Raw genomic sequence first — 138,465 nt, forward strand, 5'->3', positions numbered from 1 at the left:
GGCTTGTGGTCGCCACTCCCCTTGCCCAAACTTCAGGCCACCGAATCGCAGCCTGCTCGACGTCGGCATGTCCTTTCTCCGTTGTGCCCGATGCGGCCGCGTATGCTCGAGCCGACAATCGGCCAGCTCCGCCAACCCTGCCTAGCCTCCTCCCTCCGTTCCTCTAGGGCTCACCCTCAGCCCACCCACCGACCCTACTATGCTCCGAAGACGTCAGTCGCGTTGCCTCCAGCCTCCTCCCCGTCGCAGCTCGCCCGCACTGGACCTGCACCCCTGTGTCACCTCTCCTTGACACGCCCTGTCTCCTCGCTTGGACGTCATGTTGTGCCTCCTCGTTGGTCGCACAGTTGCACTACTGCCCTCATGCCAGCGTTGTCTCCTTCCTCGCCGATTCAATGGCTTCACCCCCGGCATGCATGAGCCTTGCCTTGCCCGCTGCTCCTGTGGCTCCCGGGTTCCTCGGCCCCACCTTTGCTCTGGCCGCTGGCGCCCATTCCGCTTGGATCGTTGTGCGTGTCCTCCTACACGATGGCCAGCTTGTCCAGGGCACCTTCGTGGCCTTCGATCCCGCCATGAGCCATGTCCTTCGTGACTGCGTCGAGCTTCACCCACATGCGGGCCGTCACGTGACTGGACCGCTTGTTTTTTCCTGCGTTGTGATTGCCTCCCTAGCGATCGAGACCTCGTAGTCTCCTTCCCCTCCCAGCGGCTATGTCGGAGCTCCTCCTCTGGCTCTCTCCTCTCACCCCGTGCCTTCTCCACCCCTTCTCTCCCCCACTGATTGGGTGGTCGACTCTGGAGCCTCCTTCCACACCACTCCTACCACTAGCTCGTTATCTCACTACCATCCTCCACACCCCTCACATCCTTCTTCAATCGTTGTGGGGAATGGTCCACCCTCCCGGTCACCTCAGTAGGTGCATCGGTTCTTCTAGGACCCTTCTATCTTAATGACGTCCTTGTTGCACCCCATTTGACTCATCCCCTTCTCTCGGTTCGCCGCTTCACTAGTGACAACCACTTTTCTATGGAGTTTGATCCCTAGGGGCTCACCATACGACACCTTTCCACTCGTTCTGTGCTCGCTCGCTGTGACAGCTCCTGCCCCTTCTACTCTATTCACTTGACATCCACTTCCCCCACTAGCGTAGCCTCCCCCTATGCGCTTGCTACAACCATCACCTCCATCGTTTGGCATCGTCGTCTCGGGCACCCTGGACCTAACGTGATGTCCTAGCTCTCCGGCCGCTCAGCTATCTCCTGTAGTCGAGGCTCCTCTGAGCGCCTCTGTCATGCTTGTTAGCTCGGTCGTCACTCTCGTCTTCCTTTTTCCCGTCTAGGGCTGCTTAGGCCTTTGATCTTGTCCACTGTGATCTCTAGACTTCTCCTGTCCTCAGCCTCACTAGTTACAAATACTATCTGGTTATTTTGGATGATTTCTCTCACTTTCTTTGGACTTTCCCGCTTCGGTTAAAGTCTGACACCTTGTCCACCCTCACACACTTCTTCGCCTGGGTCTCCACCTAGTTCCGTCACCCGGTTCGTGCCCTTCAGTGTGACAATGGCCGCGAGTTCAACAACTTCGTCTCTCGCTCCTTCTTTCTCTCCCACGGTGTTCAGTCGCGTCTCTTGTGCCCCTACACCTCTCCCCAGAACGTTCATGTCGAATGCAACATTCGCACCACTACCAACATGATCTGCTGCCTCCTCTTTCAGACGTCTCTCCCTGCCAACTACTGGGCAAAGGCCCTGAACACCGCTACCCATCTCCTTAACCACCTCCCCTCGAAGGCGGTGAGCCACCTCACTCCCACACTTCGCCCTGTATGGCACAGCCCCCTACTATGAATACCTTCATGTCTGCGTTTGTGCCTGCTATCCCAACACCTCAGCCACCGCTCCACACAAGCTATCTCCCTACTCCACTCGTTGTCTTTTCCTTGGTTACTCTCTTGACCACAAAGGGTACCGCTGCCTTGACCTCTTCTCCCACTGCATCATCTCTCGTCATGTTTTTTATAAAGATGTTTCCCCTTGCTGGCTCCTCCCCTCCTGTCGATCTCGACTCCCTCCTTGAGTCTGATCCTATTCCTCCACAACCCCGCCCGCTCCCGATCGCGCCCACCCGATTCAGACACCTCCGCGCCACGCGTGGCCCAGATGCCATGGCTCGCGCCTCTACCCGCGCCACACACGACTCTGTCGCCCCACCCGCGCCACGCGCGGCCCCGTTGACCCCTACTGCGCCACATGCGACCTCGTCGACCCATTCTTCACCACATGTGCCTCTGTCGACCCCGCCCGCACCATGCACGACCCTGTCTCCTTTGCCTGCACCATGTGCAGCCCCGTTAACGAGTGCGGCCCCGCGGCCTGTCCCCCGTCTGGCTCGCTTCGCCAACCCCACCCTCGTCTATCACCGTCACGGGCAGACTGCTCCCTCGGTTCCCGTTGACCCACCTCCTCATCCCTGCATCGAGCCCCCGGTGTACCACCCGGTCGCCATCCACCGTGACCCCGGCCACGTCCAACCAATGGTGACTCATCGCGTCACCAGTGTTCTTTGCTCCTCGGGGTGCCTCTCCTGTTTCCTCCTCCGTTCGCGTCGCCCTCGCCGATCCCCACTAGCGTCGTGCTATGGAGGAGTACGCAGTCCTGCTGGCCAACCACACTTGGGACCTGGTGCCCCGTCCACGGTCCACTAGGCACCAACGTGGTTACCGACAAGTGCATCTTCCGCCATAAGCTGACCTCGGACGGCTCCCTCGACCGATACAAGGCCCGTTGGGTTCTTCAGGGCTTCACCCAACGTCCCGGAGTGGACTACGACGAGACCGTCAGCCCCGTCGTCAAGTTCGCCACCGTTCGTGCCATCCTCTCCCTCACCCTCTCCTGAGAATGGGCGGTCCATCAGCTCGATGTCAAGAATGCCTTCCTCCATGGCACTCTAACAGAGACCGTCTACTGCAGCCAGTTGAACCGCTCCCTGTACGGCCTCAAGCAGGCGCCACGATCCTTGTATAGTCGCTTTGCCTCCCACTTGGCCTCCCTCGGCTTCGTAGAGGCCAAGTCGGACACGTCCCTGTTCATCCACCGGCGCGACGATGACATCGTCTACCTGCTTCTCTACGTCGACGACATCGTGCTCACGGTGTCCAATGTTGATCTTCTACAGCGTACGATCATCGCCCTTCAACGCGAGTTCGCGATGAAGGACTTGGGGCCTCTCCACCACTTCCTCGGCATCACCACCGAGCGGAGGCCTTAGGGTCTCTTTTTCCACCAGCGCTAGTACGCCTCTCGACATCCTAAAGCAGTTTGGCATGTCTGACTGCAAGCCCTGCTCCACGCCTATCAACACTCAGGTGAAGCTCTCTAAGGATGACAGGCCCCCGGTCGCCGACGCAACGTCCTACCGGAGCCTCACCGACGCCCTTTAGTACCTGACTTTCTCTTGGCTCGACATCGCCTACGCTGCCTAGCAGGTGTGCATCCACATGCACACCCCGTGGGAGCCCCATCTCACCGCTCTCAAGCGGATCCTGCGCTACCTCCGCGGCTCCATCGACTACGATCTTGTCCTTCAACCGTCCCGAACGTCAGAGCTCGTGGTCTATACCGACGCTGACTGCGCTGGCTGCCCCGACACGCGTCGATCCACTTCCGGTTAAGCCGTGTTCCTGGGCACGAACCTCGTCCCCTGGAACACCAAGCGCCAGCCTGTTGTCTCTCACTCCAGCACTGAGACCGACTACCGCGATGTGGCCAAGGACGTGGTCGAGGCTTCCTAGCTGTGTCAACTTCTCCACGAGCTCCACAGCCCCCTCCAGCGCGCCGCCCTCGTCTATTGCGACAAAGTCAGTGCGGTCTACCTCTCCACCAATATCGTGCAACATCAGTGAACGAAGCACGTGTAGATCGACCTGCACTTCGTCCACGAGCGTGTCGCCACCAGTGGCGTTCGGGTTCTCAGCGTCCCGACCACGCTGCAGTTCGCCGACATCTTCACCAAGGGGTTGTCGTCCAGTGTTTTTGCCGAGTTTGGATCCAGTATGAACATCTGTACATAATAGAGCTGAGACTGCGGGGGTGTTAGAATCTCGTTAGGGTTTTGTGTTAGTCCTTGTGTAAATACCTGTTTACTCATCTGTGAAATGGGCTTGACCCAACTCTTGGTTTTTATATATGCACTCCCAACCTTGATTACGGTTAGGGTTTCCCATTCCAACTCTTAAGAGTGCTACTCAGACCACCTAATAAACTCAGATAGAGGCCTTTCGCAATCCTCCTCTTTCACAAACCCTTACGAGGAATTAACCAAAATCTAGCCTGGAGGCAACTCCTGTTCATCCAATTGACTAAAAAGTGGACACTGTTTAATATGGTTATTAGCTGGTACACAGAACTATAGTATATCAGTTGGTAAGCTAACAATCTGTTTTTTGTGACCTTGATATCATAGGTGGTCTAGAGAGTAATACACAGATCATAGATGATAATGTCTCAGTGGTTCACATAGTGAAGGCGTGGAATTCAACAGTCAAAGGCTTGGAATCCAACGTGTAGCATGTTCAAAGAAAAATAAAATGTTAATCATGATAACAATGTGAGGGCAAACAGTCCCAAAGGTCATACATGTGCAGAGACTATTGACTCTTTGTATGTCTTTTCTTCTTGAGCAAAGGAAAATAAAAAGTCAATCAGAATAATTATGTGAAGGCAAAAGCAGTCCCAAAGGTCATACATGTGCAGGGACTATTGACTCTTTGCAAGCCTTCTCTTCGTGAGCCCAAAGTCATTTCTCTTCTTGGAGCTTTGATGTGAAGCGTAGCATACATAGTATATCAGAAACATCAAAACTCACCTTGTGTTTTCTTACCCATCCTGCTGTGTTCTCTTCCTGAGAAGAAAGAGAGGACTCACATGGAAAGTTTTATATCTGCAGCCCTGGGTGAATTGATGACTAGATCCATAAATTTCATCATCAACAAGCTCTCGAAGCCGCCGGCACTGGCCATGGAGGAAAGCCTACAAAGGACTCTTCTCCGAGCACAGGCCATCGACGAGGAGGCCATGGGGCGGCACATCACAAATCAAGCTATGATCCAGCAGCTAAGCATGTTGAGAGATGCCATGCACCGAGGCTCTTACGCACTCGACGCCTTCAGGTACGAGCCTCACTATGGAGAGGATGACAGCGATCAAGTTGTGAGTGGATTTATGTCCCTATCCAAGGCACCCTTTGCAAAGGATCAATATTTCTTCAGTCGAACTGCACAGTTTCGGGAACAACTACAAGAGGCACTTGACAGATTGGGCTCCATGATTGTTGATCTGAATGAGTTGGTGATGTTCTTGGCGAGCTACCCTCGCATGCATTGCCAACCTTACAACATGCATATCCTACTGGGTAACTGCATGTTCGGTCGCCAGATGGAAGCAGAACTTGTCATTAAATTTCTGCTGCACACACAGCTTCATAGTTCTGAAGAACTGGAGGTGCTGCCAATTGTCGGTCCACCCAGAGTCGGCAAGAGTACCCTAATCGCTCATGTTTGCAAGGACGAAAGAGTCCAAGATCATTTCTCAGAAATCGTGTGGCTGAATGACCTTGATTTTACAGATGGAGAGCATCAAAATCAAGTGTCAAACTCGAACAAAGACAAGAGATTGCTAGTTGTTATAGAACTATCTGGAAATCTGTATGAAGATGCTTGGAACAGGTTCTATCTTGCTTCCAAACGGAGCTTTTGTAGCGGGAGTAAAATCGTACTCACAAGCAGTTCAGACAGAGCTGTAAAGTTTGGAACATCACAGGCTCTAACTCTGAATCATCTGTCTCATGAAGCATACTGGTATTTCTTCAAGACACTTGCATTTGGAAGCATTGATCCTGAGGCACACCCAGGGCTTGCACAAGTAGCCATGGAGATTGCTAGGACGCAGAATCGTTCAATCCCTGGCGCATGCATCATCTGTTATTTGCTGAGGAACAATTTTAACATCCACTTTTGGTGCAAGGTTCTGAGGTTCTTAAGAGTGTTCGTCCAGAATCATGTCTCCAAATTCAACAAGCATCCATATGATCTTTTGAGCCAAAACAGACCAATACAGATTAGCCGAATGGCTACACCTTCTGAATATGTCGTTATTCGTCGTCAGTATCAGTGCTCTTCACAAGAGGAGGTTCCCAAGATAAGAGCCCAAGATGTAGTGTATGGAAGCATGAAGACTTGCGGAAAATTTGAGGTCCTATTATGGAGATCTCCAATACCCCCCTACTATAGCTATGCCAGTACTTATGAGATTCAAGAGCCAAGGACTACAAGTGCCAAGAGGAAGCGTTCTATGAAAGATGGAGTCACATTTTGTTAATTTTGCCATTATACATGTGTCATGTAGGAACATAGTTTTGTTCATTTTTTTTCTCGGTATAGGATGCCACAAGTTACAGCACAGGCCAAGTGTAAAAACATGTAAGGTGTCACAGGTTACAGTTACAGCATCATTAAACTGCACTGCTACATTTTCATATGTGAAATACAAGTGCTTATGTATTCTATTTTAGAATACAAGTGAATTGTTCACTTTCTTTTGAGCTGAACTGGTACATTTTACTATTTTAGAATACTTTTGAGCTGAACTGGTTGGTGTATGAAAGCCAATAACATCTATGACTGTTTTTCTTATTTTTAGTGGTCTATATAAAAGACTCACACCAATTATTAGCAGAATATTCAGCATGCCCGGTTGTTGGGAAAACTAGCTGAATCAGGCAGGGAGCGTTCCACTTCCATTTCGTCTGTCCGGGCTGGAGGTCATGTGGACCGTTGGATCCTGTTTGGGCGGCCAGGGTTTGACGACCAAGTCTCTTTCTCTGCTCATATGGCCCCACCAGGAGCCTCAGCGTCAACGGCAACAGCACGAAGCAGACAAGCAGATTCTCCCACTCCCTTCTCTTCTCCTGCTCCGTCGCCCGCCTTCGCTGCTCGGGAGTCGGGACCCACCTGACCAACCATGGAAGCTGATCCGCCGTTGCCGCCAGCGAGCGCACTGATGGTGGAGCTCGTGGAGGAGGTCCTGCTGCGCTTCCCACCTGCGGACCCGGCAAGCCTCGTCCGGGCCGCGCTCGTCTGCAGACGCTGGCGCCGCATCGTCACGGGCCCGCGGTTCCGCCGCCGCTACCGCGACCTCCACCTCCACCGCGGGCGCGGGGGTTCGCATCCCCCGATGCTGGGCTTCCTCGCCAACGCCGGCACGGGGACCCGCTTCGTGCCTACCTCCACCTTCCGCCCCGCATCCGCGCGCGCGCGCGCGGCCGCGGATGGCCTCCTCCTTCTCGGCGGCTGGCGCGCGCTCGACGCCCGCCACGGCCGCGCCCTCCTGCGCCGGGACACCGGCCGCGACGCGCCCGTCGACTGCGAGCTCGCCGTCTGGGACCCCGCCACAGGCCGCCGTACGGACCTGCCCCGCCTCCCCTGGTCGCCCTACCCCTACAGCTGGAACGCCGCCGTGCTCTGCGCCGCCACAATCACCGCCTCCGCCTGTGACCACCTCGACTGCTGCGGCGGCGGCCACTTCCTCGTCGTCGTGGTGGGCACCAACCACGCGGAGATGTTCGCCCATGTCTACTCGTCGGAGGCGGGCGCGTGGAACGCGCCCGCGTCCGCTCGGCACCCAGACGACAACGTCGACTTCGCGCCCAGCGCGCTCGCCGGGAACGCGCTCTACTTCGCGTTCCAGACGGGCGCGGCGGCCCTGGAGTACGATTTGGGCACGCGGGAGATGGCGGTGGTGCGCCTGCCGCCGCCGCCACGCTTGGACTGGCAGCGCGCTGTGCTCGCCACCAGGGACGATGGTCGTCTGGGACTCGCCACGGCAGGCAAGTCCACGATCTACCTGTGGGCGAGGGAGGCGCCGCCTCGAGGAGATGGGAGTTGGGTACAGACCAGAGCCATCGAGCTTGACACGCTGCTCCCTGTCGGTGCCCTCTCGGCCTTTGTTGATGTGGTTAGCTTTGTGGATGGCGTCGGTGTCGTGTTTGTGCGGACGGGCGATGGGCTATTCACCATTGATCTGATGTCTCGCCGGGTCACAAAGGTATTCAAGGACACTTTCTTCTCCGGCATTTTCCCCTACATGAGCTTCCACACTCCAGGTAATTGCCTCTTTTGGGTTCACCCTGTATGTCTTTGTCTCAGTCCCAGTAGCTTTGCTTGTATGTGATGAACGATGAATTAGTAAAGTGGAATATCACGATCCAATAAAGAAAATGCATTACTCTTATATAGGTATGCTACCATACTTCAAATCAGCGGATATGCCAAGAATTGTTTTGCCATTTGTTATACCTGTAATGAGCAGAATGTGGGGTCTTGAAAGTTGAAACTTATCTGTTATCTCAATATAGGCTGGCCCAGTAAACTACCCAGCGGGTGAATGGATACACTTTAAATTTCTTGGATACAATCTTTCAATGTCGCCTGATAACATAGATGATATCAATGCCACACAAAGGATAGCTGCTCCTGGTAGCCTGTTTAATTACCCAGCAACATGTTTTTCGTGTACTGTCAGAAACCATTTTCTAGTAAGAGCTAATAGGTTTTCAACCAGCTGATGTAATTTCCTAAATTTCTGTATGTAGCACTGGAAGTTGCCTCAACTGGTGAGGGGCCAAGTTCAGGTACTTAAGGTGCTTATGTGCAGGTTTCTCAGTCAAGGGGAAACTTAGTTGCCTCTCGGTGGGTTCTTGCTTTTAATTCAAGGGCTCTAAGTTTTCTCTAAAGGATTCTATCTTGTAAATTTGTTAGTTTGATCACTGCCTTGTGTAGTTGTGTGTGAACTGGTAAATGTGTGTGTGTTCTCCTGAACTGTAGCTTGCAAAGAAATCCTAGAATGAATGTGATTTCCCTTCTGTGTACATATGTATGCTCAAGAAAACAAGCATTTGAAGTGAATGTTCTGCACTTTCGTATGTGCTGCGTAACTTTTACTTAATTTTAGTTTGATTTCATGTCTTATGGCCTGAAACATGAGAGCTGAGGAAAAAGAAAATAATTCCTGACATCTATTTTCTGTCATTTTCAATATAGGAGCTGTTCAAAGCTCTCAAGCACTCAATTAGATTTTGGTAAGCACTAGTCATTGTTAGAGTTTGACTGTGTACGTGTGTGCTGGGTCTTGAGCCTGGCCTTTTCAGCCGTCCAACCCATAATAGGCGTGTTTTTTGTGTTGCGTCTTGAGCCTCGCCTATCCAGTCGGCTGGTGGTGATCATGTCTAGTGGATCTCTGCATGTAGCCATGTGGTGACTTCTTTCCCTGGCTCTCCTAGTGTGTAGTACTGTAGTACATGCAGACACTTGTATATGTATTTTCATTTTCATGGTAATCAGAGCCTAGGTTAATCACGTGCTCTTTTTTTTTTTCTTTCACACCCAACACAAAATCTGGTATACAGAGAATACATCAGTTTCTAATCTAACAATCTGATTTTTGTGATCTGCGTATCATAAGTTCACTAACAGAGAAATTACGTAGTAGATAGTGATGGCTCACTGATACAAATAGCAAAAGCTCAGAATTCAACAACCAAGGGTTGTACCTATGGAAGTAGCCAATCAGTAGCAAGTGTAAGCAAATAAATAAATAAAATCAATAAGAATAGTAAGGTAAATGTCCCAAAAGTCATACATGTGAATAGAATATTGACTTTCGCAATTTAGTTTTTTTAATGTTTTTGCTTCTTGAGCCCAATTGTTCTTATATATTCCCTTGCTCTCCTTGGAGTTTTGACATGAAGCATAGAATACAGACTACAGAGTGAGTTTTTTTCACAGTTCTTACCCTTCTTACAGCGTTGTCTCCTCAGGAGCAAGAGAGAACTCCCAAATGGAAAGTTTCCTTTTTGCAGTCCTGGGTGAGCTGATATCTCGATCCATAAATGTTAGGCAATAGAATATGCCATCTGTGGATATCCTAGCTGCTATAGATAGCAGATGTAAATTAGGGATGGAATCCTAGCTGCTATAGATAGCAGATGTAAATCAGGGATTAGTTGCTAGATATTCCTTTGAATTTGACGCCCATTGTTTCTCTATTAAGGATCTCAGGACGGAACGCGTGATTCTCCGTTGTAACTGCGACGGGGACCTATACACCATGCCTGCCTCCACACCTGGCGCTCCACCTCATGCTCTCCTGGCTGCATCGTCAACTCTCTGGCATCAACGTCTCGGTCACGCCGCCCCCGCCGTTTTAGAGCGTCTCAATAAACTTCATGTTATTTCCTGTAATAAAGTACAACACTCCCTATGTCACTCATGTCAACTAGGCAAGCATATGCGTCTACCTTTTAGTTCTTCGCATTCCATAACTCATGCACCCTTTGAACTCGTTCACGGTGATAGTTGAATGGGAAAAACCCTAACCCTAGAATAGGGTTGGGCAGTGTATTAATAGACCAAATAACTGGGCCAGGCCCATTACAAGAGACGGGTATCTAACACCCCCCCGCAGTCACAACTCTATCCTGTACAGATGTTGAGACTGGATCGAAAGTCTAAAAATACACTCGATGGTAACCCCTTGTTGAAAATGTCGGCGAACTGCAGCGTGGTGGGGACGCTGAGAACCCGAACGTCACCGGCAGCGACACGCTCGCGGACGAAGTGCAGGTCAATCTCCACGTGCTTGGTGCGCTGATGCTGCACGGGGTTGGTGGAGAGGTAGACCGCGCTGACGTTGTCACAGTAAACGAGGGTGGCGCGCTAGAGGGGACTGTGGAGCTCGTGGAGGAGCTGGCGCAGCCAGGAGGCCTCTGCCACGCCGTTGGCCACGGCACGGTACTCGGCCTCAGCGCTGGAGCGAGAGACGACGTGCTGTCGCTTGGCGGCCCAAGAGACGAGGTTGGCGCCCAGGAACACGGCGTAACCGGAGGTGGACCGGCGCGTGTCGGGGCAGCCAGCCCAGTCAGCGTCGGTGTAGACCACGAGCTCCGCCGTCGGGGATGGTCGGAGTAGGAGGCCGTAGTCGAGGGAGCCGCGGAGGTAGCGCAGAATCCGCTTGAGCGCGGTGAGATGGGGCTCCCGCGGAGTGTGCATATGCAGGCACACCTGCTGGACGGCGTACGCGATGTCGGGCCTGGAGAAGGTGAGGTACTGGAGCGCGCCGGTCAGGCTCCGGTAGGACGTCGCGTCGGCGACCGGAGGCCCGTCGTCCTCAGAGAGCTTCGCCTGAGTGTCGACAGGCGTGGAGCAGGGCTTGCAGTCAGACATGCCAGCCCGCTCCAGGATGTCGATGGCGTACTGGCGCTGGTGGAGGAAGAGACCCTGGGGCCGACGCTCGGCGGTGATGCCGAGGAAGTGGTGGAGGGGCCCCAGGTCCTTCATCGCGAACTCCCGCTGAAGGGCGACGATCGTGCGGTGTAGAAGGTCGGCGGTGGATGCCGTGAGCACAATGTCGTCGACGTAGAGCAGGAGGTAGACGGTGTCGTCGCCGCGCCGGTAGATGAACAGGGACGTGTCCGACTTGGCCTCAACAAAGCCGATGGAGGCCAGGTAGGAGGCGAAGCGACTGTACCATGCCCGTGGCGCCTGCTTGAGGCCGTACAGGGACCGGTTCAGGCGGCAGACCAGATCCGGACGGTCGGCGTCGACGAAGCCGGTGGGCTGGCTGCAGTAGACAGTCTCCGTCAGAGTGCCATGGAGGAAGGCATTCTTGACATCGAGCTAATGGATCGCCCAGTCGCGGGAGAGGGCGAGGGAGAGGACGGCGCGAACAGTGGCGAACTTGACGACGGGGCTGAAGGTCTCGTCGTAGTCCACTCCGGGGCGCTGTGTGAAACCCCGAAGGACCCAACGGGCCTTGTAGCGGTCGAGGGAGCCATCCGAGGTCAGCTTGTGGCGAAATAGCCACTTGCCGGTGACCACATTGGTGCCTGGTGGACGCGGCACCAGGTCCCAGGTGTGGTTGGCCAAGAGGGCCGCATACTCCTCCTCCATAGCCCGACGCCAATGTGGGTCGGCGAGGGCAGTGCGAACGGAGGAGGGCACCGGGGAAGCGTCGGGTGGGGTGCTGGACGTAGTAGCTGCCAGGATCAGCCGGTCGACGGGGCGGAGAACGCCAGCGGCGCGCCGAGTCACCATCGGGTGGACGTGCCCGGGTTCGCGGTGGATGGCGACCGGGTGGTATATGGACGACTCGGAGCGCACCGCCGGGACGTCGAGAGCGTCGGGTATGGTCGGCTCGCGGCGGTGATAGACGACGGCTGGGTCGGCGAATCGGGCCGCGCTCGTCGACGGGCCCGAGTCGGGATGTGCCGAGGAAGTGGCGTGGCCACGGCGATGGTAGACGAGGGCGGGGTTGGCGAAGCGAGCCGAGGTCGACGGAGCCGCGCGTGGCGCAGGCGGGGTCGACGGGGCCACGCGTGGCGCAGGCGGGGTCGACGGGGCCGCGCGTGGCGCAGGCGGGGTCGACGGGGCCGCGCGTGGCGCAGGCAGGGTCGACGGGGCCGCGCGTGGCACAGGCGGGGTCGACGGGGCCGCTCGTGGCGTAGGCGTGGTCGACGTGGCCGCGCGTGGCGCAGGTAGGATCGACGGGGCCGCGCGTGGCGCAGGCGGGGTCGACGGAGCCGCGCGTGGCGCGGAAGAGGTCGTAGTGGCCGCACGAGGAGCAGGTAACGGCGCAAGACGGGGAGCCGGAGGTGGGGGAGGAATCGGATCGGACTCGAGGAGGGAGTCAAGATCGGTGGGTGGGGTGGAGCCAGCAAGGGGAAACACGTCTTCGTCGAAGACGACATGACGAGAGATGATGATGCGGTGGGAGGTGAGGTCCAGACACCGGTACCCCTTGTGGTCAGGGGAGTAGCCAAGGAATAGACAGCGGGTGGAGCGAGGAGAAAGCTTATGTGGAGCGGTAGCGGAAGTGTTAGGGTAGCAGGCACAGCCGAACACGCGAAGGTGGTCATAGGAAGGGGCTGTGCCGTATAGGGCGAAGTGAGGGGTAGGGTGGCGCACCGCCTTCGAGGGAAGACGGTTGAGGAGGTGGGTAGCAGTGTGCAGGGCCTCTGCCCAGTAGCTGGCAGGGAGAGACGCCTGGAAGAGGAGGCAGCGGATCATGTTGGTGGTGGTGCGAATCATGCGCTCGGCCCGACCATTCTGAGCAGAGGTGTAGGGACACGAGAGACGCAGCTGGACGCCGTGAGTGAGGAAGAAAGAGCGAGAGGCGTTGTTGTCGAACTCGCGGCCATTGTCGCACTGCAGGGCACGGACCGGGCGCCGGAACTGGGTGGATACCCAGGCGAAGAAGTGAGTGAGAGTGGTAAACGTGTCGGACTTCAGCCGAAGGGGGAAAGTCCAAAGGAAATGGGAGTGGTCATCCAGAATGACCAGGTAGTATTTGTAGCCGGAGAGGCTAAGGACAGGAGATGTCCAGAGATCACAGTGGACAAGATCAAAGGCCTGAACAGCCCTGGACGTGGAAGTGGAAAAAGGAAGACGGGAGTGACGGCCGAGCTGACAAGCATGACAGAGGCGCTCAGAAGAGCCCCGAGTATATGATATGTCGGAGTGGCCGGAAAGCTGGGACATGACGTCAGGTCCAGGGTGCCCGAGACGACGGTGCCAAATGGTTGAGGAGGTGGTGGTAGTAGCAAGAGCATGTGATGGGGTGGTAGTAGTAAGTGCAGGAGATGGGGCTACTCTGGTGTGAGGAGTGGAGGGCAAGTGAAGAGAATAGAGTGGGCCGGAGCTGTCACAGCGAGCGAGCACAGCATGTGTGGGAAGGTGGCGTATGGTGAGGCCCCAGGGGTCGAACTCCATAGAGCACTGGTTGTCACTAGTGAAGCGACGAACCGAGAGGAGGGGATGAGTCAGTCCGGGAGCAACAAGGACGTCGTTAAGGCAGAATGGTCCAGGAAGAACCGATGTACCTACTGAGGTGACCGGGAGGGTGGAACCGTTGCCGACGACGATGGAGGTAGGATGTGAGGGGTGGGGTGGATGGGAGTGGAGTAACGAATTAGTGGTGGGGGTAGTGTGGAAGGAGGCCCCGGAGTCAACCACCCAATCGGTGGTGGTTCGGGGAGGTGGAAGTGGCGAATGTACGGTGTGAGCGGAGAGAGCCAAAGAAGGTGCCCCGACAGAGGCACTAGGAAGGGAGGGAGATGACATGGGCTCAACCGCTAGGGAGGCGATCGCAGCACGTGGGAAGACAAGCGGTCCAGGCACATGACGGCCCGCCTGAGGGTGGACCTCGACGCAGTCCCGAAGAATAGGGTTCCAGACTGGATCGAAGGACACGAACATGCCCCGGATGAGCTGGCCGTCGTGGAGGAGGACACGCACAGTCACGAGAGCGACGGGCGGGGTAAGGCTCATGTATGGCGGGGGTGTCGCCATGAAACCGGTGTGGGTGGGGACACTGCTGTTAGGAGAAGCGCAACGGCGCGAGGAGCGCGAAGGGCCGTCCAGAAGGGCGCGCGCAGCCACGAGGAACGAGTCGGGCGGAGTGGCTGGGAGTTGGGGCCGACGGCGCCCGACGGCAGGGAGTGGCTGCGGTAGCGCTGCTGGGAACAGAGGCAGACAGTGCCCGACAGCAAGGGAAGAGGAGGCCGCAGCGGGGAGCGCTCGCGGCAGGGAGAAGGGTGAGGTGAAGCGAGGTCGGAGATGAGCGCCGACCTGACCACGGCGTGCGGTGCCGGAGCAGAGTGGAGGCACGACGAGGCAGGACGCCGGCGTGGAGCAGGGATGGCGGCGTCGAGGCTGCAGGTCCGGCGGGGCGGGTCGGCTGCGCAGCACGGTCGGCCGAGGCGTCGGGCGTCGATGGGTGCAGGGGCGCGCGGTGGCGGCTCCAGGCGCGGGCACTGCTCGGCGTCGGGGTAGCAGCCGGCGGCGCGCCGTGGCTGGCGCACGGCGGCCCGGCGACGGCGGCGGCGCGCGGGTGCGGCCTGGTGCGGCCCCCCCGGCGGCTCGCGCGGGTAGCCCCGAGCGCGGCCCCTCGGCGTCGGTGCGGGCACAAGCCAGCAGCCCCGGCGGCCTTGGCGACGCGAGTGTGGACCAGCCAAGCACGCGGTCTCGACGGCGCGAGCGCGGACCAGCGACTCGCGGCCTTGGCGGCGCGCGGGCGGGTCCTGGCGCGGTGGCTGCTCGCGTGTTTGGCGCGCGAAGCAGAGGGGCAGGGGGCGGCGGCCGGGGCAAGGGGAATGACCGGCGGCGGCTGGAGGGAGGAGAGGGCGCGTCGGGCTGGGGCGGCGCCTGGGGAAAAGGCGCGCGGCCCTGGCGGCGCGACGGACTAGGGGCGGCGCCTGGAGGGTGGCGGCTGGGAAAAAAAACTACAGTGTCTCTGGTACCAAGTTGAATGGGAAAAACCCTAACCCTAGAATAGGGTTGGGCAGTGTATTAATAGACCAAATAACTGGGCCAGGCCCATTACAAGAGACGGGTATCTAACAGTGATGTATGGACTTCACCCATCAATAGTCTGTCTGGTTTTTCATATTACTTGGTCTGTTTGGATGATTACACTCCCTATTGTTGGGTTTTTCTGCTCCGAAAAAAATCTGATGTCCACCAACACTTAGTCGAGCTTGCTGCCTCTGCCCAAACACAATTCAGCCTCCCCGTCAAATGCTTTCAGGCTGATAACGGCACTGAATTCGTAAACACTGCCACCATCAAATTCCTCGCTGCTCAAGGCACTCACCTTCGCCTCTCCTGCCCCTACACATCTCCCCAAAATGGCAAGGCTGAACGTATCATCCGCACACTCAACAATTCCATTCGCACCATGCTTCTACATGCCTCCCTACCACCCACATATTGGGCCGAGGGACTCCTGACAGCCTGCTACCTCCATAATAGGCGCCCATCCTCCTCTATTCAGCATGAAATTCCCTATACTCGTCTGCATAATCAACCACCAACTTATAGCCATCTGCGTGTTTTTGGGTCTCTCTGTTATCCCAACATGCAAGCAACCTCTAAACATAAGCTCGCCCCTCGCTCCACGGCATGCATCTTCCTAGGATATCCTAGCTCACACAAAGGTTACCGCTGTCTCGACCTATCAACCCGTCGCATCATCATCTCTCGCCATGTCACATTCGACGAGACCACCTTTCCCTTTGCAGCCACCTTAGACGTCTCGTCCTCTGCTTCCCTAGAATTCCTCCTCGACGACGATATGGTTTCGGTGCCCTGTCCTACCGTTGTTGCAGGTGGGACTCCATCCTCGACGCCCATGGTTGCTCCATCCCACTCAGATGTTGAGCAGCCGCCCCCAGACGTTGCAGCCTCACACGACTCGCCTTCTGCGACACCGGGCGGGCGTGGTCCCGTGCCCCCGCCTGGACCCGGTGTGGTTCCCTTCCCACAAGTCTACGTCCGTCGTTCCCGTACGACGTCCACGTCCGAGCCGGCAGCTGTCCCAGCAGCCCCTATGACTTCATCGCCTCCGCCGCCGCCGCGCGTCACTCGCACCATGACGGGTGCCATTCCTCGTGTCTGCTATGAGGGGCTGGCGGCCACGACGTCATCCTCACCGTCGCCGCTTCCGACGAACTACCGTAGCGCGTTGGCCGACGCCAACTGGCGTGCTGCGATGATGGATGAATATCAGGCCCTCGTCGACAACAACACCTGGCAGCTTGTTCCGCGGCCCCCCGGAGCCAACGTCGTAACGGGGAAGTGGATCTTCCGGCACAAGTTCCATGCCGATGGGTCCCTTGCTCGCCACAAGGCTCGCTGGGTTGTCCGTGGCTTCTCCCAGCGCGAGAGCGTCGACTACGACGAGACCTTTAGCCCGGTTGTCAAACCGGCCACCATACGGTCTGTACTCAGCATCGCCGCATCCCGCGCCTGGCCCATTCATCAACTGGACGTGAAGAACGCCTTTCTTCACGGCCACCTCGAGGAGACCGTCTACTGCCAACAGCCGCCAGGATTCGTCGACCCTGGCGCTCCAGATCACGTCTGCCATCTGCAGAAGTCCTTGTATGGCCTGAAGCAGGCTCCGCGGGCATGGTACCAGCGCTTTGCCACCTTCGTTCGGCACCTCGGCTTCGTCGCCTCCATCTCCGACACGTCTCTTTTCGTTCTACGAGAGGGGACAAGTCTCGCCTACCTACTGTTGTACGTCGACGACATCATCCTCACCGCCTCGTCATCGGCCCTCCTACAACGCATTATGACTCGGTTGAGCTCCGAGTTTGCCATGACGGATCTTGGCACCCTCCATCACTTCCTCGGCATCGCTGTCACGCGCTCCTCCGATGGTCTCTTCCTCTCCCAGCGACAGTACGCGGTCGAGCTTCTTCAGCGCGCAGGCATGGCTGAGTGTCATCCGACATCGACGCCTGTTGACACTCACGCCAAGCTATCCGCGACCGAACGGGGATCTACTGTCAGAGAAGGATGCATCAGAGTATAGGAGCTTAGCGGGGGCTCTCCAGTACCTGACGTTGACTCGTCCTGATCTGGCATATGCTGTTCAGCAGGTGTGCCTCTTCATGCACGCCCCGCGCGAGCCTCATCGTGCGCTCGTCAAGCGCATCTTACGCTTCGTCCAGGGGACTCTCTCCTCGGGTCTTCACATTGGCACCGGGTCTGTCACCAAGCTGACTGTCTACTCTGACGCCGACTGGGCAGGCTGCCCAGACTCTCGACGATCCACCTCTGGCTTCTGTGTCTATCTCGGCGACAATCTAGTTTCATGGTCCTCCAAGCGCCAGACCATGGTGTCCCGCTCTAGCGCCGAGGCTGAGTATCGGGCTGTGGCTCACGTTGTGGCTGAGTGCTGCTGGCTTCGACAGTTACTCCAGGAGCTACACATCCAGCTGCCTTCTGCCACAGTTGTCTTCTGCGACAATGTCAGCGCCGTCTACATGACGGCCAACCCCGTCCACCACAAGCGAACGAAGCACATTGAGATTGACATTCACTTCGTCTGCGAAAAGGTGGCCCTTGGTGAAATTTGGGTTCTCCATGTGCCCTCCTCTCACCAGTTCGTCGACATCATGACTAAAGGGCTTCCGACAGCACTCTTTCGAGAATTTCGATCCAGTCTTTGCGTCCGGGAGCCTCCCGCTGTGACTGCGGGCGGGTGTTAGGCAATAGAATATGCCATCTGTGGATATCCTAGCTGCTATAGATAGCAGATGTAAATCAGGGATGGAATCCTAGCTGCTATAGATAGCAGATGTAAATCAGAGATTAGTTGCTAGATATAGCAGATGTAAATCAGGGATAAATCAGGGGAATTATCCCTGCCTTGTAAAGCAGGCCAGCCAGCTCTATATAATAGAAGGTGCCCCCTCTCATTGAGGTGTGGCCAATTGCCCTCAACCCTGTTTCTCTACATGGTATCAGAATGCCCAATGTGCGCCCAGCCTGGGCACCAGAACCTCCCTGGCGGCGCTGTCCAGGAGGGGTGACGCGCTCTCCAGGGGCCACACGTTCGCTAGTCCAGGGATTAAAACCCCAGGGAACACGTTTGTTGGTGTTGGTGTTGCCGGAGTTGTTGGAGAAGCTACCAGAGGTGTTGTAGAAGGGTTGGTGGCCGCCCTTTTTGGTATTAGGGCGCCGGCCGCCCTGCTGGTGCTGCTGCTGCGAACCACCAACATTAGCTAGGAGGGCAGCGGCAGCACGCGTCTTCTCGTCGTTCTGCAGCCGCAGCTCCTTGAGGAGTAGCTGATGGCGTGCGGTGGCGAGGGTGAGGGGCTGCTGTCCGGCGATGTTGTCGGCGACGCCGGAGTAGACCTCGTTAAGTCCACGCAACAGGTTGAGGACGAGGTTGGGCTCAGATACGGGCTGCCCAACATCGCGTAGTTCGTCGGCCTTCTCCTTCATGCGAACGCAGTAGGCGTCAATGGACAGGTCCCCCTGAGTCATCGAGTGAAACTCGTGATTCAGGAAGATGGCGCGGGGAGCTTTGTTTGCCTAGAACACCTCGCCGATGGCCTTCCAAAGGGCGCTCGTCGTCTGGGTGCTGTCGGTCATGGCGAGGTTGAGGACGGCGTCGGAGGTGGTGCTGTACATCCATCCGCGGACGCAGAAGTCAGCCTGTGCCCATGCCGCATCGGTGGGCGCGAGGTGGAGAGGTGATGCAGCAGCCCAAATTTCCCACACGTGGCCTGAAACGTCGTCGACCACTTGGTGTAGTTGGAGGGTTTCAACTCCAGGGTCATGGGGACGTGGAGCTTGATGTTGATGGTGGCAAAGGGGCAGAGGACAGGAGCAGAATCGGTAGCATCGGAGATGGTGCTCATGGCGCAGGGAAGGGGAAGGAGAGGGTAGGCGGCGCGGTCTGGTTAAGGCGGCGCGGCTGGAGGGCGGAAGGTGAGGGGGGGTTGGGAAATTAGATCGATGCCTGGGTCTTGGATACCATGTAGAGAAACAGGGTTGAGGGCAATTGGCCACACCTCAAAGAGAGGGGGCACCTTCTATTATATAGAGCCGGCTGGTCTGCTTTACAAGGCAGGGATAATTCCCCTGATTTATATCTGCTATCTATAGCAGCTAGGATATCCACAGAAGGCATATTCTATTGCCTAACAATAAATTTGATAATCAACAAGTTGTCAAAGGTGAATATGGAGGAAAGCCTACAAAGGGCTCTTCTCCGAGCACAGGTCATCATTGAGGAGGCCATGGGACAGCACATCACAAATCAAGTCATTCTCCTGCAGCTGGGCGTGCTGAGGGACGCCATGCACCGAGGCTATTACACACTTGATGCATTCAGGTACCAGCCTCACTATGGAGAAGATGGCAATCCAGCTGTTAGGCGCTTTGTGCGCCTATCCAAGGTACCCTGTGCAAAGGATCTCTATTTCTTTGGTCCAACTGTACAGTTTCAGGAACAACTACAAGAGGCACTTGACAAATTGAGCTCCATGATTGTTGATATGAATGAGTTGGTCATGTTCTTGATGAGCTACCCTCGCCTGTATCGCCAGCCATACAACAAGCATATCCTTCTGGGTAACTGCATGTTTGGTCGCCAGATGGAAGCACAACTTGTCATTAATTTCCTTTTGCACACAAAACCTCATAGTTCTGAAGAATTGGACGTCCTGCCAGTTGTTGGTCCACATAGAGTCGGTAAGAGTACACTAATCGCTCATGTTTGCAAGGACGAAAGAGTCCGTGATTATTTCTCAGAAATCTTGTGGCTGCATGACTCTGATTTTACGGATGATGAGCTAACTTTGAGACAGGGATGTGCAATGAAACGACAGCTTTTTTTGTCAAACTTTAAGAAAGGCAAGAGATTTCTAGTTGTGATTGAACTATATGGCAATCTCTGTGAAGATGCCTGGAATAAGTTTTACCGTGCTTCCAGACAGAGCTTTCTTAGTGGTAGTAAAATCATAGTCACAAGCTGTTCAGACAAGATCGTAAAGTTTGGAATGGCACCAGCTCTAACTCTGAAGCACCTGTCCCCTGAGGCTTACTGGTATTTCTTCAAGACACTTACATTTGGAAGCACGGATCCCGAGATGCACCCTAGGCTTGCTCAGCTGGCCATGGAGATAGCCAGACTGCAGATTCGTTCAATCAATAGTGCATATACTACCTCTAATTTGTTGAGGGACAATTTTAGCATACAATTCTGGTGTAAGGTGCTGAGCTTCTTGAGAGGGTTCATCCAGAAGCATATCTGCAAATTCGGTGTGCATCCTTTTGAACTTCTAAACAAAAACGAACCTGTTCAGCTTGGAAGAATGGCTTCACCTTCTGAAGATTTCATAATTTGTCATCAGTATCACCGCTCTCCCCACGAGGAGGTTCCAGAGATAAGATTACAAGATGTGTTCTATGGAAGCATTAAGAAAAATGGAAAATTTGAGGTCCTAGTATGGAGATCTCAGATACCCCCCTACTACAGCTATGTCCATGCTTGTGAGATTCGAGAGCGAAAAAATACAGGTGCCAAGAGGAAGCGTTGTATGAAAGATGGAACCACATCTAGTTAATTTTATCATTTTCTGGTTTATGCAGGAAGATAAATAATTTTTATTCACTTCTTTGGGGTAGGATGTCATAGGTTACAGCAGAGTCAATTCTGAAGTGTGCTACATTTTCATATCTGTAGTGTAAGTGTCTATCTACATAATGACACATGAGTTAGAGGCATATATTTTTCATGGGATTTGGTGGATCCTTCCCCTGTTGTCGGTTTTACTCTAGATAGCTGCCTCAGCCTGGGCTTTAAGCCTGTGTAACTGTGTTTTCAGTTTTATCTTTTCAGTTCAACCCCAGCAGGGCATTTTATGGCCAAGAAAGAGTTTGCATGACCGATTGACTAATCAGCGCCCTGTTGGCAACCAGGCAGAGTCTCGTTGGTACAAGAAGATTTGGCACCCCACCAATCTCTGGCCAAGAAAGAGTTGGAAATTGGTCCCAAAAGTCATGCATGTGAATAGACTATTGACTCTCACAATTTAGTTTTTTATTATATATGTTTTTGCTTCTTGGGCCCATGGTTCTTAGGCCCCATTTGGTTTGGTGTGATTAAAGTTTAGTCACTTTTAGTTCCTAAAGAAACAAACATGGTGACTAAATTGGGGTGACTAAACTTTAGTTCTTTAGTCACCAGGGGGTGACTAAAAGAATCTAAAATATGATTTTTACCTTATTTGTCCTCTCCACATTTTTTTTGCAGCAAACATCAACTAATTAATACGGGTAATACAGTCATTATTCACAGCAATTAATATTTTGTAGTCCGATTTAGTCACTGGAACAAAAACGAGATACTTTAGCGACTAGTATTCACTATGTAACCAAACGGGGTCTTATATATTCCCTTGCTCTCCTCGGAGTTGTCAAGTGAAGCATAGAATACAGTCATACACTCATACAGACTACAGAGTGAGTTTTAGAAACATCAATACTCATCTTGTGTTTTCTTAGTTCTTACCCGAGAACTCCCAAATGGAAAGTTTCCTTTCTGCAATCCTGGGTGAGCTGATATCTCGATCCATGAATTTCATCATCAACAAGTGGTCAAAGCCACTGACACTGGACATGGAGGAAAGCATACAAGGGGCTCTTCTTCAAGCACAGGTCATCATTGAGGAGGCCATGGGACGGCACATCACGAATCAAGCTATGCTCCTGCAGCTGGGCATGCTAAGGGACGCCATGCACCGAGGCTATTACACACTTGATGCGTTCAGGTACCAGCCTCACTATGGAGAAGGTGCTAATGATCCATCTGGTAGGCGCTTTCTGACCCTATCCAAGGCACCCTGTGTAAAGGATCTCTATTTCACCAGTCCAACTGTACAGTTTCAGGAACAACTACGAGAGGCACTCGACAAATTGAGATCCATGATTGTTGATATGAATGAGTTGGTCATGTTCTTGATGAGCTACCCTCGCCTGTATCGCCAGCCATACAGCATGCATATCCTTCTGTGTAACTGCATGTTTGGTCGCCAGATGGAAGCACAACTTGTCATTAGTTTCCTTTTGCACACAAAACCTCATAGTTCTGAAGAATTGGAGGTCCTGCCAGTTGTTGGTCCACTCGGAGTCGGTAAGAGTACACTAATCGCTCATGTTTGCAAGTATGAAAGAGTCCGTGATTATTTATCAGAAATCTTGTGGTTGCATGACTGTGATTTCACGGATGATGAGCTAACTTTCAGACAGGGAGGTGCAATGAAACGTCAGATTCTTTTGTCAAACTTGAAGAAAGGCAAGAGATTGCTAGTTGTTATTGAACTATATGGCAATCTCTGTGAAGATGGATGGAACAGGTTTTACCGTGCTTCCAGACGGAGCTTTCTTAGCGGTAGTAAAATCATCGTGACTAGTTGTTCAGACAAGATTGTAAAGTTCGGAACAACACCAGCTCTAACTCTGAAGCACCTGTCCCCTGAGGCTTACTGGTATTTCTTCAAGACACTTACATTTGGAAGCACGGATCCCGAGATGCACCCTAGGTTTGCACAGCTGGTCATGGAGATAGCTAGACTGCAGATTCGTTCAATCAATAGTGCATATACTACCTCTAATTTGTTGAGGGACAATTTTAGCATACACTTCTGGTGTAAGGTGCTGAGCTTCTTGAGAGGGTTCATCCAGAAGCATATCTGCAAATTCGGTGTGCATCCTTTTGAACTTCTAAACAAAAACAAGCCTGTACAGCTTGGAAGAATGGCTTCACTTTCTGAAGATTTCATGATTTGTCATGAGTATCGCTGCTCTCCCCAAGAGGGGGTTCCAGAGATAAGAATGCAAGATGTGATGTATGGAAGCAATAAGAAGCAAGGAAAATTTGAGGTCCTAGGATGGAGATCTCAGATACCCCCCTACTACAGCTATGTCTATGTTTGTGAGATTCGAGAGCGAAAAATTACAGGTGCAAAGAGGAAGCACTGTGTGGAAGATGGAGCCACATCCAGTTAATTGTATCATTTTCTGGTTTATGCAGGCAGGTAAATACTTTTATTCACTTCTTTAGGCATATATTTTGATGGGATTTGGTGAGTCCTTCCCTGTTGTTGGCTTTACTCCAGATAGCAACCTCGGCCTGGGCTTCAAGCCTGTGTTTTCGTTTTTATCTTTCCAGTTCAACCCCAACCTCGGCCTGTTGTTTTCGTTTTTATCCCTCATGGTCATGTTTGGTGGTTTGCATAGTCTAGTTGGTTCAAGAAGATTTGGCACCCCACCAATCTCTGGCCAAGAAAGAGTTGGAAATTGACTGTAGTTAGTTGTAACAAAAACACATGACTGCATAGGCATGCAAATCTGTCAAGGGCCTGTATCTGTATTGTATGCAAGTGTCCCTGTGGCATTGATACATGGTGGATCTTGAACGCTTCTAAATTTAGGCACGAAAGGAACTAAATTTTTTTGCTGTCTACATGAGCTTTTAACATAACACTTAAGGTTTCACTGTTAGTTGCTTCATTGGGAATTTATAGTGCAAAATCTGGTCTGGAGTCAACTACTGTTCAGTCAGTAGGCTAAAAAGTGTAACAGAAGACACTGATTAATATAGTTCTTGTTTGGTATACAGAAATACATTATACCAGTTGCTAAGCATTCAATCTTATTTTCGTGACCTTGATATCACAGGTACTCTATGGATAAATTACATAATCATGGATGTTGATGGCTCAGTGGTTCACTCAGCGAAGGCTTGGAATGGAATTCAACAGTCAAGTGCTATACGTATTCTCTGGAATAGCTAACTGGTAGCAACGAAATAAAAAAGACAAATCAGAATAACCAGGTAAAGGAGAAACTGGTCCCAAAGGTCATACATGTGACTGGACTTTTGACTCTCTTTCAGTTCTGTTTTTCTTATATGTGTTTGCTTCTTGTCCCCCAACCATTCCCGGATCCCCTTTCTCACTTGAGCTTTGACGTGAACCACAGAATACAGAGTTTCAGAAACATCACAACTCACCTCTGAGTTTTCTCACCCATCCACAGAATACAGGAAGGGGAACTCACATGGAAAGTTTTCTTCCTGCAGCCCTGGGAGAGCTCATGGCTCAACACATAAACTTCATCATCAACAAGTGCTTCAAGCCGCACACAATGGTCATGGAGGAAAGCCTACAAAGGGCTCTTCTCCGAGCACAGGTCATCGATGAGGAGGCCATGGGACGGCACATCACAAATCAAGCCATGATCCAGCAGCTGGGCATGCTGAGAGATGCCATGCACCGAGGCTATTACGCGCTCGATGCCTTCAGGTACCAGCCTCACTGTGGAGAGGACTGCAATGATCCAGCTATTAGGGGCATGCTATCCCTATCCAAGGTACCCTCTCCAAAGGAACCCTATTTCTTCAGCCAAACTGCGCAGTCCCGGGTACAACTACAAGATGCACTTGACGGATTGAGTTCCATGATTGTTGATCTAAATGAGTCAGTCATGTTCTTGATGAGCTATCCTCGTCTATACCGCCAACCTTACAGCATGCATATCCTACTGGCTAACTGCATGTTTGGTCGCCATATGGAAGCAGAACTTGTTGTTAAATTTCTGTTGCACACACCCCCTCACTGCTCTCGAGAATTGGAGGTCATGCCAATTGTGGGGCCACCCAGAGTCGGCAAGAGTACCTTAGTGGCTCATGTTTGCAAGGACGGAAGAGTCTGTGATTATTTCTCAGAAATCTTGTGGTTGTGCGAGTCTGATTTTACAAGTGATGAGCTAGCTGGCAGACAAGGGTGTGGAATGAAACGTCAAAATTGTATGCCAAACTTGAACAGAGGCAAGAGATTGCTTGTTGTTATTGAACTGTGTGGAAATCTATATGAAGATGCATGGAATAGGCTGTACCTTGTTTCCAAACGGAGCTTTCCTAGTGGTAGTAAAATCATAGTCACAAGCCATTCAGACACGATTGTAAAGTTTGGAACAACACCGGCTCTAACTCTGAAGCCTCTGTCCCATGAGGCGTACTGGTATTTCTTCAAGGCTCTTACGTTTGAAAGCATGGATCCCAAGATGCATCCAACGCTTGCACAGCTTGCAATGGAGATAGCTAGAATGTTGCATGGTTCGTTCCATGGTGCACACATCACATCTTATTTGCTGAGGGAAAAATTTAACATACACTTTTGGTTCAAGTTTCTGTGCTTCTTGAGAGGGTTCATCCAGAAGCATGTCTCCGAGATCGGTGTCAATCCATTTGATCTTCTGAACCAAAATAGACCTGTACAACATGGAAGAATGGCTACACCTTCCGAAGATTTAATAGTTTGTCATCAGTATCACCGTTCTTCACAAGAGGAGGTTCCGGAGATAAGGATCCAAGATGTGCTGTATGGAAGCACTAAGAGACATGGAAAATTTGAGGTCCTAGTATGGAGATCTCAGATACCCCCTTACTACAGCTATGTCAATGTTTGTGAGATTCGAGAGCGTAAAATTACAGGTGCTAAGAGGAAGCACCCTATGAAAGATAGAACTACTTTCTGATAATTTTGTAATTTTTCTGGTTTATGCAGGAACACACACACATTCATCTTATATTCACTTTTTTGGGGTCGGATGTCATAAGTTACAGCAGAGTCAATTATGAAGTGTAACTGTTATGTTTTCATATCTGAAGTGTAAGTGTTTATCTACAAAATAACACATGAGCCAGAGTTATATGTTTTCATGGACTACAGTGAATCATTTCATGTGCTTTGTTTTACTTTAGATAGCAGCCTCGGTCTGTTCTTGAACGGCTTTGTTTCCGGCTATATATTTTCAGTTCAAACCAAGAGGCCATTCTATCAATAGAGAGCCTCACAGTCAACTGCTGCCTCACGGTCAGGTTGTGAGCAAGGTATGTAATCCTGAATTTTGGTTTATTTCCTTTTTGACAGAGATGGCGTTGAGCTCGGCTTAGGAAAGTCATCCCCCGAGCGCGTCCTTATTGTTCCTTTCCTTTTTCTGGCTTTGTTTTAGCATCAAGATGTATATAAACAGATGCCTAATACTAAGAAAAAATCAGTTGTGGTTGCACAACACCAGGAATTTCAGAATGCTTATTATGTTGTTGAGAGTTCTGATGATTGGTTCATCCTTGCCGGAGCTTCGATCATCGCCGGAAAAGAGTTTCGGCTAACGTTTGTTATTGGAGCCGTACGAGCCATGGGTGGATCGCCACTCTGCTCTACCAGACGGTGGTTATAGAAGGCGGCGAGGTCGCCATGTTTCACCCTCGGTAGAACCACACAGAGGGCGCCGCAAGGTCATGATCCACCACACCTTTGAGGAGACATCTGCCATCGGGACTCAGTTTCACATGACCAACTAACAGGAGTGGATGATGCTGATGTAAATGAACTTGGAGGCGGCAGGGTGGCAGTACACCATTGAGCTAGAGGAAGGAGAGGAGATCGTCGGCTGCCATGACTGCCTGGCGCTCACCGCGATCCTTTGGCTCTATGCCGTCTGACATGCTTGGTACAACAGGTTTGCCACTTATTTGCTCTCACTGTGATTTGGTGAGGTTAAGTTAGGCGCCTCTATATTCATCTATTATCATCATAGTGACTCTATGTACCTCCTCTTGTGTGTTGATGACATTATGCTCATTGTCGTCTCTCCTTTGAGTCTCATGCAATGGATCATTACAACCATTCAACATGAATTCACAATAAAGGATTTGGGTCCTCTTCACCACTTTCTAGGATTCTGTTGAGCGTCGCCCGGATAACATGTTTCTTAAGTAGCGTCAGTGTACCCTGAATATCTTGGAGCGCGCAGGCATGTCGGACTGCAAGCCATGTGCTATCCCAGGTAGACAAGCAGGCAAAGGCCTCCATGTGAAAGTGATGGATCCTTGTCAATTTCACCAGGTCTGACATATCGTATGCGATATAGCAGGTTTGTCTCTACATGCATGATCCTCGTGAGCCGCACTTGACCATTGTCAAGCAGATACTTTGGTACCTTTAGGGTAGTGTCGACTACAGACTTCTTCTTAGGGGCTCCTCCACACATGAGTTGATTGTCTACACCAACGTTGATTGGGTCGGGTACCTAGACCCACACTGATCTACTTTTGGATGTGCGATGTTTCTTGGGGATAACCTCATTTCCTGGTTTTCCAAACGTCCATGGTCTCTTGCTCCAGTGCTGAGGCTTATCGGGCTATCACTAGTGGGAAGGTTGAGGCGAGCTGGCCGCTCTAGTTCCTCTAGAAGCTTAACAAGCCCCTCACTAGGAGTACACTTGTCTACTACGACAACGTCAGTATTGTCTACCTCTCCGTCAACCCCGTCCAGCACCATCACACGAAGCATGTTGATATCGACCTTCACTTCATTCGTGAGCATGTTGCCGCCAACGACCTCGTAGTTCGCTAATATCTTCACTAAGGAGCTTCCATCATCGGTGTTCTCAGAGTTTTGATCCAATCTCAACATCTGTTGTGGCTAGATCAACATCTGTTGTGGCTAGAGTTTTGACCGCAAGGGTGTTAGATGTTGTATTTTGTTGTGCAACTGCGGGGGATGTTAGATTGTGTATAATTAAGAAGACATTCTTACATAGGTCAAGAAAACTCTCAAATCCCTGCAGAACCCTCAAATCCCTAGCGCAGCGGCACCGTAGCATGTGAGAACGACCGCGACCGAAGTCGGACTTTAGACCCGTGGTTTGGTGTGCGACAGACGAGAGAATTTCTTTTAACTCCAGCCTGAAATTCGCTCCCATGGGGAGTCGAACTTAGGACCTTATTGTTAGAATCCCGTTAGGGTTTTGGGTTAGTCCTTGTGTAATTACCTGTTTACCCCTCTATGTAATGGGCTTGACCCAACTCTTGGTTTATATATATGCACTCCCAACCCTAATTAGGGTTAAGGTTTCCCATTCTAACTTGGTACTAGAGCCAATTTCCTATCTCCCTCTCCCACCCATCCCACAGTTGTCGCCGCATCTCTACGCAGGCAGCACCCCCGCCGACCCCGGCCGCCGGCTACCTCCATCCCTACTGGACCGCCACCCCCATCGCATCCCCCGTCACCTCCCCTCCCTCCCCAGGTGCGCGCCACCACATAGGTCCAGGACGCTGAGTCGCCCGGGCCTCCATCCACGCGCCGTCGGGTGGCCTCATGCCGTCCCTGCTCATCGTCGATGAAAGTCGCCTAGAGGGGGGGGGTGAATAGGCAAATCTGAAATTTACAAGCTTTAAGCACAACTACAAGTCGGGGTTAGCGTTAGAAATATAAACGAGTCCGAAAGAGAGGGCAAAAACAAATCACAAGCAAATAAGGCGGATGACACGGTGATTTGTTTTACCGAGGTTCGGTTCTTGCAAACCTACTCCCCGTTGAGGTGGTCACAAAGACCGGGTCTCTTTCAACCCTTTCCCTCTCTCAAACGGTCACCTAGACCGAGTGAGCTTCTCTTCTCAATCAAATGGGACACTAAGTCCACTACAAGGACCACCACACAATTGGTGTCTCTTGTTTTGATTACAAGTGTTATGGAAACAAGAATGAGGAAGAAGAAAAGCAATCCAAGCGCAAGAGCTCAAAAGAACACAAGAAGTCTCTCTTTAGTCACTAATTTGTTTGGAGTGATTCCGGACTTTGGAAAAGGATTTGATCTCTTTGTTTGTGTCTTGGAATGAAGTCTATAGCTCTTGTATGAGGTTTGATGACTGAAAACTTGAATGCATTGAAGAGGGGTGGTTGGGGGGTATTTATAGCCCCAACCACCAAAAGAACCGTTGGTGAGGGCTTCTGTCGTATGGCGCACCAGACAGTCCGGTGCGCCAGCCACGTCACCCAACCGTTAGGGTTCGACCGTTGGAGCTCTGACTTGTGGGGCCACCGGACAGTCCGGTGGTGCACCGGACAGGTCCTATTCACTGTCTGGTGCGCCTTCTGGCGCTGCTCTGACCTCTACGCGCGCAGGCGCGCACTGTAGCGCATTTAATGTCTTCTGCAGACGACCGTTGGCGCGAAGTAGCCGTTGCTCCGCTGGCACACCGGACAGTCCGGTGTTGCACCGGACAGTCCGGTGAATTATAGCGGAGCGGCCTCCCAAATTCCCGAAGCTGGCAAGTTCGAGTGAATCCTCCCTAGTGCACCGGACAGTCCGGTGCTCCAGACCAGGACTGCCTTCGGTTTGACTTTGCTCCTTTTATTTGAACCCTTTCTTGGACTTTATATTGGTTTGTGTTGAACCTTTGGCACCTGTAGAACTCATAATCTAGAGCAAACTAATTAGTCCAATAATTTATGTTGGGCAATTCAAGCACCAAAATTCATATTGGAAAAGGTTTGACCCTATTTCCTTTTCAATCTCCCCCTTTTTGGTGATTGATGCCAACACAAACTAAAGCAAATATAAAAGTGCAGAATTGAACTAGTTTGCATAATGTAAGTGCAAAGGTTACTTGGAATTGAAACCAATATACTTATCTCAATTGATGTGCATGGATGGTTTTCTTCTTATTTAAAATTTTGGACCACGCTTGGACCACTTGTTTTGTTTTTAGAAATCTTTGTAAAATTCATTTTCAAAACTTTTGCAAATAGTCAAAGGTACATGAAAAGGTTTGAAAGGAGCATTTTCAAGATTTGAAATCCCCCCCTATCTCAAATGCTTTTCCTTTGACTTAAACAAAACTCCCCCTCAAAGAAATTCTTCTCTTAGTGTTTAAGAGAGTTTTACAAATTTTTGAAGATACTCCCCCTTTTTGAACACAATAAGATACTAATTTGAAAACTTGTAATTTTTTTTTAAAATTCGGGTGGTGGTGCAGTCCTTTTGCTTGGGCTAATACTTTCTCCCCCTTTGGCATGAATCGCCAAAAACGGATACTTGTGAGTGGAATATAAGCCCTTTGTAATTCTCCCCATTTGGCAAATTAGATATAAGTGAAGATTATACCAAAAGTGGAGAACTGTGCGGAGCGACGGCGAAGGATGAGTGATTCGATGGAGTGGAGTGGAAGCCTTTGTCTTCGCCGATAACTCCATTTCCCTTTCAATCTATGACTTAGCATGAGATACACTTGAAGAACACATTAGTCATAGCACATGAAAGAGATATGATCAAAGGTACATAAATAGGATATGTGTGCAAAATATCAATCAAAATTCCTAGAATCAAGAATATTTAGCTCATGCCTAAGTTTGGTAAATGTTTTCTCATCTAATGACTTGGTAAAGATATCGGCTAATTGTTCTTTGGTGCTAATATAAGAAATCTCGATATCCCTCTTTTGTTGGTGATCCCTCAAGAAGTGATACCGAATGGCTATGTGTTTAGTGCGGCTATGCTCAACGGGATTGTCCGCCATGCAGATTGCACTTTCATTATCACATAGGAGAGGAACTTTGGTTAATTTGTAACCATAGTCCCTAAGGGTTTGCCTCATCCAAAGCAATTGCGCGCAACAATGGCCTGCGGCAATATACTCGGCTTCGGCGGTAGAAAGAGCTACAGAATTTTGCTTCTTTGAAGCCCAAGACACCAAAGATCTTCCCAAGAACTGGCAAGTCCCTGATGTGCTCTTTCTATCGATCTTACAACCTGTCCAATCAGCATCTGAATAACCAATTAAATCAAAAGTGGATCCCCCGGGGTACCAAAGGCCAAACTTAGGAGTATAAACTAAATATCTCAAGATTCGTTTTACGGCCCTAAGGTGAACTTCCTTAGGATCGGCTTGGAATCTTGCACACATGCATACGGAAAGCATAATGTCCGGTCGAGATGCACATAAGTAGAGTAAAGAACCTATCATCGACCGGTATACCTTTTGATCTACGGATTTACCTCTCGTGTCGAGGTCGAGATGCCCATTGGTTCCCATGGGTGTCTTGATGGGCTTGGCATCCTTCATCCCAAACTTGGTTAAGATGTCTTGAATGTACTTCGTTTGGCTGATGAAGGTGCCCTCTTGGAGTTGCTTGACTTGAAATCCTAGAAAATACTTTAACTCCCCCATCATAGACATCTCGAATTTTCGAATCATGGTCCTACTAAACTCTTCACAAATAGATTTATTAGTAGACCCAAATATGATATCATCAACATAAATTTGGCATACAAACAAATTATTTTCAATAGTCTTAGTAAAAAGAGTAGGATCGGTCTTTTCGACTTTGAAGCCATTATCAATAAGAAAATCTCTTAGGCATTCATACCATGCTCTTGGGGCTTGCTTGAGCCCATAAAGCGCCTTAGAGAGTTTATAAACATGGTTAGGATACTCACTATCTTCAAAGCCGGGAGGTTGCTCAACATAGACCTCTTCCTTGATTGGTCCATTGAGGAAGGCACTCTTCACGTCCATTTGATAAAGCTTGAAGCCATGATAAGTAGCATAGACAAGTAATATACGAATTGACTCAAGCCTAGCTACGGGTGCATAAGTTTCTCCAAAATCCAAACCTTCGACTTGTGAATAACCCTTGGCCATAAGCCGTGCTTTGTTCCTTATGACCACATCATGCTCATCTTGTTTGTTGCGGAAGACCCACTTGGTTCCTACAACATTTTGGTTAGGACGTGGAACCAAATGCCATACCTCATTCCTTGTAAAGTTGAGCTCCTCTTGCATTGCCAACACCCAATCCGAATCCCTTAATGCATCTTCTACCCTGTATGGCTCAATAGAAGACACAAAGGAGTAATGTTCACAAAAATGAGCAACACGAGATCGAGTGGTTACCCCCTTATGAATGTCGCCGAGGATGGTGTTCACGGGGTGATCTCGTTATATAGCTTGGTGGACTCTTGGGTGAGGCGGTCTTGGACCTTCATCATCTTCCTTGTCTTGATCATTAGCATCCCCCTTATCACTGCCCTCCTCTTGAGGTGGCTCATCTTCTTGATCTTCTCCTCAATCATCTTGAGCCTCATCCTCATCTTGGGTTGGTGGAGATGCTTGCATGGATGAAGATGGTTGATCTTGTGCTTGTGGAGGCTCTTTGGATTTCTTAGGACACACATCCCCAATGGACATGTTCCTTAGCGCGATGCACGGAGCCTCTTTATCATCTAGCTCATCAAGATCAACTTGCTCTACTTGAGAGCCGTTAGTTTCATCAAACACAATGTCACAAGAAACTTCAACAAGTCCAGTGGACTTATTAAAGACTCTATATGCCCTTGTGTTTGAGTCATAAACGAGTAAAAAGCTTTCTACAGCCTTAGGAGCAAATTTTGATTTTCTACCTCTTTTAACAAGAATAAAACATTTGCTACCAAAGACTCTAAAATATGAAACATTGGGCTTTTTACCAGTGAAGAGTTCATAGGATGTCTTCTTGAGGATTCGGTATAGATATAATCGGTTGATGGCGTAGCAAGCGGTGTTGACCGTCTCGGCCCAAAACCGATCCGAAGTCTTGTACTCATCAAGCATGGTCCTTGCCATGTCCAATAGAGTTCTATTCTTCCTCTCCACTACACCATTTTGTTGTGGCGTGTAGGGAGAAGAGAACTCATGCTTGATGCCCTCCTCCTCAAGAAAGCCTTCTATTTGTGAGTTCTTGAACTCTGTTCCGTTGTCACTTCTTATTTTCTTGATCCTTAAACCGAACTCATTTTGAGCTCGTCTCAAGAATCCCTTCAAAATCTCTTGGGTTTGAGATTTTTCCTGCAAAAAGAATACCCAAGTGAAGCGAGAATAATCATCCACAATAACTAGACAGTACTTACTCCCGCCGATGCTTATGTAAGCTATCGGGCCGAATAAATTCATGTGGAGTAGCTCCAGTGGCCTGTCAGTTGTCATGATGTTCTTATGTGGATGATGAACTCCAACTTGCTTCCCTGCTTAGCATGCGCTACACATCCTGTCTTTCTCAAAATAAATATTTGTTAGACCTAAAATGTGCTCTCCCTTTAGAAGCTTATGAAGATTCTTCATCCCAACATGGGCTAGTCGACGGTGCCAGAGCCAACCCATATTAGTCTTAGCAATTAAGCAAGTATCGAGTTCAGCTCTATTGAAATCAACTAAGTATAGTTGACTCTCTAATAATCCCTTAAATGCTATTGAATCATCACTTCTTCTAAAGACAGTAACACCTACATCAGTAAATAGACAGTTGTAGCCCATTTTGCATAATTGAGAAACGGAAAGCAAATTGTAATCTAAAGAGTCTACAAGAAAAACATTAGAAATAGAGTGGTCAGGTGATATAGCAATTTTACCCAATTTTTTGACCAAACCTTGATTTTCATCCCCGAATGTTTTTTTTTCTCGAAAAACGCAGGAGAGCTGCGCATCATTGTATTAATAAGAAGGGGAAATTAAGGTCCAAGAGGACCAGTACAAAAAACCACACTATGGTGGCCAGCAACAAGCATAAATAAAACTATCCATAGGACTAGGATACAAAAAGACGACCAAGGAAAAATTAGGTCAGGCCTGCTGCGCCTAGAGCAGCAGCAAGTCCAAGGCTTCCGAGGTGTTTGGCACCAGCCAGCACCCATAAGGAAAGCTCGTCGATGAAGCTTCTATGCACCTTGCCAATGGTTGGTAAATCTCCATCGAAAATAACTCTGTTTCTATGCAACCAAAGGCACCATGCTCCCAAAATAATGGCACTGTTGACTCCCTTTCTCTTGCTTTTGTGCACCTGAATGGTCACTAGTCCCCACCAATCAGCAAAATTAGTATCTTCTGGTCCTGGAGTTAAGTGGCCCATACCAAAGGGGGAGAGGATGCTATGCCAAAACTGCCTGGCGAAGACACAACCAGTCAACAGATGTTGAACTGTTTCTTGCTCTTGTTCACAGAAAGGGCATGCTTCCGGATGGGGAAGACCTCTTTTTTGCAGCCTGTCAGCTGTCCAACACTTATTATGCATGGCTAACCATAAAAAGGTCTTGCACTTAGGAGGAGCCCACGATTTCCAAAGTCTTTTCCAAGGTTCGAAGGTAATGGAGCCCAAAAACAGAGCCTTGTAGCAGGACCTAGAAGAGAAAAGGCCCGAAGACTCGAATCTCCACACATGGTGATCCTCCTGAGAAGTGAGCACGATCTCACCCAGGGTGTCCCAAAGCGTAAGATATTGCTGTATCCCTACAAGGGAGAGGGTTGGCTTGATGTCCCTGACCCACGACATGCCCTCTAAGGCTTGATGCACTGTCCTGGTAGAGGCAACCTTTTTATCCACCTTTGAGATCACTTCAGGTGCCAGCTCAGCGATAGAGCACCCATTTATCCACCTGTCCCTCCAAAAAAGGGTGTTATTGCCATTTCCCACATTAGTGTACATCGAACTGGCCACTAGTTTTCTTACTTGTGATTGAACAGGGAGATCCAATCCACTCCAAGGCCTATTCGGGTCAGTCTTGGAGAGCCAAAGCCATTTAGCTTGCAACGCCCAACTCTTATATATCAGATTTGGGATACCAAGTCCACCAAGGTTCAGCGGTCTGGTGACTTTATCCCACGCCACCAGGCAATGCCCACCTTTCACATCTTTTCTACCCTTCCACAAGAAACCTCGCCGGATTTTGTCAATAGCACTGATAACCCACTTGGGAACGTTCATGGCGATGAAAAGATATACGGGGATTGCAGAGAGCACGAACCTGACCAAGGCTGCCCTGCCAGCAAGGTTTAGCAGTGGAGCCTTCCAACCGGGCAACCGGTTAGCTATCTTGTCAACCCACTGCAAAAGGTCCCTTTTCCCTAACTTCTTATCAGAAATAGGCAGCCCCAAATAGTTGCATGGAAAAGAAGCCGAGTTGCACTGCAAAATGTTACAGCTGTCCTGAACCGTCTGATCATCACAACTGAGAGGGATAGCACAACTTTTTCGCAAATTCACAACTAAGCCCGAGGCCTCTCCAAAGCAATCCAGGATCATTTTGACACAAGTAAGATCATCAACTGCAGGCTTGACAAAAAGAACCACATCATCTGCGTAAATCGAGAGCCTAGATTTCACATTTCTGCTGGCCAGGTCCTGCAGCAATCCTCTTTCCTCAGCATGCTTGAATAAGCTACTAAGCACATCCATCACGATTATGAAAAGCATAGGAGATAAGGGGTCGCCTTGGCGCAGCCCCCTCCGATGACGAATATAATCCCCCGGAGCTCCGTTCAATAGCACTTGTGTGGAAGCAGTGGATTAACAAATTGAACACGAGACCACACCACCTAGGCCCGAAGCCCAGATGGGATAATACTTCTAGGAGAAAGGCCCAGGACACTGAATCGAAAGCTTTTGTAATATCTAGCTTTAGAAACAGACCAGCGATCTTCTTCCTGTGAAAGGCCTTGATAGAATGTTGAACCAACATGTAGTTATCATGAATGGAACGTCCCTTAACAAAGGCACTTTGATTTGTAGCCACCAAATTTTGAAGGTGCGGTGCTAAGCGATTAGCCAAGACTTTGGATATCAACTTGGCGAAGCTGTGAATAAGACTAATTGGCCTGTAGTCCCCGGCTGTCTTGGCATCAACTTTCTTAGGGATAAGTGTTAGGTACGCAGAATTCATCATCCACAATTTGCGTGTGTTACCTTGGTGCAAGGTGATAACTGCCGCCATCAGATCAGCCTTAATTATGTGCCAACAAGTTTTATAAAATCTTCCCGTATAACCGTCTGGCCCCGGGGCTTTGTCCGAGGGAAGGCTAGCAATAGTGGCCCGGACCTCCTCCTCTGTAATGGGAAGGTCCAAGGCCCCAAGGTCAACATTAGCACTGTGGCAAACCTCCAAATCTAGAGTGAACTCTCGCTGCTTCGCTACCCCCAACAGATTGGAGAAAAAAATCAAACAAGACCTCCTGCTTTTCCTCTTGCGAGGTGGTGATCTGGTCCCCATGCACTAATTCAGAGATAAAGTTTCGCTTTTTCCGATAGTAAGCCTGTAGATGAAAAAAGGAAGTGTTGGCATCTCCCTCTTTCAGATATTTGATCCGCGATCTAAGTCTAGCAATTGTCCTTTCCAGAGATGCAAGCCCCAGGCAGTGATGCTTAAGCCTTCCTTTCAGCCATATCTCGTCCCCACACAACAGTCTATTGTCTTGAGCAATCTCAAATCTGTGCAAAATTTCCCTGGCCAGGTTAAGCTGAAATTTAACATTTCCGATCCTTTTATGGCTCCACGACTGCAAAGCCTTTGCAAGCCTTTTCAACTTTAGAGCTAATCTTTCCAAGGGACAAGAAATCATAACTGGCTGCTCCCAAGAGGTAGCCACCGTCTCCAAAAAATCTGGAAACTTGGTCCAAAAACTCTCAAAGTGGAATCTCCGTTTCCCTTTGACATTCTCATTAAGATGCAGGGCTAAGGGACAATGGTCAGAGAGTTCTGAAGAGTTGCTATGGAGAATACAATCCGGATGGATCTCCTCCCAACTGGCTGAACAGAAAACATGGTCGAGTTTAACAAGTGTAGGGACATTCCTCTCATTTGACCAAGTGAATTTCCTGCCTACCAACGGGATTTCTTTTAGCTCCAAGTCATGGATAAGTCTCCTGAATCTGCCCAGCATTGCCCTGTTTATATTGGTATTGTTCTTGTCTTCTGAGCTGTAGATCTGATTAAAATCTCCAGCTATTACCCAAGGGCCAGCGCATGTCTCCCTGACCTCCCTAAGCTCCTGGAGAAAGGAAAGCTTGAGAGGGTCGTGGTGTGGCCCATAAACACCCGTGAACCACCACTGGGCACCACCTTCCTCTTGCAACTTGACTGAAACTGTGAAATCATGTACCAATCTCTCAATAACAGAATAGACTCCATCTCTACAAGCCACCAAAACACCACCTCTGGTTCATTGCGCTGGGGAGTAAACAAAATCACTAAAACCAGCACCAAGAATAGACAGGATGTCAAAAGCTGAGATAGAGCCTAGCTTAGTTTCCTGCAAGCAGACAACCGCTGGTTTGATGCTAAGGACCAAGGACTTAACAATGTCTCTCCTAGACCTGTCATTCAGGCCCCTTACATTCCAGATAAGAAAAACAGGCTGCATTATAACAGGGTACACTAAAGAAACACGACCTACACCCCCTCCAATCAGGTTTGAGCCCGGTCTTCCCCTGGCAATTCCCAGCCAAATAATGCTGCCATGGCAGCAACATGCTCTCTGGAAAGTGCTGCATCAAAAAGGTGAACATACTTTTGGGCGTCTTCGAAGGAAATATGTTCCTGATCATCGCAAAATCCCAGCTGCCTGCAGATTGTAGCTGCAGATTCATTGCCCAGCTCCGGTGGCAGATTAGCCACCCTTCTGCTTCTTCTTGGATTGAAGTCATTGGGCAGGGTCTTCCTCTTCTTTCGCTTGGTAATCGGAGGGGCAGCCAACAGCCTTGTAGCTGGCTTGGTAACAATCTACATGAATTCTTGTAACTTTTCAGTCCTCTCAACATCTGTCATCTGGGCCACCGCTGCCTGGAATTCTTTTCTTCGCGAGTAGACTTTGAAACAGGGAGGCTTTACTTTGAATCTGCTGTCAGAGTGTTCTTGAAGGTGGGCAGGGGTGCCACCTCCGCTAAAATTGGTAACGTCCTGCGGCTCAACAGACAAAGGCTTGTCAACAGGGTGAGGGGTGCCCTGGGCAGGCACAGTGCCTGGAACCACAGCAGCACGAAGACCTCTTTCTTCTAAAATAAGTAGTGGCCGGTTGACGGCTGGAATAATAGAATCAGCATGCACATCTTCATCAGCATTGGGCGCCAGCTGCTCCACGGTCTCGAGTACATCAACAGGGGCCAAGGGACCCTGGATATGCTCAGAGGCCGGAGCCATGGTACCCCAGTCAGCAGCTAAATACGGGACATCAGCAAAATCAGCAGGTATACCAGCAGTGATCTCCATTGCCGAGGACTCCTCCAATATCTCATAGTTTCCAGCTGTCTGGACACACTGACTGGCATCGCCTTCCTTCCTAGGCTGAACTTCAGACCTTGGGCCTAGACGTTCAAGAGCAGAATGTCTGCCCAAAAGTACGAGATAGCTCTTTGGGATCTTGGTTTTTCTCGTAGGAGGAGAACATTCTTTTCTCCCCAGTCATGTGGTTTGTGCACCCGCTATCGATGATCCAACTTGAGCCCCCGGATGCATAAACCTACAAAACAAGTTTAGTTCTTGATTTTAGATCACTGCTGGGAGTTTTATTTAGCTCATCTAAGTGTTTTCTCATCTAAGGTACATGAAAGAGATATGTACCTTTGATCATATCTCTTTCATGTGCTATGACTAATATGTTCTTCAAGTGTATCTCATGCTAAGTCATAGATTGAAAGGGAAATGGAGTCATCGGCGAAGACAAAGGCTTCCACTTCACTCCATCGAATCACTCATCCTTCGCCGTCGCTCCGCACAGTTCTCCACTTTGGTATAATCTTCACTCATATATTATTTGCCTAAGGGAGAGAAGGAACAAGGGCTTATATTTCACTCAAGTATCCATTTTTGGCGATTCATGCCAAAGGGGAAGAAAGTATGAGCCCAAAGCAAAAGGACCGCACCACCACCGAATTTTAAAAATGAAGTTTTTTAATTGATATCTTATTATGTTCAAAAAGGGGAGAAAGTAGTATCTTCAAAACTTGCAAAACCCTCTTGAACACTAAGAGGAGAATTTTATTTAGGGGGAGTTTTGTTTAAGTCAAAGGAAAAGCATTTGAAACTGGGGGAGAAAATTTCAAATCTTGTAAATGCTTCTCTCAATTTTATTCATGTATCTTTGACTATTTGCAAAAGTTTTTGAAAATGAATTTTACAAAGATTTGCAAAAACAAAACAAGTGGTGCAAGCGTGGTCCAAAATTTTAAATAAGAAGAAAACCATCCATGCACATCAATTGAAATAAGTATATTGGTTTCAATTCCAAGCAACCTTTGCACTTACATTATGCAAACTAGTTCAATTCTGCACTATTTCAGATTTGCCTATTCACCCCTATTTAGGCGACTTTCAAGTTGCAATGACAGGACGGGACAGGATGAGACGATCCCTCAAATAATGTTGTTTGGTTCAGAGTCAAAGGTTGGGACAGGACTATCTCAGTGTTGTCCCCAGTTGTCCCTCAAAATTGGAGGGACGAGAGAGGATGTCAGGGGATGTCCCTGTCCTGACTGTCACGTAACCATATGCACCCTAAGAGTGCTGAGTTATTTGAGATTGTAACATTCTCGTCGTGCGGCTTCGCCACTTTATTACTCCGCAGCTGCGCATCGCCATTTTGGTATTCTGGAGCTCACAGTCGCGCCATATTGGAACAGTTAATGCCTCGCGCTCTGTTACCTTCCATTAGGTATGGTAAAAGTCAATTTTGTCCCTGCTGTAACCAAGGACTAGGATCGCTTGAGAGCCAACCAGGACGGAGGCGCCGGAGCCCAGGTCACGAGAGCTCATACTTCTCAGCGTTTGCTGCTGCATCTTCTCCCGCTGCGCAAGGGCCGAGAGCAACCTGGAGCTCATCGGAGACACTAGCTCAGGGACAACCGTGGCCCGAGGAGACAACAAGCTCTACTGCTGCTGGAACTGGTTCAGCATGGCGGCCTTACGCGTCGGCGAGAAAGTAGAGCCGCCCTGGTCTGCGTACCGAGGAGAGTGAGATGCCGCGGCGCCCGCCATCTCCGCCGAGAACAGATCGTCAAGATTGGACGGCACGAGCGTCTTTCCCCTCGCCGACCGCAGAGAGGCTGGCGACCCGACGAGCCCGTCGTAATCCGCCGAGGCGAGCAGCTCGTCCACTGCCATGCTGCGCGCGCTCATCAAAGTGCGCAGCCGGCTCAGTTGAAGGTTCCCCGCGCTCCCGGGGAGGCACAGCGCGGGCACGTTGGGCTGCGGCCACGCGCCGGCCACACCGCTTCCCCCGCCAGAAGGCGAGAGCGACGGCGTGAACGACGCACCCGGCGACGGCAGCCCCATTCCCATCGCGCCGCGTGACCCCGCCGACGACACGTACAGTGGACGGAGCTCCTCAGGCGTGTGCGCGAAGAAGCAGACGCGCCGTGCAGGCGAGGTCGTCCTTGCACAGCCGCGTCCTGTACTGCGCCGGGTGGAGCCAGCTCTCGAACACGCCGTGCGCGTACTCGCACATGTCACCCCTCCGGCATCTAGCCCCCTTCTTGAACTCCGGGCAGGGCACGCAGCTGTAGTGGTACTTGCGCGGGTCCCGCCGCCACGCGTTCTCGCCGGGGTGGACGAAGGGGCACTCCGTCCAGTCGTGGGAGTAGGCGCGCGAGCACGCGCGCACCTTGAAGGAGTACATACGGAAGTCGTCGGAGGCGTAGGCACCGTTCTTGATGTCGGGGAGGGAGGGATCCGGCGGCCACTCCTTGCGCCCTCCGAAGAGGGAGAGGAGGTGGTTCTTAAGCGGGAGCGAGTTGGGTGGGAGGGCGACGAGGTCAGACGACCGGCGATGGAGATGGTCGAGCAGCGTGGGGTCGGCGCCAGCAGCTAGGAGACGGGATACCGCAGCCGGCGCAGCGGAGGCGGCGCCGGCGGCTGCGAGGTGGAGCGCGGTGGAGAGGGACGACGGTGAGGCGCGGTTGGGATCGACCAGGTGGAGCGGCGACAGTAGGACATCGATGCAGGCCACGGATCCGTACGCCGCTGCGACCATGAGCGGGGTCATAGGCTCCGCGCCGCGCGCCGGGGAGTACCATGGCGTGGGCTCGTCGGCAAGTGACGGGTGTACCGCGAGGAGGTCCCCGAGCGCCGTGGAGTCGTTGTCGGCCGCGAGCTCCAGTAGCCACGCAGTTACGGCCGCAGCCGCGTCGGAGTTCTCTCGCGCAAGAACACTCGAAGTCCGGCTAGGGGTAGATCAGTACGAAGGGGAATACAACCTGCAGAAAGAGCAACATAACAGACGTTAACAGAGCGCGGGACATTAACTGTCCCAATATGGCGCGACTGTGAGCTCCAGAATTAGCACTGGGCATAAAACCCGAGCCCGAAGCCCTTTACCCGAAATACCCGAATCCGTACCCGTATAGCCCAAAACCCGTTACCTAAATAGCTCCAGCAGGTAATGAAACTAAATACCCGAATTAAGTACGGGCCTAATCGGGTATTAAATCACGGTACCCGAACTACCCATACTACCCGAAGCACTGTAGCTGCGTGCTTGCGCCAGCCCGCCAGGTGCTCGCGGCCTGCTCAGTGCTCACGGCCCAGTTCTCAGTTTCTCACGGCAAGGCAAGGCAAAGCTCACCTGGCAACCAAATAGCTCCAGTGTGTGGGTGTGCGGTCTGCGGTGTGCCCTGCGGACTGCGGTTCTTCTCCTCTCTCTCTCATCGTCAGGCAAGGCAAGGCCACAGCCCAAAGCGTCCTCGGCGGCAGCGTCCACACTCCACAAGCAAGGCAAGGCCTCTCTCTCATCATCAGGCACTGCTGCAGCGTCGTCGCCCCTCGGCCAGGCCACAGCCCACAGCGGCAGGCGGCAGTGCCCAGCCGCGGAGCCGCCCAGCCTGACAGCGTTTAGCGCCCAACACTCCAGCATCTCAGTGGACAACAGCACCCTCCTCGGCCAGCGCTCTCGGTCAGGGGACAACACCCTCTCTCGGTCGAATATATCGGGTATTTTGATATTACCCGAACCCGTACCCGAAAGTACGGGTACCCAAAATTACGGGTACCCGACATTATGGGTACGGGTTCGGGCTTAGATGTTTAAAACCCGAAATATAAAAAACCCGACCCGAAATAACGGGTAAACCCGAACGCCCAGCTCTATCTAGAATACCAAAATGGCGATGCGCAGCTGCGGAGTAATAAAGTAGCGAAGCCGCGCGACGAGATTGTTACAATCTCAAATAACTCAAGAGTGCTACTCAGACCAGCTAACAAACTCAGATAGAGGCCTTTCACAATCCTCCTCTTTCACAAACCCTTACCAGGAATTAACCAAAATCTGGCCTGGACCCTGGAGGCAACTCCTGTTCATCCAGTTGACTAAAAAGTGGACACTGTTTAATATGGTTATTAGCTAGTACACGGAACTACAGTTTGTCAGTTGGTAAGCTAACAATCTGTTTTTTGTGACCTTGATATCATAGGTGGTCTAGAGAGTAATACACAGATCATAGATGGTAATGGCTCAGTGGTTCACATAGTGAAGGCGTGGAATTCAACAGTCAAAGGCTTGGAATCCAACGTGTAGCAAGTTCAAAGAAAAATAAAATGTCAATCATGATAACAATGTGAGGGCAAAAACAGTCCCAAAGGTCATACATGTGCAGGGACTATTGACTCTTTGTATGTCTTTTCTTCTTGAGCAAATAAAAATAAAAAGTCAATCAGAATAATTATGTGAAGGCAAAAGCAGTCCCAAAGGTCATACACATGTACAGGGACTATTGACTCTTTGTATGTCTTTTCTTCTTGAACCTGACGTCCTTTCTCTCCTGGCAGCTTTGATGTGAAGCATAGCATACATAGTTTGAGAAACATCAAAACTCACCTTGTGTTTTCTTGCCCATCCTGCTGTGTTCTCTTCCTGAGAAGAAAGAGAGGACTCACATGGAAAGTTTTATATCTGCTGCCCTGGGTGAATTGATGATTAGATCCATAAATTTCATCATCAACAAGCTCTCGAAGCCGCCGGCACTGGCCATGGAGGAAAGCCTACAAAGGACTCTTCTCCGAGCACAGGCCATCGACGAGGAGGCCATGGGGCGGCACATCACAAATCAAGCTATGATCCAGCAGCTAAGCATGCTGAGAGATGCCATGCACCGAGGCTCTTACGCACTCGACGCCTTCAGGTACGAGCCTCACTATGGCGAGGATGACAGCGATCAAGTTGTGAGTGGATCTATGTCCCTGTCCAAGGTACCCTTTGCAAAGGATCAATATTTCTTCGGTCGAACTGCACAGTTTCGGGAACAACTACAAGAGGCACTTGACAGATTGGGCTCCATGATTGTTGATCTGAATGAGTTGGTGATGTTCTTGGCGAGCTACCCTCGCCTGCATTGCCAACCTTACAACATGCATATCCTACTGGGTAACTGCATGTTCGGTCGCCAGGTGGAAGCAGAACTTGTCATTAAATTTCTGCTGCACACACAGCTTCATAGTTCTGAAGAACTGGAGGTGCTGCCAATTGTCGGTCCACCCAGAGTCGGCAAGAGTACCCTAGTCGCTCATGTTTGCAAGGACGAAAGAGTCCAAGGTCATTTCTCAGAAATCGTGTGGCTGAATGACCTTGATTTTACAGATGGAGAGCATCAAAATCAAGTGTCAAACTCGAACAAAGACAAGAGATTGCTAGTTGTTATAGAACTATCTGGAAATCTGTATGAAGATGCTTGGAACAGGTTCTATCTTGCTTCCAAACGGAGCTTTTGTAGCGGGAGTAAAATCGTACTCACAAGCAGTTCAGACAGAGCTGTAAAGTTTGGAACATCACAGGCTCTAACTCTGAATCATCTGTCTCATGAAGCATACTGGTATTTCTTCAAGACACTTGCATTTGGAAGCATTGATCCTGAGGCACACCCAAGGCTTGCACAAGTAGCCATGGAGATAGCCAGAACGCAGAATCGTTCAATCAATGCCGCATACACCATCTGTTATTTGATGAGGAACAATTTTAACATCCACTTTTGGTGCAAGGTTCTGAGATTCTTCAGAGTGTTCGTCCAGAATCATGTCTCCAAATTCAACAAGCATCCATATGATCTTTTGAACCAAAACAGACCAATACAGATTAGCCGAATGGCTACACCTTCTGAATATGTCATTATTCGTCGTCAGTATCAGTGCTCTTCACAAGAGGAGGTTCCCAAGATAAGAGGCCAAGATGTAGTGTATGGAAGCATGAAGACTTGCGGAAAATTTGAGGTCCTAGCATGGAGATCTCTAATACCCCCCTACTATAGCTCTGTCCATACTTATGAGATTCAAGAGCCAAGGACTACAAGTGTAGGAAGCTGAACCCATACCCCTAACCAGGGATGGGGAGTAGTATTAATAGACATAGTAACTGGGCCAGGCCCATTACAGTGAGGGGTGAGACGGTAATTACATGGGGAATACCCCAAACCCTAGAGTCCTAGACGGGTAGTCTAACACCCCCCCGCAGTCACAACTCTATCCTGTACAGATGTTGAGACTGGAACGAAAGTCTGAGAATACACTCGACGGTAGTCCCTTGGTGAAGATGTCGGCGAACTGCAGCGTGGTGGGGACGCTGAGAACCCGAACGTCACCGGCAGCGACACGTTCGCGGACGAAGTGCAGGTCGATCTCCACATGCTTTGTGCGCTGATGCTGCACGGGGTTGGTGGAGAGGTAGACTGCGCTGACGTTGTCGCAGTAGACGAGGGTGGCGCGCTGGAGGGGACTGTGGAGCTCGTGGAGGAGCTGGCGCAGCCAGGAGGCCTCTGCCACGCCGTTGGCCACGGCACGGTACTCGGCCTCAGCGCTGGAGCGAGAGACGACGGGCTGACGCTTGGCGGCCCAAGAGACGAGGTTGGCGCCCAGGAACACGGCGTAACCGGAGGTGGACCGGCGCGTGTCGGGACAGCCAGCCCAGTCAGCGTCGGTGTAGACCACGAGCTCTGACGTTGGTGATGGTCGGAGAAGGAGGCCGTAGTCGAGGGAGCCGCGGAGGTAGCGCAGAATCCGTTTGAGCGCAGTGAGATGGGGCTCCCGCGGAGTGTGCATATGCAGGCACACCTGCTGGACGGCGTATGCGATGTCGGGCCTGGAGAAGGTGAGGTACTGGAGCGCGCCGGCGAGGCTCCGGTAGGACGTCGCGTCGGCGACCGGAGGCCCATCGTCCTCAGAGAGCTTGGCCTGAGTGTCGACAGGCGTGGAGCAGGGCTTGCAGTCAGACATGCCAGCCCGCTCCAGGATGTCGATGGCGTACTGGCGCTGGTGGAGGAAGAGACCCTGGGACCGGCGCTCGGCGGTGATGCCGAGGAAGTGGTGTAGGGGCCCCAGGTCCTTCATCGCGAACTCCCGCTGAAGGGCGACGATCGTGCGGTGTAGAAGATCGGCGGTCGATGCCGTGAGCACAATGTCGTCGACGTAGAGCAGGAGGTAGACGGTGTCGTCGCCGCGCCGGTAGATGAACAGGGACGTGTCCGACTTGGCCTCGACGAAGCCGATGGAGGCCAGGTAGGAGGCGAAGCGACTGTACCATGCCCGTGGCGCCTGCTTGAGGCCGTACAGGGACCGGTTCAGCCGGCAGACCAGATCCGGACGGTCAGCGTCGACGAAGCCGGTGGGCTGGCTGCAGTAGACAGTCTCCGTCAGAGTGCCATGCAGGAAGGCATTCTTGACATCGAGCTGATGGATCGCCCAGTCGCGGGAGAGGGCGAGGGAGAGGACGGCGCGAACAGTGGCGAACTTGACGACGGGGCTGAAGGTCTCGTCGTAGTCCACTCCGGGGCGCTGTGTGAAACCCCGAAGGACCCAACGGGCCTTGTAGCGGTCGAGGGAGCCATCCGAGGTCAGCTTGTGGCGAAATAGCCACTTGCCGGTGACCACGTTGGTGCCTGGTGGACACGGCACCAGGTCCCAGGTGTGGTTGGCCAAGAGGGCCGCGTACTCCTCCTCCATAGCACGACGCCAATGTGGGTCGGCGAGGGCAGTGCGAACGGAAGAGGGCACCGGGGAAGCGCCGGGTGGAGTGCTGGACGTATCAGCGGCCAGGATCAGCCGGTCGACGGGTCGGAGAACGCCAGCAGCGCGCCGAGTCACCATCGGGTGGACGTGCCCGGGGTCGCGATGGATGGCGACCGGGTGGTATACGGCCGGCTCGGAGTGAGCCGCCGGAACGTCGGGAGCGGCTGGTGGGGCCGGCTCACGGCGGTGATAGACGACGGCGGGGTCGGCGAATCGGGCCGCGCTCGTCGACGGACCCGGGTCGGGGGGCGCCGAGGTAGTGGTGTGGCCGCGGCGATGGTAGACGAGGGCGGGGTTGGCGAATCGAGCCGGAGTCGACGGGGCCGCGCGTGGCGCAGGCGGGGTCGACGGGGCCGCGCGTGGTGCAGGCGGGGTCGACGGGGCCGCGCGTGGCGCAGGCGGGGTCGACGGGGCCACGCGTGGCGCAGGCAGGACCGACGGGGCCGCGCGTGGCGCAGGCAGGACCGACGGGGCCGCGCGTGGCGCAGGCGTGATCGACGGAGCCGCGCGTGGCGCAGGCGGGGTCGACGGGGTCGCGCGTGTCGCGGAGACCGACGGGGCCGCGCGTGGCGCAGGCAGGGTCGTGGGAGCCGCACGAGGAGCAGGTAGCGGCGCAAGACGGGGAGCCGAAGGTGGGGGAGGAATCGGATCGGACTCGAGGAGGGAGTCAAGGTCGGTGGGTGGGGTGGAGCCAGCAAGGGGAAACACATCTTCGTCAAAGACGACGTGACGAGAGATGATGATGCGGTGGGAGGTGAGGTCTAGGCACCGATACCCCTTGTGGTCAGGGGAGTAGCCGAGGAAGAGGCACCGAGTGGAGCGAGGAGAAAGCTTGTTAGGGGCGGTAGCGGAAGTGTTAGGGTAGCAGGCACAGCCGAACACGCGCAGGTGATCGTAGGAAGGGGCTGTGCCGTACAGGGCAAAGTGAGGAGTAGGGTGGCTCACCGCCTTCGAGGGAAGACGGTTGAGGAGATGCGTGGCAGTATGAAGGGCCTCTGCCCAATAGGTGGCAGGGAGAGATGCCTGAAAGAGAAGGCAGCGGATCATGTTGGTGGTGGTGCGAATCATACGCTCGGCCCGGCCGTTCTGAGCAGAGGTGTAGGGACACGAGAGACGCAACTGGATGCCGTGAGTGAGGAAGAAAGAACGGGAGGCGTTGTTGTCGAACTCGCGGCCATTGTCGCACTGCAGGGCACGGACCGGGCGCCGGAACTGGGTGGATACCCAGGTGAAGAAGTGAGTGAGGGTGGTAAACGTGTCGGACTTCAGCCGAAGGGGGAAAGTCCAAAGGAAATGGGAGTAGTCATCCAGAATGACTAGGTAGTACTTGTAGCCGGAGAGGCTAAGGACAGGAGATGTCCAGAGGTCACAGTGGACAAGATCAAAGGCCTGAACAGCCCTGGACGTGGAAGTGGAAAAAGGGAGACGTGAGTGACGGCCGAGCTGACAAGCATGGCAGAGGCGCTCAGAAGAGCCCCGAGTATATGAGATGTCGGAGTGGCCGGAAAGCTGGGACATGACGTCAGGTCCAGGGTGCCCGAGGCGGCGGTGCCAAATGGCGGAGGAGGTGGTGGTAGTGGCGAGAACATGTGAAGTGGTGGTAGTAGTAAGTACAGGAGATGAGGCTACTCTGGTGTGGGGAGTGGAGGGCAAGTGAAGAGAATAGAGGGGGCCGGAGCTGTCACAGCGAGCGAGCACAGCATGTGTGGGAAGGTGGCGTATGGTGAGGCCCCATGGGTCGAACTCCATAGAGCACTGGTTGTCACTAGTGAAGCGACGAACCGAGAGGAGGGGATGAGTTAGACCGGGAGCAACAAGGACGTCGTTAAGGCAAAATGGTCCTGGAAGAGCCGATGTACCTACTGAGGTGACCGGGAGGGTGGAACCGTTGCCGACGACGATGGAGGTAGGATGTGAGGGGTGGGGTGGATGGGAGTGGAGTAACGAAGTAGTGGTGGGGGTAGTGTGGAAGGAGGCCCCGGAGTCAACCACCCAATCGGTGGTGGTCCGGGGAGGTGGAAGTGGCGATGGTACGTGGTGAGCGGAGAGGGCCAAAGAAGGTGCCCCGACAGAGGCACTAGGAAGGGAGGGAGATGACACGGGCTCAACCGCTAGGGAGGCGATCGCAGCACGTGGGAAGACAAGCGGTCCAGGCACGTGACGGCCCGCCTGAGGGTGGACCTCGACGCAGTCCCGAAGAATAGGGTTCCAGACGGGATCGAAGGACACGAACATGCCCCGGATGAGCTGGCCGTCGTGGAGGAGGACACGCACCGTCACGAGAGCGGTGAGCGAGGTAAAGCTCATGGCGACCGGTGCAGGCCGGCGCAGGGAGGCGCGGACAGGACAGCCGGGCTGAGTGCACGGCGTCGGGCGACCACGGCACGGGACTGCAGGGGCGCTGCGTGGCGCGGAACAGCAGGGGCGCGGGACCACCGGGCGGGTGCTCCTGGTCGGGTGAAGCAGGGAGGATAAGGCTGCTGAGCAGTGGGGAAGAACCGGCGTCCGGAGGTGGCCGGCGGCTGGTAGGGGAAGGAGAGCCCGCGTGGGACGCCACTCCCCTGGCCGGATCTCGCCCTGCTGGCCCCTGGTCGGACGCCCAGGCCTCTGCGCGGCAGGTGGAGGGAGCCTCGGCCGTCGGCGGGGGTAGGGGCGGCGGCGTCCAGGTCCGGTGAGGCGAGGGGCGGCGTCGGGGCGCCGGATCGGCAGGCGGTGCGGCGGCCTGGGCCGGTCGCGGACGCCTGGGCAGGAGCGGTGGCGCGCCTGGGTGCGGACCGCTGCTCGGTCGCGGGCCGCTGGCGAGGCCGGCCTGGTGCAGACGGGCGCGCCGTCGGGGTCGCGAGCTGACGCGACGCGGCGGCCCCTGGGCGCGGAAGCGGCAGCCTGGCGGCGAGGAGGGGAGGGGGCGCACAAGCGCCGGCGACGAGGAGGAACCGGCCGCTGGCGGCTGGAGAGGTGGAGACGCCGGTCGAGCTGGCGCGCTGGAGAAGGCCAGGCAGCGGCGCGGCTTGGGGGAGAGGAGAGAGGAGTGGAAGGGAGCAGGGCAGGCGGCCAGCAGGGGGCCGACGGCGGGAGGGAGGCCGGCGGCGGCTGCAGGGGGAAGAGTACCCCTGGCGGCTGTAGCTGGGGAGGACCTAAACCTAATCTGATACCATGTAGGAAGCTGAACCCATACCCCTAACCAGGGATGGGGAGTAGTATTAATAGACATAGTAACTGGGCCAGGCCCATTACAGTGAGGGGTGAGACGGTAATTACATGGGGAATACCCCAAACCCTAGAGTCCTAGACGGGTAGTCTAACAACAAGTGCCAAGAGGAAGCGTTCTATGAAAGATGGAGTCACATTTTGTTAATTTTGCCATTATACCTGTGTCATGTAGGAACATAGTTTTTTTCATTTTTTTTCTGGGTAGGATGCCATGTAAGGTGTCACAGGTTACAGTTACAGCATCATCAAACTGCACTGCTACATTTTCATATGTGAAATACAAGTGCTTATGTATTCTATTTTAGAATACAAGTGAATTGTTCACTTTCTTTTGAGCTGAACTGGTACATTTTAGAATACTTTTGAGCTGAACTGGTTGGTGTATGAAAGCCAATGGCATCTATGACTGTTTTTCTTTTTTTTAGTGGTCTATATAAAAGACTCACACCAATTATTAGCAGAATATTCAGCATGCCCGGTTGTTGGGAAAACTAGCTGAATCAGGCAGGGAGCGTTCCACTTCCATTTCGTCTGTCCGGGCTGGAGGTCATGTGGACCGTTGGATCCTGTTTGGGCGGCCAGGGTTTGACGACCAAGTCTCTTTCTCTGCTCCTATGGCCCCACCAGGAGCCTCAGCGTCAACGGCAACAGCACGAAGCAGACAAGCAGATTCTCCCACTCCCTTCTCTTCTCCTGCTCCGGCGCCCGCCTTCGCTGCTCGGGACCCACCTGACCAACCATGGAAGCTGATCCGCCGTTGCCGCCAGCGAGCGCACTGATGGAGGAGCTCGTGGAGGAGGTCCTGCTGCGCTTCCCACCTGCGGACCCGGCAAGCCTCGTCCGGGCCGCGCTCGTCTGCAGACGCTGGCGCCGCATCGTCACGGGCCCGCGGTTCCGCCGCCGCTACCGCGACCTCCACCTCCACCGCGGGCGCGGGGGTTCGCATCCCCCGATGCTGGGCTTCCTCGCCAACGCCGGCGCGGGGACCCGCTTCGTGCCCACCTCCACCTTCCGCCTCGCACCCGCGCGCGCGCGCGCGCCCGCGGACGGCCTCCTCCTCGGCGGCTGGCGCGCGCTCGACGCCCGCCACGGCCGCGCCCTCCTGCGCCGGGACACCGGCCGCGACGCGCCCGTCGACTGCGAGCTCGCCGTCTGGGACCCCGCCACGGGCCGCCGCACGGACCTGCCCCGCCTCCCCTGGTCGCCCTACCCCTACAGCTGGAACGCCGCCGTGCTCTGCGCCGCCACAATCACCGCCTCCGCCTGTGACCACCTCGATTGCTGCGGCGGCGGCGGCCACTTCCTCGTCGTCGTGGTGGGCACCAACCACGCGGAGATGTTCTCCCATGTCTACTCGTCGGAGGCGGGCGCGTGGAACGCGTCCGCGTCCGCGTCCGCTCGGCACCCCGACGACAACGTCGACTTCGCGCCCAGCGCGCTCGCTGGGAACGCGCTCTACTTCGCGTTCCAGACGGGCGCGGCGGCCCTGGAGTACGATTTGGGCACGCGGGAGATGGCGGTGGTGCGCCTGCCGCCGCCGCCACGCTTGGACTGGCAGCGAGCTGTGCTCGCCACAAGGGACGATGGTCGTCTGGGACTCGCCACGGCAGGCAAGTCCACGATCTACCTGTGGGCGAGGGAGGCGCCGCCTCGAGGAGATGGGAGTTGGGTACAGACTAACTATCTACTGGCTAACTACAAAGGAAACGAATGGAAATAACAGGAATATTTGTTGGTAATTTCTTTCTTCCCCTCTCTAACTCCCGTTCACAGTATTTATTACATGACGGCTGACTCAGCGCGTCCAGCAAGACGATGGATATCTTGTATTGGGCTTGCGAACACGACGGCCCAGTCTGATAATTCCAGCTTCGACATCGTCTTGGCCCATTTCCGCAGCCTTTACATCTTCCATCAGAACTCCATCCGGCTGCTGCACCTCGTCAACATGTCTGCTCACATGTTGTCTGCTGACATTCCCCCTGTCTTGAAAGGACGCTTGCCCCCAAGCGACCGCACATGGAAAGCGACGACGGACATCACATTCATCTTCCCAAGAATCCATAGCAGCATCACACCCCGACCACCTGATCAAAACCTGATCGATAGAAGCACCTCCGCGGGAAACCACTCGACGCTGCAGCACTTGGACAGGAACACGAAGAGCGTCAGGCACTGAGGGAAGAGATGCACTCACCAACACATGTTGTTTGACAGAAGGTTTCAACTGGGACACATGGAACACCGGATGCACATGAGAAGAATCCGGTAGCTTCAGTTTATAAGCAACAGCGCCCACACGTTGCAGCACTTCATAAGGTCCAAAATATTTGTATGAAAGCTTATGATTTGCCCGAACAGCCACTGAAGATTGAATATACGGCTGCAACTTCAAATATACCATATCACCAATTTGGAACTCCCTCTCAGACCTGGATTTATCCGCCTGATTCTTCATACGCTGTTGAGCCCGGAGCAGATTGTGCTGAACCACACGCATCATAAGCTCACGTTGCGACAACCAAGCACTCAAATCCGAATGAGAGACTGAATCATCAATAGTCAAACCGAAATGGCGAGGCTGCCTTCCATACAATACCTCAAAAGGAGATTTACCCAATGAAGAATGGAAACAACAATTATACCAATATTCAGCAACTGACAACCATGAATTCCACTTAGAAGGGCAAGCCTGAACAAAGCTGCGCAAATACGTCTCAAGACATTGATTGACGCGCTCTGTCTGTCCGTCCGTCTGAGGGTGGTACGTCGAACTCATCTGCAACTGGGTGCCTGATAGGTGAAATAATTCTTTCCATAAGTTGCTAGTGAAAATTCTGTCGCGATCCGACACAATCGATTCTGGCATACCATGAAGTCGATACACAGCTGCCATGAATACCTGGGCGACCTTTAGTGCAGTAAACGGATGACGCAACGGCACAAAATGAGCATACTTGGTCAAGCGATCAACGACCACCAAAATAGTATTGTAAGATCCAGACTGTGGCAGCCCCTCAATAAAATCCAGCAAAATTGCTTGCCATGCTTGGGTAGGAACCGGCAATGGCTGAAGTAATCCAGGATATCGAGACCTGTCAGGTTTAGCCTGATGACACACTTGACAAGCTGCGACAAATTCGCGCACAGAAGTCTTCATGCGTGGCCAATAAAAGAGTTGCTTCACTCGAGCATAAGTAACAGGAAATCCTGAGTGACCACCAATAGCACTGCTATGTAATGCACTGATCACAGTAGTCTGGAGGTTAGTATTCTGTCCTAACCAAACTCTGTTTTTGTACCGAATAACACCATCCTGGAGAGTATAAGGAGGTTGAGCTGACATTGCTAAAACAGTGAGGAGCTTTAAGGCCTCAGGATCTTGTTGGTAACCTGCAATCACCTCCTGTAACCATGTCGGAGTGGACACAGAAATAGCAACACATTCGCCATCCTCATGTGGCCGGCGAGACAACGCATCAGCAGCTGAATTATCTACCCCTTTTTTATAAACAATCCGATAATGAAGACCCAACAACTTGGTGAATACTTTTTGTTGCCATTGAGTATGGAGTCTCTGCTCGTTGAGATGAGACAAACTGCGATGATCAGTGTAAATAACAAATTCAGCATGCTGTAAATATGAACGCCACTGGTCGACTGCCAACAGAATTGCCAAATATTCCTTCTCATAGGCAGATAATCCCATATTTGTCATTCCCAGGGCCTTGCTCACAAATGCCAATGGATGACCCTCCTGCTGCAGAACAGCCCCCACTCCAGTACCAGAGGCATCAGTTTCTATGGCAAATGGTTTATGAAAATCAGGCAACGCTAATACAGGAGCTGAAGATAACGCTTGCTTAAGAGACTGAAAGGCTGATTCCTGAACATCAGTCCACACAAAGACAGCATGCTTCTTAAGCAATGAAGTTAATGGTTTGGCAATAATTCCAAAATTCTTTACAAACTTCCTGTAGTAGCCTGCTAGGCCCAAAAATCCTCTTAATTCCTTGCAAGTCACAGGTACTGGCCACGACACAACAGTAGACACCTTGGACGGATTAGTAGATACCCCAGCTTGGCTGATAACATGTCCCAAATAAGCAATTTCCTGTCGACCAAAGGTGCATTTGGACAACTTGACCTGCCAAGAATCCTTGAGCAACAACTGTAACACCTGCTCAATATGTTGGAGATGAACCTCCCACGTAGGGCTATAAACCAAAATATCATCAAAAAATACCAAGGCACATTTGCGAAGCAAAGGCTGCAAGGTCTTATTCATGGCCCCTTGAAACGTCGCAGGGGCCCCCGTAAGCCCAAACGACATTACTCGAAACTCATAATGTCCATGATGAGTTTGGAAGGCTGTCTTATGCTGGTCTTGAGGAGCCATTCGAATTTGGTGAAACCCAGCTCGTAAATCCAGAGTTGAAAACCAAGCAGCCCCATGCAACTCATCAAGGAACTCATCAATGACTGGAACAGGAAATCTGGTTTTGACTGTGAGGGCATTAAGGTGACGATAATCCACACAAAACCTGTAAGTGTTGTCCTTCTTCTTGACTAGAATCACTGAAGAAGAGAACTCACTTTGGCTTGGCTGAATAATTCCAGCATCCAACATCTCTGTCACTTGCTTTTCGATCTCAGACTTCAATGCAGGAGCATACCTATAAGGTCGCATATGAAAAGGTTGTGCACCTGGCAACAATGCAATATGGTGATCACAATCCCTGGTGGGCGGCAAACCAGTTGGCACTGCAAATACAGACTGGTAGCGCAGAAGCAGTGACTGTAGATCACCAGACAACTCAGAAATGATAGTCTGGTCCTTCTCATTTAACTCAGTCAAATGGCACACCTCAATCAGAGAACAATGTCCTTTAGAAGATTGCAACCCAAACAATTTAACTTGAGTACCCCTGTAAGGGATGACCACCCACTTCTCAGTCCAATGCACCTCCATAGGACTAAACTGCTCCAGCCAATCCATACCAACAATAAGATCATAAGTCACGAGTGGTAACACACGTAAAGTGGACTGGAACTCGCACTGCCCCAACGACCAAACAGCCCCTACCAACTGTTGAGTACACTGCATTTGACACCCATTGGCCACCTGAACAGACAATTCCTTGGTCATAGGGGTTAATCCTGTAAGGTGCTGGGCCACCCGGGAACTAAGAAATGAATGAGAACTACCCGAATCCAATAATACCAGCAGATCAATTCCTTGAATACCACCCACAAACTTTACTGTTTTAGGTGCTGAAATATCAGTCACAGCAGCTTGAGACAGACACAACTGAAGTTCTGCGGATGCTTCAGATATATCATCTTCCTGTTGGTCAGACAGATCCAGTAACTTCCATAGTTCATCCACCACATGTAACTGGACTGTATCAGCACAACGATGTCCCTTGGCATATTGCAAGCCGCATTTATAACAAAGGCCTTTAGCTTTCCGATATGCAAACAACGAAGCCAGCTTATCTTGAGTGGTCTTTTCAGTAGTAGCAGGAGAGTCAGCAACCTTGGCATTCGGCAACTGACGAGAAGGCAAAGGACCTTTGGAGAAGGACTGAGAATAAGATGACATCTCCATCCTGCGACCGTCTTTCTTCTTGTCACTGACTTCCTCCTGCAATTGCGCCAAAACGACAGCAGTATCCAAATCTTTAGGTCGTTGCACAATTACTACTGATTTAATATCATCACGAAGACCATCAATGAAGCGAGTAGTATAATAAAGAGGATCATCATGAGGATTATATGCATGCAATTGATCTATCAGCTGAAAAAATCTCTCAACATACTCAGTGACAGTAGAATTTTGTCTAATGTGAAATAGCTGCCTAATAAGAAGTTCGTGCTGATTTTTGCCAAAACGGTCCCCAATCATGTGACAGAAATCAGGCCATGTGAGATATGGCAACTGATGCTCAATGGATTGAAGCCATCGTGATGCTGGCCCAGTAAAATTCATCTTAGACACTTTGATCCACACACTAGGGTGTACTGAATACATAGCAAAGTAATCCTCGCAACGCGACTGCCACAACTTAGGACTGTCGCCATCAAACCCAGGAAATGGCATCTTAGGCAGATTACCAAGAGATCCCGAGTACGTATCCAAAGCAGTTCCCCCAAAAACATCATGCGTACTGGACTGGAAATTCTGAGGGAAAAAACTAGGGCCAGCATTCATACCATTGTGCGGGAGTAAGCCGTGAGTATAGGGATACCCAGGGCCTTCCTCCCGGTGGTGGTAAGCATCATGATGTCCGCGTGGTGCGTCGACGTTCATCCGAGGAGCAGACGGACGCGCCACCGGCGGTATGTATGGCATCGACGCATCCGGCCGACGTGGAGGAGATGCGTGGTGCGGCCGCCCCCAGGGTTCGGACATACGCGCGACCTCCGCACGAAGAGACTCCACGCTGGCTTGGGCGACGCCCACAGAGCGCTCGACGTATGGCCTCCAAGACTCCAGAACCGCCGTAGCCGATTCAAGGTTGGCCACACGCCCAGATAAGGCCTCGTCGACGGCATCAATGCGCTCCCATGTCAGAGATTGGAATTCCCCCACCTGAGTCTCCACCTGATGCGACAACGACCGAGCCATGTCCGCTCGAACAGCAGCAGGAACCTCCACCTCTTGCAGCTTGGTCGCCAAGGTGCCGATAGAAGCGATGTTACCCGCCACTGTCTTCTCAAGCGTCTCCCAATGGCGGTCTTGCGCGTCGAGGCGGTCACAGATCTGCTTCAGCAGCCGAGCTTGGGCGGCCATGGTCTGCGCCTGCGCCTCAAGCGCCACAGCGATGCTCGAATCCCCTGAACTCGCCATCGGTGAGGGACGGGAACAGCTGTGCCCAGGATGAACAAAGCCGATACCACTTGTAACTATCTACTGGCTAACTACAAAGGAAACGAATGGAAATAACAAGAATATTTGTTGGTAATTTCTTTCTTCCCCTCTCTAACTCTCGTTCACAGTATTTATTACATGACGGCTGACTCAGCGCGTCCAGCAAGACGATGGATATCTTGTATTGGGCTTGCGAACACGACGGCCCAGTCTGATAATTCCAGCTTCGACATCGTCTTGGCCCATTTCCGCAGCCTTTACATCTTCCATCAGAACTCCATCCGGCTGCTGCACCTCGTCAACATGTCTGCTCACATGTTGTCTGCTGACACAGACCAGAGCCATCGAGCTTGACACGCTGCTCCCTGTCGGTGCCCTCTCGGCCTTTGTTGATGTGGTTAGCTTTGTGGATGGCGTCGGTGTCGTGTTTGTGCGGACGGGCGATGGGCTATTCACCATTGATCTGATGTCTCGCCGGGTCACAAAGGTATTCAAGGACACTTTCTTCTCCGGCATTTTCCCCTACATGAGCTTCCACACTCCAGGTAATTGCCTCTTTTGGGTTCACCCTGTATGTCTTTATCCCAGTCCCAGTAGCTTTGCTTGTATGTGATGAACGATGAATTAGTAAAGTGGAATATCACGATCCAATAAAGAAAATGCATTCCTCTTATATAGGTATGCTACCATACTTCAAATCAGAGGATATGCCGAGAATTGTTTTGCCATTTGTTATACCTGTAATGAGCAGAATGTGGGGTCTTGAAAGTTGAAACTTATCTGGTATCTCAATATAGGCTGGCCCAGTAAACTACCCAGCAGGTGAATGGATACACTTTAAATTTCTTGGATACTATCTTTCAATGTCGCCTGATAACATAGATGATATCAATGCCACACAAAGGATAGCTGCTCCTGGTAGCCTGTTTAATTACCCAGCAACATGTTTTTCGTGTACTGTCAGAAACCATTTTCTAGTAAGAGCTAATAGGTTTTCAACCAGCTGATGTAATTTCCTAAATTTCTGTATGTAGCACTGGAAGTTGCCTCAACTGGTGAGGGGCCAAGTTCAGGTACTTAAGGTGCTTATGTGCAGGTTTCTCAGTCAAGGGGAAACTTAGTTGCCTCTCGGTGGGTTCTTGCTTTTAATTCAAGGGCTCTAAGTTTTTTCTAAAGGATTCTATCTTGTAAATTTGTTAGTTTGATCACTGCCTTGTGTAGTTGTGTGTGAACTGGTAAATGTGTGTGTGTTCTCCTGAACTGTAGCTTGCAAAGAAATCCTAGAATGAATGTGATTTCCCTTCTGTGTACATATGTATGCTCAAGAAAACAAGCATTTGAAGTGAATGTTCTGCACTTTCGTATGTGCTGCGTAACTTTTACTTAATTTTAGTTTGATTTCATGTCTTATGGCCTGAAACATGAGAGCTGAGGAAAAAGAAAATAATTCCTGACATCTATTTTCTGCCATTTTCAATATAGGAGGTGTTCAAAGCTCTCAAGCACTCAATTAGATTTTGGTAAGCACTAGTCATTGTTAGAGTTTGACTGTGTACGTGTGTGCTGGGTCTTGAGCCTGGCCTACTCAGCCGTCCAACCCATAATAGGCGTGTTTTTTGTGTTGGGTCTTGAGCCTGGCCTATTCAGTCGGCTGGTGGTGATCATGTCTAGTGGATCTCTGCATGTAGCCATGTGGTGACTTCTTTCCCTGGCTCTCCTAGTGTGTAGTACATGCAGACACTTGTATATGTATATTCATTTTCATGGTAATCAGAGCCTAGGTTAATCACGTGCTCTTTTTTTTTCTTTCACACCCAACACAAAATCTGGTATACAGAGAATACATCAGTTTCTAATCTAACAATCTGATTTTTGTGATCTTCGTATCATAAGTTCACTAACAGAGAAATTACATAGTAGATAGTGATGGCTCACTGTTACAAATAGCAAAAGCTCAGAATTCAACAACCAAGGGTTGTACCTATGGAAGTAGCCAATCAGTAGCAAGTGTAAGCAAATAAATAAATAAAATCGATAAGAATAGTAAGGTAAATGTCCCAAAAGTCATACATGTGAATAGAATATTGACTTTCGCAATTTAGTTTTTTTTAATGTTTTTGCTTCTTGAGCCCAATTGTTCTTATATATTCCCTTGCTCTCCTTGGAGTTTTGACATGAAGCATAGAATACAGACTACAGAGTGAGTTTTTTCATAGTTCTTACCCTTCTTACAGCGTTGTCTCCTCAGGAGCAAGAGAGAACTCCCAAATGGAAAGTTTCCTTTCTGCAGTCCTGGGTGAGCTGATATCTCGATCCATAAATTTGATCATCAACAAGTTGTCAAAGGTGAATATGGAGGAAAGCCTACAAAGGGCTCTTCTCCGAGCACAGGTCATCATTGAGGAGGCCATGGGACGGCACATCACAAATCAAGTCATTCTCCTGCAGCTGGGCGTGCTGAGGGACGCCATGCACCGAGGCTATTACGCACTTGATGCATTCAGGTACCAGCCTCACTATGGAGAAGATGGCAATCCAGCTGTTAGGCGCTTTGTGCGCCTATCCAAGGTACCCTGTGCAAAGGATCTCTATTTCTCCGGTCCAACTGTACAGTTTCAGGAACAACTACAAGAGGCACTTGACAAATTGAGCTCCATGATTGTTGATATGAATGAGTTGGTCATGTTCTTGATGAGCTACCCTCGCCTGTATCGCCAGCCATACAACAAGCATATCCTTCTGGGTAACTGCATGTTTGGTCGCCAGATGGAAGCACAACTTGTCATTAATTTCCTTTTGCACACAAAACCTCATAGTTCTGAAGAATTGGACGTCCTGCCAGTTGTTGGTCCACATAGAGTCGGTAAGAGTACACTAATCGCTCATGTTTGCAAGGACGAAAGAGTCCGTGATTATTTCTCAGAAATCTTGTGGCTGCATGACTCTGATTTTACGGATGATGAGCTAACTTTGAGACAGGGATGTGCAATGAAACGACAGTTTTTTTTGTCAAACTTTAAGAAAGGCAAGAGATTTCTAGTTGTGATTGAACTATATGGGAATCTCTGTGAAGATGCCAGGAATAAGTTTTACCGTTCTTCCAGACAGAGCTTTCTTAGTGGTAGTAAAATCATAGTCACAAGCTGTTCAGACAAGATCGTAAAGTTTGGAACGGCACCAGCTCTAACTCTGAAGCACCTGTCTCATGAGGCCTACTGGTATGTCTTCAGGACACTTACATTTGGAAGCATTGATCCTGAGATGCACCCTAGGCTTGCTCAGCTGGCCATGGAGATAGCCAGACTGCAGATTGGTTCAATCAATAGTGCACATACCATCTCTTATTTGTTGAGGGACAATTTTGACATACACTTCTTGTGTAAGGTGCTGAGCTTCACGTCACCCAGGCGCATATCTCCAAATTCGGCGTGCATCCTTTTGATCTTCTAAGCAAAAACGAACCTGTTCAGCTTGGAAGAATGACTTCACCTTCTGAAGATTTCATAATTTGTCATCAGTATCACCGCTCTCCCCACGAGGAGGTTCCAGAGATAAGATTACAAGATGTGTTCTATGGAAGCATTAAGAAAAATGGAAAATTTGAGGTCCTAGTATGGAGATCTCAGATACCCCCCTACTACAGCTATGTCCATGCTTGTGAGAATCGAGAGCGAAAAAATACAGGTGCCAAGAGGAAGCGTTGTATGAAAGATGGAACCACATCTAGTTAATTTTATCATTTTCTGGTTTATGCAGGAAGATAAATAATTTTTATTCACTTCTTTGGGGTAGGATGTCATAAGTTACAGCAGAGTAAATTCTGAAGTGTGCTACATTTTCATATCTGTAGTGTAAGTGTCTATCTACATAATGACACATGAGTTAGAGGCATATATTTTTCATGGGATTTGGTGGATTCTTCCCCTGTTGTCGGTTTTACTCTAGATAGCCGCCTCAGCCTGGGCTTTAAGCCTGTGTAACTGTGTTTTCAGTTCTATCTTTTCAGTTCAACCCCAGCAGGGCATTTTGTGGCCAAGAAAGAGTTTGCATGACCGATTGACTAATCAGCGCCCTCTTGGCAGCCAGGCAGAGTCTCGTTGGTACAAGAAGATTTGGCACCCCACCAATCTCTGGCCAAGAAAGAGTTGGAAATTGGTCCCAAAAGTCATGCATGTGAATAGACTATTGACTCTCGCAATTTAGTTTTTTATTATATATGTTTTTGCTTCTTGAGCCCATGGTTCTTAGGCCCCATTTGGTTTGGGGTGACTAAAGTTTAGTCACCTTTAGTCTCTAAAGAAACAAACATGGTGACTAAATTGAGGTGACTAAATTTTAGTTCTTTAGTAAACTAAAATATGATTTTTACCTTATTTGTCCTCTCCACTTTGTTTTTGCAGCAAACATTAACTAATTAATACGGGTAATACAGTTATTATTCACATCAATTAATATTTTTTAGTCCGATTTAGTCACTGCAACAAAAACGGGGTACTTTAGCGTTTGGTTACAATGACAGAACGAGACGGTATAGGACGATCCCTCAAATAAAGTTGTTTGGTTCAGGATTAAGGGTTGAGACATGACTATATTAGTGTTTGGTTACAATGACAGAACGGGACGGGATGGGATGATCCCTCAAGTAAGTTTGTTTGGTTCAGAGTCAAAGGTTGGGACAGGACTATACTAGTGTTGTCCCCAATTGTCCCTCAAAATTAGAGGGACGAGAGAGCAAGGTTATTAAAACGACGAAACGTTGAAACGCTCATGGGTGAGTTTTAACTTTTAAATGGTTTAAACAAAGTTTAAACGTAGTTTTAAACAACATAGGGAAATTTCAATATATCATAATTTCAGGCAATTATATCAAGTCAAATACCAAACAACCAACATAAGTTCACATAATAATATTGTGCAAAATGACATGTCCACAACCACATTACCACAATAACACAAGTTCAACTAATAGCAAGTCGGCAACTGCAAACAAAGTAGAATGAGATGTCTAATAGTCCACAATCACAAACATAGCACAAAAGCAACTAAAGTAGAATGCCATGTCTACAACCACAAGCACACAAGAGTTACTCAAACACTCAATAACCATCATCCAAATCATCTAAACCAACATCATCCTTGTCTTGCTCATCACCACGGCCACCACTATTGTTTGTTTCTTCTTCATCATCCATGTCAAGGTCGTCAAGCACAAAATTGTCATCGTCTTCATTCTCATCACCCTCATCAACACCATCTTCATCATCCTCAAGAATTGGCACTTGAGTACCATGAGCTCTCCTAGGAAAGTAGCGGCCTTGAATTTGGATTAATTAGGCTGAACAACTAGAGGACGGTCTCTGCCATTACTCACCAGTGAAGCAAAGCTAGAGGGCGGTCTCTGTAGTGGCCGGCGGACAGCGGGAGCGGCCTGGAGCGTGGCCTGGAGCGGCTGGACTCTGGAGCGCGGCTGAGCGGCGGCCTGGAGGAGGCTGCACGGGGGAGGAGCGGCGGCCTGGAGCAGAGCGGCGGCCTAGGGCAGAGCAGTGGCCTGGAGTGTCGCGGCCTGGAGCGGAGCGGCGGCCTAGACTTCCTGGAGTGTCTGGAGCGCGGCTCTGGTGAGCAAAAACCGTAAACCTGGGCAGGAAATTGGGCTGGGCCGTTAAACGCTCAAAACGTGGCGCGCCAAAACGTGACGTTTAAACGTCGTTAAACGACGTTTTACGAAGAATCGTAAAATGTTTCACCGTTTCGGTTTCTTCCAGCGTTTTATAGTTTAAACGACGTTTAAACGTCGTTTTAATAAGCATGCGAGAGAGGACGTCTCTGTCCTGGCTGCCCCGCAACCAAACGCACCCTAAAGAACCAAACGGGGCCTTATATATTCCCTTGCTCTCCTCGGAGTTCTCAAGTGAAGCATAGAATACAGTCATACAGACTACAGAGTGAGTTTCAGAAACATCAATACTCATCTTGTGTTTTCTTAGTTCTTACCCGAGAACTCCCAAATGGAAAGTTTCCTTTCTGCAATCCTGGGTGAGCTGATATCTCGATCCATGAATTTCATCATCAACAAGTGGTCAAAGCCACTGACACTGGACATGGAGGAAAGCATACAAGGGGCTCTTCTTCAAGCACAGGTCATCATTGAGGAGGCCATGGGACGGCACATCACGAATCAAGCCATGCTCCTGCAGCTGGGCATGCTAAGGGACGCCATGCACCGAGGCTATTACACACTTGATGCGTTCAGGTACCAGCCTCACTATGGAGAAGATGCTAATGATCCATCTGCTAGGCGCTTTCTGACCCTATCCAAGGCACCCTGTGCAAAGGATCTCTATTTCACCCGTCGAACTGTACAGTTTCAGGAACAACTACGAGAGGCACATGACAAATTGAGATCCATGATTGTTGATATGAATCAGTTGGCCATGTTCTTGATGAGCTACCCTCGCCTGTATCGCCAGCCGTACAGCATGCATATCCTTCTGTGTAACTGCATGTTTGGTCGCCAGATGGAAGCACAACTTGTCATTAGTTTCCTTTTGCACACAAAACCCCATAGTTCTGAAGAATTGGAGGTCCTGCCAGTTGTTGGTCCACTCAAAGTCGGTAAGAGTACTTTAATTGCTCATGTTTGCAAGGGTGAAAGAGTCCGTGATTATTTCTCAGAAATCTTGTGGTTGCATGACTGTGATTTCACGGATGATGAGCTAAGTTTCAGACAGGGAGGTGCAATGAAACGTCAATTTTTTTTGTCAAACTTCAAGAAAGGCAAGAGATTGCTAGTTGTTATTGAACTATATGGCATTCTCTGTGAAGATAGATGGAATAGGTTTTACCGTGCTTCCAGACGGAGCTTTCTTAGCGGTAGTAAAATCATCGTGACAAGTTGTTCAGACAAGATTGTAAAGTTTGGAACAACACCAGCTCTAACTCTGAAGCACCTGTCCCCTGAGGCTTACTGGTATTTCTTCAAGACACTTACATTTGGAAGCACGGATCCCGAGATGCACCCTAGGTTTGCACAACTGGCCATGGAGATAGCCAGACTGCAGATTCGTTCAATCAATAGTGCATATGTTACCTCTTATTTGTTGAGGGACAATTTTAGCATACACTTCTGGTGTAAGGTGCTGAGCTTCTTGAGAGGGGTCCTCCAGGCGCATATCTCCAAATTCGGCGTGCATCCTTCTGATCTTCTAAACAAAAACAACCTTGTACATCTTGGTAGAATGGCTTCACCTTCTGAAGATTTAATAATCTATCATCAGTATCACCGCTCTCCCCAAGAGGAGGTTCCAGAGATAAGAATCCAAGATGTGGTGTATGGAAGCATTAAGAAGCAAGGAAAATTCGAGGTCCTAGGATGGAGATCTCAGATACCCCCATACTACAGCTATGTCTATGTTTGTGAGATTCGAGAGCGAAAAATTACAGGTGCAAAGAGGAAGCACTGTGTGGAAGATGGAGCCACATCCAGTTAATTGTATCATTTTCTGGTTTATGCAGGCAGGTAAATACTTTTATTCACTTCTTTGGGGTAGGATGTCATAAGTTACAGCAGAGTCAATTCCTTCCCTGTTGTTGGCTTTACTCCAGATAGCAACCTCAGCCTGGGCTTCAAGCCCGTGTTTTCGTTTTTATCTTTCCGGTTCAACCCCAACAGGTCATTTTCATGATTGTAAATGGAGCCTCATGGTCATGTTTGGTGGTTTGCATAGTCTAGTTGGTTCAGGAAGATTTGGCACCCCACCAATCTCTGGCCAAGAAAGAGTTGGAAATTGACTGTAGTTATTTGTAACAAAAACACATGACTGCATAGGCATGCAAATCTGTCAAGGGCCTGTATCTGTATTGTAACAGTACAGCACTTTGATCTGGTATACTGCTTGCTCTGCTTTCTTGTGCACGTTTGACTAAAACCCTTCTCAGTCCTCCTAGTTTAGGTACGAAACAAACAAGGCCTCATTGGGAATTTATAGTGCAAAATTTGGCCTAGAGGCAGGCAACTCCTGGCCAGCCAGTTGGTTAAAAAATTGCATCTTTTTGAGGACACTGCTCAATGTATAGCAGTTGCTAAGCTAACAATCTATTTTTTGTGACCTTGATACCATAGGTGGTCTACAGAGTAGTTACACAGATCATAGATGGCGATGTCTGAATGGTTCATTTAGCGAAGACTTGGAATTCAACAGCCAAGGGCTGTACTGTACGGATTCTCTGGAAGTATCCAGCTGGTAGCAAGTTCAAACAAAAATAAAAGGTGGAGTCAGGCGAAGACAAAAGCAGTCCCAAAGGCCCTGAGGAGCCTACCCCGCAGCAAACTGCAAATCATCTTCTGCATGTCCTCTCTGAGATCGATACTTGAAGGTTTGCGCGTCTGTGTTACCTAGAGGGTTTCTCTAGACAAAGTTCTTTTAGGCCGTGTTTGGAACACATGAATTTCAAGGGGTTCGCATATAAATTTCACAGAAATCAGCTCAGATTTATTCGTGCATGAAAAACGCAGGAACAGAGGGGGGAAATCGTGTTCCAGACAGCTCATATATAGCTCGCTGTCGAACGGGCGGGCGGCTTTTGTAGTCTTCATAATAGTCTTGTTTGACGAGGAAGCTTCCAGGTATCTATTTTCCAGAGATTATTCTGTGTCACATTGTCCATCTTCTCCTGCATTGGTCTTTGTTTTTCTTGGAATATATCAAACTAGATGAATACCCGTACGTTGCTGACGCACTTTCACCCCCCTTGAGTTGGAGGAGACGTCTATACTAGCTCTGCATACCAACAGACAAAAAAAATGGAGTTGAAGAATGGCCGCCACTCTGTTTGGTGGATAGCAAGAAGATTCTCAACCAATGCAACCAAGCTCTAAAATTTCAGGACCGTGACTCAGTCACTGGGTCATTCAAACCATGACAAAATCAGCTGGAACCAGAGCCGGGTTCTCCTGATGCAGAGCATAGATCTTGTCGGTCATTCCCTCCTTGCGATAAGCCTCCACCAAGATAGAGTACGTCGAAGCATCAGGCTCGCACTGCGTATGCTTCATGCGCCTGAACACCCTCTCCATCTCCACGAGATCGTCCGCTCTAGCGCACGCGCCAAGAACAGCATTGTGGAAAGGCGTGTTCACGGGCACGTCGAGCCTCTCGGCGAGCTTCACCATGCCCACCACCTTATGGAACTGGCCTGCCCTGCTGAACCCGTCGATCAGGCAGCAGAAGGTCTTAGTGTCCGGCCTCATGCCCTCGGAACGCATCTGGTTGAACGCGTGCTCCATGTTCCCGGCGTCGCCGGCCTCAGCAAATGCTTCGATCACGTTGTTGTACGTCGCGGTCGTCCACGGGAACGCGAGCTTGCGCATGTGCTCCATGACTGCGGACATCTTGTCATACATCCGCCGCTTCCCGTAGGCGCCAATCAGGATGTTCAGCGTGCGGGTCTCCGGCTCGACCCCGTAGCCTCGGAACTTCTCGTACCATCTCTCCATCAGTTCAACCTCGCCCCGGTTCCCGAAGAGGCTGAGGATGATGTTCATGGTCCAAACGTCCGGTTTGCATGACACGCTGTCGAGCATGTCGGAGAGCACTCGCTCCATGTCGTCCAACCGCCCGGCCTTCCCGTAGCCGCTGAGGACGATGTTCTGTGTGACCGTGTTGGGTGATATGGAGCGCTCCGCCATGTCTTTGTACATGGCGTCGGTGAGGTCGAACCTGGCAGCGTCAATGCAGGCCTTGATGATGGTGCTGTAGGTGTAGACGTCAGGCTGGCATAAAGGGGAGCTCTTCATGTCGTTGAGGAGCTGGAGTGCCTCGTCCAGTAGGCCGCTTCGGCAGTAGGCCCCGATCAAGGCGGTGTAGAGCTCGGGGGTGGGCTGGCATCCTTGCTGCAACATCTCGTCGAAGAGTTGGTGTGCACGGGTCGGCTGCCCTGACCGGCCCAGCAGCACGATGAGCTTCATGTAGGTGCCCTCTTTGGGATGGTAGAACGGCTGCTCCTTGAGCATCTCAAAGACCTGACGCCACCGATTCGCTATCAGTGTCAGTAACAACATCGCAACGATTTCATTTCCTCAAATAAAGGATTGAATCTAACTAGCAATCCAGGGGAACTATGGATTTTTGCAGACGGTGGAGCAATGCAAACAAGCGGGAATCATAAGTGACCGGCGGTGGTGTTTTACCTGGAGCGCCTCTTGCCAGTTCTTGGAGCTGACGCGGTCCGCGAGGGCCTCGGTGACGGTGCACGCCCACGCCTTGGCGTCCGCGCGGGCGTCCAGCCGCTTCTTGACGTTCTTGAGGGGAGTCCTCGGCGTCCCCGAACCGGGGGCGGCGGCGGCGCCCGGGAACTCGCCGGCCTTCCAGTGCCGCTTCCCCTGCGGCGGCGCGGGGGCGGGGCGGACGCCGTCCGTCCCGGGAAACTCCCCGGCCTTCGAATGCCGGTTCCCTAGTGCGGGGCGCCTTCCGCCGCCACCTCCTCCATCGGCAGCGGTCCCCGGGAACTCCCCCGCCTTCCAGTGCCGCTTCCGTTCCTGGAGCTGGTGAGACTGGGACGAAGACTCCGTGGGGCGGCGCCTCTCCTGAGACGGAGCGGGTCGGCGCCTCTCCTGCGACGGGGCGGGGCCGCGCCTCTCCTGCGACGGAGTTACGCGGCCTCCGTGCCTCCCCACGGCCGACGGCGGCCCCGGGCCCCATCGGATAAGAAGCCGCGGTGGCGGCGGCGGCGCTCGGGTGTTGGAGAAGAGGGCAGACCCCGTGCAGGGGGAGGCGGTGTAGGCCGGAGGGCCCATGAAGACACGTGGGGGAGTGGATTTAGGAGAGGGAGAGGAATTGTCGTCGCTTAGCAGGCCGCGCTCCGGCGGCGGGAATGCATGGGGGCTCGCCGCCGCACCGCGCGCGCCATGGACAGGGCCGCGCGGTTGGGAGCGGGGTGGGATCGGAGCTCGGTTGGTGCTCCGCCGCAGCGCTGCCGGCTCTAGACCGGCGTGGAGGTCGCCGAGGAAGAGAGGAGAGGGATGGAGCAAAGGAGGGGATAAGGTTCTGAGATTCAGGAGACGGTGATGGGCAGTGCGCGCTTTGGCCTCTGGGCCCACAAGTCAGTGACTTCAAGACTTGGGCGCCGTTTTCTCTATTTCTCTATTTCTCCGTTTGGAAACTTCGGGGATCGATGGGAAAATTAGCTTATTTTTTCACTTAATTCACAGGAATTATGAAAGTGATTTAAATTTCTAATCTAGCCCTTATAGAGAATAAAACTGGCAACTCCTAAATGGATCACATTTTGTACCTATGCAAAATAGAACAGTTTAGGACCTATTTGGAAATGCAGTTTTAAAATACTGTAGTTTTAAGATATCATAGTTTATAATTGTATATATCATAAATACTACGGTATTGCTTTACCATAGTAAAACTACAATATTGCTCAAAACAACGATATCTGTTTGGTTCTATTGGAAAACAAAGTATATGTAGAAAGAAGAGAAGAAAACGGAGGTCTCGAGTGGAGTTTCAAAAACTAAAAAATACCACAGTTTTGGGTAAACCATGGTATTTAAAACTGAGTTTTGACTGTACAAGCCAAACATCTTTTAAGCTCTAATACTATACTATCATCAAATACCATAGTATTGTTTCAAAATTGCAAAAATACTACAATTCCAAACAGGGCCTTAGTTTCTGCGATCTGAGAGAAACTTAGCGCGTCAAGACGGGGGAAGTACAAAAGGTTACCTTGTTCAGACCAAACAGAGTGAGGGCGCCAAACTATTGCAGCATTCATAAAACAAAAAGGACAGCTTCAGCTAAGTGGTGAAATGAAAACAATACAAAAAAAAGGTATCAGTACCCCAACCATCTCACAGCCCTGAAGAGAATTGCCTAGGGTCTTGACAACACGTACATACGTATTCCTCGATGCAATATCGTGCAATACAAACAACCCCTCACACAAAAAGGTGCTAGGCAGCTCATAAGATACAAGGAGCACGCCTGAACAAGGAGTAAACCAATCAACACATCAGCAATGCTGCCTACTAAACTCTCATCCAGCATAGCCACCTGTTCCTCTCTTTTTTTTTCCTCCTTCCTTCAGGCTTCATCAGTACTCGGACGGTGAGATGACGTCGTCGATCTTCAGGATCATCTTCACCACCTGAGTGGCCAGCAGGATCTGCTGCTGCTTGCCAATCAGGGTCTCAAAGACGTTCTGCTCTTTCATGTCGTTGGTGCCTACATCGTTGCAGTCTATGCCGCAGTGGGGGTTGCTCTCCTGCAAAGGTGTTCAGGGATCGGTTGCCACACGATTTAGAAGTAATCCAACAGCGAGAAAACCATCTTTCAGCTCTACAGAGAGCTCGAGACGACAATAGATCACGTGCTGCAGCAACCACACAAAGTTATATCTAGCCAGACCGTATACGCGCGCCTATTGCTTATTGGTAGTGTGACACGTGAACTCAGTTAGAATAACATAACAAACCCAAGAGTTGGGCATCACCTGACTGTCTACCAAGACCGTATGCGTGCACTTATTGCTTATTGGTAGTGTGACATGTGAACTCAATTAAAATAACATAACAAATCCAAGAGTTGGGCATCATCTGACTGCCAAGAAAAAGGATCTAGAGTCCAGCTTAAAGCGAGGGTATAAAAAGTCTGATACCTTAACTTGCTGAGCTTTTACCGCCGTCAAGGTATCAATTGGCGACAAACCACTGTTTTCAGCCAAGGCCAGTGGAACAGCGTCTAATGCATCAGCGAATGACCTGATAGCGTACTGCAAAGAAAAACACAATCAGAAGCAACAAATTCCATCCTCTTATTTTCCAAATAGAAGCACCAAAGCCAACAGTTACCTGCTCAACTCCAGGGTGCCGATCTGCAGCAGTTTCAACAGCAATTGAGCAAGATATCTCTGCTGAGCCACCGCCGTACACGATTGAGTTGTTCCGGATCAGATTCCTTGCCACACAAAGAGCATCATGAAGACTGCGCTTGGTCTCCTCAATCATCATTTTATTTCCTGTGCAGCAGCAGTTAGTTTTATACAAGACTCACATCAGGACATATTCATCGAAAATGAACAATTCAAGATATGATCTAACAGCGAGCATAGTTATTGTAAGTTTATTGTCCTACAAACAATGTCTACAAATTTTGTAGTAAAATCACCATAGCAACAACTTCCACGAAAGATAGAATCACTTCCACTATGGAAAAAAGATGTGTTAAATAAATTTAAACACAAATGGCCTTGTAATGGAGATAAAACACATGTATATGTCGATATGAAAGAAGAAAAAAAGATAATGCATAAGAACATACCACCACGAATGAAGATAGTTACAGCTCTGGAATTGGCACACTGCTCAATGTAAAGCATCCTATCCTTTGTTGTTCCGAATGATTTCTCTCTGACTAATCCAGCCTAGCAAAAAAGAGAAAGCAAAATCGTGTAACAGATAGCTACTTGCAATACAGCAAAAATGACAACAGAATATTTTCTATGAATGTGCATTTAAAATGGAACGTGTTAAGCCATCAATAATGGCATGTTAATTAACCTTGACGAAGGTTAAACATTTTGTTTACTAGCCAGCTAAAAACCAAATCACCCTCACAAACTCACAGTTAAAACTCAGTACATACCATAACAACTCGACAACAAATAACCTTAGCTTTCTATGCAACTACAAGTTAATCAGAAACATTCAAACAGTTGCTTTTTAAATATGGTAAAATATAAGGCAAGCACAGTGTCTATGAATAATCCCTAATATTAATATTAATTAATATTAGATTCATGCAGACTGGGACACTAAGATTGTGTAACTAAACACTGCATCATCAACCTATGCATATTCCATATGACTGAAAATAAACTGAGTGTAATAGTGTATGTATAAAAAAGAGTGGTACCTTCCCAAGCTTTTCAGGACTCAACTCTTGGAATCTCGGAACAATTCGTCCTCCTGCAGGCAGTTATGTAAGGGAATGTCACCACAGGCGATTCATAGTCACATAAGAGTGAGATATAGCGGCATGTTGACCTGTTGCAATGGCAATCAATTCCAATTCAACACCACCAACCCATCTGACAGCTGGCAGATTTCTATGCATCAACAAATGATTGGCTTCATCATCAAAACCCCACTGACAAATAACCAGGGTTGCACCAGCATCCTACAGAAAATAATATGTGGATAATTATTCAGCAAAGCAAAAAACATAACATTAATGAGTACTCGAATACCCATAATGACCCATTAAAAGATTTGAAGGTGCCTTTCAAAATTCATTGTGATACTTGCTACAAAACCATGAGAAACAATGTAACTAAGCAAGATAACAACATAAATTATTTCAACTACGAATATCATGTCCAGAACAATATGATAGTTATGCACACAACACAAAAAAACATCATCACTCAGGTATCAACAACATTGATATTCTGTAAGACTAAAAGCAATTCAGTGTTTACTTTGCACTTCTGAACCATTTCATCGAAGTATTTCTGCTCTTGCTCACGCAGTGTCTGGAATTTCTCGACAGTATCAATGTCAACCTTATGCTTGGTCTTAGGCTTCGGTGGCTCAAATGGGCATGTCAGGATGGCAATCTTAGCATCCTCAATTCTCTTTGGCATTTGTGGATGGCTCATATCTTTGTCAACAATAATTCCATATACAAGCTCGGTGTCCTCCAGCTTCCCACCAACCTTGCCTTCTACTTTAATTAAATCCAAGTTAACATCCTTCCTCTCCAAATCTGCAACCGCAAGTACTGCTTTGACAGCAATCTCTGCCAATGCCCGCTTGCAACGGTTAACACTGTGGAATAAGAACAATAGAGACATCAGGCATGCTGTTCTAACCTACTGAAATCATTTTAAAGCAGCTACAGAAGGGGGGTGCAAACAGGGGTGATGTTGTAAAACCAAGGGAAAGGATAGTGTATTCATCATCATCGTGCAGAAAGGAGCTTCATAGAAAACGGTAAAAATGAGAAGCCAGGAGCAAAGACATATAGGTTAAGATCAGCATCAGCTTGACATTGAAGTGAACGATTATTACAGGAATGAATCAATGATTAGTAGATATTACTATGATTCAGAAAAAAAGGATTAGTGACATGTGAGAACCGATTAAATCTCCAAAATTATTTATGTTTGGTTGGCCCCTTAGTAACCGGGAACTGGGAAAGTGGCCACGTCCCTCGTTCCGGTAACGTTCGTTCCATTCCAGGAACGTGGGAACAATCTCGTTCCCGTAGTGTTAAAACCTAGTTTTAGTAGCATACTATGTACCATGTTCCCGTTCCTCGATCACATCGATCCAGGAACCTGGTTACTAAGTTTGGCCCATATAAAGAAAAGAAAACCCTGAAAAGTTACTACTTCCCTAACAAAGTTTTTTCCTGTTTTACCAAAACAACACAAAAAAAAGTGGTGCAACAGCACTTCACAGAGAAAAAAATCACATCACTCCTGTGAAAAAATATTAAGTATTAACCATAGATGTAGGAATTACCAAAGAACATAAATGAAATGAAAAGATCTGCATCACAAAGGCTGACTGATTGAACAGAATGTCAAAGATTTGTTACGACTTACATCTTTGAGGATAGAGTTGTCATGCATGTCTGAACCAGGGGCTCAATGTTGTCTGCACTGAACTCAAACTTTTCGGAGATTCGTTCTAGGTGATCAAAAGCTACCTTTGATGCCATCTCATAGCCTTCAGCAACCCTAATGGGGTGAATACCACGTTCTAAAAGCTTCTCGGCCTGCTCAAGGAGCGCCCCTGCCATGACTACCACACCGGTGGTACCATCCCCGATTTCGTAGTCTTGACTACGGGACAGCTCCACCATCAGCTTTGCGATCTGGTTGTCAACATCCATCTGCTCCAGGATGGTCGCCCCATCATTTGCTAGCAATTCACAAGGCAGCGCTTTCAGTAAGCAAGTAACTGATGAACTGTTTGTCAGTGAGATAACTCATATAAATCTGGGAAGTGAACTTGTAAAGCACACATCTTAAAATCAAAGCATCCTGTCAAACGGAAGCAGTGATAATATAATATCTATAAGAGTGAACCACCAAACTGAACAGCGAGAAGTAGATCACCTAAATTGTATAAATACTAAGAAAAAACAGAAAGAAGGATTGATTTGCGGCAATAGATGTCTTTCACATACAACTAGAAAAAAGTAATTCCCTTTTTGAATGGCAGTTCCCAAAAAAACGTACTTCGATGTCAAAAAAGCGTATTCGTAAAAATCTTTGGAAAAAAAGACTTAGGGCCTGTTTGGTTTGATGACTAAATTGCCACACTTTGCCATACTTTTCTGCCTAAGGTTAGTTCTTCAATTCGAACGACTAACCTTAGGCAAAGTGTGGCACGTTTAGCCACAAACCAAACAGCCCCTTATTTTTCCATAGTACAATCTTATTCTTTAGCAAAATCAAGATCATTTTCTAGGGGCAACGAGCATCCAAAACCAAAAGGTTTTTCTAGGCAACAAGCAAACAAATAATAAGATTTTGAAATAATCTGAATTGAACTATCCAAAAGAAATTCCAATTATTTAATATGAATGAATAGTTCGGATCAATTAATAAATGTACTTTTATGTGTCGAATTCCTCGGTACAAGACCATATGTCCAAATAGATTTATTTTACGGATCTTAAACTGTAGGAGTGTGTCGGTTAAGCATAACAGCAGCTAGATGTTGAAGTGTTGAACACGCAAAATTTAGATCTTCAAATGAAGACCCTATGTTCAACTTGATTTATTGCACGACTCCTAAAATGTGTGGGCGCCTCATTTGAGCATTGTAGCAGCTAAAGGGAGGGGGCGCAAAACAAACTTATGCTGACGATAAAATCGGATTACGTACGGACGTGCCACGATGGGAGGAAATAACAACTGCACCAACAAACTAGACACCACCTCTAAACCGGCAGCGTCAATACGAGCAAATGCCCCGTGGAACCTAGATCTCAAGGCGTGCACGCGCCACTCGAGAAACCCAAACACTAAAAACCGCAAGCCAGGCTAATGCAGGAGGTACAGTGCACGCAAGGAAGATAAAAAAAAAAGAAGGGAGGAGTCCAGCAGGTGCATACTGATGATGACGTCGCCGTCGGGGGACTGGAGCATCTTGTCCGCGCCCTTGGGGCCGAGCGAGGTGCGGAGGATCCGCGCGACGGCCTTGCCCGCGCCGATGTTGGCCTTCTGCGCGTCGAGCCCCCGCAGGCGCGTCTTCTTCTCCTGCTCCCGCAGGATGATGAAGGGGCGCCCGAACTCGTCGAAGGCGAGCGCCATGGCCGGCGCTCGGTCCGGATCCGAGGCGGCCGAGGCGAAGTAGGAGGCGGCGGCGGGGCGGGCGGCGGGGCGCGGGTGGTGGAGTGTGGGCGGGGAGGGAGGGAGGAGAGTGTGGTGGTTGTTCTAGGGGTCCAGTCCCGTACAGAATTTTCTTTTGGGCTTGGTGGGCTTCGTGGTCAGTTTGGGCTGAGAACCTGACTCTCTTTCACGGTGAGGCTATGGCCCATTAGGCCCAAACGTAACATGCTCCTGGCCCCACAGCCCCACGTAACTCGCTGTCGTGTGTCGTCCTCGCGCGCCCCATGGCGAATGCGGCCGCCTCCGCCCTCCGCGTCGTCACCGGTTGCCGGTCCCTCCAACTCATCCTCGACGCAGGCCGGCGGGGGCGGGGACACGTCGCGGCAGCGGCAGGGCCGGCCCGCGCGCGCCGGCTCCAACCCGCTCCTCGTCGTCTGCGGCTGCTTCAGCGTCGTCACGGCCGCCACTGCGTCGCCGTCAACGTCGTCTCCGATGTCCAGTGCTTCCGCGCTGGCTCCGACGTGCGTGGCCTGCTCCACTGCGACTTTCCCCTTCTCGTCGTCGCCCGCCCTGGGTCCCTCATCCGATGCGCTACCTTCCGCAGATATTCGGGGCCATATTCCGGTGCTACGCGGTCGTCTTCTCACTCTTCGTCGCCGTCCTCGAGACCGAGTCGGGGTTCATCATCCGGTTCTAGACGGTATAGGTTGCCTGGTTCAGTTAACTTATTGCAGCATACGTTTTGAGATTTCAGTATGTAGTGCACCGTCAGATTCGATTATTTGCTTTAGTTTGTTCTGTTGTTTTCTTAATCGGATTTTGCTGTTGCTGCCAATAAACGCTATTTGGTCCTTATTCTCCGCAAGTTAGGGAGGCTAGCATAGCATTTTATTGATTTTACTGACTTGCTGATTTAGTCATGTCTCCAATTGTTATACCATCAGATATTTGAATACTGGCTGGGAATGCTCCAGATCTTGTAAGTATTCTTTATGACCATATTTCTCTGTTTCCTCTAATTTTGTTTCCAAAACTCAGCGCTCAATCTGTGTATATTTATTTGAACGGACAATTGAGCAAACCACTTATGCTTAGTGCTCATTCAGATATAAGAAGGGTTTGTTATCCTTTTTTGCAAGCAATACAAGTGAAAGAATAATGTTACCACCTTGGTTCCATGTTTGACGGTACTGGAATGAAAATTTTGGCAATCCAATGTCCAGACCATAAATTCTAAGTAACAGCGGGTATTAAACGGATCGACCTCTTCACATTCACATTACATGCACCAAGTACTTCTGTCAGTTACATGCTGCATAACTGTTGAGATCATGAGCATTTTAGATGTTGAATTCCTTGTCGGCAAGCAATGCCACAAATACTGAAACTTGATCTTATCACGTTCCTATTCCTCTGTCTATTTCAACCCTTTTATTTTTGGTTCCTGGCAGTGTTGCTGTCATGACGAAGGCATACCCAAGTATTGAAAGGGGTGATCTGATTTTGCTCCAGGAGATTGCGAGCTACATGATTTTTGCTTGTGGAGCTGTCTATGTGATATCGGTAAGAAAGAATTTTGGATGTTCATATGTGTTGGAAGACTGTAACTGCATTAATAGTTCTGAAATTTTGGGCACAACACTGTTAAATGGCCAAGCATTAAAGCTCTTAGGGCACTAATGTCTTTATAATTTTCAGTCATCTTTTTGGGGAACCCAACCTTATTTCATAGTCGGCATAGCATTATGAACCAGTCGAATGCTTGTAGCACAGGCTGAAAGTTTTCATACAAACACTCCCCAAAATATTATCATGGCTATTCATGAAGTCCCTACTAGCTGTGTCTATTATAGGTCCGTACTGCGGCTCGAATGCTCGATCCCTGGCTTCGGCTACCTCGGCTGGATGGACGACTGGCTCCGGTCCCCAGCCCTAGACAACCTCCAGGACCTCGAACTAAACTCACACAGCCCTCAAAAGGTTGCTGTTGTTCGTAGGAACCGATCAGCTAGACGTCTCGGTGGTCTCCGCGCCAAGGTTGGGTGTTTTTGGGAAGTCTATCGCTGCTTCCCTAAACTCTATATCCCTACAGCATTACTTTGAGACACTGTTCAGAAAATAGCACTCATTTTCAAGCAATTAAAAAAACAGCATCAATTCGATCAAATGAATTCAGAAAACAGCACTCCATCTATATTTTTCATTTTTTTTATTTCTCAGCTCACAGAAAATGGACCAAATTGCCTCTGTCATTTTCCAGTCTTATTCTTTTATCTATTCAGTCCATAAGAACAACATAAATGCATACAAATATATGAGCACTATTTTTATATTATTAAAAATAGTGTTAAACATACAAATAAACACAGAGCTTCTATAAAGGTGGAAGTTTAGATTTAAAAGTTGAACTTCAAAACTATATTCTGGGATGGAGGGAGTATTTTTATAGAACATATTATTTTTTAATAACACAAATGATTGAAGTTTTTGAAAAAAAAACCACGTCAAATAAAAAAGGAACAGAGGAAGTACATTCGAAGACCTTTCGGTCAACCAAGTATGTCTAAATTTAATAGCTCGATGTTGAAAATACCTAGGTTTGAAGTTCGACAGTTAAATATAAACTTCTTCCTTCGTAAAAAAAATATTTGCCTATTTGTATGATTAACACTATAAAAATAGAGCCAGTATGTTTTATCTATTTATGTTTTTCTTATGGACACGAGATAAAAATGGGTTGTGAAATGAATATGGGTAATTTGGTCTATCTATATATGGTGTAAGCAATAAAAGAATGCAAAATATAGATGGAGTGTTGTTTTTCGAATTAATTTGGTGATCTTGGTGTTGTTCTACGAATTGCTTGAAAACAAATGCTATTTTCTAAATGTCTTCTCAAACTCCCCCCCACGACAGGTCCACCTGAGGTACATTTTTTCCCTCTCTCTCTTAATTCTTTAGTTTACACTATCATGGATTCATGGTGTCGTGTGTGCTAATCCATCTTGTGCTTAACTCAGGGATTACCCACTGTCAGCGTGAAGCTCCTAGCTTTATCTGGTGTCAAGCTCTCCTTGCAAGCGCTGATTGACGTGCTCAACTGCGTTCCCAACCTGGAGAAGCTGTACATCGATGTGATTCCTTCCTTCCTTCCTTCTTTCTTTTTTAATTAATTATCTGCCTGCCTGCCTGCCTTTGGGATTTTCAGGCAGCAAGTGTCTGCGTGAGGGACGGATGGTACCATAAACACCGGAAGCAAGTATTGCAAAAGCCTCACGCTGAGCAGGTGCACACGATCTGTCGACGGCCGACCCTTTCCAGAGCTAGTTTCAGTGGTAGCTAGCAGGTCTGGTCTCAGTAATGGCACCAATGAGATGGATAGATGCATTAGGTTTTCGTTTTGGTTTGAGATGACAAGTATCTTCTCCTTGTCCCTTCCCTAGAAACACTGTGATTTATGTTTTGTTTCAATGTTTTGTTTAGTTTTAGGTAAAACTGACAAGAGATTGTTGTCTGGCAGTGTTGCATAAAAAAACGCTGTAACTGTTGCTGGACAATTAGGAGTTAGGAGATACGTATACCAGTGGCAGTAATTGTGTTTTTTTTCACATTAATTCTTGCAGCAACAAAAATAGATTCTCCTCTTCTTCTTTCACTTGGTTGGTCGAATGGAGCAGGCAGTAGTATGGCTGCTGAACGTCGTCGTGTCAGTGTGGGAGGGCGGCGGCCTTCCCGCAGAGGATGGCGTTGGCGGGGATGGCGTACTCGTTGGAGAGGCTCTGCTCCGGCGTCCACACCCTGAGGTAGAGCTGCTGCCCGAGGTACTGCCGGTCCCACATCGCCGACCGCAGGTTCCACATCCCCTGGTTGTCCAGCGACACCAGGATCGCCGACCACCCGTTGGGGTACACCTGATGCAATGCAATGCAATGCAAGTTCAGAGCTTCTCGAGCCGATGAATCGAATCAAGTTTTCGTAATGCCAGAAAAAGTACCTGAACGGTGTGTCTTGCCTGCGCGTCCACCAAGTTGTACGTCTGCCGCTGCGTCTCATTCCACTGGCCATCGCCGTACCTGGAGAAAGAAGTCCACGGGCGTCAATGGTGTTTGACAAGGCACGGCACAGGAGAGGAGAAGCCAAGAAGAAAGTAACCCCAACCCCACCCACCCTACAACCCAGAAGTCGTATCCATCGAGGTGCCACGACTGCAGCTCCTCCTCCGTGTTCTGGAACACCACCTCCACGAACTCGTGCAGGCCGAGCCTGAGCACGGGCGTCCCGGCGCGCGGCACCGCCGCGGCGCCGTCGAGCCGCGCGGGGAGGCCGTCCCAGTCGATGACGCCGGCGATGTCGTATCTGTCGGCGAGCTTGAGCGGCGTGTCGGGCACGACGAAGGACACGGCGTTGACGGCGCAGCGCCTACGCCCGGCGCCGTCGAGGGAAGCGGAGCTGGCCAGCACCAGCGTCCTGGACGTCGGGATGGCGCCGTAGTGGAAGGAGCCCTGCGGGTTGGGGCGCGCCGCGCTGGCCGTGAGGTTCCACCGGAACGACCGCGCCTGGCCCAGCGACCAGCCGTAGCCGGGCGGCGGGGCCGGCGGCAGCGGGCCGGGCGCGCGGGCCGTGGCCCCCGCGTAATGCAGCGTGGCGACGGCCGTGAGCTCGGCGGCGGCGAAGCGCGTGGACGCCACCACGGCGTAGTCCAGCGGCGCCTGGTCCAGCGTGACGAGGAACGCCAGCGACTGGCCCGCGTGGACGTCGAGCGAGTCGTAGGCGCTCTGCACCGGGTGGGTGCCCTCCACCTCCACCAGCCGCAGCGCGTGGCCCTGCACCCGGACGTTGACGGAGGCGCGGAGCCCGATGTTGGACACCCGGAACAGGTACGTCCCGCCTTGGGCGCCGACGAACGGCGCGGCCCCGGACGCGGCGGCGCCGTTGATGAGCAGCGCGGCGGGCGGCGGGAGCGCTCCGCCGCCGCCGTCGTCCAGCGCGCGCCGGAGGTCCGCGTGCGGGGACGCGGCGGCGTACCAGTCGCCGACGAGCAGCGTGAAGTCCCCGGCCGGCGGCGGGTAGGGCACCGGGATGGCGGGCCGCTGGTACACGTTGAGCGCGCCGAAGCCGCCCGCGGCGCGGTGCAGGGCCAGGGACGGGAAGTAGAAGAAGGTTCCGATCTGGTCCTTGGCCTGGAAGCGGTACGTGTAGTTGGCGCCCGGCGGGATGCCGCAGTTGGTGCCCGCTACCCCGTCCTGCCACGAGTTCTTGCGCTGCTTGACGCCGTTCCAGGTGAGCAGGAACGGCTCGTCCAGGCTGTTGACCACGTTCACCACCAGGTTGTCGTTCGTCACGCAGTCGATGCGCGGGCCCGGGAACTGGCCGTTGATCAGGATGCCCTGGCGGAGTTGGGGGACCGGAAGGGGAGAAGAAGGGGGGAAAAACTGACTCAGGTGCAAAGCATGGAGGAGTTGGGGGACCGGAAGGGGAGAAGAAGAAAAAAACTGACAATGGAGGGCAGTGAAGATTATGTATGGAATGGAACGTACCTGCTGCGTGGTGCCGAGCGGGCTGATTGGCCCGTAGGTGACGGTCCAGGTGAAGTAGCGGTAAGGGTCGTCGGCGCCGGCGAGCGACGCTGCTGCCACGGCGAGCAGGAGGAGGAACGGCGCGGGCGGGGGTGCCGCCATTGCTGGCGGCGCGGGGAAGGCTGGTTGCTTGATCCCCTAGATCTGGAAGGAAGCAGCAGCCGCCAGCAGGCAGTGGAGTGGAGTGTGGGGAAGACGAGGCGAGGCAGGCTTTATAGCTGGACTGGTATGTGTTGCAGATTAATCAAATGCATGCGGAAAGAGAAACGCGCATTCGTTCGGAGCTTTGATGAATGCACAGCACAGGAGAGGAGGTGGTAAAGCAAAGCGGCGGGGGCGGTGGCGAGGAGCGGAGCCAGAGAGGCGTCTCCGCGTCCGGCACCGGCCGCCGGGAGCGGGACAGGGAGGGACAGCGTCGGACAACCTGTCTGTCTCGGGGATCAAACACACACACTCATCACACCACACAGACTGGTGGAGTTGACGACGGCCGGCCTGGGACTGGGAGGAAGTTCACCCGACACGTGAATCGGCACGGCACCACCACCCGTACAGCGGGAGGAGGACATGGACATGTGTGAGGACATCCGTATCGCCATAGTATAAAAAAAAAGTAAAACTAAGACCACTGCCATTTCTTATCATAAATCTGATGATTTACTCAAAGTATATATCGTATTAGGCCCTGTTTGGGAACAAAGTTTTTGAAAACCATAGTTTTTGAAATACTACAGTATACTTTGGTCATGACAATACCGCAGTTTTGAAAACTGAGGTCCAGACCTAAGTTTAGAAGAGCTTAAAACTACTATAGTATTTGCAATACTTCAGTTTTGAAAACAGAGATTTTAGCCAGCTTGCCAAACACCATTATGTATATAATACTGCAGTATTTGAGAATACTGCAGTATTCTTCCAAAACTGTGAAAAAACTTCACTCCCAAACACCCCCTTAGTGGCCGTTTCATTTCTGACCGGACCAAGGTGCCGTTTGGTTCACATATTGATAACGTAATGGATAACCAATAACGTTAGATCATGTTTGTTTAAGTTTAATTGTAATCGATACCATACTATAAATGGATACCTTCTTATTCAAATTTGTTATCGCCGGTATTCGAGTGTAAATCGTTACCGTTACCATTTACGTTACATTTCGTGAACCAAACGGCATCCAAGTAGGTTCATGTTGTTTTTGTTTTCCCTCCTCTTTGTGCTGTGCCAGGTGGAAGAAGAGCGTTCTAGCTAGATAGATAAATCATTCTATAGTACTACTACATAGCAGACTCTTAGCTTGGAAGGCAATAGCGCAAAAGGCGTAAAGCGGGAGAAAAAAAGAAGAAGAACAAGAGGAGGAAGGGCTTCAGTATTGGACCACGACTCCTCGAATTATGAACAAGTAATCAAGCACCTTTTTTTTGTTCTTTGTTTTTTCTTCGTAATTAAAAAAAGAGGACACGGATAAACTATTCAAGCACAAAGATTCGAGCGCTGAGAGTAGTTTGATGTACCGGTGTAGTACTTGTTATGTTAGCTGGAAATGATTTAAAGTCATAAACAATTTATGCTACTTGAATTTTTTTTATTTTATTTTTATGAGGGAGAGAGTTGTGGTCTAATTAAATAAAGAAAACCGAATGACTGATCCATGACACTGACGGTCTCTGCTGTGGGCTTTGATTAGACTGTCGCTGCATGCATGTGGCCGCTGAACCGTGTCGGCCGGCCTCTATATATACTACTACTTATACTTTTTTCAACCGTTCTCCCTAAATTTCTCCTCCTATATCTGACTCACTTGCCACGTCAGCGTTCTCTCTCTCCCTATATCTCCACGCTCTACAGCGGTTTCCCCTATATCAAACCTCTATACCTCACTACATTCATAAAATATTATTTAATATACCAATTTATCATCCATTATAATTTTTTTCTCTACTAACTATTGTTGTCGGCACAAAACCCAAAATTAGCACAGTGTAAGGAGGCCGGTTGCCGCAACTCCAAATGTGGCGGTTGGCTTCTCTTCCCGCTACCACAGTAGCTCGTAGAGGGAGTCAAGGGGGCAGCGATGAGGCTAATTGCAGCGGTGGACGCTGCCCCTCCCCCTCCCCTTACATGCGGCGCGTAGGGGCACCCTATGGCCACAGCGGTGCCCCTACAGCGCCCCCTACGTGTCGGTCCCCTTCTCTCTCCCCCAGATCTAGCGTGTCACTGTTCATCACCCTAAACACTGCACTGTGGGTCCACGAGTAATTGTTAGTAGATAAAAAATTGATAGTTGGTATAGAAAATGATATTTTATAGTGGTAGTGGAGTATAGGGGGAGTATTTAGGGGGAACCGCTACGAGAGATGAAAAAATAGAGGGAAAAATAGGGGGAAAAGTGATATAGGGGGAAAAATTTAGCGCTAACGGTTGCGGATAGCCTGAACGTCAAAAGGTGTTCCTATTGCCACTATTTAAGGGGAGGGGGAGAGGAGATGTGATGTGAACCGTTGAAGCTAGTCTTAGGGGGTGTTTGGTTCTGTGGACTAAAGTTTAGCCTGGGTCACATCAAGCGTTTGACTTTCAAATAGGAGTATAAATATAGACCCAACCAACTGTACTAGATTCGTCTCACTTTTTAATCTTCGGCTGAGAAATTAGTTTTATAATCCGACTACATTTAATACTCCGAACGGAGGTTCAAACATTCGATATGATAGGGGCTAAATTTTAGCAGGGGCAAACCAAACACCCCCTTACTACTACTACAAAGCATGTCTGCCTGACTATCAAGGCGCCAGCATACGGCGACATGCCTTTTCTTTTAGCCCTCTTTTTTTTCTTTCTGCTTTCCTCTATTTTTTACTTCTTTATTTTTCCTTTTTCGCCGCCGCCGATCGGAATAGAAACACGCCGCGATGTGTGCCGGCGATCACGGCATATATACGGCGCGCTGCAAGCTATAGGTAGGGATTACCCTTTTTCTTTTACCTTTTTACTGGTTTTATGATATGGCAAGGAAGCGTGAAGGAGCATCATCATTGTCGCTACTGTTAGTATTAATTAACCTTGTGTTTTCAACCAAATAAATAAAGTACTGTGGTTGCAGAATCGTGGAATGTCGACTCAAACCGTTATGTACGTACATACTACTTGCTCGGCCCAATCTGTAAACACTTCACCTAAATGGGCCAACAAACTGTGGACCAGGCTCTCACGGCCCTGTCAACAAATAATACGCTGCTCCGAGGCTACGACAAGTCCCATCCCTTTTCGTCCTAAATTACTATTCGTTTTTAGCTTTTAGTTTTTATGTCTATATTCGAGTAGATAATAATGAATATAGATTATATGGATCCAATAAAAAGCTAAAACAAATTTTAATTTGGTACATAAAGAGTAAGTTGTTGTAGTTGATTTTAGCTAGATTAAATTAACTAACAACTAATAGCTATTTGAGAGATGTAACCTGCAATTAGCTAATCTATTAGCGGATCCGTTCTCTCTTAGCTAGTTTTATCTGTTAATTATTAGTTTTAGAGGTTTGAAAATATGGTCTAAATCTACTAGAAAGTGCAGACTAGTCTTATGTTACAAAGCTTTAATCATCTTTTTTTTATATATCCACGTCGGGCTGAGGTCGCCGGCGGGGTCGGCCCGGCCGAGAGTGAGAATTCCAAATGTATCATATAATACGCCCTAGTTTCTCAAGCAGAATCAACGAGGATATCCTCATATCCCCTCCATTCTTCCCTCATAGTATTTATCTACACAACAACAACAACAACAACAACAAAAAACACACACAAAGAAAAGAAAGTGACCACCACACCAGACGGAATATGATATTCCGATTCCGATTCTTCTGGCCTGAACATTGCGTTGTCCGGTTGCGCACACCAGTACCACCCTCTCCGTCGAGAGCGACAGGCAGGCCGCCGATGCATCGACGGCGGCGAATATTCAGAGCTCGCGGCCCCGCCTCGTTCGTCCGTCCATCCATCCACCCAAGGACGATTCCAAAAGTCTTCGTCTCTGTCGCTGTGCACTGCCGCCTTTCCTCCGCCTGCGAGTAATTAAAGAACAAGAGGGGGGATTTCACGGGGATCCGTCCTCTGATCTGGGTGCGTCTTTGGTCCGCCATGCAGGGAGGGGACCGGCACGTTCGTACGGTCCAGCGACAGCGACAGCGACGGCGAGCTCGAGTTGGAATCCTGCCAAGAAACTGTTTCGCATTGTCAGCACTCAGCAGCGAGCTAGTAGTATTAACAATGCTGATCAAGGACCGGTGAGACGCTAACGAATGGACCGAGCCAGTGACTGACGGAGGAGGAAGAAGAGAAATGCCTCGAGATTATCCTCCCCCGGCTTATGTATACAAGCATTACTCTCTGACCGGCAGCGACAGGGATGGCATGGCTTCCGTGCTCGTGCTCCGTCAGCTCAGAGCCCAGATAATTCCTTTTTCTTCTTCTGTATATCTATATTATCTCTGTAAAAAAGAAGAGAAACCGGCTTCTGTTGCTTTATCCAAACACTACTGGTAGACGGTACAGTAGAGAGCTAGAGATTTTTTTTTACGTGCTGTTGATGATGGTGAACAGCAGAGGAGCAGGAGCAACCCTCTTGGTTGGTTGTTCAATGGTGGAATCGGGTTCTTTTCTTATTGAGATCTCTTTCTTCTTTGCTGCTCTTTCAGTTAGATAGACCTGAACGATACGTGCAGATGCTAATTAGGAAGTGTTTGAATGTATTAAAGCTAATAGTTAGTTAGCTAAAAATTACTTATAAAATTAGCGAGCTAACAAATAGCTAGTTAACTATTAAATAATTTAATAAAAATAGCTGGTAATTAAACTAATAGTTAGAATGTTTAAATGTCTTAAACTAATTTTAGCCACTAAATATTATCTCTAGTTCATTCAAAAAAACCTCTTACCAACCACATTACAGCCTGAGTAGCATGTACTCCTGCAACGATTCAACTTTTCAACCGGACTGTTCGTTCCGAGACGAACAGCGGAAGCAACATTTTGTTCAACGGCAACAAGAAGGCGAAGATGGTAATCGTCTAATCGACAACAACGGGTATGGGTGAACTCTCTCGGGGCGAAAACTGTAGCTCTGCCCCCAGAGCATGGATTAACAAGCCGCAAAACTGTAGCTAGTATCTCTTTCTCTTTGGGATGTACAAACCCGACGACGAAGCACCATCAGTTCTGATCTCGAGCGCTCAAGGCCCGCTCTCATCTCATCCCATCTCACTGTATGTATGTATGTATGTGTACAGACAGCTACACTACACTCAATTCCCCTCCCGATTCCTGAAGCTGCAACTGGTGGCCTCCGCCATGGCCCATGGCGATCCCCACCATGCCAAGAAACCTCCCTCCCCTCTCTAAACAGTGAACACACATTGGTGGCGCAGCAGCAGCAGCAGCAGCCTCTTCATCATTTCCAGCCATAGCTCTCGGACCGGCCGTCTTCCTCCTCGCAGCTGGCGGTGGCGGCGGACGAGACGGCGGCCACCGAGGTGGACAGGTGGTGGAGGGGGCCGTGGGGAGATCCAGACTGAGGGCTGCCTTGCTCCTGGGGAATCCACAGCCCTCCCACGAGCACGATCGGCTGGCGCACCACGCCGGATCCAGGCGCCCTGCGGTTGTGCAGCCGGTATTTCTGAATAAACATCGGAATTAGAGAATCCATTTCAGCAACCATCAAAACAACAGATATTCGTGACTTCCTGAGATGGATGAATGGAATGCCAAGTGGACTGAGCTGCTGCTGGATCGCTAACCTGAAGATGGCTTTTCACTTCGTCGTTTGTCAGCCCATCCACCTTCATCAGCTCCCTGATTTGCTTCGGCGTGGCAACTGCAGGCATGGCGTAGCATGAATGAACTCAATGTTTCTTTCTAATATAATATGGAAGGCAGCTAGCAACTAGGTAAGATTGGACGTGTGTGTTGGTGGCCCAAAACTGGCAAGAAATTCTGGTGAACTGGCATCCGAAGAACAAGGCAAGGCTCACCTTGGGGGCCACCGAGCTGATCCAAGGCGGCGACGAACTTGCGATGCAGCTCCGTCGACCAGCAACGCCGAGCCTTCCTTGCCTGCTGCTGCTGCTGCTGCTGCTGCTGCGACTGGAGCCCAAGCGCAGGGGCAGACGGCGCCATGGCAGCCGCCCTGGCCGCAGCTTGCGCAAATCCCACAACCTGGCGACGGCTCTCCTCGGCGCCGGCGTCCGCAGGAGGCATGGTCGCCGGCGGCGACAGCAAGGACGACAGATCCGGCACCCCGACGCGCGCAGCCGCAGCCTTGTCGTCCGTTCTCAAGAAGAGCGGCGCGAACGCCGGCGCGCCAGAGCCCACATCAGCCTTGAACGGTAAGAGAGCGCCGCGGGACCTGGCCTCCGGCGAGCACCGCCCCTTGTCTTGCTTCTGCGATCGCAAAGCTCCAAAACTTTTAGGCCCACCGACGAATCGAGCACCCGACAGCACCCCCACAGATCCTGTGCTGACTGAGCATTCAAGCAGCTGCACCAGCGATCGAATCGTGCCGTACCTCTGATTCCGCGTCCTCCCGCCCGGAATCGCCCGTCCAGAGCTGCGCCGTGCTCATCCACTTGCTCTTGTCCGCGGTGGCGCCGTCCGCCTCCTCCTCCTCATCATCAGCTGCCGCAGACGCCAGCCTGCGATCACTCCTCCTCCTCGTCGTCGTCTTCTTCTTCCCCGCCTCCTCCTTCATGACATCAATTACTGCGCACACGCCACCGCATCGCCGCATAAAAAAAACCGCTCCCCAAAATGGAAAGAAGCAGAAGGTATCCCAAATGAATCACAGGTGGGAAAAATAAAAAAGAGAGAGACAGAAGAGAGGAGAAGAGGTAGGTGCGCTCACCGTCGGCGAGGAGGCGCGCGCAGAGCGGGAGGTCCCGCTTGAACATCTCGATCTTACCCCGCTCCTCCTCGAGGCGGCGGATGCATGCGTCCATGTCCGGCGCCGGCGTGTCGTCCTTGCTCTGCCTCACGGCCTTGGAGGCGAAGTGCCTCAGATCCAGGCTCAAATCGGCGCCCATCCCGATCTCCATGACGTCGAGCCCCATCGTCGCGATGAATCCGTCGACGGTGGTGTCCTGTGTGCCCGAAGGAAGAAGTGCGCGGGCGGCGGATGGGAACGGAGGGAGGCCGCGGAAGGTGAGCTCCATTTATAGGGGAGCCGAGCAGGCGAGGAAAAAAACTGGAGATGGAGTGGTAGAATCTCCGAATCAACAACGACGAGTTTTCACGTCCGAAAGAATATTTTGTAATAAAGCCCCTATATTTGCAGTCTATTGTAAAATTAGTGCTATGCCTACTAGCATAATAACAAAAACGTTTGGCTAATATTTGGTAAAAATATCTCAATGCATCCTACAGCCCATTGCTGGTTTTCGGTCTCGCTTTCACTTGAAAAATCGCGTGAACGATTGTTTCTCTTTTAGTCGTAATAAAAGCATACGACAAAGCTTTTGCCCATCGTTCTAGAGGAAACAACTTAATATGAATCTAATATATTATTTGTCACAGAGGAAGCACTTTATTTTTGTAGGATAATTTCAAATTAGTACTATATTTGCTCATATACGTAACAATGGTCGGCCAAGATTTCGTATATCCTGGCTGAACTTCGGGTTCATTTTCAAATCAAAACCAGGATTAAGCTTGTTTTTTTTACTCCTAATAAAAACCCACGACGAAGCTTCTTTCACTATTTTAGATTTTTTCCCAGATTTAGTACATTATCTGTTGTAAGGGAAAACCGTTTGTGTTTGTAGAACTTTTTTAGTTTAGGAGTATACTTCCTATTATAATTTATAATAAAGGTTTTGATAACTTTTCATAGACGGGACGTACTGATTTTTGGGCTCAATTTCATCACAAAACCTAGATCAAGCCTGATTCTTTTATTACTTCTAATAAAAATCTACAGCGAGCCTTTTTGTCGTTATTCCGTGGAAAAAACTTTTACAACTAGTACACTTTGTTTTTTAAGAAAACTCCTTTGTGTGTATGATATATATAATAATTTAGTACTAAATTGATCTTTTTAATAAAGGTTTAGTTGGTGTTTCAGAAATAAAATATAATGATGCATTAACCGATTTTTAGGTTTAGTTTCATCTCAAAACCTAAACCAAACTTGGTTCTAATTACTCCTAATAAAAACCTAGAACAAAGCTTCTATTGTCGTTTTGGAAAACCAAACTTTTATAAATTTAGTACATTATATGTCATATAGGAAAACCCTATGTTTCTAGGATATAGTAAATCTAGTACTATATTTTCTCTTGTAACAGAGGTTCAGCTAACATTATATAAACAAGTCCAATTCATAGTCTTTTGCACAATAATAATAAAAGGTCTGGTTGACATTTGATAAATTAGTCCAATACATCTAGTCCATTAGTGAGTTTTTTAGGCTTAGTTTCACCTAAGAAACTAGGTCATCTATTGTTTCTCTTTTAGTTATAATAAAAGCATACGACAAAACTTTTGTCGTTTTTTTTCTAAAAGAAACAACATATTATGAATTTAGTACTTGTCATAGAGGAAGTTCCTTTGTTTTTTAGGACAATTTTAATTTTGTACTATATTTGATCATTTATGTAACAATGGTTGTCTAATATTTTGCAAGCAAGTTTCATGAAGTTACGGCTGGATTTCGGGCTCAGTTTCATCTCAAAACCTGGATCAAGCTCGGTTCTTTTTACCCCTATTAAAAACCTACAACGAAGCATCTGTCACTATTTTAGAAAGAAGTCTTTTATAGATTTAGTACACTATTTGTAAAGGAAGACCCCTTGTGTTTGTAGGATAGTTTTAATTTAGTACTATACTTGCCCTTGTAAAAAAGGTTTTGCTAACTTTTGATAAATAGGACTTAAGATATATTAGCCAATTTCCGGGCTCGGTTTCATATCAAAACCTAGATCAAGCTTGTTTCTTTAATGACTTCTAATAAAAACATATGACGAAGCTTCTGTCTTTAGGAAAACAACCTTTTATAACTAGTACACTAGTTGTTATATAGGAAAATTCCTTGTGTTTGTATGGTATTTTAATTTAGTACCCCTCCATCCCAAAATAAAATTAGTTTTACCTTTTTAGCCAATTCATAAAATAATTATATATTTGTTTTATATATGTATCTAGATTTATCACCATTCATTTGAATATAGACATAAAAATAAAGAGATAAAACAACTAATATTTTAAAACGGATGGAATACTAAATTGCTCTTCTAACAAAGGTTTGGCTAGCATTTCATAAACAAAATCTAATGACACATTAACCAATTTTTAGGATCGGTTTCATCTCAAAACCTAAATCAAACTTGGTTCTTTTTTACCCCTAATAAAAACCTACAAATAAAAGATGAGAGATACCTTTTTTAAAAAAACTTTTCCTTGATTGTGCGTCTGTTTAGATAAAAGGTAAGAGATATTTTTAAAAAACAAATAAATAAATATATCGATCATGTCGTCACCGTGATGTGCTTCAAGTTTTAAAATGAAAAACGTTTCCTCTATCAAAACGCTGGTCATCTCGTGGTCAAGGTCCGAATCTACGACCGTCGACATAAACTTCTCTTCTGCTTGGATGTAAGTAGTCCCGGTTGGCAACGGATTAATTAAAAAATAAACAGTGTCTATAGGAATTAGTCGTTTTAGATTTGTCTTAAGTCAATCAATAACAACTTTGACCCATTATACCTAATATTTCATAAGATTTTACAACATAAAAGTATAGTTAATAGATTTATCATGACTTGAACTACTATAATATATAATTCTTTTAGTTTAGAATAATTTAATCCTATATATTGTTGATCAAAATTTAAATAGTCTAACTTAGGACATATCCAAAACGGCTAAATCATGTGGATGGAGGAGGGGTACAAAACTTTTACTCCGGTGATCAGTGGAATTTAAACAAAAAATCTTGTATATTATTTTGCGTGTAGTTTTTTTCCCCACCTCACTTACATAGCACATATATAGCTATAGATGATATACTTTTTTAACTGATCCATAAAAGATCATTTAGTCCTGTCCTTTTTTAAACTGATCCCTGTAAGATAATTTAGTTCTGTTTAATAACACCAATTCAGAACAAAGAATCGTCCATATTACTCTGAGTTAGTGTTGATAATCAGATGTATATAAAAGCGGGCAATGCTAACAAGTAACAACGCAAACAATAGGAGCACCAGCGTGGCGACGCGTGCTGTGTGCAGGTACTCTATTACCTCTCGTGTATAACGCTAGGTAACTACTTCATTTGTTCTTTTTTTATTTGTCGCGTTTTAGTTCAAAATGAACTAGCAGACAATAAATATTTGAGAACAAATGTTTTTTTTTGGCATATAGCGTAATTCTAGATATAGGAAATGAATGCATATTGTCCTAGGACTACTTTTTTTTTATTTGTGAGACTAGTAGAGGAAATATTTTGTTTGCTAGATAGTTTTGTCAATCTCACCGGTTGAGCAGTCACCAAAGTTAAGGAGAATGTTTTCTTTTGCTCAAGTGGTAATGGTGCCCATGTCACTCCTGCATGCATGCTTCGATCCTCCTCTAGATAAATAGATAAGATGCATGCAAGAGAGGATAGAAGGTCAAGCCCTCATTTTCCACACACCCTAGCTAGCTAGGATGTGGACATTGTTCACCACTAAACTAAGCACATATGCTTCAAGAAAGAAAAAGGAACATAACCATCAACTATGCATTATAATCTTCATGCAAATGAAACCACGTGTACGGTAATGAGTTTTATTTACTAAAAAAATAAGTGGCGATAGATAAACAGTAACTTAGTAATCACAAACAAAGTGGCTTGACGTGCTGATTAGGTGTTGCAGGAGTCGCTAATTAATTATACAGGTGGCACGATAGGTCCACCATAGAATATGTGCCCAAAGGCTGAGCGCTTGTCGAGCAGATAATCTTCACCGGCAGGCCAATTAAAGACGAGGAACTCATCTTTGACGATATTCTCTCTAGTCTCGATGAGGAGTTCGGCTCTACTGTGACGACTCTGGCAACCAAGTCAAAGCTGCTCACGGTAGCAATCTAGCATACATAACTAAATGCTCTAATTTAGCACGCCAAACATGTGTACACTGTTTAAAAAACTCTATTTATTTTTGTAAATTATTTTAGCTTGGAAATGTCCTTGAAAAATTATTATAGCAAGTTGGAGTAGCTACAGCTAAAACCTATCCGAAACCACAAGGTTGAAGCACATGGATAATTGTTTTACATGCACTCCTATTTAAAACCAAATTAGAAGGTGTATTAAAGTGTTCTCTATAATTAAACTTTGCTATATAGACTAGAGTATATATAAACTTTACCTTCTATGTATCTCAAATAAACATTTTAATTTATCCTAGTGTTGAAGTCAATCAATTAAATTCTTAGCCATGACAAAGCCTGTTGAGGAATGAAGACATAAAGACATTGCAAGATGCTACAAAGACTAACTATGTATGAACAAAGAACACGCAACGCTAAAGGAGAATCTTGGACAGCATGATGGTATCTTTTCCCCACCTTTGAAATTGGTGTGGATTCTAAGGCAAGCAACAAGAGGATTTTATTTGAGGGCTTTTAGGATTTGGATGTGTGTGCACTTGCTGAGGAATCTCTGCCATCCCACCACCCAAAAGGAAGCCACCACTGCACAAAGGACACACTACACTGCACTGCATATATGCATTTGTGGACCACGCCCACAGGATGATCAGCAGGAAAAGCAAAGCAAAAGCAAGATGCTATCGGATGGATTAGTGGCGAACTAGATGCCAATTTGCAGTGATGTGTGGATGAGGAGGCAGCCAGTGGTTTTGATGCCCTCCTTTAGGGTGATGGCGACCTTTTGGGATGCAATGGTTGGTCCCTTTCTTGCTAGCTAGTGCATCTCTTTCTTTCTCTCTCCCAACTTGATGCGCCATGGTTAATGCAACGGAATTCTTTCGGCTGAAATATATAGAAACAAAATATTGTATAAGCTACAACAGTAGCCGAATTAAAGCTACAGCAAGCCACCACGAACAAGTTGGTCGTCCACTGAGAATATAATATATCCTTAGATATACTCCTTCAGCTTCAGTTTATAATTTGTTTGACTTTCTTTACTGTAATTTTGGCCGGCTATTCTTATTTAAAAAACTTTTGAATTGTCGTTAATTTTTTCTCTGATGTTGTTTAGCAAATAATATACTTTAAATATGGTTTTGATTTTTTATTTTTTTTCTAAAAACTGAATAAAACGAGCTGATCAAACTTGGTAAAAAAGAGTCAAACGAATTATAAATTGTGACGGAGTGAGTAATATATACTCTAGGAACAAGGAATCTTGTCCTCTGCGTCCAGATTGCATGCAGGCCAAGAGATTCCTATTCTGGTTCATGATGATGCTGATTGACGGTCATTGTGATCTGATCGAGAAACATATGCTGCATATGGGGTGGCCTGAAACAAAATTTAATCAATAATTGACGCGTACCTAATAATTCAAGAGACGCACACCCACGGAATATTCACCACCAGTGAATCATTCCTCCTTCACGAGGGACCCAAAAGCATATAAAATCTGGATGCAGTGGGAAGCTAGCTGCACGCACAGAAACGTTGTATTGTACTCCCTCCATTCCTCACAAGTCATGATTCCAACTGTCTTTTTTATCATAGGTTAAAATGCTTTAAATTAAATCTGACTAGAATTATAAACGCAATTACAAACAATTATAGCCTATTTATTTAATATACGCGGTGTAAGGTTATTATGTTCCTTTTATCCGTCAGTTCTGATTTGGTGATCATGAATTACGAGGGGATTGAATCCCCTCCAATCCTCTTGTGACCCCCTTTCCCCTCAATCCCCTTCAACTCCGTAATTCACTTGTCACCAAATTAACCTTCAAAGTGTGATTGCTCCTTTTAGCCACTCTATTTTGTTGAGGATCACCCCACAATGAATACTAGTCAATTATGCCACTTTCATATACAAACCTTCCAAACTGTCTAGAAACTTAGTTATAAGGGGTATTCATTCCGTAGTATTCGCCACCATAGTCTGATCTTAATAATTAATATCTTAGGGTTTAAGTCATGCTAGTTCTCAACTTCAAATTTGAATATCTTAAACTTATCTAATCTTCTGATTATTCCTTCATTTAATAAACATATCCATATTACAAAAAAAATCATTAGTAAATGTAATAAACAAATCAAAACCACCGAATGTCTTCATACAGAAACTATCACAAATACATGTATGAATTATTTCTAAACTCTTTCTCTTTGCTTTGTGTCTTTCTTAATTTGCTTCACATTTTTTTTCATAATGCAATCTATGCATTGGTCAGATCCTAAAAAGTCTAATTATGGAGAAAATTAGAGATTTTTTTATTCAGGCATACATTCATAGAAGAGGCCTTTATCTTATTGGCATGATCTTATTATTGGGAAGCTTATCATGTCTAATGATAAGACCAACATCAATATCATTGCATTTAATAATACACTTGGTCAACAGGCCAAATCTGGTCACCCCTTGGCAACCTGCTTCGCTCCCCCACGCGCATTAGGCTGCAACCTGGGCCTATGCCATTTAAACCCCTTTTTGCTTGGACCGAAAGCATCCCGATCACTCTCAGTCGTTCGATGTCATCCAATGGTGACCACGAAAAGTGTTGAGTATAAAAGCTAAAAATTCGGTCATGGGGCAAAGCCCTAGTTCATTCCCATTTCCCTCTCTGTGTAGCGTTGTACACTGTCCCTCTCCCTCTCTCCTGAGAACTTGCTCTTCCTCCGCCTTCTTTCTCATCTTCGGTGAGCAAGAAAGGGCATGATGTAGTGTCGACATCGTCTGTAGAGCCCATCGCTGATGTGTGTGCTCACCCACGGGTGTGAGGCACCATGGAGCGGTTTTTTGTCGGTGCCCTAAGACCCACACGCAATCTCTCACCCATGTCGTTGTCTTGTATGGTTGTCGACGGTCAGGTAAGGCTTACTGCTCCTTTTTTTCTCTATGTATATGCTCAGGGTGGGGAAGTTAGGGTTTTCGAGAAAATAGGAAAAATCGGCAAGGGTTCAATCCTTTTCTTTTGGTGGCTTCTTAAAGGATGAATCTAAGTCTCTAAGAGACTTTTGCTCGGGTTGATTCTGAGAGCACCTAGAGGGGGGGGGTGAATAGGTGATCCTGTGAAAACTTAAACTTATAGCCACAAAAACCTTGTTAAGTGTTAGCACAATAATTGCCAAGTGGCTAGAGAGGAGTCTCAACAAAACACAATACCACAAGAGATCAAACACAGAGATGACACAGTGGTTTATCCCGTGGTTCGGCCAAGACCAACGCTTGCCTACTCCACGTTGTGGCGTCCCAACGGACGAGGGTTGCAATCAACCCCTCTCAAGCGGTCCAAAGACCAGCTTGAATACCACGGTGTTTTGCTTTGCCTTTCAATATCCCGTTTGCGAGGAATCTCCACAACTTGGAGCCTCTCGCCCTTACACTTGAGATTCACAAAGAAATACGGAGTAAGGGGGAATGAGCAACGCACACAAGACTTCAAAAGATCAGAGCAACAACACGCACACAAGTCGCAACAAGAGCTCGCAACACAACTCAAAGAGTTCACAACTCCACAAAAGCTCTATATGCTATCACAATGAAACGAATGCGCGAGATCGATGTCTTGGTGCTTAGAAATGTTGTAGGAATGCTTGGTTTTCTCCTCCATGCGCCTAGGGGTCCCTTTTATAGCCCCAAGGCAGCTAGGAGCCGTTGAGAACAAATCCATAAGGCCATCCTTGCCTTCTGTCGTCGAGCGCACCGGACAGTCCGGTGCACACCGGACACTGTCCGGTGCCCGATTTCCTTCCTTAAACAGCGCAGTTGACCGTTGCAGATGCGGGAGCCGTTGGCGCACCGGACATGTCCGGTGCACACCGGACAGTCCGGTGCCCCCTTCCGACCGTTGGCTCGGCCACGTGTCTCGCGCAGATCGCGCGGCCGACCGTTGGCTCACCGGACAGTCCGGTGCACACCGGACAGTCCGGTGAATTTTAGCCGTACGTCGCCAGTCAACTCCCGAGAGCGGCCAGTTCGCCCGAGGCAGCCTGGCGCACCGGACACTGTCCGGTGCACCACCGGACAGTCCGGTGCCCCAGACCGAAACAGCCTCTTGGCTGTACACAGCCAACTTTTCTCTTTTTCTCTTCTTCCTGTTTCTGATACTTAGACAAGTATATTAGTACACAAAACCAATGTACTAAGACTTAGAAACATACCTTTGCTCTAGATTTGCACTTTGTTCATCCATGGGCATTGATTCACATTTAAGCACTTGTGTTGACACTCAATCACCAAAATACTTAGAAATGGCCCAAGGGCACATTTCCCTTTCAATCTCCCCCTTTTTGGTGATTTATGCCAACACAACATAAAGGAACTAGAACAAGTGCAATATCACTTCAAATAAAAACTCAAATTTATTTTGATTCAATTTGGCATATATGGATCATCCTTTGCCACCACTTGGTTTGTTTTTGCAAATCAACCACAAAATCCTATCTCTAAGTCAAATCCACTTGTAGAGACATAAAGAGAGGTTTTCCAAAGAAAATTGATTCAAGATTCCAAAAAACTCCCCTTTTTTTCCATAATCAACGCTTCTCCCCACAAGAGGCCAACTTTCGACAAAAGAGACAATGCAAGAGTTTTGACAAACCAAAAGCTCTAATCTACTATTTTCAAAATTTCTCAAGTGATAGCTGATCCATTTATCACTTTGGCCTTTATTTTCTCCCCCTTTGGCATCAAGCACCAAAACGGGATCAATCTTGGCCCTTTAACCCCATTGCCTCACCAAAATCTTCAATTAAGAGCAAATAGGCAATAAGAGTTTAAAGATGAACTTGGAATAAGTTACCCTCTCATCGGAGTGCAGTGGAAGTCTTTCATGGTCCAAGTCCACCTTTTCCCTTTCAATCCTCCTTCGAGACTAAATCATCAACTCAAGCACATGGTTAGTCTCAAAGGGTCAAGTTGTAACACATCTCCCCCTAAACATGTGCATCACTTTGCAACGGACTTGTGAGGTCCAGGGAGTGTTTGTACAACTTGAGCACCATAATAAGCAACAAAATGCAGAAAGGAACATGATCAAAAGCATAAATACAAGTATGCTACAATTCAATCCAAGTTCCGCGAATCTAAGACATTTAGCTCACTACGCAACCTGCAAAAGGTCTTCTCATCTAGAGGCTTAGTGAAGATATCGGCTAGCTGGTTCTCGGTGCTAACATGAAACACTTCGATATCTCCCTTTTGCTGGTGGTCTCTCAAAAAGTGATGCCGGATGTCTATGTGCTTTGTACGGCTGTGCTCAACAGGATTTTCCGCCATGCAGATAGCACTCTCATTATCACATAGGAGTGGGACTTTGCTCAGATTGTAGCCAAAGTCCCTGAGGGTTTGCCTCATCCAAAGCAGTTGCGCGCAACACTGTCCTGCGGCAACGTACTCGGCCTCAGCGGTGGATAGGGCAACGGAAGTTTGTTTCTTAGAGTTCCATGACACCAGGGACCTTCCTAAGAATTGGCACGTCCCTGATGTGCTCTTCCTATCGACCTTACATCCAGCATAGTCGGAGTCTGAGTATCCAACCAAGTCAAAGGTAGACCCCTTTGGATACCAGAGCCCGAAGCAAGGCGTAGCAACCAAATATCTAAGAATTCGCTTCACCGCCACTAAGTGACACTCCTTAGGATCGGATTGAAATCTAGCACACATGCATACGCTAAGCATAATATCCGGTCTACTAGCACATAAATAAAGTAAAGACCCTATCATTGACCGGTATGCTTTTTGATCAACGGACTTACCTCCTTTGTTGAGGTCGGTGTGTCCGTCAGTCCCCATCGGAGTCTTTGCGGGCTTGGCGTCCTTCATCCCAAACCGCTTCAGCAAGTCTTGTGTGTACTTCGTTTGGGAGATGAAGGTGCCGTCCTTGAGTTGCTTCACTTGGAACCCAAGGAAGTAGTTCAACTCGCCCATCATCGACATCTCGAATTTCTGCGTCATCACCCTGCTAAACTCTTCACAAGACTTTTGGTTAGTAGAACCAAATATTATGTCATCGACATAAATTTGGCACACAAACAAATCACCATCACATGTCTTAGTGAACAGAGTTGGATCGGCTTTCCCAACCTTGAAAGCATTAGCAAGTAAAAAGTCTCTAAGGCATTCATACCATGCTCTTGGGGCTTGCTTAAGTCCATAGAGCGCCTTAGAGAGCTTACACACGTGGTCGGGGTACCGTTCATCCTCGAAGCCAGGGGGTTGCTCCACGTACACCTCCTCCTTGATTGGCCCGTTGAGGAAAGCACTCTTCACATCCATTTGGAACAACCTGAAAGAATGGTGAGCGGCATATGCTAGCAAGATATGAATTGATTCTAGCCTAGCCACAGGAGCAAACGTCTCCTCAAAGTCCAAACCTGCGACTTGGGCATAACCTTTTGCCACAAGTCGAGCCTTGTTCCTCGTCACCACCCCGTGCTCGTCCTGTTTGTTGCGGAACACCCACTTGGTTCCCACAACATTTTGCTTGGGACGAGGCACCAGTGTCCAAACTTCATTGCGCTTGAAGTTGTTGAGCTCCTCCTGCATGGCCAACACCCAGTCCGGATCTAGCAAGGCCTCCTCTACCCTGAAAGGCTCAATAGAAGAGACAAAGGAGTAATGCTCACAAAAATTTACTAATCTAGATCGAGTAGTTACTCCCTTACTAATGTCACCCAAAATTTGGTCGACAGGATGATCCCTTTGAATCACCGCTCGGACTTGGGTTGGAGGTGCCGGTTGCGCATCTTCCTCCATCACATGATCATCTTGTGCTCCCCCTTGATCACACGCCTCCTGTTGATGAACCTGTTTATCGTCTTGAGTTGGGGGTTGCACCATAGTTGAGGAAGAATGTTGATCTTGCTCCAATTGTTCCTGTGGTCGCACATCACCAATCGCCATGGTGCGCATAGCGGCCGTTGGAACATCTTCTTCATCTACATCATCAAGATCAACAACTTGCTCTCTTGGAGAGCCATTAGTCTCATCAAATACAACGTCGCTAGAGACTTCAACCAAACCCGATGATTTGTTGAAGACTCTATACGCCTTTGTATTTGAGTCATAACCTAACAAAAACCCTTCTACTGCTTTGGGAGCAAATTTAGAATTTCTACCCTTCTTCACTAGAATGTAGCACTTGCTCCCAAATACACGAAAGTACGATACATTGGGTTTGTTACCGGTTAGAAGCTCATATGACGTCTTCTTGAGGAGGCGGTGAAGGTAGACCCTGTTGATGGCGTGGCAAGCCGTGTTCACGGCTTCCGACCAAAAACGCTCGGGGGTCTTGAATTCTCCAAGCATAGTCCTCGCCATGTCGATTAGCGTCCTGTTCTTCCTCTCTACCACACCATTTTGCTGTGGTGTGTAGGGAGCGGAGAACTCGTGCTTGATCCCTTCCTCCTCAAGGAACTCCTCCACTTGAAGGTTCTTGAACTCCGACCCGTTGTCGCTCCTTATCTTCTTCACCTTGAGCTCAAACTCATTTTGAGCTCTCCTGAGGAAGCGCTTGAGGGTCCCTTGGGTTTCAGACTTATCCTGCAAAAAGAACACCCAAGTGAAGCGGGAAAAGTCATCAACAATAACTAGACCACACTTACTTCCTCCTATGCTCAGATAGGCGACGGGTCCGAAGAGGTCCATGTGTAACAGCTCCAGGGGTCTTGATGTGGTCATCACATTCTTGCTGTGATGTGCTCCTCCCACTTGTTTACCTGCTTGACAAGCTGCACAAGGTCTATCTTTTTCGAATTGTACGTTAGTCAAACCTATCACGTGTTCTCCCTTTAGAAGCTTGTGAAGGTTCTTCATCCCCACATGTGCTAAGCGGCGATGCCACAGCCAGCCCATGCTAGTCTTAGCTATTAAGCATGCATCTAGACCGACCTCTTCTCTTGCAAAATCAACTAAATAACGTTTGCCGTCTAATACACCCTTAAAAGCTAGTGAACCATCACTTCTTCTAAAGACAGACACATCTACATTTGTAAATAGACAGTTATATCCCATATTGCATAATTGACTAACCGATAGCAAATTATATCCAAGAGACTCTACTAAAAACACATTAGAGATAGAGTGCTCATTAGAAATTGCAATTTTACCTAACCCTTTTACCTTGCCTTGATTCCCATCACCGAATATAATTGAATCTTGGGAATCCTTGTTCTTGACGTAGGAGGTGAACATCTTCTTCTCCCCCGTCATATGGTTTGTGCATCTGCTGTCGATAATCCAGCTTGAACCCCCGGATGCATAAACCTGCAAGGCAAATTTAGGCTTGGGACTTAGGTACCCAACTCTTGTTGGGTCCTACAAGGTTAGTGCAAATATCCTTAGGGACCCAAATGCAAGTTTTGTCTCCCTTGCATTTTGCCCCTAACTTCCTGGCAACAATTTTCCTATCCTTTTTACAAATAGCAAAGGAAGCATTTAAAGCATAATAAATTGTAGAGGGTTCATTCACTACTTTCCTAGGAGTATGGATAATATTCTTTCTAGGCACATGATGAATAGCATTTCTCCTAGACATATTTCTACCATGCATGTAGGAAGAACTAGAAGCAAACATGGCATGAGAGTCAAAATCATCATAAGCATTATAACTCCTATAAGCATTTCTAGTTTGTCTCCTATCATGATACATAAAAGCATGGTTCCTTTTAGTACTACTAGCCATAGGAGCCTTCCCTTTCTCCTTGGCGGAGATAGGAGCCTTATGGCTTGTTAAGTTCTTGGCTTCCCTTTTGTAGCCAAGTCCATCCTTAATTGAGGGGTGTCTACCGATCGTGTAGGCATCCCTTGCAAATTTTAGCTTGTCAAATTCATTTTTGCTAGTCTTAAGTTGAGCATTAAGACTAGCCAATTCATCATTAAGCTTGGAAATTGAAACTAGGTGTTCACTACAAGCATCAATGTCAATATCTTTACACCTAGTACAAATTACAACATGTTCTACATAAGAATTAGATTTATTTGCTACTTCTAATTTAGCATTTAAATCATTGTTGACACCTTCTAGAGTAGAAATGGTTTTATGACAAGTAGATAATTCACCAGAGAGTATTTCATTTCTTTTAATTTCTAGAGCAAGAGAATTTTGTGCACTAACAAATTTATCATGCTCCTCATATAAAAGATCTTCTTGTTTTTCTAGTAATCTATTCTTGTCATTCAAAGCATCAATCAACTCATTAATCTTATCTATTTTAGATCTATCTAAGCCCTTGAATAAGCATGAATAGTCTATGTCATCATCATCACTAGACTCATTATCACTAGAAGAAGCATAAGTGGAGTCTCGAGTACTCACCTTCTTCTCCCTTGCCATAAGGCATGTGTGACGCTCGTTGGGGAAGAAGGATGACTTGTTGAAGGCGGTGGCGGCGAGTCCTTCATTGTCGGAGTCGGAAGACGAGCAGTCCGAGTCCCACTCCTTGCCTAGATGCGCCTCGCCCTTTGCCTTCTTATAGTTCTTCTTCTTCTCCCTCTTGTTCCCTTGATCCTGATCACTATCATTGTCGGGACAGTTAGCAATAAAATGACCAAGCTTACCGCATTTGAAGCATGATCGCTTTCCCTTGGTCTTAGTCTTGCTTGGCTGTCCCTTTCGACCTTTTAGCGCCGTCTTGAATCTTTTGATGATGAGGGCCATCTCTTCATCATTAAGACCGGCAGCCTCAATTTGTGCCACCTTGCTGGGTAGCGCCTCCTTGCTCCTTGTTGCCTTGAGAGCAATGGGTTGAGGCTCGTTGATCGGACCATTCAAGGCGTCGTCGACGTATCTCGCCTCCTTGATCATCATCCTCCCACTTACGAATTTTCCGAGTACCTCCTCGGGCGTCATCATCGTGTACCTGGGATTCTCACGAATATTGTTTACGAGATGAGGATCAAGAACAGTAAAGGACCTTAGCATTAGGCGGACGACGTCGTGGTCCGTCCATCGCGTGCTTCCGTAGCTCCTTATTTTGTTGATAAGGGTCTTGAGCCGGTTGTAAGTTTGGGTTGGCTCCTCTCCCCTTATCATTGCGAATCGTCCAAGCTCGCCCTCCACCAACTCCATTTTAGTGAGCATGGTGATGTCGTTCCCCTCGTGAGAGATCTTGAGGGTGTCCCATATCTGCTTGGCGTTGTCCAAGCCGCTCACCTTATTGTACTCTTCCCTGCACAAAGATGCTAATAGAACAGTAGTAGCTTGTGCATTTCTATGGATTTGTTCATTTATAAGCATAGGGCTATCCGAGCTATCAAATTTCATTCCATTCTCTACAATCTCCCATATGCTTGGATGGAGAGAGAATAAGTGACTACGCATTTTGTGACTCCAAAATCCGTAGTCTTCCCCATCGAAGTGTGGAGGTTTGCCAAGAGGAATGGAGAGCAAATGCGAATTCGAACTATGTGGAATACGAGAATAATCAAATGAAAAGTTCGAATTGACCGTCTTCCTGTAGTCGTTGTCGTCGTCCTTTTGGGAAGAAGTAGACTCATCGCTATCGTCGTAGTAGACGATCTCCTTGATGCGCCTTGTCTTTTTCTTCTTACCATCTTTACGCTTGTGGCCCGAGCCCGAGTCAGTAGGCTTGTCATCCTTAGGCTCGTTGACGAAAGACTCCTTCTCCTTGTCGTTGATCACGATTCCCTTTCCCTTAGGATCCATCTCTTCGGGCGATTAGTCCCTTCTTGAAGAGAACGGCTCTGATACCAATTGAGAGCACCTAGAGGGGGGGTGAATAGGTGATCCTGTGAAAACTTAAACTTATAGCCACAAAAACCTTGTTAAGTGTTAGCACAATAATTGCCAAGTGGCTAGAGAGGAGTCTCAACAAAACACAATACCACAAGAGATCAAACACAGAGATGACACAATGGTTTATCCCGTGGTTCGGCCAAGACCAACGCTTGCCTACTCCACGTTATGGCGTCCCAACGGACGAGGGTTGCAATCAACCCCTCTCAAGCGGTCCAAAGACCAGCTTGAATACCACGGTGTTTTGCTTTGCCTTTCAATATCCCGTTTGCGAGGAATCTCCACAACTTGGAGCCTCTCGCCCTTACACTTGAGATTCACAAAGAAATACGGAGTAAGGGGGAATGAGCAACGCACACAAGACTTCAAAAGATCAGAGCAACAACACGCACACAAGTCGCAACAAGAGCTCGCAACACAACTCAAAGAGTTCACAACTCCACAAAAGCTCTATATGCTATCACAATGAAACGAATGCGCGAGATCGATGTCTTGGTGCTTAGAAATGTTGTAGGAATGCTTGGTTTTCTCCTCCATGCGCCTAGGGGTCCCTTTTATAGCCCCAAGGCAGCTAGGAGCCGTTGAGAACAAATCCATAAGGCCATCCTTGCCTTCTGTCGTCGGGCGCACCGGACAGTCCGGTGCACACCGGACACTGTCCGGTGCCCGATTTCCTTCCTTAAACAGCGCAGTTGACCGTTGCAGATGCGGGAGCCGTTGGCGCACCGGACATGTCCGGTGCACACCGGACAGTCCGGTGCCCCCTTCCGACCGTTGGCTCGGCCACGTGTCTCGCGCAGATCGCGCGGCCGACCGTTGGCTCACCGGACAGTCCGGTGCACACCGGACAGTCCGGTGAATTTTAGCCGTACGTCGCCAGTCAACTCCCGAGAGCGGCCAGTTCGCCCGAGGCAGCCTGGCGCACCGGACACTGTCCGGTGCACCACCGGACAGTCCGGTGCCCCAGACCGAAACAGCCTCTTGGCTGTACACAGCCAACTTTTCTCTTTTTCTCTTCTTCCTGTTTCTGATACTTAGACAAGTATATTAGTACACAAAACCAATGTACTAAGACTTAGAAACATACCTTTGCTCTAGATTTGCACTTTGTTCATCCATGGGCATTGATTCACATTTAAGCACTTGTGTTGACACTCAATCACCAAAATACTTAGAAATGGCCCAAGGGCACATTTCCCTTTCAGATTCCTAAATCGAAGGCTCTGAACATCTAGGGTTATGGTTCGAGCACAAACCATGGCTTCGGTAGCACTGGTAGTTCTTATATGACCCAGTTTCACGAACTCTAGCCACTAGATGCGTATGAACGGGAGCCTATACCTTCGATGTTGGATGACGACACCATAAGGGCAATGAGAGTTGGCTTAGGCCTTGTTCGTTTACATCGGATTGCATCCGGAATCGTTCCGGTTAATCAAAGTTTATATAAATTAGAGAAGCAATCCGGCTCGGAATCGTTCCGACCCATCAATCCGACACAAACAAACAAGGCCTTAAGGGACGACGAGGCAGACGGTGATGACCTGCACTTCACCGACCACGTATAGAGACATATCATGTCTCTTATGTACGTGTGTTTGGGAGGGGGGGTGGGGTTCTAGCGAATAATTATTCGTGTGTCGGTCTACTTTGTACATTATTTGTACTAATATACGCGATGAGTCGTCCGATTCGATTCTTTAAACGGATTAAGATTAACCTAGCAAATAACACAGACATTTACTGCTTCGAATAGGTACGTATATCATTCTACGAGCTTCTTCCCGCTAGATTAGCTTCCAGCCTTCCAGGGGTGAGGTTTCACATGAAGGAACGCGTACCAATTCAAACCGGCTCCTCGGCGCCTCGAGGAGGCAGAGGTATCTCCACGAGTGTATCGTACGTGACCCCTCCACTTGCCCATGCGTCAAAAATAAATTGTGTATATTATATATATATGTATGTATGTGGTACGACCTAGCTGTAGTATATATAGCTAATAATATAATAATCCCAGCTGCTGATTTGTCTTGATTGCATGTGTCGTGTCGTGTTCCACGATGGATCAGCCACTCTTCCAATGAGATAAGGGACAGAAGCTTTCTCACTGACAGCTATATATTATAGAATATAGATTGCTGCATGGAGCCTTTGTGGTACGTACGGCCGCCGGTCGTATATACTCTCTCATTAAACAACTGACTCGGTATATTCCTTGTTAATTGCCTGCTAGCTAGTGACACGTGTGTGATATGAGATGCATGCGCTGTTTTTTTTTTGTCTTGAACTTGGGCCTCTTCACATCCAAGTTCATCACATAACAATCCTCGCTGATCACCCTCCCTAGCTCGTTCACAAGAAAAAGCTAGCTAGCTTACCCTAAGCTGCCTTGCTTCCCTGTAAACACCAATGTCTGTTCGACCTAGACGCGAAACAATGCAAGAAGCTTATTCCTTTGGCATCTTCAGCTTCTTGGTCGTTGCATATATGTATACTAGTCGGTTACCCATGCGTTGCGACGGCTTATAACAATATCCACGTATATTATCTATTAAAAAAATCTCAAGATTTTTATTGATTGTCTCCGCTCTTTATATAATATATTTTTTATTTGGCTAACTGATGTTATTATTTACTCCATGTAAATATGTCTTAGCGTGATGTTCTATTGGTTAGACAGTTTCACCCAGTGTCCCCCGCCCTTCTTCCATCAGGGCATGGTTCGAACCCCACCTCCAGCACCGTTTTTAACATTTTACGCTGATTTAATTAAATGGAGCGAGGCCTAACAAGCTGGCCCGACACAGTTAGCAGGTCGCGTGCATCTAGCCCATGTTGGGCATCGTTACGCTGATTTAATTAAATGGATTGACGGGCTAACGGGCTGACCGACACAGTTAGCAGACCGGCATGACGTGCCTATGCCATAGTTGTGGCCCGCGTGCATCTAGCCCGTGTCGGGTGTCGTTTGGCATCTATAGACGTGCATCAGATTAATTTGAAATAGCTGTGAGGGGTTATTTATAAAAAAAATGATGCATGACGACCGTTGAAACTGGTGCTTTAAGTATAGTATAGATTCTTGCATTGCTTTAATTTGCGAGGAGCCGGAGGACGACCGGACCTTCTTGCATTGCATCCATGCACATCTTGGGCTGGTTGGTAACCGGATGCTCAAATAGGCCCACTCAAACAGTCCTGCTCGGCTTGCTCCATCCATGTTGCATTTCCACGGGGCCCATTGCCAGGCCTTGAGCACCCGTAGGCGGCAACGTAGCTCTGCTGCTGGGCCCAGATGGAAACTAAAAGCACCCCCCCCCTAAACTTAGAGCTGATTTGGTGACCCGGATCCCCTCCAATCCTTTTTTTTGTACTTAGGGCGGGAATGATACCGACGAAAAAAATGATGCGCAGCTTGGCAAGGCAGAGAGGGCTTATGCTTTTGTTAGCGTAAGAATGAAATAATTAGACTCTCGTAGGCTACTTTGTCAGAGTATTTATCATTATGAACAAAACTAAAAATGTGTTTGTCCTCCCTATGTGGATTTATGTTTACTGTGAGAATAGCATCCCAAAGATCAAGATAATCAACAAGGACTTCCACAGTGAGAGCTCCTTTAATGTCATTTAGCCAACTTCTATTTGCTAGAGCTGTATGGACAGTTCTACTATTTTGAATTCGCCTTGGCACAGCTGGCAGCAATCTGGGAGAAATGTCTATCACATTTCGCCCATGTATCCATCTATCTTCCCAAAAAAAAGTGTCGAACATCCATTGCCAATTTCCGTGTGAATGGCAGCATGGAAGAAGGATTTCACCTAAGAAGAAAAATACATAGGGAGCCCTGCCCAAGGTTTACCAAGCTCCACTTTAGCCATCCACAACCATTCAGCGCTTATGTAGTGGTTTAAACAGTAAAGGTTCGTTGAGAGCAAATCGATTCTTCAATCAGCTTATGTAGTTTTTGTCAATCTCTGCAGCACTGGATCTGGCCTCTACAGGTGGCGAGGGATCAAGAAGGAATGCTTTGAGCGCCTCGCAAACTTAAGGTGCTCTTGTGAAAACCTTTCTTGATCAAAGGGGGATTTCTGTGGTTAGAGTAGTAGCGGTAATGGCAAATACTACCTCCAATCTTATATATTTGATGCCGGATAGTGCATTTTTGAATAAAAAACGTCAAGTAAAAAAACAACGGAGGGAGTATATGTTAGCATTGCAGCTGGCGCTGGTCGTAGTACGCTGGCAACTGTGGGTTCTGCTTTTTGATTAAGGGCTGTTTCTCTCAACTTTATTTGCCTGGTCGTTGGTGCCAAATGTCGAATTTTGCAACTGTAGTAGTGATCAATCAAGCATAGGTGTCCTTTGCCGTTGCCCGTTAGCACCAAAATGTAGGTCCCTCTTTGTTGGTTAAAAATAAATGTTTTTTCAGGGCAAACATATTCCTCAATCATCCCAGATTCTTTGCTTAGATTCGTAAATTTCTGCAACATATATCTACAACAGGAGATCATCATATAAGTAAACAGTGCATTACACGAATGTCTAGAACCCAGCTGAAACAACATGCTCCAAACTAGCTAGAGAAGGCGATGAAACCGATGGTCACGGCAAAGCAGTATGCATGCTACCAACATTCAACAGAGAATAAAAAAAAAAACACTTATTTACACCAGAAGAGAGATGGTAGGTCGACATCAGGCCATCTCTGACCGCTCGGCAGTTAACAGAGACTCAAGCTCCTCTCTCCTCTTCTCTAGCTCCTGAAATACCATGGTTCAACAAATGAGAAATGAACAGCAATGTTCAGTATCGACGGAGCACAGAAACTGAGAAGAACAGGTTTGGAAATACACTGGTCAAGAGATAATTACCTAGCTCTAACCAACATAAAAAATGGTTTGTATTTCCCTCCTTTTTTTCTTTTCTTTTGCTGATGATAAACTATAACTTGGTATCTTAACTCTTAAGGCTATCTTCAGCAGATCCCCTATCACATCCCATATTTTAAACTATAATCTGCAAACTCAGTTTCACGTCCCCTATTTTACACTAAACGTTGTCCGCTGGAGACAGTCTAACAAACATTGTTGCGTTAAGAAAAAACTGTTATCAAACACTATTCTGCTCTTCGAAATACGAGGTTTCTATATTTCTAATACACTGCACTAAGTTTTCCCTGAACATTAAACAGGGATCACAACAAGTACAAAGGGAAGAAGCTCATGGGTCAGTTAAATGTACATGAATCCGAGGATGGCTGACCAAATTCAGGCATGGGCTACAGAAAATGATGTATTGCAAACTGGAAACACCACCAGGGGGTCAGGAAACAGACAAGCCACACCTCAGGATCCGATGCTATCACTACTAGAGCAGGAGGAACCAACAGGTACTGACCTCCAGATCCTTGGCCGCTTGCTCCTGTGATGTTGCTTTATGCTGCCTAGAACGTTTTAAAACACCAAGACATAGTATACCCTACATGTTGAAATTAAAGGTTTTTAGCGCACGCGGAAGATGAATGATACAGTGTATATATATAATGGTACTACAATCAAAAGGTCATAATCATACTTTTCTTTCCAAAAACGAGAGAGAGGTTTTTTTTGCTATGACAGGCATGCCTGGTCAGGAACAGTGGTACTATTAGATGCCGTAACCATTTTAATACTTGTAAGAGAGATTCCACTCCATACTTGAAGCATTCAACTGGTCCATCATGCTATATATGATTTGAATCAAATAAGACTGGGTATAGACTAAGTTTCCCAAACAGAAGATGGTTGAAACCTACGATATTTCACATCCAACAGTTGTCGCATTTAAACTATCTGAAAAATAATAGAAAAGGCAGTTATGCTGACACAACGAAACATGAGCGCGCAAAACTCGGTAAGCTTACTGCGATTATGTAGACAGCTCCACACACAAGAAGCATGTAAGTAGCGATCTCCTGGATCAAAATCAGCTCGCTCCTCTCAACATTTGGGTACGCCTTGGTCATGATAGCAACACTGCCAAGAAGCACAATACTTAGAGAGCAACTCAGCAGAGGAATAGACATTCGCAAGCTATTCCACCTTGTGGAAGGATGCGATGTACAACTAACAGGACTGCCCGTCTGCCCCTGTCGCTACATTGGTTGCACTGCTGCTTGTACCCGAGAAACTTAGAATTAAATACTCACAAGATCTGCAGCATTCCCCTTGCCGGCAAGTACTCAAATATCTGGTGGCACAAAATAACAGGAACATCAGTGAGCCAAACCAGCTAAAAGCTTATGGAAACTATCCAACCGAAGCAAAACGGCGGCGGCGGGAGGGAGCAACAACCTTCCAGAGCCTGATGACGGGTGCCCACTCGGTCTCGAGAACGGCGACGAAGACGGAGAACACCACCGCGTAGCACCGGAACACGCCGCCGATGATCTGAGGAGCGGATCAGAGTTCAGAATCCGGAAGGAAGGTCACCAATAGTCAGCCGGACGGCAGGACGGTGATGAGGAGGACAGAGGGGGTGTCGGTCAGATTACGTACGTCAGCGCCGCCGCGGAAGGAGTAGACCGCGGAGAGGACGTTGGCGGCGACGCAGAGCAGCGCGGCGGCGGCCGTGACGACGCCGAAGAAGCGGCACACGATGAGGAACGGGTCCCTGGAGCCGGCGCGCCGCCGGGGCCGCAGCGGCGATGCCTCGGTCCCACCGTTCGCCATTTCCCGCCTGCTGGGTCGGTTGAATCGAATCGAGGAGTGCAGAGTAGAGACACACAGGATCGGGATGCCGGATGCAGAGGAGATTTTCGTCTCATCTCTCTATTTTATAGTACTAACTACTGCTGTATACTGCACAAGTTTAGAGAGGAGAAAGACGAAGCAGATAGTGGAGTGCTGCGTCAGCGCTATGGGTCCCAGGCAATGGTGCGTGACGTGGAGGGGACAGCCAATGGGAGGTCACCTCGTGGTGCCTCCCCGCTACGCTTCCTTCTAGATATTAGGCTAGCTCCAGCAAGGAACTCTAAAGGGTTCTGTACCCTAAATATAGAGGACCAAATAGTCCTCTACGCCCTCCAGCAGCGTCCTCTAAACGATCCTCTAAATTTAGAGGACGTTGCTAGATTCTCTCTATAGAGTTTCTCTAAACGGTCCTCTATCCATTTGAATACTTTAAATAACTGGTTTAGCAAAACTAAAATATGTACAATACATTTGAGAGTATGACAAATACGTATGTATAAAAAATAAAAATAAAAAATGTTTCTAATATAGATATTTGAGTATAGAGGACGTGATTTAGAGGACGTTGTTGGAGAGGAAGGAGATATAGAGGATAGAATCTTTTAGAGGAGACTGTAAAGGACGGATATAGAGGATGAATATAGAGGACATTGCTGGAGACAGTCTTAGGCTATGCGCAGAGACGGACCGTAAATGCCTCCCTACTCAGATCGAGTAACGTTTGCAGTAAAAAAATCCCGCAGCGGTGAACTGTAAAGCCCACTGGAAACATACCATTTTCTCCTACTGAAACTTCTCTCTCCTCCTCCTGAAAATTCTCTCTCCTCCTCCAATTGGTTGGCAGCGGTCCCGTGTGGGACAGCGACTCTGCAGCACCCACGCGAGCCCGGTGTAAATAATATTATATATGATAATTGGTATAGAGTTGGGATATAGAGTAAACATGAGTGCGTAGGATTGTGGTATAGAGTAAAGAATTTTACTGATCAGAACAGAATATTCTTTTTAGGGTAGAAATTTAGAGTAATATGAGTGTGGATAGCCTTAGAACAGCTCAAACTGGACACATCTCAAAATTCGCATTAAATGTTCATGTGAAATCAACTCATGCCATCATACCAATCGGGCAATCGGTAGCCCAATAAGCCTCACAGCCCAAGGGATGTTTGATCAATTAGCGCGCGACTCGATCGATACAACTAAAAAAAATATTTGGTTTTTAAAGACTATTTTTAATCCATTTTTTCATTAAAAATTTAATGATTTAGAGATTAAAATAAAATAATGAAACTAAAAAAAATTGGTCCCTAAAAATAATTTTTGAATGTAAAAATATTTCTCGTCTAAAGATTTAATATAAAGCGAAAATTAAACAAAATCGCTCCAGTCCCATCTTCTACGTGGCTTCGTCGTGCCTACCCGGCTAGCGGCTATACCCCCAGCTCTGCCTCTTATCATGTCTTCTCTTCTCCTACGCCGTACGAGGCACGTAGCATATGCGGCCGCATATCCATTGAAGCCTAGACAGTGATCGAACGATGGAGATGACGACCAGTGGCGCTGGTGGCGTGACAAAGCTGGACGACGACGACTATCCATCGGCGGCGGCGGCAGACCGGTGTCCGCCGGGGACAGAGAAGAAGATGTGCCGCCGGGTTTTGCTCGTGGGTAGCCTGGTGACGCTGCCCCTCCTCGCGTTCTTCGTCTTCAGCCGAGAGAACGCGTCAGTGGCCTGGTTACAGGTCGCTATTGCCCAGCTCACCGCCACGAACGACGACGACGGAGCAGCAGGCACGTACGGTCACCTATTATTATTTCCATGCATGTCATTCGCGTGTTCCGACGCTTAGAGCAGTGTAAATATATTAGAGTCTGTCCTCCAGGCGGGTTTATGGAGGGCGACGCTCCTCATGGCCACGAGCCCACGACGAGTTCCTCGGCGGGCTGCTCGCGCCAGGCATGGACCGGCGGTCGTGCCGGAGCCGGTACCAGTCGTCGCGGTACTACAAGCACTTCCCCTTCGCGCCGTCGCCGCACCTCTTGCAGAAGCTGCGCGGGTACGAGGCTCGGCACAGGCGGTGCGCCCCCGGCACGCCGCTCTACGCCAAGGCCGTCGAGCAGCTCCGGTCTGGCCACAGCGCCGAGGGAGGCACGGAGTGCAGCTACGTCGTGTGGCTCCCCTTCGACGGCCTCGGCAACCGCATGCTGTCCATGGTGAGCGGCTTCCTCTACGCGCTGCTGACGGGCCGCGTCCTCCTCGCCGCGCTGCCCCCGGACTCCTCCGACCTCTTCTGCGAGCCGTTCCCGGGCGCGACGTGGCGGCTCCCGGCGGAGGACTTCCCCGTCGCCAACCTGTTCGGGGTCGGGCAGGACATGGAGCGGTCGTACACGAAGCTCGTTGACGGCATGGTGGCCGCGAACGCGACGGCGGGCGTGGCACCGTCGTACGTGTACCTGAGCCTAGGGTGGCTGCTCAGGGACGGTCTTTTCTTCTGCGGCGAGCACCAGCTCGCGCTCCGCAGGGTCGACTGGCTGCTGCTGTACAGCGACCTCTACTTCGCGCCGTCGCTGTACGCAGTGGCCGAGTTCCAGGACGAGCTCCGGCGGCTGTTCCCGGAGAAGGAGAGCGTGCACCACCTCCTGTCCCGGTATCTGCTCCACCCAGCCAACCCCGTGTGGAGCATGGTCACCAGGTACTACCGCGCCTACCTGGCTCCGGCGGCGAGAAGGATCGGCGTGCAGATCAGGATGTTCGACCACGCCTCCATCCCGGCTGACGACATGTACGGCCAGATCCTCAACTGCTCCCGGCAGGAGCACGTACTCCCGGAAACTGACGACGTTGGCGAGGCTGCGCCTAGCCCTACAGCGTCGAGCGGCGGCTCCAAAAACCCCACCACGGCCATCTTCGTCGCGTCGCTGTACGCTGACTACTACAGGCGGCTGACGTCGAGGTACTCCGCGGCGAAGGGCGGCGGCGCGACGAGGAGGGTGGGCGTGTTCCAGCGGACGCACGAGGAGCGGCAGGCGACGGAGAGCCTGGCGCACAACCAGAGGGCGCTGGCGGAGATCTACCTGCTCAGCTTCTGCGAGGAGCTGGTGACGTCCGGGCTGTCCACGTTCGGGTACGTGAGCAGCGGCCTCGCGGGCATTCGGCCGGCGATCCTGCTCACCGCGTTTGACCACGTTGTCCCCGAGACGCCGTGCCGGCGGGCTGCGTCCATCGAGCCGTGCAACCTCACGCCGCCCCGGGGCGTGGAGTGCCTGAGCAGGCCCGCGGACAAGGATGACCTGGCACGCCACGTCAGGGTGTGCGAGGATTTCAAGGACGGGGTCAAGTTCTTTGACTAGCGGGCGTGGCGCTGTTACTTTATTTTCCATGCATTTTCCTGCTTGCTATAGCTACGGTAGCGTGTGTTGATTGAGCAAGGGGATGTTAACTTGGTCAAAGGTCAACTAATGTTCCTCTCGGTCAAAACAAATGTTTCACCTTCATGATAACGATCAAGTTTACTATTCTTCTTCTACCCATGGCGTCTACCTGAATGTTCACAACAGGCCAAATGTTGGCCTCGCTTGGGCTGATACCGACTAAAGATGGCAAATGGGGTATTAATATCCCACTAGGTATATGCTCGTGCGTTGCGACGACATATAAATTATTCGATAAATATTAGTGCACAATGATTATATGAAAACGAACAACATATATCATCAACTCCATATCTCACAAATTAACACTAATGACATAAAATTTGTGCGCAATTCAAATAGTGATAAAATACATTGATATGTAAAAATATTATATGTTATTCTATACTTTTATTAGCATTGTGGACGTTTACATATCTTAAAAGATATATAAGATTGTACATCTGCTTTGTCATTGATAAAAAATAAACAATGATAAATATGTAACGAATATATTCAATATATTGATTCCATAGAATGATAGTATATTATATAAGTCTCGTGAGCGTCCCAGGTAATGGTATCGTCGAAATTAGGAAACAAAACGATAAATGGGGGACAACAACAACAACTGGGCACATACTTGAACAACATACCCTAATTATTCTTGTCTATTAACAATTACCATGTACTTAGCATTGTCGGACTTTTATGACTTTACGAGGACTGGATAGATAATTTCAAAAGCAACGTGTCATCTCTCACCTGGAAAGAGAAAATGTTGGATATACTCTAACAGGATCAGAAAAAAACTGAGATGTACTCTATTGATAATGAACTCAAGAAATGGCTGCTAACCTTAGCTCTTGTCAAAACAATCTTGCTGGAAACAAAAATCAGCAGCACAATTTTTGGCTGCTTCATTCGATAGATCAAGCCAGGCAAGAGCTTTGCTTCATACTGGGAAGTGAAAGGTCGAGTAAAATGTGAGGACAGTAGCAGGAAAAATCAACAAGGTGACATAGAGAATTATGTTAAAAAAGGACGAGGAATGCAACTTACCCTTAAATCAATCCACAATTAAAATAAAGAGAGGTCAAGAATTTGTGTAGCAGCCTGATAGATGAATTGGGAAAATAGTGATACCCTTAAATCAATTAACAAAAGTGTGAAGATAGACATAGTTGACTCACAATTAAAATAAAGGGAGATCACGAATTTGTGTAGCAGACTAATAGATGAATTGGGGAAAAAACAGTGACACCCTTAAATCAATTCATAAAAGTGTGAAGATAGACAACTGTGTCGCAACATATTTTCTTCTTAATTCAATAATTTACTGTGACTAAGAATGTCATTAGATGAGGGTACTTTACCACAGATACAGAAGTTTAGGATAGAGACACCGAACTGAAACAATATAGTGTATAGAAGTATGGACTAATAAGACAAAGGATAGGGCTAAGGGGTTTGGATCACCTTGAACAGGTTAATATTCGTGATCTGACAAGAACTGCAACACGTTGAACAAATTAAACTGGTATATAGGATATAGTTTGAACCATCAAAAAATTTAGATAAGTCTACAATTTCATATAAATGTCGCGATCTGACAGGAACTACAATTTTATATAAAGGGAAACTATGAATATGAGGTCAGGTAGTTATATTTTTTAGACAAAACTTTGGATAGCATACTGTATATCATATTAATGTTTGTGAAGAGAGGTGTGGCGTTCATATTTGAGTGACTGATGTTTTAAAAAATAAAAAATCTGACAAGTGCTAAAATAGCTGAAAGGGAAATAGTCTCAACATTTCCTATAATCGTTTTTGGTGTTTGACGATCATCACAAACCTTGTGAACTAACCAGTTTGCCTAGTTGATCATTTCACAGGTGCATAAGTTTATCTACAACTATTCTAAGGTCGACTGTTTATATTACCATAGATTATTCCGGACAGGAGAAGCTTTTTTAAAAAACAGACTAAGGTGTCGTTTGGTTCACATATTTGTAACATAATTGGTAACAGATAACGTTAAATGATGTTTGTTTTAATCCAACTGTAATCAGATATCACACTAAAATTTTATACCATCCTATTCAAATTTGTTACCGCCAGTAATCGAGCGTAAACCATTACCATTACCATTTGCATTACATTTTTGAACCAAACAACACCTAAGCGCGGACCGTCCGAGCCCTTGCGACGGACCGTCCGCGACAGCAGGATGACCCTCGGACAGAACCAATGGAAAAACACAAGTCTACACTACAGACCGTCTGGGGGAAAGAAACCACCGTCCGAGACCACGCGCGGACCGTCCGGCCTCAGGCGCGGACCGTTCGGTACATGAGGAATCGAAAAACCCGAAGGTGACGGGTTCGGTAAAATAAATTATAGCGTCCTCGCGGATCGTCCGGGGTGCACGACCGGACCGTCCGCGACTGCCTTTATCTGACATCTGACGACGCATTTAATTTGTATTAAAGAAGTTTTTTAATTGGTATCTTATTTTTTATATAATTTCAAATTGGTATGACCCCTTTCAAAATTAATATCCAAAACCCTCTTGAACACTAAGAGGAGAATTTCATTAAGGGGGAGTTTTGTTTAGTCAAAGGAAAAGCGTTTGAAACAGGGGGAAAATTTCAAATCTTGAAAATGCTTCTCGAAATCTTATTCATATACCTTTGACTATTTGCAAAAAGACTTTCAAAAGAATTTCCAAAAACAAAACAAGTGGTGCAAATGTGCTCCAAAATGTTTAAATTATCATATCAAACTTATCTGCTTAGAAATGCTTTCATTTCAAAATAACTTATGCACATATGTTAAAATGCAAACTAGTTACATTTCTACACTTTGTATTTGCTTTGGTTTGTGTTGGCATCACTCATCAAAAAGGGGAGATTGAAAGGGAAATAGTCTCAATATTTCCTATAATCGTTTTTGGTGTTTGACGACCCTAACAAACCTTGTGAACTAACCAGTTTGCCTAGTTGATCATTCCACAGGTGCATAAGTTCATCTACAACTATTCTAAAGTCGACTGTCCAGAATACCGTAGATTATTCCGGACAGGAGAAGCTTTAAAAAAACAGACTAAGCGCGGACCGTCCGGGCCCTTGCGGCGGACCGTCCACGACAGCAGGATGACCCTCGGACAGAACCAATGCAAAAACCCAAGTCTACACTACGGATCGTCCGGGGGGAAAGCAAGCACCGTCCGAGACCACGCGTGGACCGTCCGGTCTCAGGCGCAGACCGTCCGGTAGGTGAGGAACCGAAAAACCCGAAGGTGACGGGTTCGGTAAAATGAATTATAGCGTCCTCGCGGACCGTTCGGGGTGCACGACCGGACCGTCTGCGACTGCCTTTATCTGACATCTGACGACACATTTAATGCATTATAGCCGTTGATATAGCCGTTACTGCTGACCGTTGGGATTTCAGCCGTTGATGTGCAGGGGCGGACCGTCCGGACCAGGGGCGCGGACCGTCCGCGGTTGGCAGAATTGGAGCAACGACTAGGAAGTGGTTGGTGGCTATAAATACAACCCCAACGACCTCCATTCAATTCATCCAAGCACTCCAATCTTCTACATTCAATACAAGAGCAAGCAATCCATTCCAAGACACAATCAAAGCCTCCAATCTCTCTAAGTTCCACATTTGAGACAAGTGATCATTAGTGATTAGTGACTTGAGAGAGAGAGAGAGTGATTCGTGTGTTATTTGTCGCTCTTGTCGCTTGGCTTTTGCAATCGTGCTTTCTTCTATTCCCATTCTTATTCTCTAAGTGACTTGTAATCAAAGCAAGAGACACCAATTGTGTGGTGGTCCTTGTGGGGTCTAAGTGACCTATTTGATTAAGGAGAAAGCTCACTCGGTCTAAGTGACCGTTTGAGAGAGGGAAAGGGTTGAAAGAGACCTGGTTTTTGTGACCACCTCAACGGGGAGTAGGTTTGCAAGAACTGAACCTCGGTAAAACAAATCATCGTGTCATCCGCTCTTATTTGCTTCTGACTTGTTTTCGCCCTCTCTTTCGGACTCGATTATATTTCTAATGCTAACTCCGGCTTGTAGTTGTGCTTAAAGTTTATAAAATTCAGATTTGCCTATTCACCCCCTTTTAGGCGACTTTCAATTGGTATCGGAGCCCGGTACTTCATTAGAGCCTAACCGCTCGAAGTGATGTCGGGAGATCACGCCAAGAAAGAAATGGTGACCGGCGAGAAGCCCGCTACAAGCCACGGGAAGGCTCCATCGGGTGAGTCCGACAACAAGATGAAGGGATCCCCTTCACACAACAAGTCACATCGGAGCGGCGAGAAGAAAAAGAAAATGAAGAAGGTGGTCTACTACGAGACCGATTCTTCATCACCTTCTACATCTGGCCCCGACGCATCGTCCATCACTTCTAAGCGTCATGAGCGCAAGAAGTTTAGTAAGATCCCCCTACGCTATCCTTGTATTCCTAAACACACTCCTTTACTTTCCGTTCCATTAGGCAAACCACCGGTTTTTGAGGGTGAAGATTATTCTATGTGGAGTGCTAGAATGAAAGGTCATCTAACCTCACTCCACAAAAGCATATGGGATGTTGTTGAGTATGGAGCCAGGTACCACAGGTGGGGGATAAGGACTATGACTCGGATGAGGCCGACCAAATACAACACTTTAACTCCCGAGCAACAACTATACTCCTCACTTCTTTAAGTCGAGAGGAGTATAACAAAGTGCATGGGTTAGAGACCGCCAAAGGTATTTGGGATGTGCTCAAGACCACGCATGAAGGAGATAAGGTGACAAGGATCACCAAACTAGAAACGATCGAGGGGGAGCTCGGTCGATTCATGCTTCACCAAAGGGAGGAGCCACAAGCCATGTACAACCGGCTCAGGACCTTGGTGAACCAAGTGCGCAACCTCAGGAGCACCAAATGGGATGACCATGAAATGGTCAAGGTTATTCTAAGATCACTTGTTTTTCTTAATCCTACACAAGTTCAATTAATTCGTGGTGATCCTAGATATAAGCTAATGTCTCCTGAGAAAGTGATAGGAAAGTTTGTGAGCTTTGAGTTGAAGATCAAAGGCTCCAAACAAATCATCGAGCGAGGCGCCACCTCCACACCCGAGGTGCAACCCGTCGCCTTCAAAGCAACGGAAGAGAAGAAAGAAGAGTCTACATCAAGTAGGCTCCCCATCGACGCCTCCAAGCTCGACAACGAGGAGATGGCGCTCATCATCAAGAGCTTTCGCCAAATCCTCAAGCAACGGAAGGGGAGAGACTACAAACCCCGTTCCAAGAAGGTTTGCTACAAGTGTGGTAAGCCTGGTCATTTCATTGCTAAATGTCCATTATCAAGTGATAGTGACAGGGGTGACGACAAGAAGGGAAGAAGGAAGGAGAAGAAGAAGAATTACAAGAAGAAGGGCGGCGATGCCCATATTTGCCGGGAGTGGGACTCCGATGAGAGCTCCACTGACTCCTCCGATGAGGACGCCGCAAACATCGCCGTCAACAAGGGTCTCCTCTTCCCCAACGTCGGTCACAAGTGCCTCATGGCAAAGGACGACAAAAAGAAGGTAAAATCTAGAGCCTCCACTAAATATGCAACATCTAGTGATGAGGATAACTCTAGCGATGATGAGGATAACTTGCTTGCCCTTTTTGCCAACCTAAACATGCAACAAAAAGAAAAATTAAATGAATTGATAGGAGCTATTCATGAGAAGGATGAACTCTTGGATACCCAAGAGGACTTTCTTATTAAGGAAAATAAGAAGCATGTTAAGGTTAAAAATGCTTATGCTCAGGAAGTAGAGAAGTGTGAAAAATTGACTAATGAGCTAAGCACTTGACATGATATTATCTCAAACCTTAGAAATGAAAATGCAAAATTAATTGCTAAGGTTGAGAAGTTAGATGTTTGTGATGATTCAATTTTTAGTCTTAGAAATGATAATGCTAGTTTGATTACTAAGATTGACAATTTGAATGCATCATTCTCTAGCCTTAAAATTGAGAATGAAAAATTAATTGCTAAGGCTAAAGATTTAAATGTTTGCAATGATATTATTTCCAATCTTGGAAATGAAAATGTCATGTTACATGCTAAGGTTGATGAATTAAATGTTTGCAAACCATCTACATCTACCATTGAGCATGTTACTATTTGCACTAAATGTAGAGATATTAATGTTGATGCTATTCATGATCACCTAGCTTTAATTAAACAACAAAATGATCACATAGCTCAACCTAGTGCTAAGATTAATGAGCATGACTTAGAAAATGAAAATTTTAAATTTGCTAGAAGCATACTCTATAGTGGGAGACGCCCTGGCATTAAGGATGACATTGGCTTCTAACAGGGAGACAATGTCAAGCTCAATGCCCCTAAAAGATTGTCTAATTTTGTTAAGGGCAAGGCTCCCATGCCTCAGGATAACGAGGGCTATATTTTATATCCTGCTGGTTATCCTGAGGATAAGATTAGGAGAATTCATGCAAAGAAGACTCATTCTGTTTCTCACCATGCTTTTATTTATAAGAATGAGGCTTCTAGCTCTAGGCATTCTACCCATGTTAAAATGCCTAAAAAGAAATCTCCTATTGCATCAAATGATCATAACATTTCATTTAAAACTTTTGATGCTTCTTATGTTTTAACTAACAAATCAGGCAAGGTAGTTGCCAAATATGTTGGTGGCCAAACACAAGGTCTCAAAAACTTGTGTTTGGGTACCCAAGGTGCTTGTTTCTAATGTCAAAGGACCCAAGACCGTTTGGGTACCTAAGAACAAGGCCTAAACTTGTTTTGTAGGTTTATGCATCCGGGGGCTCAAGTTGGATAATTGATAGCAGGTGCACAAACCACATGACTGGGGAGAAAATGATGTTCTCCTCCTACGAGAAAAAACATGATCCCCAAAGAGCTATCATATTCGGGGATGGAAATCAAGGTTTGGTCAAAGGACTTGGTAAAATTGCTATATCTCCTGACCATTCTATTTTCAATGTTTTTCTTGTAGATTCTTTAGATTACAATTTGCTTTATGTTTCTCAATTATGCAAAATGGGCTACAATTGTCTTTTTACGGATTTAGGTGTTACTGTCTTTAGAAGAAGTGATGATTCAGTAGCATTTAAGGGAGTGTTAGAGGGTCAGCTATACTTAGTTGATTTTAATAGAGCTGAACTCGACACTTGCTTAATTGCTAAGACTAACATGGGTTGGCTCTGGCATCGCCGACTAGCCCACGTTGGGATGAAGAATCTTCATAAGCTTATAAAGGGAGAGCACATTTTGGGACTAACAAATGTTCATTTTGAGAAAGACATGATTTTTAGCGCATGTCAAGTAGGGAAGCAAGTTGGTGTTCATCATCCACACAACAACATCATGACGACTGACAGGCCACTTGAGCTACTCCACATGGACCTATTCGGCCCGATAGCTTACATAAGCATCGACAGGAGTAAGTACTGTCTAGTTATTGTGGATGATTATTCTCACTTCACTTGGGTGTTCTTTTTGCAAGAAAAATCACAAACCCAAGAGACATTGAAGGGATTCTTGAGACGGGCTCAAAATGAGTTCGGATTGAGAATCAAAAAGATTAGAAGCGACAACGGGACGGAGTTCAAGAACTCACAAATAGAAGGCTTTCTTGATGATGAGGGCATCAAGCATGAGTTCTCTTCTCCCTACACGCCACAAAAAATGGTGTAGTGGAGAGGAAGAATATGACTCTACTTGACATGGCGAGGACCATGCTTGATGAGTACAAGACTTCGGACCGGTTTTGGACGGAAGCAATCAACACCGCTTGCTACGCCATCAACCGTCTCTACCTTCACCGAATCCTCAAGAAGACATCATATGAACTCCTAACCAGTAAAAAGCCCAATGTTTCATATTTTAGAGTCTTTGGTAGCAAATGCTTTATTCTTGTTAAAAGAGGTAGAAAATCTAAATTTGCTCCTAAGGCTGTAGAAGGCTTTTTACTAGGATATTATTTAAACACAAGGGCATATAGAGTCTTTAACAAGTCCATTGGACTAGTTGAGTTTCTTGTGACATTGTGTTTGATGAGACTAACGGCTCTCAAGTAGAGCAAGTTGATCTTGATGAGCTAGATGATGAAGAGGCTCCATGCGTCGCGCTAAGGAACATGTCCATTGGGGATGTGTTTCCTAAGGAATCCGAAGAGCCTCCACAAGCACAAGATCAACCATCATCTTCAAACCAAGCATCTCCACCAACTCAAGATGAGGATCAAGCTCAAGATGATGAAAATGAAGATCTAGAAGAGCCACGTCAAGAGGAGGACAATAATCAAGGGGGAGATGTCAATGATCAAGACAAGGAAGATGATGAGGGTCCAAGACCACACCCAAGAGTCCACCAAGCGATACAACGAGATCACCCCGTGAACTCCATTCTCGGCGATATTCGTAAGGGGGTAACCACTCGATCTCGTGTCGCTCATTTTTGTGAACATTACTCCTTTGTGTCTTTTATTGAGCCATACATGGTGGAAGACTCATTAAGGGATTCGGATTGGGTGTTGGCGATGCAAGAGGAACTCAACAACTTCACGAGGAATGAGGTATGGCATCTTGCTCCACGTCCTAATCAAAATGTTGTAGGAACCAAGTGGGTCTTCCGCAACAAACAAGATGAGCATGGTGTGGTGACAAGGAACAAAGCCCGATTTGTGGCCAAGGGATATTCATAAGTCAAAGGTTTGGATTTCGGTGAAACCTATTCACCCGTAGCTAGGCTTGAGTCAATTCGTATATTACTTGCCTATGCTACTTACCATGGCTTTAAGCTTTACCAAATGGACGTGAAAAGTGCCTTCCTCAATGGACCAATCAAGGAGGAGGTCTATGTTGAGCAACTGAAAGGGAATTAGGCTTACACCTAGTTCCTAAATAATTTTGGTGGTTGAATTGCCCAACACAAATATTGGACTGACTAGTTTGCTCTAGTGTATAAGTTATACAGGTGCAAAAGGTTCACATCTAGCCAATAAAAAGACCAAGTGTTGGATTCAATAAAGGAGCAAAGAGGCAACCGAGGGCACCCCTGGTTTGGCGCACCGGACTGTCCGGTGTGCCACCGGACAGTGCACAGTACCTGTCCGGTGCACCAGGGGACTCAGACTCCAACTCTTCACTCTCGGGAATTCTCGGAAGCCGGCGCGCTATAATTCACCGGACTGTCCGGTGTGCACCGGACATGTCCGGTGCTCCAAGGAAGCTCGGCCTCCTGAACTCGCCAGCCTCGGGTTCGCGCGGCAGCCACTCCGCTAAAATTCACCGGACTGTCCGGTGTGCACCGGACTGTCCGGTGTGCCAGCGGAGCAACGGCTCTCTGCGGCGCCAACGGCTCCCTGCGCAGCATTAAATGCGCGCGCAGCGCGCGCAGACGTCAGGGCTGCCCATACCGGTGCACCGGACATCAAACAGTGCATGTCCGGTGTGCACCGGACACCCAGGTGGGCCCACAAGTCAGAAGCTCCAACGGCTAGAATCCAACGGCAGTGATGACGTGGCAGGGGCACCGGACTGTCCGGTGTGCACCGGACTGTCCGGTGCGCCATCGAGCAGAAGCCTCCAGCCAACGGTCAAGTTTGGTGGTTGGGGCTATAAATACCCCAACCACCCCACATTCATAGCCATCCAAGTTTTCCACTTCTCAACCACTTACAAGAGCTAGGCATTCAATTCTAGACACATTCAAAGAGATCAAATCCTCTCCAATTCCACACAAAACCTTAGTGACTAGAGAGAGTGATTTGCCGTGTTCATTTGAGCTCTTGCGCTTGGATCGCATTCTTTCTTTCTCTTTTGTTCTTGTGATCAACACTCAATTGTAACCGAGGCAAGAGGCACCGATTGTGTGGTGGCCCTTGCGGGGAAGTTTTGTTCCCGGTTGATTGAGAAGAAGGAAAGCTCACTCGGTCCGAGGGACCGTTTGAGAGAGGGAAGGGTTGAAAGAGACCCGGCCTTTGTGGCCTCCTCAACGGGGAGTAGGTTTGCAAGAACCGAACCTCGGTAAAACAAATCCGCGTGTCACTCTCCTTATTTGCTTGCGATTTGTTTTGCCCCCTCTCTCGCGGACTCGTTTATATTTCTAACGCTAACCCGGCTTGTAGTTGTGTTTATATTTGTAAATTTCAGTTTCGCCCTATTCACCCCCCCTCTAGGCGACTATCAATTGGTATCAGAGGCCGGTGCTTCATTAGAGCCTAACCGCTCGAAGTGATGTCGGGAGATCACGCCAAGAAGGAGATGGAGACCGGCGAAAAGCCCACTACAAGCTACGGGAGCACTTCATCGGAAGAGTCCCGCACCAAAAGGAGGGAGAAGAAGAAGAGCTCCTCCAACAAAGGGAAGGAGAAGAAATCTTCTTCTCACCACAAAGAGAAGAAGGAAAAATCTTCTTCCCACAAGCCGCATCGGAAAGGTGACAAGCACAAGAGGATGAGGAAGGTGGTCTACTACGAGACCGACACTTCATCAACATCGACCTCCGACTCCGATGCGCCCTCCGTCACTTCTAAGCGCCAAGAGCGCAAGAAGTATAGTAAGATCCCCCTACGCTACCCTCGCATTTCCAAACATACACCTTTACTTTCCGTCCCATTAGGCAAACCACCAACTTTTGATGGTGAAGATTACGCTAGGTGGAGCGATTTAATGCGATTTCATCTAACCTCGCTCCACAAAAGCATATGGGATGTTGTTGAGTTTGGCGCGCAGGTACCATCCGTAGGGGATGAGGACTATGATGAGGATGAGGTGGCCCAAATCGAGCACTTCAACTCTCAAGCAACAACAATACTCCTCGCCTCTCTAAGTAAAGAGGAGTATAACAAAGTACAAGGGTTGAAGAACGCCAAGGAGATTTGGGATGTTCTCAAAACCGCGCACGAGGGAGATGAGCTCACCAAGATCACCAAGCGGGAAACGATCGAGGGGGAGCTCGGTCGGTTCCGGCTTCAAAAAGGGGAGGAGCCACAACACATGTACAACCGGCTCAAGACTTTGGTGAACCAAGTGCGCAACCTCGGGAGCAAGAAGTGGGATGACCACGAAGTGGTAAATGTTATTTTAAGATCTCTCATTTTTCTAAATCCCACTCAAGTTCAATTGATTCGTGGTAATCCTAGATACACTAAAATGACCCCCGAGGAAGTTATCGGGCATTTTGTAAGTTTTGAGTGCATGATAGAAGGCTCGAGGAAAATCAACGAGCTTGGCGACCCATCCGAAGCCCAACCCGTTGCATTCAAGGCAACGGAGGAGAAGAAGGAGGAGTCTACACCAAGTAGACAACCAATAGACGCCTCCAAGCTTGACAATGAGGAAATGGCGCTCGTCATCAAGAGCTTCCGCCAAATCCTCAAGCAAAGGAGGGGGAAGGACTACAAGTCCCGCTCCAAGAAGGTTTGCTACAAGTGTGGTAAGCCCGGTCATTTTATTGCTAAATGTCCTATATCTAGTGACAGTGACCGAGGCAACGACAAGAAGGGGAGAAGAAAGGAGAAGAAAAGGTACTACAAGAAGAAGGGCGGCGATGCCCATGTTTGTCGGGAATGGGATTCCGACGAAAGCTCAAGCGACTCCTCCGACGACGAGGACGCCGCCAACATCGCCGTCACCAAGGGACTCCTCTTCCCCAACGTCGGCCACAAGTGCCTCATGGCAAAGGACGGCAAAAAGAAGAAGGTTAAATCCAACTCCTCCACCAAATATGAATCCTCTAGTGATGACAATGCTAGTGATGAGGAAGATAATTTGCGTTCCCTTTTTGCCAACCTTAACATAGCTCAAAAAGAAAAATTGAATGAATTGGTTAGTGCTATTCATGAAAAGGACGACCTTTTGGATTCCCAAGAAGATTGTCTAATTAAAGAAAACAAAAAACATGTTAAGGTTAAAAGGGCTTATGCTCTAGAAGTAGAAAAATGTGAAAAATTATCTAGTGAGCTAAGCACTTGCCGTGAAATAATTGACAACCTTAGGAATGAAAATGCTATTTTAAATGCTAAGGTTGATTCTCATGTTTGTGATGTTTCAATTTCCACTCCTAGAGATAATAATGATGATTTGCTTGCTAGGATTAAAGAATTGAACATTTCTCTTGCTAGCCTTAGAGTAGAAAATGAAAAGTTGATTACTAAGGCTAAAGAACTAGATGTTTGCAATGTTACAATTTCTGACCTTAGAACTAAGAATGAAATGTTGCATGCTAAGGTTGTAGAATTAAAATCTTGCAAACCCTCTACATCTACCATTGAGCATGTTTCCATTTGTACTAGATGTAGAGATGTTGATATTAATGCTATTCATGATCACATGGCTTTAATTAAAAAACAAAATGATCATATAGCAATATTAGATGCAAAAATTGCCGAGCACAACTTGGAAAATGAAAAATTTAAATTTGCTAGAAGTATGCTCTATAATGGGAGACGCCCTGGCATCAAGGATGGCATTGGCTTCCAAAGGGGAGACAATGTCAAACTTAATGCTCCTCCAAAGAACTTATCTAACTTTGTTAAGGGCAAAGCTCCCATGCCTCAGGATAACGAGGGTTACATTTTGTACCCTGCCGGCTATCCTGAGAGCAAAATTAGAAAGATTCATTCTAGGAAGTCTCACTCTGGCCCCAATCATGCTTTCATGTATAAGGGTGAGACATCTAGTTCTAGGCAACCAACCCGTGCCAAGTTGCCTAAGAAGAAAGTTTCTAATGCATCAAATGAACATAGCATTTCATTTAAGACTTTTGATGCATCATATGTTTTGACTAACAAATCCGGCAAGGTCGTTGCCAAGTTTGTTGGGGGCAAACACAAGGGCTCCAAGACTTGTGTTTGGGTACCCAAAGTTCTTGTGTCTAATGCCAAAGGACCCAAAACCGTTTGGGTACCTAAAATCAAGAACTAAAATTGTTTTGTAGGTTTATGCATCCGGGGGCTCAAGTTGGATACTCGACAGCGGGTGCACAAACCACATGACCGGGGAGAAAAGGATGTTCTCCTCATATGAGAAAAACCAAGATCCCCAACGAGCTATCACATTCGGGGATGGAAATCAAGGTTTGGTCAAAGGACTTGGTAAAATTGCTATATCTCCTGACCATTCTATTTCAAATGTTTTTCTTGTTGATTCCTTAGACTACAACTTGCTTTCTGTTTCCCAATTATGTCAAATGGGCTACAACTGTCTTTTTACTGATATAGGTGTCACTGTCTTTAGAAGAAGTGATGATTCAATAGCTTTTAAGGGAGTGTTAGAGGGTCAGCTATACTTGGTAGATTTTGATAGAGCTGAACTCGACACTTGCTTAATTGCTAAGACTAACATGGGTTGGCTCTGGCACCGCCGACTAGCCCATGTTGGGATGAAGAATCTTCATAAGCTTCTAAAGGGAGAGCACATTTTAGGATTAACAAATGTTCATTTTGAGAAAGACAGGATTTGTAGCGCATGCCAGGCGGGGAAGCAAGTTGGAGTCCATCATCCACACAAGAACATCATGACGACCGACAGGCCGCTTGAACTACTCCACATGGATCTATTCGGCCCGATTGCTTACATAAGCATCGGCGGGAGTAAGTATTGTCTTGTAATAGTGGATGATTATTCTCGCTTCACTTGGGTATTCTTTTTACAGGAAAAATCTCAAACCCAAGAGACTTTAAAGGGATTCTTGAGACGGGCTCAAAATGAGTTCAGCTTAAGGATCAAGAAAATAAGAAGCGACAATGGGACGGAGTTCAAGAACTCACAAATCGAAGGCTTCCTTGAGGAGGAGGGCATCAAGCATGAGTTCTCTTCTCCCTACACTCCACAACAAAATGGTGTAGTGGAGAGGAAGAATCGAACTCTATTGGACATGGCACGAACCATGCTTGATGAGTACAAGACACCGGACCGGTTTTGGGCCGAAGCGGTCAACACCGCCTGCTACGCCATCAACCGGTTATATCTTCACCGAATCCTCAAGAAGACATCATATGAACTCCTAACCGGTAAAAAGCCCAACATTTCATATTTTAGAGTTTTTGGTAGCAAATGCTTCATTCTTATTAAAAGAGGTAGAAAATCTAAATTTGCTCCTAAAACTGTAGAAGGCTTTTTACTTGGTTATGACTCAAACACAAGGGCATATAGGGTCTTTAACAAGTCCACTGGACTAGTTGAAGTCTCTTGTGACGTTGTGTTTGATGAAACTAACGGCTCTCAAGTAGAGCAAATTGATCTTGATGAGATAGGTGAAGAACAGGCTCCATGCATAGCGCTTAGGAACATGTCCATTGGGGATGTGTGTCCTAAGGAATCCGAAGAGCCTCCAAGTACACAAGATCAACCATCCTTCCCCATGCAAGCATCTCCACCAACTCAAAATGAGGATGAGGCTCAAAATGATGAAGAGCAAAATCAAGAAGACGAGCCACCTCAAGATGATAGCAATGATCAAGGGGGAGATACAAATGATCAAGAAAAGAAGGATGAGGAAGAACCAAGACCGCCACACCCAAGAGTCCACCAAGCAATACAACGAGATCACCCCGTCGACACCATCCTCGGCGACATTCATAAGGGGGTAACTACACGATCTCGGGTTGCTCATTTTTGTGAACATTACTCTTTTGTTTCCTCTATTGAGCCACACAGGGTAGAGGAAGCTCTCCAAGATTCAGATTGGGTGGTGGCGATGCAAGAGGAGCTCAACAATTTCACGAGGAATGAGGTCTGGCATTTAGTTCCACGTCCTAACCAAAATGTTGTAGGAACCAAATGGGTCTTCCGCAACAAGCAAGATGAGCATGGTGTGGTGACAAGGAACAAAGCTCGACTCGTAGCCAAAGGGTATTCACAAGTCGAAGGTTTGGATTTCGGTGAAACCTATGCACCCGTAGCTAGGCTTGAGTCAATTCGCATATTATTGGCCTATGCTACTTACCATGGCTTTAAGCTTTATCAAATGGACGTGAAAAGTGCCTTCCTCAACGGACCGATCAAGGAAGAGGTCTATGTTGAGCAACCTCCAGGCTTTGAAGACAGTGAGTACCCTAACCATGTCTATAGGCTCTCTAAGGCGCTTTATGGGCTCAAGCAAGCCCCAAGAGCATGGTATGAATGCCTAAGAGATTTCCTTATTGCTAATGGCTTCAAAGTTGGCAAGGCCGATCCTACACTCTTTACTAAAACTCTTGAAAATGACTTGTTTGTATGCCAAATTTATGTTGATGATATTATATTTGGGTCTACTAACGAGTCTACATGTGAAGAGTTTAGTAGGATCATGACACAGAAATTCGAGATGTCGATGATGGGGGAGTTGAAATATTTTCTAGGATTCCAAGTCAAGCAACTCCAAGAGGGCACCTTCATTAGCCAAACGAAGTACACTCAAGACATTCTTGCTAAGTTTGGGATGAAGGATGCCAAACCCATCAAGACACCCATGGGAACAAATGGGCATCTCGACCTCGACACGGGAGGTAAGTCCGTGGATCAAAAGGTATACCGGTCGATGATTGGTTCATTGCTTTATTTATGTGCATCTCGACCGGACATTATGCTTTCCGTTTGCATGTGTGCAAGATTCCAATCCGACCCTAAGGAATCCCACCTTACGGCCGTAAAACGAATCTTGAGATATTTGGCTTATACCCCTAAGTTTGGGCTTTGGTACCCTCGGGGATCCACATTTGATTTACTTGGTTATACGGATGCCGATTGGGCGGGATGCAAAATCAATAGGAAGAGCACATCGGGGACTTGCCAGTTCTTGGGAAGATCCTTGGTGTCTTGGGCTTCAAAGAAGCAAAATTCGGTCGCTCTTTCCACCGCCGAAGCCGAGTACATTGCCGCAGGACATTGTTGCGCGCAGTTGCTTTGGATGAGGCAAACCCTGCGGGACTACGGTTACAAATTAACCAAAGTCCCTTTGCTATGTGATAATGAGAGTGCAATTAAAATGGCCGACAATCCCGTCGAGCATAGCCGCACTAAGCACATAGCCATTCGGTATCATTTTCTTAGGGATCACCAACAAAAGGGGGATATCGAGATTTCTTACATTAATACTAAAGATCAATTAGCCGATATCTTTACCAAGCCACTTGATGAACAATCTTTTACCAGACTTAGGCATGAGCTCAATATTCTTGATTCTAGAAATTTCTTTTGCTAAGCTTGCACACATAGCTCTTTTGAATACCTTTGATCATATCTCTTTTATATGCTATGACTAATGTGTTTTCAAGTTTATTTCAAACCAAGTCATAGGTATATTGAAAGGGAATTAGGATCTTCGGCGAAGACAAAGGCTTCCACTCCGTAACTCATACTTCGCCATCACTCCGAGCAACTCTCTATTCTTTGGGGGAGAAATGAGCATCAAAGAAAAGAACTTCATCCCTGGGGAAGAGAGTAAAAGCTCAAAAGCTTCGCTTTTTGGTATAATCTTAACTCATTTATTTTATGACCAAAGGGGAAGATAGCACTTAAAGGGCTCTAATGATTCCGTTTTTGGCGATTCATGCCAAAAAGGGGGAGAAATGAGCCCAAAGCAAAAGGACCGCACCACCACCACCAAATTCAAAAACTTAGTGCTTTCCAAAAGTCTTTATCATTTGGTATCCTATTGTGTTCAAAAGGGGGAGAAAGTAATATTTCAAAAATGGTATATCAAAACCCTCTTGAACACTAAGAGGTGGATCTCTTTTAGGGGGAGTTTTGTTTAGTCAAAGGAAAAGCATTTGAAATAGGGGGAGACAATTTCAAATCTTGAAAATGCTTTGCAAACTCTTATTCATGTACCTTTGACTATTTGCAAAAGATCTTTGAAATGGATTTACAAAAAGAATTTGCAAAAACAAAACATGTGGTGCAAACGTGGTCCAAAATGTTATATAAGAAAGAAACATTCCTTGCATATCTTGTAAGTAGTTATATTGGCTCAACTCCAAGTAACCTTTGCACTTACATTATGTAAACTAGTTCAATTATGCACTTCTATATTTGCTTTGGTTTGTGTTGGCATCAATCACCAAAAAGGGGGAGATTGAAAGGGAATTAGGCTTACACCTAGTTCCTAAATAATTTTGGTGGTTGAATTGCCCAACACAAATATTGGACTGACTAGTTTGCTCTAGTGTATAAGTTATACAGGTGCAAAAGGTTCACATCTAGCCAATAAAAAGACCAAGTGTTGGATTCAATAAAGGAGCAAAGAGGCAACCGAGGGCACCCCTGGTTTGGCGCACCGGACTGTCCGGTGTGCCACCGGACAGTGCACAGTACCTGTCCGGTGCACCAGGGGACTCAGACTCCAACTCTTCACTCTCGGGAATTCTCGGAAGCCGGCGCGCTATAATTCACCGGACTGTCCGGTGTGCACCGGACATGTCCGGTGCTCCAAGGAAGCTCGGCCTCCTGAACTCGCCAGCCTCGGGTTCGCGCGGCAGCCACTCCGCTAAAATTCACCGGACTGTCCGGTGTGCACCGGACTGTCCGGTGTGCCAGCGGAGCAACGGCTCTCTGCGGCGCCAACGGCTCCCTGCGCAGCATTAAATGCGCGCGCAGCGCGCGCAGACGTCAGGGCTGCCCATACCGGTGCACCGGACATCAAACAGTGCATGTCCGGTGTGCACCGGACACCCAGGTGGGCCCACAAGTCAGAAGCTCCAACGGCTAGAATCCAACGGCAGTGATGACGTGGCAGGGGCACCGGACTGTCCGGTGTGCACCGGACTGTCCGGTGCGCCATCGAGCAGAAGCCTCCAGCCAACGGTCAAGTTTGGTGGTTGGGGCTATAAATACCCCAACCACCCCACATTCATAGCCATCCAAGTTTTCCACTTCTCAACCACTTACAAGAGCTAGGCATTCAATTCTAGACACATTCAAAGAGATCAAATCCTCTCCAATTCCACACAAAACCTTAGTGGCTAGAGAGAGTGATTTGCCGTGTTCATTTGAGCTCTTGCGCTTGGATCGCATTCTTTCTTTCTCTTTTGTTCTTGTGATCAACACTCAATTGTAACCGAGGCAAGAGGCACCGATTGTGTGGTGGCCCTTGCGGGGAAGTTTTGTTCCCGGTTGATTGAGAAGAAGGAAAGCTCACTCGGTCCGAGGGACCGTTTGAGAGAGGGAAGGGTTGAAAGAGACCCGGCCTTTGTGGCCTCCTCAACGGGGAGTAGGTTTGCAAGAACCGAACCTCGGTAAAACAAATCCGCGTGTCACTCTCCTTATTTGCTTGCGATTTGTTTTGCCCCCTCTCTCGCGGACTCGTTTATATTTCTAACGCTAACCCGGCTTGTAGTTGTGTTTATATTTGTAAATTTCAGTTTCGCCCTATTCACCCCCCCTCTAGGCGACTATCAGCAACCTCCCGGCTTTGAAGATAGTGAGTACCCTAACCATGTCTATAAACTCTCTAAGGCACTTTATGGGCTCAAGCAAGCCCCAAGAGCATGGTATGAATGCCTAAGAGATTTTCTTATCGCTAATGGCTTCAAAGTCGGTAAAGCCGATCCTACTCTCTTTACTAAAACAATTGCAAATGATTTGTTTGTATGCCAAATTTATATTGATGATATCATATTTGGGTCTACTAACAAATCAACTTGTGAAGAGTTTAGTAAGATCATGATTCAAAAATTCGAGATGTCTATGATGGGGGAGTTGAAGTACTTTCTAGGATTCAAGTCAAGCAACTCCAAGAGGGCACCTTCATCAGCCAAACAAAGTACATTCAAGACATACTCACCAAGTTTGGGATGAAGGATGCCAAGCCCATCAAGACACCCATGGGAACCAATGGGCATCTTGAAAGGGAAATGTGCCCTTGGGCCATTTCTAAGTATTTTGGTGATTGAGTGCCAACACAAGTGCTTAAATGTGAATCTATACCCATGGATGGACAAAGTGCAAATCAAGAGTAAAGGTATGTTTCTAAGCCTTAGTACATTGTTTTGAGGACTAATGTATTGTGTCTAAGTGCTTGAAACAGGAGAAATCGAGTCAGAGAAAAGTTGGCTGTGTACAGCCAAAAGGCTGTTCGGTCTGGAGCACCGGACTGTCCGGTGGTGCACCGACAGTGTCCGGTGCGCCAGGCCGACTTGGCGTGAAGTGGCCGCTCTCGGGAATTCGCCGACAGCGTACGGCTAAAATTCACCGGACTGTCCGGTGTGCACCGGACTGTCCGGTGAGCCAACGGTCGGCCGGGCCAACGGTCGGCCGCACGATCTGCGCGGGACACGTGGCCGAGCCAACGGCTAGAAGGGGGCACCGGACTGTCCGGTGTGCACCGGACATGTCCGGTGCGCCAACGGCTTCAAGGTCGCCAACGGTCGGCTTCGCTATTTAAGGAAGGAAATCGGGCACCGGACACTGTCCGGTGTGCACCGGACTGTCCGGTGCGCCCGACGACAGAAGGCAAGAATGGCCTTCCAGATTTGTTCTCAACGGCTCCTAGCTACCTTGGGGCTATAAAAGGGACCCCTAGGCGCATGGAGGAGAACACCAAGCAACCTTAGAGCATTCTTGATCATCCACACTCAGTCTTTGCGCATTCGTTTGTCATTTTCAGTGATTCGAGCTCCGTTCTAGTGAGAACTTTGAGATAGTCTTTAGAGCTTGATTCTTGGCCGTGTGTGTGCGCATTTTGCTGTGGATTTGTGTGTGTTGCTTCCCTCCCTTACTCCGTGCTTCTTTGTGAACTTTAAGTGTAAGGGCGAGAGACTCCAATTTGTGGAGATTCCTCGCGAGTTGGATAAAGATAAGCAAAGCAAAACATCGTGGTATTCAAGTGGGTCTTTGGACCGCTTGAGAGGGGTTGATTGCAACCCTCGTCCGCTGGGACGCCACAACGTGGAGTAGGCAAGCGTTGGTCTTGGCCGAACCACGGGATAACCACCGTGTCATCTCTGTGATTGATCCTTGTTGGTTATTGTGTTTTGTTGAGGATTCCGATCTAGCCACTTGGCAATTATTGTGCTAACGATTAACCAAGTTTTGTGGCTTAAGATTTTGAAGTGTTACAGGATCACCTATTCACCCCCCCCTCTAGGTGCTCTCACATCTCGACCTCGACACGGGAGGTAAATCCGTAGATCAAAAGGTATACCGGTCGATGATAGGATCTTTACTCTATTTATGTGCATCTCGACCGGATATTATGCTTTCCGTATGCATGTGTGCAAGATTCCAAGCTGATCCTAAGGAAGTTCACCTTAGGGCCGTGAAACGAATCTTGAGATATTTAGTTCTTACAACTAAGTTTGGTCTTTGGTACCCCAAGGGATCCACTTTTGATTTGATAGGATATTCAGATGGTGATTAGGCAGGGTGCAAAATTGATAGAAAGAGCACATTAGGGACTTGTCAGTTCTTGGGAAGATCCCTGGTGTCTTGGGCTTCAAAGAAACAAAACTCAGTAGCTCTTTCCACAGCCGAAGCCGAGTATATTGCCACAGGCCATTGTTGCGCGCAATTGCTTTGGATGAGGCAAACCCTTAGGGACTATGGTTACAAATTAACCAAAGTTCCTCTCCTATGTGATAATGAGAGTGCAATCCGCATGGCGGATAATCCCGTTGAGCACAGCCGCACTAAGCACATAGCCATTCGGTATCACTTTTTGAGGGATCACCAACAAAGGGGGATATCGAGATTGCTTATGTTAGCACCAAAGAACAATTAGCCGATATCTTTACCAAACCACTAGGTGAGAAAACCTTTACCAAACTTAGGCATGTTCTAAACATTCTTGATTCTAGGAATTTTGATTGATACTTTGCACACATAGCTTCTTTATATACCTTTGATCATATCTCTTTCATGTGCTATGACTAATGTGTTTTCAAGTGCATTTCATGCTAAGTCATAGATTAAAAGGGAAATGGAGTCTTCGGCGAAGACAAGGCTTCCACTCCACTCCATCAAATTATTTACCCTTCGCCGTCACTCCGCGTCGCTCTCCACTTTGGTATAATCCTTCACTCATATATTGTTTGCCAAAGGGGAGAGAAAGTTAAAGGGCTTATATTTCACTCACAAGTATCCGTTTTTGGCGATTCATGCCAAAGGGGGAGAAAGTATTAGCCCAAAGCAAAAGGACCGCACCACCACCAATTTAAAAATGTAGTCTTTCAATTTGTATTAAAGAAGTTTTTTAATTGGTATCTTATTTTTTATATAATTTCAAATTGGTACGACCCCTTTCAAAATTAATATCCAAAACCCTCTTGAACACTAAGAGGAGAATTTCATTAAGGAGGAGTTTTGTTTAGTCAAAGGAAAAGCGTTTGAAACAGGGGGAAAAATTTTTAAATCTTGAAAATGCTTCTCGAAATCTTATTCATATACCTTTGACTATTTGCAAAAAGACTTTGAAAAGAATTTCCAAAAGAATTTGCAAAAACAAAACAAGTGGTGCAAATGTGCTCCAAAATGTCTAAATTATCATATCAAACTTATCTGCTTAGAAATGCTTTCATTTCAAAATAACTTATGCACATATGCTAAAATGCAAACTAGTTACATTTCTACACTTTGTATTTGCTTTGGTTTGTGTTGGCATCAATCACCAAAAAGGGGAGATTGAAAGGGAAATAGTCTCAATATTTCCTGTAATCGTTTTTGGTGTTTGACGACCATAACAAACCTTGTGAACTAACCAGTTTGCCTAGTTGATCATTCCACAGGTGCATAAGTTCATCTACAACTATTCTAAAGTGGACTGTCCAGAATACCATAGATTATTCCGAACAGGAGAAGCTTTTTAAAAAACAGACTAAGCGCGGACCGTCCGGGCCCTTGCGGCGGACCGTCCACGACAGCAGGATGACCCTCGGACAGAACCAATGCAAAAACCCAAGTCTACACTACGGACCGTCCGGAGGGAAAGCAAGCACCGTCCGAGACCACGTGCGGACCGTCCGGTCTCAGGCGCGGACCGTCCGGTAGGTGAGGAACCGAAAAACCCGAAGGTGACGGGTTCGGTAAAATGAATTATAGCGTCCTCGCGGACCGTCCGGGGTGCACGACCGGACCGTCTGCGACTGCCTTTATCTGACATCTGACGACACATTTAATGCATTATAGCCGTTGATATAGCCGTTACTGCTGACCGTTGGGATTTCAGTCGTTGATGTGCAGGGGCGGACCGTCCGGACCAGGGGCGCGGACCGTCCGCGGTTGGCAGAATTGGAGCAACGGCTAGGAAGTGGTTGGTGGCTATAAATACAACCCCAACGACCTCCATTCAATTCATCCAAGCACTCCAATCTTCCACATTCAATACAAGAGCAAGCAATCCATTCCAAGACACAATCAAAGCCTCCAATCTCTCTAAGTTCCACATTTGAGACAAGTGATCATTAGTGATTAGTGACTTGAGAGAGAGAGAGAGTGATTCGTGTATTATTTGTCGCTCTTGTCGCTTGGCTTTTGCAATCGTGCTTTCTTCTATTCCCATTCTTATTCTCTAAGTGACTTGTAATCAAAGCAAGAGACACCAATTGTGTGGTGGTCCTTGTGGGGTCTAAGTGACCCATTTAATTAAGGAGAAAGCTCACTCGGTCTAAGTGACCGTTTGAGAGAGGGAAAGGGTTGAAAGAGACCCGATCTTTGTGACCACCTCAACGGGGAGTAGGTTTGCAAGAACCGAACCTCAGTAAAACAAATCGTCGTGTCATCCGCTCTTATTTGCTTGTGACTTGTTTTCGCCCTCTCTTTCGGACTCGATTATATTTCTAACCATAACCCCGGCTTGTAGTTGTACTTAAAGTTTATAAAATTCAGATTTGACTATTCACCCCCCTCTAGACGACTTTCAATAGCTCATGTGGTACACTCAATATACAAAATGCCGCACACGACACATTACCCACAAATATTGATTCAACTACAACTAAAACTCTATTTATTTACGGAAAGGGTGCACAGATGATAAAGCTACAGTCAATTGTAGAAAAGGAAACATATATAAAACTTAGAAACACAAACCTAAAATTGTCAGATGAACCGCCACACGAGTAGTTCTCTATTTTATAAACCAAGTCTGTTTGTGTTTCAGAGAGGTGTCGTATGCGCCGTAAGGAAGCAAAACCGTGCACCGCGGTCTACGTTAGGTTCTTATAGAGTAGTAGAGATACACGTACCTCTCGGCAAAAAAATTGTTCTATCGGATCACCCATATCTACTAGTGGGTATGAATTTACCCTCATACCTATATCCATGTTGATATGGGTCACTCGTCGATTCATCTGTACCCATATCTATATTTCAAACTTTTTTCTACAAACACGGCATCTATAGTGCAAAAAATGTGTTATAGAGCAAACATGGAAGCAAAGGGAAGAAGTCAACGGCGCTGCCTAGTCAAAAAACTTGACCCCATCGTTGAAATCCTCACAGACCCTAACATGGCGTGCTAGGTCCTCCACGTCCGCGGGCTTGTCCGTGCACTCGAGGCCCCGGGGTGGCGTGAGGTTGCACGGCTCCATGGACACCACCCGCCGGCACGGCGTCTCGGGAACCTTGTGGTCGAACGCAGTGAGCAGGATCGCCGGCCGAACGCCGGCGAGGCCGCTGCTCACATACCCGAACGTGGAGAGCCCGGACGTGATCAGCTCCTCGGAGAAGCTGAGCAGGTAGATCTCGGAGAGCGCCCTCTGGTTGTGCGCCAGGTTGTCCGTCGCCTGCCGCTCCCCGTGCGTCGGCTGGAACACGCCCACCATTTCGCCGCCCTTCGCCGCGTGCTCGTAGTACCTCGACCTCAGTCTCTCGAAGTGGTCGGCGTACAGAGAGACCACCAAGATGGCCGTGGAGTTGTTGGAGCCATCGCCACCATTCCGGTCGATCGCATCCTCGTCACCATCTTCGGTTTCCGGGAGTATGTGCTCCTGCCTGGAGCAGTTAAGGATCTGGTTGTACATGTCGTCGGCCGGGATGGAAGAGTGGCCGAACATCCTGATCTGCACGCCGATCCTCCGCGTCGCCGCAGGCAAGTAGGAGCGGTAGTACCTGGTGACCAAGCTCCACACGGGGTTGGCCGGGTGGAGTAGGTACCGGGACAGGAGGTGGTGCACGCTCTCCCTCTCCGGGAACAGCCGCCGGAGCTCGTCCTGGAACTCTGCCACCGCGTACATCGACGGCGTGAAGTAGAGGTCGCTGTACAGCAGCAGCCAGTTGATCTTGCCGAGCGCGCGTTGGTGCTCCCCGCAGAAGAAGAGCGGGTCCTTGAGCTGCCACCCTAGGCTCAGGTACACGTACGACGGAGTCGCGTTCGCAGCAGCCAGGCCGGGGCCGACCTTGCCGTCGCCGACGAGCCTCGTGTACGACCGATCAATGTCCTGGCCGACCCCGAACAGGTTGGCGACGGGGAAATCCTCCGCCGGGAGCCGCCACGTCGCGCCCGGGAACGGCTCGCAGAAGAGGTCGGCCGAGTCCGGGGGCACGGCGGCGAGGAGGACGCGGTCGGTGAGCAGCGCGTAGAGGAAGCCGCTCACCATGGACAGCATGCGGTTGCCCAGGCCGTCGAAGGGGAGCCACACGATGTAGGCGCACTCCATGTCGTCGGCGCTGCGGCCGGACCGGAGCTGCTCGACGGACTTGGCGTACAACGGCGTGCCGGGGGCGCACCGCCTGTGCCGAGCCTCGTACGCGCGCAGCTTGGCCAGGAGGTGCGGCGACGGCGCGAAGGGGAAGTGCTTGTAGTACTGCCATGACTGGTACCGGCTCCGGCACGCTCGCCGGTCCATGCCCGGAGCGAGCAGCCCTCCAAGAAGCTCGTCACGGCCGTGCACGTGAGGACCCTCTGTGAACCCTGGAGGTGGCTGAGCGAGCTTAATTAGTTCTGTGTGTAAGCAACACCTCTGCACCTGCAACACGCGAATGACCGTACCTGCTGTTCCATTGTTCATGGCGGTGAGCTTGGCAATAGCCATCTGCAGCCAGGCCGTTGACGCGCTCTCCCGGCCGAGCACGAAGAAGGCGACGAGCGGCAGAGTCACCAGGCTGCCGACGAGCAAAACCCGGCGCCACAGCTTATTCTTCTCCTCCCTCGCTGCCGGCGGCCACGGCTCCGCGGCGTGCGCCGCCGGATCGTCGTCCAGCTTCTTTGGCACACCTCCAGCGGCACTGGCCATTTCCATCTCGGCCACCTCTGCACCTGCACGCGCACATGGCGATCGTCGATCTGCCTAGCGAGGCTTTTCTTTATGGACGATGAGAAGAGTCCTGCTACGACGTGGAAGATTGGCTCTCGTGCCGTTGAGTTTTGTGTCTCCTGTACTTCGATTGCGTGACAGACCAAACCCGCTTGGAGCTAAATTCATTCGTGTACTTATGATTTTTTTTTTGGCAAGCAGGCCGTAGCATGTACTGATAGATATGATTATAAAGTTTAAGGGACTTTGCCTGAATCTTAGTTTTGTTTGATGCGACTCCGTACTTATTCATATTAAAATTGGCCTTTACTTTGCATGATTTCTAGTGTGTAATTCTAGGTTCCAAGAATAAAAATCTGTTAAACGAAACCACAAACTCGATAAAAGGAACTTATTCTATGTATAAGACCATATTCGTGCACATACTGCATTGATTGGTTGGGTGTACCTCCCTAGCATGGCTCTCTATATGCGTTGACTAGCTCTGATAGCATGTTCGGTTACCTGCATGCACTGGATTAGACATGCACACACAAATGCAACTCACGTATTTACGGTAGCTTTTTGCATGCATGCGTGGATACGGATAAAAGTCACGTATCGGCTGCCAGGCTCATGCGAGCACACCTACACAGACACACAGTCATCCAATCACACGGTATCTGAGAGCTCAGTAGTAAAGGCTCGGTGACATAAGCTGGCCGGTCCTATCATTTTTAGGATTTTGTGCCTATTCGAGAAGCCCTCTTCCTAAGTCGATCTAAACCCTTTGTCTAACAATCTTCATTCATTTGGATTCTGAACTTAGAACTCAGAACTATTAGGACTAGTTTGATAACCCTATTTTTCTGAATATATTTCTATGTTTACAAGGAAAATTACTTTATTTTTTCTTTGAAAAAAATAGAAATCACTTAGAAAAATAGAGTTTCCAAACTAACATTTAGTCACTTACGTATAACAGTTACGCCGGTTGAGAGACATGTATGAAATGTCTATAGGAAAAAATAAAAAGGGAAAAAAAGAGAGAGGGCTCAGTGGGTGGCCTGCTGGCAGGAGAACTGGCAGAATGGCGTGAGCTCGGCCAGGTGTGGGAGGTGGCCCAAAGTTGCGAGGCTGGCTCGACGGAGATCCTCACGAACGCTTGCGGTTGCGGGGAACATTTCTCCACATCCCCGTTCCCCGCGGGGATAAACCTTTAACCTGGATCTCCATCCCCGTTTAAATTATAATTAAGACATACATTCTTCGTTATTAATGTTAAAAATTGTCACTTATATACATTGTCAGATGTAAGAAATCATTATGCATACATCAAAATGAACATAATTGTGCAATTAGTGGTATATTGACAAGTTAATTATTTATTTTTGTCATTAACTAGTACACAAAACATGGTCACATGCAAGTTTAACGGGTCCCCGTAGTGAACAGGGACAGGGACGGGGAATGCTTCCCTATCCTCATCCCCTAATGGAGGAGTTTCCCGTGGGTAATTGGGGATCGGGTCACCATTGCTATCTCTAGTGAAGGTCGCCCTATGGGCTCAACGGGTGTGAGCCAAGGTGACTAGGTCGGCCGGGCCAACTTGCTGGATGATCTAAGGAGGGGTATGTGCTTACCTATACCTATACTCGTGAAATGAAATTATATCCAATAACTCGTACCAGCTCACCGATATAAAATTGTACTCATATCCATACCCGTATGGGTAAAAAAACCCATCGGGTAACCCATACCCGATTATATACCCGCTTGTCGGTACCCTAAATCAGGGGTACCCTCTCCTACAGCATGAAGACGCCGCACCCATGCGGCGTCTCCTAGCCACACGGGGGACGGCGCCTGACCCCATCGCATGGGCAGGCCAAAGGGCGCCACATGGCAAGGAAAGACAACACATCCCAGTAAACCCGGACCCCTACAGAAGGACACCGGCCCCCTATACATATAAGTCCGGAGCCTCCGGGTAGGTCCAAACTTCAGCAGGGTCCGGGGACGAGAAGGACCCTGGTGTGAGCAGGGGTCTGGTGCTGACACGTGTCTGGGCCTTGCCCTTCACGTCCTCCTCATGCGGAGACCCGCTGCTTGTGGCCCATGACAT

General features: G+C 48.2%; 14 protein-coding genes and 3 pseudogenes across 27 annotated transcripts; 10 read left to right on the forward strand and 7 right to left on the reverse strand.

Annotated features, from left to right (window-relative positions):
* The first annotated feature begins 2,477 nt into the window (after nt 1-2,477).
* Nucleotides 2,478-6,572, forward strand: LOC103631899 (uncharacterized). The gene has a single exon (XM_008653740.4). The coding sequence runs from the start codon at nt 4,924-4,926 to the stop codon at nt 6,373-6,375; it is 1,452 nt and encodes a 483-aa protein (XP_008651962.1). The 5' UTR covers nt 2,478-4,923; the 3' UTR covers nt 6,376-6,572.
* LOC100216784 (uncharacterized) lies at nt 6,537-24,181 on the forward strand. Of its 6 annotated transcripts, none has more exons than XR_004851189.1 (3): nt 6,537-8,158; nt 8,648-8,744; nt 24,090-24,181. XR_004851189.1 is itself a non-coding variant. In XM_008652753.4 (2 exons), exons 1-2 carry the CDS (start codon nt 7,018-7,020, stop codon nt 8,437-8,439), a joined length of 1,170 nt encoding a protein of 389 aa, XP_008650975.1. In that variant the 5' UTR covers nt 6,537-7,017; the 3' UTR covers nt 8,440-8,641. The 6 variants fall into 6 exon arrangements, 3 of the variants coding, with proteins under 3 accessions (XP_008650975.1, XP_008650972.1, NP_001354493.1); XR_555352.4 differs by lacking the exon at nt 24,090-24,181 and adding an exon at nt 9,858-10,061; XR_002263290.3 differs by lacking the exon at nt 24,090-24,181 and adding an exon at nt 9,872-10,061.
* Nucleotides 19,506-26,133, forward strand: LOC118471902 (putative disease resistance protein RGA3). 4 transcript variants are annotated; one of them, XR_004851311.1, is made up of 3 exons: nt 19,506-23,446; nt 24,090-24,246; nt 24,450-26,133. XR_004851311.1 is itself a non-coding variant. In XM_035960787.1 (3 exons), the coding sequence occupies exons 1-2, from the start codon at nt 22,171-22,173 to the stop codon at nt 23,415-23,417; spliced, it is 1,176 nt and encodes a 391-aa protein (XP_035816680.1). In that variant the 5' UTR covers nt 22,129-22,170; the 3' UTR covers nt 23,418-23,446; nt 24,090-26,133. The 4 variants fall into 4 exon arrangements, 2 of the variants coding, with proteins under 2 accessions (XP_035816679.1, XP_035816680.1); XR_004851310.1 differs by having other exon boundaries at nt 20,247-23,446; nt 24,493-26,133; XM_035960787.1 differs by having other exon boundaries at nt 22,129-22,221; nt 22,293-23,446; nt 24,090-26,133.
* Nucleotides 23,046-26,133, forward strand: LOC103631897 (uncharacterized). The gene is made up of 3 exons (XM_035960785.1): nt 23,046-23,446; nt 24,090-24,246; nt 24,450-26,133. The coding sequence occupies exon 3, from the start codon at nt 24,471-24,473 to the stop codon at nt 25,947-25,949; it is 1,479 nt and encodes a 492-aa protein (XP_035816678.1). The 5' UTR covers nt 23,046-23,446; nt 24,090-24,246; nt 24,450-24,470; the 3' UTR covers nt 25,950-26,133.
* A 13,577-nt stretch (nt 26,134-39,710) lies between these two features.
* On the reverse strand, nt 39,711-41,910 carry LOC103633650 (zinc finger CCCH domain-containing protein 67-like; annotated as a pseudogene).
* A 1,007-nt stretch (nt 41,911-42,917) lies between these two features.
* Nucleotides 42,918-44,639, forward strand: LOC103631901 (putative disease resistance protein RGA3). Its single transcript, XM_020540866.2, has one exon. It carries the CDS (start codon nt 42,930-42,932, stop codon nt 44,346-44,348), a length of 1,419 nt encoding a protein of 472 aa, XP_020396455.1. The 5' UTR covers nt 42,918-42,929; the 3' UTR covers nt 44,349-44,639.
* A 4,938-nt stretch (nt 44,640-49,577) lies between these two features.
* On the forward strand, nt 49,578-58,587 carry LOC103631902 (uncharacterized). Of its 5 annotated transcripts, XR_004851314.1 has the most exons (4): nt 49,578-50,991; nt 56,465-56,675; nt 56,809-56,952; nt 57,165-57,494. XR_004851314.1 is itself a non-coding variant. In XM_035960788.1 (2 exons), exon 1 carries the CDS (start codon nt 49,996-49,998, stop codon nt 50,974-50,976), a length of 981 nt encoding a protein of 326 aa, XP_035816681.1. In that variant the 5' UTR covers nt 49,578-49,995; the 3' UTR covers nt 50,977-50,991; nt 57,165-57,494. The 5 variants fall into 5 exon arrangements, 1 of the variants encoding a protein (XP_035816681.1); XR_004851315.1 differs by lacking the exons at nt 56,465-56,675; nt 56,809-56,952 and adding an exon at nt 58,365-58,587 and having other exon boundaries at nt 57,165-57,261; XR_004851313.1 differs by lacking the exon at nt 56,809-56,952.
* LOC118471903 (putative disease resistance RPP13-like protein 1) lies at nt 58,380-60,074 on the forward strand (annotated as a pseudogene).
* A 1,179-nt stretch (nt 60,075-61,253) lies between these two features.
* LOC109939247 (putative disease resistance RPP13-like protein 1) lies at nt 61,254-64,729 on the forward strand. Its single transcript, XM_020540770.3, has 2 exons — nt 61,254-63,646; nt 64,250-64,729. The coding sequence occupies exon 1, from the start codon at nt 62,136-62,138 to the stop codon at nt 63,615-63,617; it is 1,482 nt and encodes a 493-aa protein (XP_020396359.1). The 5' UTR covers nt 61,254-62,135; the 3' UTR covers nt 63,618-63,646; nt 64,250-64,729.
* LOC100281431 (uncharacterized) lies at nt 64,603-67,118 on the reverse strand. The gene is made up of 2 exons (NM_001175878.2): nt 66,317-67,118; nt 64,603-66,148 (listed from the first exon to the last, which is right to left on the reverse strand). The coding sequence occupies exons 1-2, from the start codon at nt 66,920-66,922 to the stop codon at nt 65,039-65,041; spliced, it is 1,716 nt and encodes a 571-aa protein (NP_001169349.1). The 5' UTR covers nt 66,923-67,118; the 3' UTR covers nt 64,603-65,038.
* A 791-nt stretch (nt 67,119-67,909) lies between these two features.
* Nucleotides 67,910-73,559, reverse strand: LOC100272988 (putative TCP-1/cpn60 chaperonin family protein). The gene is made up of 9 exons (NM_001147439.2): nt 73,269-73,559; nt 71,749-72,067; nt 70,618-70,966; nt 70,184-70,316; nt 70,053-70,105; nt 69,459-69,561; nt 68,990-69,156; nt 68,797-68,910; nt 67,910-68,403 (listed from the first exon to the last, which is right to left on the reverse strand). The coding sequence occupies exons 1-9, from the start codon at nt 73,465-73,467 to the stop codon at nt 68,233-68,235; spliced, it is 1,608 nt and encodes a 535-aa protein (NP_001140911.1). The 5' UTR covers nt 73,468-73,559; the 3' UTR covers nt 67,910-68,232.
* A 129-nt stretch (nt 73,560-73,688) lies between these two features.
* On the forward strand, nt 73,689-77,093 carry LOC103631903 (uncharacterized; annotated as a pseudogene).
* Nucleotides 77,094-77,139: 46 nt separating this feature from the next.
* Nucleotides 77,140-79,533, reverse strand: LOC103643803 (L-ascorbate oxidase homolog). The gene is made up of 4 exons (NM_001320999.1): nt 79,023-79,533; nt 77,653-78,872; nt 77,480-77,558; nt 77,140-77,396 (listed from the first exon to the last, which is right to left on the reverse strand). Exons 1-4 carry the CDS (start codon nt 79,161-79,163, stop codon nt 77,193-77,195), a joined length of 1,644 nt encoding a protein of 547 aa, NP_001307928.1. The 5' UTR covers nt 79,164-79,533; the 3' UTR covers nt 77,140-77,192.
* Nucleotides 79,534-84,191: 4,658 nt separating this feature from the next.
* LOC100282329 (uncharacterized) lies at nt 84,192-86,221 on the reverse strand. Its single transcript, NM_001371850.1, has 5 exons — nt 85,950-86,221; nt 85,614-85,807; nt 85,081-85,489; nt 84,847-84,923; nt 84,192-84,725 (listed from the first exon to the last, which is right to left on the reverse strand). The coding sequence occupies exons 1-5, from the start codon at nt 86,152-86,154 to the stop codon at nt 84,501-84,503; spliced, it is 1,110 nt and encodes a 369-aa protein (NP_001358779.1). The 5' UTR covers nt 86,155-86,221; the 3' UTR covers nt 84,192-84,500.
* Nucleotides 86,222-105,432: 19,211 nt separating this feature from the next.
* LOC100276572 (uncharacterized) lies at nt 105,433-107,913 on the reverse strand. 2 transcript variants are annotated; one of them, NM_001150329.2, is given in 6 exon segments: nt 105,487-105,753; nt 106,391-106,471; nt 106,896-107,007; nt 107,181-107,221; nt 107,326-107,421; nt 107,530-107,776. In NM_001150329.2, coding segments are annotated over 6 exon segments (570 nt in total). In that variant the 5' UTR covers nt 107,704-107,776; the 3' UTR covers nt 105,487-105,687.
* A 1,204-nt stretch (nt 107,914-109,117) lies between these two features.
* Nucleotides 109,118-111,225, forward strand: LOC103631904 (probable fucosyltransferase 8). Its single transcript, XM_008653748.3, has 2 exons — nt 109,118-109,519; nt 109,608-111,225. The coding sequence occupies exons 1-2, from the start codon at nt 109,263-109,265 to the stop codon at nt 111,073-111,075; spliced, it is 1,725 nt and encodes a 574-aa protein (XP_008651970.1). The 5' UTR covers nt 109,118-109,262; the 3' UTR covers nt 111,076-111,225.
* A 23,248-nt stretch (nt 111,226-134,473) lies between these two features.
* On the reverse strand, nt 134,474-136,496 carry LOC103631905 (probable fucosyltransferase 8). The gene is made up of 2 exons (XM_008653749.3): nt 136,097-136,496; nt 134,474-136,018 (listed from the first exon to the last, which is right to left on the reverse strand). The coding sequence occupies exons 1-2, from the start codon at nt 136,344-136,346 to the stop codon at nt 134,568-134,570; spliced, it is 1,701 nt and encodes a 566-aa protein (XP_008651971.1). The 5' UTR covers nt 136,347-136,496; the 3' UTR covers nt 134,474-134,567.
* Between the last annotated feature and the right edge of the window lie 1,969 nt (nt 136,497-138,465).

This window comes from Zea mays, chromosome 7 (assembly GCF_902167145.1).
Source record: "Zea mays cultivar B73 chromosome 7, Zm-B73-REFERENCE-NAM-5.0, whole genome shotgun sequence".
Lineage (NCBI taxonomy): Eukaryota > Viridiplantae > Streptophyta > Magnoliopsida > Poales > Poaceae > Zea > Zea mays.

What these genes read in the sequence shown, in the direction of transcription:
- LOC103631899 (XM_008653740.4), top strand. Translation starts at nt 4,924, where the DNA reads ATGGAAAGTTTTATATCTGCAGCCCTGGGTGAATTGATGACTAGATCC.
- LOC100216784 (XM_008652750.4), top strand. Translation starts at nt 7,018, where the DNA reads ATGGAAGCTGATCCGCCGTTGCCGCCAGCGAGCGCACTGATGGTGGAG. An exon ending in CATGAGCTTCCACACTCCAG is followed by an intron (nt 8,159 to 8,291) that starts GTAATTGCCTCT and finishes ACTCTTATATAG; the next exon opens with GTATGCTACCATACTTCAAA.
- LOC118471902 (XM_035960786.1), top strand. Translation starts at nt 21,936, where the DNA reads ATGGAAAGTTTCCTTTCTGCAATCCTGGGTGAGCTGATATCTCGATCC.
- LOC103631897 (XM_035960785.1), top strand. Translation starts at nt 24,471, where the DNA reads ATGGAAAGTTTTCTTCCTGCAGCCCTGGGAGAGCTCATGGCTCAACAC.
- LOC103631901 (XM_020540866.2), top strand. Translation starts at nt 42,930, where the DNA reads ATGGAAAGTTTTATATCTGCTGCCCTGGGTGAATTGATGATTAGATCC.
- LOC103631902 (XM_035960788.1), top strand. Translation starts at nt 49,996, where the DNA reads ATGGAAGCTGATCCGCCGTTGCCGCCAGCGAGCGCACTGATGGAGGAG.
- LOC109939247 (XM_020540770.3), top strand. Translation starts at nt 62,136, where the DNA reads ATGGAAAGTTTCCTTTCTGCAATCCTGGGTGAGCTGATATCTCGATCC.
- LOC100281431 (NM_001175878.2), bottom strand. Translation starts at nt 66,922, where the DNA reads ATGGGCCCTCCGGCCTACACCGCCTCCCCCTGCACGGGGTCTGCCCTC. An exon ending in ACTGGCAAGAGGCGCTCCAG is followed by an intron (nt 66,149 to 66,316) that starts GTAAAACACCAC and finishes CGGTGGCGTCAG; the next exon opens with GTCTTTGAGATGCTCAAGGA.
- LOC100272988 (NM_001147439.2), bottom strand. Translation starts at nt 73,467, where the DNA reads ATGGCGCTCGCCTTCGACGAGTTCGGGCGCCCCTTCATCATCCTGCGG. An exon ending in GTCCTGAAAAGCTTGGGAAG is followed by an intron (nt 69,562 to 70,052) that starts GTACCACTCTTT and finishes CTTTTTTGCTAG; the next exon opens with GCTGGATTAGTCAGAGAGAA. An exon ending in TAAAAGCTCAGCAAGTTAAG is followed by an intron (nt 68,404 to 68,796) that starts GTATCAGACTTT and finishes ACACCTTTGCAG; the next exon opens with GAGAGCAACCCCCACTGCGG.
- LOC103643803 (NM_001320999.1), bottom strand. Translation starts at nt 79,163, where the DNA reads ATGGCGGCACCCCCGCCCGCGCCGTTCCTCCTCCTGCTCGCCGTGGCA. An exon ending in TACGACTTCTGGGTTGTAGG is followed by an intron (nt 77,559 to 77,652) that starts GTGGGTGGGGTT and finishes TTCTTTCTCCAG; the next exon opens with GTACGGCGATGGCCAGTGGA. An exon ending in AGGCAAGACACACCGTTCAG is followed by an intron (nt 77,397 to 77,479) that starts GTACTTTTTCTG and finishes GCATTGCATCAG; the next exon opens with GTGTACCCCAACGGGTGGTC.
- LOC100282329 (NM_001371850.1), bottom strand. Translation starts at nt 86,154, where the DNA reads ATGGGGCTCGACGTCATGGAGATCGGGATGGGCGCCGATTTGAGCCTG. An exon ending in GGGAGGACGCGGAATCAGAG is followed by an intron (nt 85,490 to 85,613) that starts GTACGGCACGAT and finishes TTGCGATCGCAG; the next exon opens with AAGCAAGACAAGGGGCGGTG. An exon ending in AAGTGAAAAGCCATCTTCAG is followed by an intron (nt 84,726 to 84,846) that starts GTTAGCGATCCA and finishes ATGTTTATTCAG; the next exon opens with AAATACCGGCTGCACAACCG.
- LOC100276572 (XM_023300483.2), bottom strand. Translation starts at nt 107,703, where the DNA reads ATGGCGAACGGTGGGACCGAGGCATCGCCGCTGCGGCCCCGGCGGCGC. An exon ending in AGGGGAATGCTGCAGATCTT is followed by an intron (nt 107,008 to 107,180) that starts GTGAGTATTTAA and finishes GCTTCTTGGCAG; the next exon opens with TGTTGCTATCATGACCAAGG. An exon ending in GAGCTGTCTACATAATCGCA is followed by an intron (nt 105,754 to 106,895) that starts GTAAGCTTACCG and finishes ATGGTATTTCAG; the next exon opens with GAGCTAGAGAAGAGGAGAGA.
- LOC103631904 (XM_008653748.3), top strand. Translation starts at nt 109,263, where the DNA reads ATGGAGATGACGACCAGTGGCGCTGGTGGCGTGACAAAGCTGGACGAC. An exon ending in GACGACGGAGCAGCAGGCAC is followed by an intron (nt 109,520 to 109,607) that starts GTACGGTCACCT and finishes TCTGTCCTCCAG; the next exon opens with GCGGGTTTATGGAGGGCGAC.
- LOC103631905 (XM_008653749.3), bottom strand. Translation starts at nt 136,346, where the DNA reads ATGGAAATGGCCAGTGCCGCTGGAGGTGTGCCAAAGAAGCTGGACGAC. An exon ending in CATGAACAATGGAACAGCAG is followed by an intron (nt 136,019 to 136,096) that starts GTACGGTCATTC and finishes AGCCACCTCCAG; the next exon opens with GGTTCACAGAGGGTCCTCAC.